At 46.4% G+C, this 144,179-nt stretch overlaps 1 protein-coding gene across 1 annotated transcript; it reads left to right on the forward strand.

Annotated features, from left to right (window-relative positions):
- Positions 1–9,446: 9,446 nt before the first annotated feature.
- On the forward strand, positions 9,447–85,290 carry dzip3 (DAZ interacting zinc finger protein 3). The gene is made up of 32 exons (XM_033033372.1): positions 9,447–9,557; positions 13,222–13,343; positions 19,954–20,103; positions 22,417–22,497; positions 24,267–24,391; positions 25,335–25,455; positions 28,140–28,262; positions 30,145–30,246; positions 32,612–32,710; positions 34,173–34,216; positions 35,691–35,791; positions 40,256–40,519; positions 42,249–42,560; positions 46,172–46,828; positions 49,602–49,646; positions 50,037–50,122; positions 52,315–52,371; positions 57,731–57,786; positions 58,623–58,848; positions 62,550–62,666; positions 64,782–64,900; positions 67,152–67,220; positions 74,557–74,653; positions 76,669–76,772; positions 78,974–79,061; positions 80,257–80,358; positions 80,490–80,627; positions 81,686–81,837; positions 81,975–82,095; positions 82,181–82,273; positions 83,539–83,625; positions 84,671–85,290. The coding sequence occupies exons 1-32, from the start codon at positions 9,548–9,550 to the stop codon at positions 84,779–84,781; spliced, it is 4,179 nt and encodes a 1,392-aa protein (XP_032889263.1). The 5' UTR covers positions 9,447–9,547; the 3' UTR covers positions 84,782–85,290.
- The last annotated feature ends 58,889 nt before the right edge of the window (positions 85,291–144,179 follow it).

Here is a 144,179-nt window from a genome sequence, read left to right on the forward strand (position 1 = left end):
GCATGGTGTGAAAATTGGCAAAGTGAGAAAGAAGAGAAAGCAATAATGATAGGCTGTTTATCGGACTACAGGGAAGCCTCTCGTGGTAATACTCAGCTCAGTACCAGCACCACTCCTTTTCTTAATGAAAGGGCGGTACAACAAGTCATCTGGAGGATTGGTGCATGGATCGTGACAAGGGAGCGTAGACGGAGAGAGTGGTTGAAAAAATGACACGGGATTCTGGGCTTTGGAAGTTGGAACCAGGGTACAAAAGTCAGTTTTGGCAGCAACTGGGGTATTGTGTCAAGTTCTGTCACCACACTTTGCAACCGATGTGATTGTCGGTATCCACTCTCCTGGGTAATTAAAGGGCCTGACCCACTTGGCCGTCATTTGCGCACCATTTACGTGACCTCCAAAAATGTGGTCGTCGCATTGTGATGCACGGTTAGCGTATGGGTAGCGCGGGACGGGCGCACGGAGGGGCGTGGAGTTGCGCGCTGTATCGCGTGGTGCTCCAGGATTTCGTGCTGCACGAAATTCTCGCGCGCCACCTGCGAGACGTATCGCGTGCGCATGCTGACGCATTGGCGTCGCACGCTGGTTTGCGCGTGATTTGCGCGCGATGTCGTGCTGACCTATTTTACATATGACGCGTTAATAAGGCGCAAATGCCCGCCAAGTGGGACAGGCCTTTTATCTGTCATCTTTCACCTGTGCATCTTGCCGCTCAGTTACAGCTACAATTTGAGTCATTTGAGTCATTTTTGAAATGTTACTTTTGGAGCAATTGCATTGAACAAGAATTTGGCAAAAACTTCCCCTTTGCTAATATCATTAGTGACATACTGTACATTACTCTCCTACATTCTACGTCAACTAGAAAATGGATGAAGGATGTGGAGAGTAAGTGAATGAGGTTTACATCAAACCGGGGTCTCTAGCTCTGTGAGGCAGCAGCTCTACCCGCTGCACCACTGCACTGTGCTAACTCTGCTGGGGGCAGCACAGTGGGTGCGGCAGTAGAGATGCTGCCTCACAGCTTCAGAGACCCATCTTCCATTCTGACTATGGGTGCTGTCTGTACGGAGTTTGCATGTTGTCCCTGTGACCGCGTGTTTCCTCCAGGTGCTCCAGTTTCCTCCCACATTCCAGAGCCGTCCAGGTTTGCCGGTTGATTGGGTTCTGTAAGTTACCCGTTGCGTGTAGGTTACAGGGGTTCGCTGGTTGGTGCGGGCTCAGTGGGACAAAGGGCCTGATTCTGCGCTGTATCTCTAAACTGAACTGAACATCACCCAGCTGGTGAAGGCGTGGGAAATGTGCCAAATGAGATCAAACATAGACTCATCAACCGCTTCACGGAACATTTACGCTCGGTCCACCTCGGCCAACGGGATCTCCTGGTTTCTCACCATTTCAAATCTCCTTCCCACTGACCTCTCTGTCGTGGGACATCTCCATTACCAGAGTGAGGCCACCGGGTGGCGCTGCGATGGCAGCCTCGCCAAGTCTGTCATCTCGTCTTTTTGTTGTTATTTTTCATGTGTTTTCTAAGTTTGTGTTAGTTTTCTCTAGTTTGTTTTTTGTGGGGGTTGCGGCAGGGGGCTCAGGGGAAACATTCTTCAATGTCTTACCTTGCCGGAGATGCGATTGTTTTCCGGGTCGTATCTCCAGTCGTTCTGCGGCCTAACATCGTGGAGCTGGCGGCCTTGCTCGGGACTGACTTTGAGCCCCACCACGGGGACGTGGACTTACCATTGGAGCCGATTCCTTGCCTGGGATCGACGCTCCAACTGCGCACAGCCTACAGACTTTAACATCAAGGGCTCGCAGTCTTGGGGGTGACCAAGTCGGCAGCTCCAAAACCGCTCAACGTTCTACCAGCCCCTACGCAGGGTCCGAAGCGTCCGGCGCGGGGGAGCTAAGATTCCACCCCGATGTAGGAGATTGATCGCCCCTACAAGGAGCCCCACTGCCGGCTACGGGAGTAAGATCGTCCCGTCAACGGAAGGCTCGAGGCCCCCGACCCCTGGAGAACAAAGAAGGGAAGAGATTGAACTTTTTCTTTCGCCTTCCATCACAGTGAGGAATGTGGAGAAGTCACTGTGGTGGATGTTTATGTTAAAATGTATTTTGTGTGTTCAGTTGCGTTTTATTAGTTTGACTGTATGGCAAATCAAATTCCTCGTATGTTGCAAAACATACTTGGCTAATAAAGTATTATTGTGATCATGAGTATAAATTAGAGGAACAGCACCTCATATTTTGCTTAGGTACAAACCAGTGGAATAACATTGAATTCTCTAATTTTAAGTAATTTCATCTCATGCTCCCCCTCCCTCCTTGCCCACTTCCTCCTCTCTCGTCATTTTACCAGTTCCACAGTTGTCCACATTGTTTCTCTTGACATCACATCTTCCCTGGCCAACGATGGGCCTAACAGCCTGAGGTCCTCTTCTTCGTGCGTATGGCGTGCACAGCCTGAAGTTGGAGGACAACTTGTTCCATTTGATCTTATTTGATTGTGCACACCGGGTTGATTGCATTCATCGAAACAGGGAAGGTTGTAATCTCCCCCCACCCCCCCTGCCTGAGGTCATCTGTGACAGGCGGTGACTAAAGCTCAGTATTTAAATCTTCTCCCTTGTGGGGCAATACCAAGTTTGTCTCCACATTGGACAGCCCCTAAGCTCTCAGGATGATTTGCTTTCACTTCCACTATGAGAAGCAAATATCTGGATGTGATGTTTTACCATGGGATGGTTTCTGCGCTCGAGCTGCCCTGGCTTTAACACAGTGAGGCCCTGGTCTGGTTCCAAGGCAATGAAAGTCCAGCTCTGTACCCAACATTTCTGGTAACTGCACAAACAGATCCATGTACTACTCCCTGTACACACACACACACACAGAGATCCGTGTATCACTCACTGTACACACACACATACACACACAGATCCGTGTATCACTCACTGTACACACACACATACACACACAGATCCATGTACTACTCCCTGTACACACACACACACATCCATGTACTACTCCCTGTACACACACACAGATCCATGTATCACTCCCTGTACACACACACACACACACAGATCCATGTACCAATCCCTGTACACACACACACACACACACAGATCCATGTCCCACTCACTGTACACACACACACACACACACACACACACACACACACACACACACACACACACACACACACACACACACACAGGTCTGTGTACCGCACCCGGCACATCACACAGTGTAAGAAGCGTTTATTTCCAACACTAACAGAAACCAAAGATCCTATAGCGAGCAAGATAGTCCACTCCTGCTAAATCCAATGGGCTGACGTGTAGTACGCAACGGATCGGAACGTCGGCCATTCCAGTAACCTGACCCGACTTTGTAGATCCCTCTCGCAGTGCAATCAACGTTGCAGGGGAACAGGGTACACAAAAAAGCTGGAGAAACTCAGCGGGTGCAGCAGCATCTATGGAGCGAAGGAAATAGGCAACGTTTCGGGCCGAAACCCTTCTTCAGACGGTTTCCATTTGCCTTTCCTTGTCCAAATATTTCAGCTGCTACGGTTATCAAATGTTTAGATCAACTGTTTTCATTCTGTGGATTTCCAAGTTACATACATTCTGATAGGGGCAACTCATTCATGTCAAAAGATTTAAAGGACTACCTTTCTAAGAGAGGAATTGCAACAAGTAAAACAACACCATATCATCCTATTGGAAGTGGTCAGATTGAGAGGTATAACAGAATCATTTGGAAAGCAGTGAAACTGGCTTTAAAGTAAAATGATATACCAGATCAGCAGTGGGAATGTGTTCTACCAGATGCATTACACTCCATCAGATCTCTACTGTCAACTGCTACCAATACCACTCCACACGAGCGGTTCTTTAACTTCAAACTGCGTTCTTCTAGTGGTACTTCTCGGCCATCATGGTTGACTGGCCCTGGGCCTGTGCTGCTTTGTCGGTATGTCCGATCAAATAAGAATGAACCTTTTGTTGATGGTTGAACTGACTGATGTCAACCCTTCTTATGCAACTATCAAGTATCAGGATGGACGTCAGTCCTTTTTACTCTGCTACCCTCTGGGAGGCGATTCAGGACTCTGAAGGCTCGTAGACTAAAGAATAGTTTCTACCCATGTGCGATAAAAGAGCTAAATTCCAACAGAGAATGCTGGGGAAGCAAAATGTAATTCTAAGAAATGCCGCCAAATTCTTTTAAATTCTTTTAAATTCTTTTAAAACACCTATTTATTTTTACTAATAAGTGTACATATGTGTCAATGGTTGTCGTGTTTGTATTGTTTTTAACCGGAGGAGATGTAATGGAATTTCGTTGCACAGTATTGTGCAATGACAATAAACGTATTCATTCATTCATTCAACTTCTCACTTCGTGACCTTGCACCATATCCGTCTTCTCCATCAGCTCCGTCACTTCTTGATAACACTAATTGAGAACTTCCTCCATCACTTCCAGCATCCCCTATGGAAACTTCTATAAGAAATTCTAAAATTGAAAATCTAAATAACAATATGAGTGAAGTTGATGACCAAGCAATATATCTTCCACCAGCTATTGAAACACCATTATCTCCTGAAGCTCCAGTGCTGCGACGGTCATCAAGACGTATTTAACCTCCTGGCCGTCTCAACTTATAAATAGGAGGGGAGAATGAAGTGGGCGCATGTGCGCATGCGCAGGACATTTCCGGAGTGTGCGCATGTGCGGAGTATTTCGGGCGGGAAAAGCCTGCGGAGTCAGCCATGTTTGCCAGACGTTTCTGAGTTTATGTATTCAAGAAATAAGTTGCTTAAAGCTTAAATAAAGTTAAGTAAATTATGAGTAGTGAAAGTTTCATTTACCTCACAACAGATTCGATTTAAATTCTGCTTATGAACTTTAATATCCACATAAAGCTTTCCATTAGAATCAATTAGGAGTGCTGCTGTTTTACACTATAACCTCAAAACCTACAAATTCTAGGGTTCTGTCTCGTTGCCTCTCGCTGCGTCTGGGATACTGGCTCCTCCATCTAGGTTTCTCACCGCGTCTGGCTACAGGTGGCATATCCCCAGCTACAGGGGTCTATCCTGGTCTGCAGGTCTCTGTCCTGGGCTAGAGGTCTCTATCCTGGGCTACACGGGTCTATCCTGGGCTACACGGGTCTATCCTGGGCTAGAGGTCTCTATCCTGGGCTAGAGGGTTCTATCCTGGGCTAGAGGGCTCTATCCTGGGCTACACGGGTCTATCCTGGGCTAGAGGTCTCTATCCTGGGCTACACGGGTCTATCCTGGGCTAGAGGTCTCTATCCTGGGCTAGAGGTCTCTATCCTGGGCTACAGGGCTCTATCCTGGGCTATAGGGCTCTACCTGGGCTGACTCTCCGCTCCTCTCGGAGACCTGCTCCATCTGGGAGGTGGTCTCCCCCTTCAAAAAAAAACTTTTGTTGCTCTTTCGATTTCTGTTGCTGGCATGTACTTCATCCAACTAACTTTCAAAGCAATGTTTTTACTCTTTTGTTTCCTGCATAATAACTCAGCTCCTGCAGAAACTTCGGCAAATCATCTGTACTTCTTGGCTTCTTAACTTTCACTTCTTTAAATTTGTCACTTAGCGATTTTAAACTGCTGCTCAGGTCGTGCTGCGTGCTCCGCAGGGCTCCTTGAAGTTCTCGAACATGGCGCCGGCGCCGGTCCTTATCTGCACGTGGGCGCGGGTGAGGATGCAGGGCAGCGTGGTGGGAAGGTGGCCCATGGCGGCCATTACTCCCTCTGGGAGAGGCCGTCTACGGAGACCTGCGATTCCTTCGTCGATTGCGATGACTTGGGGAATCGTGACGCCTTTTCCTCGCTCGAGATCCCGATTCCACCCGGCGATCTCTGGCCATCACAGGGAGGGCGACCTCCTCTCCGTCTCCCCCGCCTGATCGTCTGTCACGCAGGTGGGTGGGCCTCCCCTCGCGGAATCCACCATCGGCCAGCCCTCCGCTGCTTTCGAGTCTTGCTCTTCTTCTTTTTCATCTTTTTCGGCCCGCAGTCGCTCATTCTTCTTCTTGCATGGAGAGTGGGCCCCGTCGCTTGAGTCCCTGAATTGTTTTACTCTGACACCATGTTATGTTTGCTTTGTCCCTGTTGTGGCTAGCCCAATGATTATACGTCCGATACCGACGCCATCTTGTAAGAAGCGTTTATTTCCAACACTAACAGAGACCTCTAGAAGGTCACTTGACCTCAGTCACGAGGCACTGGCCAACTCGCCTGCTTGTACTCCTGGCCTCAAGGGGCGCTGACATTTACATTACATACCAATATTGATGACAAATACAAACGTTACATCCACCCCCCAATTCCTCCTAACCATTCATTTCACTGCTGACTCTCCCTCTCACTGCATTCATTGCTGGCTGCCTGCGCTGTCAGAGTGATGCAGACTCAACTCTGCCTCTGCTCATGGCTGTTCCCCGATCACCCTTCCTCATGGCTCCTAACGCAGCATGCAGCCTAGCTCAGACCCTGACCACACTGGCAGCACTGCTGCTCCATAACACAGGGGGGGAGTTATGAGGGACCATCCCCAGCTGTACTCCCCCCATCAGAGGGGAGGTGCTGAGGGAGCATTGAACTACCGAAGGTTGTCTTGTGAATGTGGAGCAGTGCTTTAAACCAAAATCAAAATAAGCTTTATTCAGGTAAAATATGTACAATACAGGGACCGTGCAAAAGAATCTGCCCGACACTCTCTGATATGGAATAACTTGTGACAGGGACCCTTGCAAACTTCTCCAGACTCTTATTGCAAATCCACTCGGCAAAGAGGTGGGCAACCGTCTCCTCTCCATAGCAGTATCAGTCCAGCAGAGGGAGCAGCTCCCAGCCGATACATCTGCTCCTCTCATCGTTCATTTATAATTCTCCCTCCCACACCTTTTTTCCAGAGTACCCAGGCCTGAGGACTTGTCATTCCATGGAAACTGTTTCTCAACCCACGGCATTTCTCAACATGTTATTCACAATCACAATCACAATAATACTTTATTAGCCAAGTATGTTTTGCAACATACGAGGAATTTCATTTGCCAAGTTAGTCGTACAAATAAAAAGCAACGGAACACACAAAACATTTTAACATAAACATCCACCACAGTGACTCCTCCACATTCCTCACTGTGATGGAAGGAGAAAAAAAAGTTCAATTCTCTTCCCTTAGCTCTCCCGCGGTCGGGGGGCCTCGAGCCCTCCGTTGATGGGACGATCTTAACACCTGTAGCCGGCGTTTACAAGGATGTTGCCAGGACTAGAGGGTGTGAGCTATAGGGAGAGGTTGAGTAGGCTGGGTCTCTATTCCATGGAGTGCAGGATGATGGGTGGAGATCTTTTAGAGGTGTACAAAATCATGAGAGTAATAGATTGGGTAGATGCACAGAGTCTTTTACCCAGAGTAGGGGAAACGAGGAGCAGAGGACATAGGTTCAAGGTGAAGGGGGAAAGATTTAATAGGAATCCGAGGGGTAACTTATTCTCACATAGGGTGGTGGGTGTATGGAACAAGCTGCCAGAGGAGGTAGTTGAGGCTGGGACTATCTCATCGTCAGTTGGACAGGTACATGGATAGGACAGGTTTGGAGGGTTATGGACCAAGCGCAGGCAAGTGGGACTAAGGTAGCTGGGACATGTTGGCCGGTGTGGGCGAGTTGGGCCGAAGGGCCTGTTTCCACACTGTATGACTCTACAACTGCAGGATATCCTCTCTCTTCAGCACAATGATAGTCTCTTTAATCAATATTGCACTTCTTCTCACTTCTCCAGAGATGCTGCCTGACCCACTGAGTTACTCCAGCTCTTTGTGTCCTTTTGTGTACGAGGTACCAATTGAGTCACAGAGCTGTGCAGCACAAAAACAGGCCCCTCAAGTTGGCATACTGGGCTAATCCCATTTGTTAGCATTTGGCCGATAACCCTATTAACCCTTCCCATCCATATCTGTCTTTTAGAAGTGATTCACCATCCCTCTGCCAGACCCTGCCGCTGAGTTATTTTTTCTCCAGGTGTCAACAGCCACAGTCTCTTGTGTAGTGAACGCCCATCTCCCTCACCGTCATAATGCTCCTTCCTCCATGTACACACATCTGCCATCCCCGAACCTCCCCACCTCCCTTTTAGCCCCCTCTTGCCCTTGCCGCTTGTCCTCTCCCACTCCTATCCCTCCCTCCAGCTTTCCATTTCTCTCCTTTTCTTATCTGAAACCCTTTTCACTTCCAGCCTTTGTCACCGATTCCACCCATCTGCCACTCACATCCACCTATCACTTGCCCCCCTCCTCTTTTCCAGCTTTCCTGTACCTCGGTACACGTGACAATAAACTAAATTGAACTTCCGCTGCTGGACATTGGGGGGCAGTGTCCGTTCACCCTTCAAACAAGGAAGGTAGTTCACTGCAGGGGGCCACATGGGTGTTCTGTCTGAAGACATGTGCTAGCACTATTGAATATAACATTGTTGAAGGCTGAGATGCTGAGAATGTACAAAGAGTTTTCGTATAGTTTTTGTTTTATATATTGTTATTATTCTGATTAGGTCTGTCCCACTGCCCAGAATTTGCAGTTCAATAGAGCTGCTCTCTATGAGCAAGTCCAGGGTAATTAAGAAAGCAGGTCCTTCGGCCCAACCAGCCCATACTGACCAACATGCCCCATCTACCCTCGTCCAACCTGCCCGTGTTTGGCCCATATCCCTCTCAACCCTTCCTATCCATGTACCTGCGCAACATTGCGATCAGAACTGTGCACAATATTCCTAGTGTGGTCCCACCACCATGTGTGAAGTTGTAAGAAGTTGTAAAAGGACTATAGTAGGTCTATTGCGAGTTTATGTACATCTACACACACTACACCCTGCCCCCCCCACACACACACTACACCCAGCCCCCCACACACACACTACACCCAGCCCCCCCCCCCCCCCCACCACACACACACACACACACAGGGAGGGAGGACGAGTGCGGATCACTGCTAAAGAGAGAGAAAGAGAAATCTTGGTGCACAATAAGTCATAGCATGCCATAACCTGAGAGACGGTGAATGACCCATATGCACATATGCACGCACACACTAATTGACATTAACTGACACTAAGAGATTAATATTGAATTGTTAAACTTGCTATTCTGTTGTGCTGCTTACAGCTGCAAGAACGTGTAGCAATAAAGGGCTATAGTAGGTCTATTGCGAGTTTATGTACATCTATCCATGCACTGTATACTTGTATTTATATTTATGCGTTTTAAATATGTGTCATGTTTTATACTTTGGCAATATGACGATGTATTTTATCATGCCAATAACGTTTATTTTAATTGAAAATTTGAATTGAGAGAGAGAGAGAGAACGAGAAAGAGAAAGAGAAAGAGAGAGAAAGAGATGAAGAGATAAAGAGAGAGAGAGAGAGAGGAAGGAAGGAAGGAAACAAACCGGAAGCAGCAACAGTAGTAGTTTCTGACTGAACACTAAAGAATCTTTGCTGATCACAGTCATGGAGCGAGGTAGGCGGCCGGGCCCGGGCCCAGCCCCAGCGTGTGTGTGTTAGAGAGAGAATTAGTGTGTAGGGGGCTGTGTAAATGTGTAGGCCCGTGAGAGAGAGAAAGTGCGTGTGAAGGGCCGTTTGTGTGAGAGTGAGAGACAGCGTGTGTAGAGCTTTGTGTAACTGTGTATAGTATATATATGGCTGTGTGAGTGTGTGTAGGTCCTTGTGTAATTGTGTGTGTGTGTGTGTATATATATATATATATATGGGCTATGGCTGTGTGAGTGTGTGTAGGTCCTTGTGTAATTGTGTGTGTATATATATATATGGGCTATGGCTGTGTGAGTGTGTTGCCAGGTTTAACCACAGATTATAGAGCGGAGACAGGGTTTAACTAGCCCGGCCTGGCCTGCCCTGCCCGCTGCTGCCTCGCCTGGCCTGCCCCATCTCATGGGCCGTGACTCACTGTGTGGACGGAGCTGGTGTGGTGTTGAGCTGCTTGAGCCCAGCCCCCAGACACCCACCTCAGCCCCCAGACACCCACCTCAGCCCCCAGCCCCAGCCCCCAGCCTCCAGCCTCAACCCCCAGTCCCAGCCTCAACCCCCAGTCCCAGCCTCAACCCCCAGTCCCAGCCTCAACCCCAGCCCCCAGCCTCAACCCCCAGCCTCCACCCCCAGTCCCAGCCTCAACCCCCAGTCCCAGCCTCAACCCCCAGTCCCAGCCTCAACCCCCAGTCCCAGCCTCAACCCCAGCCCCCAGCCCCCAGCCTCAACCCCCAGTCCCAGCCTCAACCCCCAGCCTCCACCCCCAGCCTCCAGCCTCAACCCCCAGCCTCCAGCCTCAACCCCCAGTCCCAGCCTCAACCCCCAGCCTCCAGCCTCAACCCCCAGTCCCAGGCTCAACCCCCAGCCTCCAGCCTCAACCCCCAGTCCCAGCCTCAACCCCCAGTCCCAGCCTCAACCCCAGCCCCCAGCCTCAACCCCCAGTCCCAGCCTCAACCCCCAGCCTCCAGCCTCAACCCCCAGTCCCAGCCTCAACCCCCAGCCCCCAGCCTCAACCCCCAGTCCCAGCCTCAACCCCCAGTCTCCAGTCCCAGCCTCCAGCCTCCAGCCCCAGTCCCAGCCCCCAGACACCCGCCCCAGCCTCAACCCCCAGTCCCAGCCCCCAGCCCCACCTCAGCCCCCACCCCAGCGCTGGTGTAACATGAGCCGAGCCGGCCCCGACCCTCACTAAACCCGCTTTGTTTGTTCATCTCAAGCATGAGTTCATGAAGCCGAGAGGCTCCAAACATTCTCAAACTTTCACACTTGACTGTACATTAGGGCGGCCACGGTGGCACAGCGTTAGAGTACTTCCTCCTTTCAAATGCAGCGCCAGAGACCCGGGTTCGATACCCACTACGGGTGCTGTCTGTACGGAGTTTGCACGCTCTCCCCGTGACTGGGTGGGTTTTCTCCGAGATCTTCGGTTTCCTCCCACACTCCAAAGACGTACATTGATTAATTGGCTTGATAAAAATGTATTAAAAATGTTTTTATTTTTTTGATAAAAATGTAAAATTGTCCAAGTTGGCGATACTGCCCTGCCTACTACAACATTCAGAAGGTGACATAAGAAGGGAGGAACTCTTCAGTACTTCCTCCTTACAAATGAAGTAATTTTGAAATGTTTAGTTTAGTGTAGAGATACAGCACAGAAATAGGCTCACAGCTCTTTGTCCAAGTACTGTATGTTTGCTCTCCAGAGATGCTGCCTGTCCCACTGAGTTACTCCAGCATTTTGTGTCTATCTTCGTTTGTTTTTGGATTGAATTGATTGATTGAAATTTGCTGCATGGAAACAGGCCCTTTGGCCCACCGAGTCCACCCCGACCATCGATCGCCCGCTCGCACCATTTCTATGTTACCCCACTTTCGCATCCACTCCACCCTAGGCACCAGGGGCAATTTTGCAGAGGTTCGACTAACCTATAAACTTGCCTGTAGGAGGAAACCGGAGCACCCGGAGAAAATCGCACGGTCTCAGGGGAGAACGTGCAAATGAAATTATACTTTATTGTCACTTTATTCTTTGTTTTTGCAGACAATACACAAAGTACGCAATGAGTCACCACGTATCTGTGCGTTGAGAACGTTACAAAGTACTCAATAGAGTCCTGATGGTCCCTCTTCGTTCTTGCTCCCCCCTCAGTCTACCCCCTCTACAGCCGACACCCTTTGTTCCCAGCGGCTCCCCCACTGCCAGGTCCCTCTGTTCTCGGTTACTGTCCCCGAGCTGCCCCTCCTCTTCGGTCCTTCAGTCTGAGGTCAGGATCGAACCTGGGTCTCTGGCGCTGTGAGGCAGAGGCTCTACCAGCTGTGTGCGCCACTGGTAAAGAATTCTGGCCTCACCACTCTGGATAAAGCTCTAGACACGCTGGATGAAGATAACGTTCTTTATCATCCCTTGCCTCTTTCCACCACTTACTTTGGAATGTATGCCCTTGGATTTTAACCCCTCATCCAGGGTGATAGATCCTCCATTTGCTCATCCCCAGCTCTTCTATGTTTGGAAACAAAGAACTGCAGATGCTGGTTAACATACTCGGACAAAAGTGCTGGAGTAACTCAGCAGGTCAGGCAGCATCTCTGGGGTACATTGATAGGTGACGCTTAGGGTCGGGACCCTTCTTCAGTCTGATTGTAGGGAGGGGGAGAGGAAAGCTGGATAAAGGTACAATGCTCAAAGTCGTTGGAAAAAGTGAGTCAATGTGTACATATAAATACACAAATTGTGACCTGTTCAATTTGTGTTGAGAAAATGGCCTGCAGCTGATTAATGAGATTATTTTAATATGTAACTAGTTGTGCAAATATATAAATGTGATTCTTCATGGGTAAGTAATTCTAGGATGAATCATTTATTTGAAGTGCTTTGTTACTGGAAAAACTAGAAACATTCACAGCTTGATGGTCAAATTTCACATTGGGGCTATTATAATTTAGGAAATTATGCTTCCAAGAGAATTAAAACGGTCTTTTTATATGTAGTATTCTGTGATCCTAATCATTTTCTAGATTAACATCTTTCTTGATACTTTAAATAAATTGGTTATTGTTTGACGGCACTGGGCCTGTTCTCAGTGAAGTTTAGAAGGATGAGGTGGCACCTCATTGAAACTCACTGAATAAAGAAAGGCTTGGATAGAGTGGCTGTGGAGAGGATGTTTCCAATAGCGGGTGAGTCTAGGACTAGAGGTAATATCCTCAGAATAAAAGGATGCACCTTTAGAAAGGAGATGAGGGAATTCTTCAGCCATAGGGTGGTGGTGAATCTGAAATTCATTGCCGTACACCAAGACTATGGTATTGTAATATTTGGATATTTTTAAAGTGGAGATTGACAGGTTCTTGATTAGCAAGAGTTTCAGGGGTTATGGGGAGATGGCAGGAGAATGAGGTTGAGAGGGAAAGATAGATCAGCCATGATTGAATGGTGGCGTAGACTCGAATGAATGAATGGCCTAATTCTGCTCCTATGTCTTATAAAGTTATCATGAATTTAAGTGCCAGCACAATTCAATGGGAGAGTGAGAGTGAAACAGGAGGAAAGATGTGTCTCGTTGTAGAGTGTCCGTCTCTCTGTCTGTAGAAATGTAATTCTGACATTGGTGGACTTTCCCAAATCCACTGTTATTTTGCAGGTTTGCCAGAAGACGATTATGATTATGGTTGGGATGATTGTGATTATAGTTGTGGCGATCATTGCGTTGACGCACGCCTAGGACGGCTGACCGCAGAAGATGACGGAGCATTTTATATTGAAGTGGGTCCTTTTTGTTTTCATTGCATGTATCATGTTTCATTTTATATTGAAGTGGGTCATTTTTGTTTTCATTGCATGGGTATCATGGCTAATACTTCAAACATAAGCTAAAAGGTACACAGCAAGACACATGGCAAACCTTCTGGAAGGAAGGCAGTGTTCCAGTGGTGTATCAGGAGCTGATGTCTGGACAGTCCAGCTCCCTTGCTGATGCAGACTGCTTCACACTCAACCACATTATGTGCTTTTGTATTTTCGATTTTCATTTTGCAAACTCAAAGGGCTTGAAATTGCACAACAGCCTATTAAAAGAGAGAAATGAAATCAAGTTATTGCCCGACCATATCATTATCTTGTGTTCAAGAAGGAACTGCAGATGCTGGAAAATCGAAGGTACACAAAAATGCTGGAGAAACTCAGCGGGTGCAGCAGCATCTATGGAGCGAAGGAAATAGGCAACGTTTCGGGCCGAAACCCTTCTTCAGACATTCAGATATCATTAACTCGTTCCACTGAGACGTACAAAGTGCCATGTGCCTTTAGTTTCAGATTGGGTTATTTCTGATGTCAGCTTTGATTAGATTTAGATCTAGCTTTGCAGAGTTTCCACCTATCAATGGTGTAAGCTGTGCAATGGTGTACGGTCCTACTGGGAGAATTTGCCATAATCTCATTGCAGCTGATCTGGCCTTATGTCCTCCTACCCTGTACACATTACACTCTATTTACTAACTGTTCTGAGCCTGTTCTGTATCCCTCCCCTCGGCTGCTGTTCAGTTGTTCCTCACAGCCACCATCGCCCCTCGCCATTTGGAATCCTTCCACCCACCCTCACTGTGGACCAGTTACTGCTGCCGTGGATGTGTGCACCTCGTCTCTCTTGGCTCGGCACTCTCATCTGCAGCAGTCTTGTAGAATTGGCCTTGAATTTCCCTCGCAATGCTCTTCGCATAAAATCATCTGGCACAGGAACAAGTCCTTCGACTCAACTCGTGTATGCCAAACAAGATGCCCCATTAAATTGAAGAAGGGTTTCGGCCCGAACCGTTGCCTATTTCCTTCGCTCCATAGATGCTGCTGCACCCGCTGAGTTTCTCCAGCACTTTTGTCTGCCCCATTAAACTACTCCATTTGCCCAAGTGTTTGGCCCATATTCCTCCAAACTGTGCTATCCATGTACAGTGCCCTTCACAATGTTTGGGACAAAGACCCATCATTTATTTATTTGCCTCTACTCCACAAATTGAGATTTGTAATAGAAAAAAAAATCACATGTGGTTAAAGTGCACATTGTCAGATTTTAATTAAGGCCATTTTTATACATTTTGGTTTCACCATGTAGAAATTACAGCAGTGTTTATAATAGTCCCCCCCCCCCCCCCATTTCAGGGCACCATAATGTTTGTGACTCAGCAGTGTCATGTAAATTAAAGGAGTCATGTTTCTTATTTTGTTGCATATCCTTTGCATGCAATGACTGCTTGAAGTCTGCGATTCATGGACATCACCAGTTGCTGGGTGTCTTCTCTGGTGATGCTCTGCCAGGCCTGTATTGCAGCCATCTTTAGCTTATGCTTGTTTTGGGGGCTAGTCCCCTTCAGTTTTCTCTTCAGCATATTAAAGGCATGCTCAATTGGGTTCAGGTCGGGTGATTGACTTGGCCACTCACGAATTGATCATTTTTTAGCTTTGAAAAACTCCCTTGTTGCTTTAGCAGTATGTTTGGGATCATTGTCTTGCTGTAGAATGAACCGCCGGCCAATGAGTTTTGAGACATTTGTTTGAACTTGAGCAGATAGGATGTGTATACACTTCAGAATTCATTATGCTACTACCATCGGCAGTTGTATCATCAATGAAGATAAGTGAGCCAGTACCTTCAGCAGCCATACATGCCCAGGCCATAACACCCCCACCACCATGTTTCACAGATGAGGTGGTATGCTTTGGATCTTGGGCAGTTCCTTCTCTCTTCTATACTTTGCTCTTGCCATCACTCTGATATAAGTTAATCTTCATCTCATCTGCCCACAAGCCCTTGTTCCAGAACTGTGGTTGCTTTTTTAAGTACTTCTTGGCAAACTGTAACCTGGCCATCCTATTTTCGCGGCTAACCAGTGGTTTGCATCTTGCAGTGTAGCCTCTGTATTTCTGTTCATGAAGTCTTCTGCGGACAGTGGTCATTGACAAATCCACACCTGACTCCTGAAGAGTGTTTCTGATCTGTCGGACAGGTGTTTGGGGATTTTTCTGTATTATAGAGAGAATTCTGTCATCAGCTGTGGAGGTCTTCCTTGGCCTGCCAGTCCCTTTGCAATTAGTAAGCTCACCAGCGCCCTCTTTCTTCTTAATGATGTTCCAAGTAGTTGGTTTTGGTAAGCCTAAGATTTGGCTGATGTCTCTAACAGTTTTATTCTTGTTTCTCACTCACATAATGACTTATTTGACTTCATTGGCACAACTTTGCTCCTCATGTTGCTAAACAGCAATAAAAGTTTCCAAAGGTGTTGGAAAGACTGGAGGAAAGACTAGGTGCTGAGAGCTTTCTTATACCTGCATGAAGGAGGCATTTAAACACACCTGAGCAATTACAAAAGCCATGTGTCCCAAACATTATGCTGCCCTGAAATTTCTTCATGGTGAGACCAAAATGCATAAAAATGGCCTTTAATAAAATCTGACAATGTGTATTTTAACTGCATGTTATTTTTATTTTTTTAATTTTTTTTAATACAAATCTCAAATTGTGGAGTACAGAGGCAATTAAATAAATAAATAATGTGTCTTTGTCCCAAACATTATGGAGGGCACTGTAGCTGTCCAATTGCCTTTGTTATTACTGGACGTGCCTCAACTACCTCCTTACACAGCTCACTCCATATACCCACCACCCTCTGTGTGTGAAAAGTTGCCATTCGGGTTCCAATCAAATCTTTCCCCCTTTTGTCCTTGTTTCCCCTACCTTAGAAAAAAAAATACTTTCTTAATTTACCCTATCTATTCCCCTCATGATTTTCTACATCTCTGAGATCACCCCTCCATCTCCTGCGCACCAAGGTTTAAAGTCCTAGCCTGCCCAACCTCTCCCGATAGCTCAGACCCTTGTGTCCTCATAAATCATTTTTGCACACAATACACCAAACACAGCCTCATCAATGTCTATAAATAGATGTCCTATGTTGTACTTTAGCTCCCCAAGTACCTTCAGTACCTGGTTAATTTTGCAAAACCTGACCTCCTTGGATTACAGGTGCATCACTTCCCATCTTTGGATCTCAAACTATGTTGAACTCTCCTGGTGTCTTATTTTATTGCATACTTCTCAGTGGAGGAAAGGAATGGCCTAACTGATCCATGCTTCAGTTAGAACAGTACAGCACAGGAACGGGGCCTCCAGCCCACAACATTTGTGATGCCAAGTTAAATTGGTTGCATCTTTTAATTTTAGTTTTGGAGATACAGTGCGGAAACAGGCCCTTCTGCCCACCGAGTCCACACTGACCAGCGATCCCTGCACACTAACACTATCCTACACACACCAGGGACAATTTACATTTATACCAAGCCAATTAACCTACAAACCTGTGCGCCTTGGGAGTGTGGGAGGATACCCAAGATCTCGGAGAAAACCCACGCGGTCACGGGGAGTACGTACAAACTCTGTACGGACAGCGGCCATAGTCGGGATCAAACGCGAGTCTCTGGTGCTGTAAGGCAGCAACTCTACTGCTGCATGCCCCTAAACATCTGCCTGTACATGATCCACATTCCTCCATTCCCTGCACTTCCATGTGCCTGTCTAAACGTCTCTTATACACCACTGCCCTATCTGCCTCCACCGCCACCACCCCTGGCAATGCATTCCAGTCCCCTCTACTCTGTAAAAAAAAAAACCCCAGCCCTGCACATCTCCATTAAACTTTCCTCCCTCTCACCTTCTAGCTGTGCTCTCTAGTGTTGGATATTTCCACCTAGGAGAGAAAGGACTCTGACTGCCCAAATCTATGCCTCATAATATTGTATGATTCTATCAGGAGCTACGTTGTGCTCCAGACAAACTCTTCATGCCATTCCATCAAGATATCCTTCCTTCCTCCTTCATGTTTGGAAATAGCTAGGAAGGGAATAGGGGGATGTGGGTCAAATGTGGACAAATTTGACTAGCTTAGATGGGGCGTCCTTGGTCAGCAAGGAAGGGTTGAGCTGAAGGGCCTGTTTGGTGCTGGCAAGTCTATGACTCTATCCAGTTTATTAAATTTCTCCACTGCTGTTATTTGCGGTGTTAGTGATGTTTTTCAATGTTTCTGGATGTTAAGGGACTTTTTCCAAGTTCCCGGTTAAATTTATTGTCAATTTATTTTCATTTATGGTTACTTTCTACTATGGACAATTCATAATGAAAAGATGTGTTTCTAGAGATTTTTTTTTGTGTAAAAAAACAATTCAATGTTTGATCAGTTTATTCTCCCAGTTTTGCTGTAATCTCTGTGTACTCTACACCTTCCTCAGATATTCTCTTCGAGCTGCAAGCATGTGATATAGGTTGGCACAAAATGCTGGAGTAACTCAGCAGGACAGGCAGCATCTCTGGAGAGAAGGAATGGGTGATGTTTCGGGTCGAGACCCTTCATCGGACTTGAGACTTCTGACGAAGGATCTCGACCTGAAGCATCACCTATTCTTTTTCTCCAGAGATGCTGTCTGCCCTGCTGAGTTACTCCTGCTTTTTGTGTCTATCTTCGGTTTAAACCACCATCTGCAGTTTCCTCCTACATATGTGATATGGGTTCTCTGCTTTTCAATTCTTTCCCTCATCAATTTGCAATTTTCTAATTGTCTTTGATTAGTTAGTAGGTGACGTGACTTCCACTGATACAGGTATCTGCATCCCCAGCTCTGTGATTTTTGTGTAGGATAATTCCAAGTCATTGTGGTGTTAAAGTCCACAGGAAGGGTAGCACGTGGAGGCTTATGCTGACCGCACTACACTATCACATGCTGCTTCGAACTGAAAGGGTGTTTTGGAATTTAATGTTATTGTGTCTAATTCTAGACGGCTAACTACAGGAGAGACATCTAGAGAGTTACTAGAATGCTTCAAGTGGTGAGGAATTTTTGTTAGTTTAGATTAGATATGCGAGCATTATCCTCGTGGGAAAGAAAGTGAAGTTGAAACTTAATTTGGCTGCACAATATTTAGGTTGAAGTGTAGGTGCAGGTTCAAGTTACATATACAGTACATGGATAATTTAGATTAGATTAGATTAGATTATTCCTTTAATAATCCTTTTCAGGAAATTACAGTGCCACGACAGCTTCAAGACAAACATAACACCACGCTTTCATACATAACAAGTTAAAATACAGGTTAAAATACAATTAATTTAAAAAAAGTGCAGTTATTTATGCTCATTATAAAGTCTTATAGCAGCTGGTAAACAGGACTTCCTGTATCTCTCCGTTTTGCACATTGGTGCAATCAGCCTCTGGCTGAAGATGCTGCTCTTGATCACCTTCAGGGCATGAAGTGGGTGAGTGGGGTTTGTCATTATGGAACCTAGTTTATTTAGAGTTCTGGCAGGAACTTAGGTGCAGGAGTAGGCCATTCGGCCCTTCGAGCCAGCACCGCCATTCAATGTGATCATGACTGATCATCAACAATCAGTACCCCGTTCCTGCCTTCTCCCCACAACCCTTGATTCCGCTAGCCCTAAGAACTTTATCTAACTTTCTTTTCAATGCATCCAGTGAATCGGCCTCCACTGCCTTCTGTGGCAGAAAATTCCACAAATTCACAACTCTCTGTGTGAAAAAGTTTTTTCTCATCTCAGTTCTAAATGGCCTACCTCTTATTCATAAACTCTGGCCCCTGGTTCTGGACTCCCCCAACATCGGGAACATGTTTCCTGCATCTAGCGTGCCCAATCCCATAATAATTTTATATGTTTTTATAAGACCCCTCTCATCCTTCTAAATTCCAGTGAATACAAGCCCAGTCGCTCCATTCCTTCATCATATGACGGTCCCGCCTATGCACTCCCTCAATAGCAAGAATGTCCTTCCTCAAATTAGGAGACCAAAACTGCACATAATACTCCAGGTGTGGTCTCACTAGGGCCCTGTACAACTACAGAAGGACCTCTTTGCTCCTATACTCAACTCCTCTTGTTATGAAGCCCAACATGCCATTGGCTTTCTTCACTGCCTGCTGTACCTGCATCCACAGATCAGTGTAGATTTAAGTAAAGGGGGACTGTTCCCATTAACCAAATGTTTCAAGGACCAGGGGCACAGATTTGAATTTTTGGGCAAAAGATGCAAGAGAAAACTTCCCTTTACCCAGACAAGTTATGTGCTGGAACTCATGATTTCCTTCACCTTGGAGCAACCATTTGGGACTTTCAAAAATAAATTGGACAGGCAGTAGAGAGAGACTTAGCTGGGTTTGGAGAAAAAATTGGGGGATTGGCTTGATAGGACTGTTCTACCAGGAGCCAGCATAGACTTGATGGGCCGAACAGCCACCTCCTGTGCCATTCTGTTCCAATGTAACCACATTGAGTCTCAAGACGCTAACTGATTGATTCTATTGCTTGGTCTTTGTTCTCAGCTGGAGGGTGAAGCTATTGAAGAGATTGAACAGTTGACGCTTGGTTCCCGGGACATGAACAAGGCACTCTGTGCCTTCCCATCAATGAGTGTCGATGATAAGATTCTACAGTTTCATCTACTTCTCACAGCTATAATGAAAAAGGACTTGGTGAGTATTAAACGTTTTTATTTTACATGATGTACTTTAACTGCAGTGAATCATTTATAATTGTAATGAAATCTACTTGTGTGTGTGTGTTTAGTACTTTTTCATACTAGTGGGGTTTTTTTAAGCTCTCACAGTTCAAATCCCATTAATGAAATCCCAAAGAATGGATTGACTGGGCTTATATTCACTGGAGTTTAGAAGGATGAGGGTTGTATCTTATAGAAACATTTAAATTCTTAAGGGATTTGGGGAGTCTAGATGCAGGAAATATGTTCCTGATGTTGGGGGAATCCAGAACCAGGGGTCACAGTTTAAGAATAAGGGGTAGGCCATTTGGGACTGATATGAGAAAAACTTTTTCACCCAGATTCCGAGTTGTGAATCTGTGGAATTCTCTGCCACAGAAGGCAGTGGAGGCCAATTCAGTGGATGTTTTCAAGAGAGAGTTGGATATAGCTCTTAGGGCTAATGGAATCAAGGGATATGGGGAGAAAGCAGGAACGGGGTACTGATTTTGAATGATCAGCCATGATCATATTAAATGGCGGTGCTGGGTCGAAGGGCCGAATGGCCTACTCCTGCACCTATTTTCTATGTTTCTATTAAAAGGGCCAAATCTTATGGACAATGATCTAGAGTCGCGGCTTATAATAAACACGTTCATGATTTGGATATGAATGCAATAGTTATTACTCAGACCTGTATCCTTCTGCGCTTGAATAAAAGTACCACATGCGAGAGGTTGCAGGATCGATGTCCACATTCTCCACCAGAGTGGCATAGTGGTAGAGTAGCAGCCTCACGGCTCCATAGACCCGGGTTTGATCCTGACTACGGGTGCTGTCTGTACAGAGTTTGCACTTTCTCCTTGTGACCCCGTGGGTGCTGCGGTTTCCCCCACATTTCAAAGACTTGCAGGTTTGGAGGTTAATTGGCTTCTGTAAATTGTTCCCAATGTGTAGGATGGAACTAGTTTGATGGGTGATTGTTGATCGGTGCGGACTCGGTGGGCCAAAGGGCCTGTTTCCTCGCTGTATCTCCAAACTAATGTGTCCTCCAGAGATCTGGCACCTTGCCTCAGCTAGTGAAAATGTAAAAATCTTGCCCTGGTCCCAGTAATTGGCTCGTAGTGTCTCAGAATACACTCCGCACAGCCGCTGAGATTTATTCATCGTTAAACCATACGTCCAATACCTGCTCTGAAGTTCAGGTCTTCAACCTGAAATGTTAATGTTTAATGTTTTTATGTATCCTTCTTAGCTGTTATAGTATGTCATGTTGGCTCTTGTGGGCAGAGCACCAAGGCAAATTCCTTGTATGTGAATACTTGGCCAATAAACTTATTCATTCATGAATGCTGATTAGTACTTTTGTATCACAGAGCAATAACCATGGGTGAAAATGTGTGTTAATCATGGAGAGCGGTATTGCTAATTCATTAAAATTGTACGGTTGGGGTGCAGAGACGTGAGCAGAGCAACAATCACGCTCCTCTTTAGGATAAAATGTTAACCAGGTCCCTGTCAACCCTTGTAGGTGGATGTAAAATCCTGATGGTGAGGTTCAAGATGGAGCAAGGCAGCTCCCCATTTATCCTGGCCAGTTATATACTGTCTACCAAACTATTAGTACTTGTCTTGCTGCTTTTCTGACATCAGTCAGAGCACTCTGAGTGTACGGATGAAATTTTGCTTCGGGACTTCTTTGGCGTGAAGGAACGTCGTTGGTCCATCCCGTCCACGGAAGCTGCCTGACCCACTGACTTCCTGCTCAGAGTTCCAGCACCAGTGGCGCAGCGGTAGAGTTGTTGCCTTGCAGCGCTTACAGTACCAGAGACTCTGCTTCGATCCTGACTACGGGTGCTGTCTGTACGGAGTTTGTACGTTCTCCCCGTGACCGCTGAGATCGTTGGTTTCCTCTCACACTCCAAAGACGTACAGGTTTGTAGGTTAATTGACTTGGGTTTGTATACTTGGTGTGAGTGTAAATTGTCCCTGGTGTGTGTTGGTTTGTGTGAGTGTGCGGGGATCGCTGGTCGGTGCGGACTCGGTGGGCCGAAGGGTCTGTTTCCGTGCTGTATCTGTAAAAACTATTTTTAAAACCCCGCACTCTCTTGCATCCAACTTGCATTGTTTGCTGTCCCTCGTGTATTGCAAGAACAAGTAAACTTTAAAGATATAAATGAGCTTTATGGTCAGCAAGCCAGTTTGGGATATTCTTTGCTGCTGAGCTGTATTATTTCTGTTAGTGGAAGTGTGTGGAAAGGTGAGACGAATACATATGATTAAAGGTTGTGACATTTCTTGCTCCTAGATGTGCCAGATAGGTCAAGTGCAGTACCTCCTCATGTTACACTACTTTGTTACGACACTCTGCGTCAGAAGCAGTGAACAGGTACAACATTTTGGTAGTTCCATTTATCAGTTGCAAAAATGCTTGAGCTATTGTGTCTTTGTTTGTTTATTGTCATGTGTACAGAGCTACAGTGAAAAGCTTGTTCTCCATGTTATCCTGCCCAACCATCTCTGAAGAAGGGTTTCGGCCCGAAACATTGCCTATTTCCTTCGGTCCATAGATGCTACTGCACATGCTGAGTTTCTCCAGCATTTTTGTGTACCTTCATACAATATGCAATAGACAATAGGTGCAGGAGAGTCAAGGGCCCGTCCCACTTGGACGTCATTTGCGCGTTACGCAGATGGCGCGCAAAGATTTTGTACATTGCAAAATCCTGGGACGCCACGAGCGACCGCCCGCCACTGCCTATGTCACCACGCACCATGCGCGCGTAACACGCACCATGCGTGCATCACATGCTTGTCACGACGCGTGCGTTGTGACGCGTAAATGATGTAGCGTGAATTACGTGCAAATGACGGCCAGGTGGGACAGGCCCTTCAGGGCTAGTTGGTGCCGGGCCGGCACCTCCGTAAAAATCCATGATCACCGTCTTTTTCTTTACTTGTTTGATAATTATATTTGATAGTGAGTGCACTGTGCAATATTTTGTCATATTATTAGATTAAGTATTATATGTTTTATTGTACTAGTTATACACTGGGATGTAGTGATAGGCTATAACCCTGTTTCACCCACTTGGGAGACTAGCTTGCCCCTCCCCTCGCCAGCCCACGCAAAACCTGAAATGACGCCCTGTTTGACAGCTCCGGGACCTCAATAATCAGCACTGCAACACTGATCAGCGGTGCTTTTGCTTTGAAATCCAAATGATTTGTTTGCTCAATTTTATCAAAGCTAACAATCTCCTTAGGCTTCTGCATGCAAAGGAACCTCTGCCATCGTCGACAATTACACCAGCAGACACTCCCTCCCCTGCTCTGCCCTCTCAGCTCTCTGACCTATCCTTAGTTGGACAGTTGCTCTAATATCCAGTTGTGTGGCTCCACAGAAAGAATTCAGTGACTCAGCTCCTGCGAAGTATCTTGAGATCTTCCCTGTCCAAGTGTGACGAGCTTCAGGAAGAGAGTGTGGTGCACTTGTCCCCTAAAAGCCTCTACACACTGTCCAAGAAGGTGAAATGCAGTAAGTAGTGTGGGAAGGCTCCTGTGCATCACAGGATGGACAATAGATTGCAACCTACATGGAGATTGCAGCTGCAGTATTAAGCATCGCCTCAGCTCAATCACGTTCCCTGCAGCTGCAGCTACTGTCCATATTCTACAACAGCATGAGAGCCACAAGCCATCGATTCAGGGCATCTGCTTGCCTTGCTGCTTCAGCCCCAACTTCTGCTGCATGAAGGCTATCAAAATGGAAACGTGTCTTATCAGTTCTCATTCCGTCATTGATGCCGAGTTAGCATTCCTGAATTCCTCGCCTTTCATTGTCTTGAATGCATTACTTGAACGCAGTGATCAACGAGGTAATCTTGGCTCGGAATGGGCAATAAAAGTATTTTTTGCAAAACCTCACCTATGCTTGAAGCAAGAAGGTGTGCAGCCAGGTAGATGGGGTGGATTGTGACCAGGTGAAGGAGATCAAGTGTATCCAGGCAACATGATGGTAAGTGTGAATGTACTTGGGTCTTTCTGTAACATGTACCTGATTTCAAAATACCTTCTTGGGTCCAGTTCAAGGCGTGGCTTGCAGAGGCTTGGTGTTGTTTGTTGTGCAGCTATTTCACACTCTCTGTATCTCCATAGGATCTGCTTGAAGCCACGATGCAAATTAGAACAATTGAAAAAATAGCTAAGACGAAGCCTGAATGCCAGAGTTTGTTGTATGTGGCCTATCAAGTTGCAGGCTATATGAGCTACAAACAAAATAGGTAAGGGACTGGAGTTTGATAGTGAATATGAAACATGACATAGTATTTAGAACAATCTAACCTGGGTTGGAAGTGAGTGAGTTGGTGTGGGGTGACCTGAATGTGCCTAAACTTGAGTTAGTTAGTTAGTTGTATCTGTGTTAGTTAGTGTTGTAGACAGTCATCCTCCTTCACATGCATGATCCGCCAATTTACTGGCGAATGTGTTCTAGAGTCTCCGAAAGAACCCTTCATGTTGTTGGTGAACCAAGTGGGTCTTAACTGATGAGCTGTTCTGACTCGCTCTTTAATTCCCAAGTTTATCTAATCAAGCTCCCCTTCCAGGAAGAAATTTAAATCTGTTTCTCTGGAATCTTTGCCTAAATCCATAGGTTGCTAGCCAATGTGTACCATAATAAACACAAGCCTAGCACTTTTTAAAAATTACCAAAGAAAAATCATTCCGTTCATTTAATCATAATTTTAAATTACTCTGTTCAAATCTTATTTCAAATATAAGACGTTTCAGGCAAAAGTGATACAGTGCCAAGTTGATTTGAATGCTTGATGACCAAGGATATATAGAGAGTTTGTTTGTAATATAGATCTTTCAAAAATTACAATGTTGAGAAGACCGATACAATAGGAATGTGACATGAGGTTTGATGGAAGTAGTTCTTGGAGCAGTATTTTCTGTATACTTTATAGTATACTTTCTGTATACTATATTTGTTTATCACATTTCTGAAAAAGAACTTAACAAACATCAGAAAACCAAGTGTCCAAATTCAACTTAAAATTTTTAAATCCTTTCAGTCAAAGATTGACTTCAACTGATCTCTTGAATTCCCTGAAAAATACACTTAGCAGGTTTGATTTATCCTTTAATCAAATGTTACAGGTTTTTTTAACTCCAGTCAGCCAAGTGTTATATAACAAAGGAGATTATTCATGTTTTGTCTAGGTTTGATTGTGCCATACAATTGTTTAACAAATCTAAGGAAGAATTTGAAAAAAAAACCCCAACCATAGAATGGACCGATGTGGTACTAAAAGCAGAAGTCATTAAACCTGAGAATTTTAAAGTAAGAGCTTTATCTCATACAGTTAAGGATAAGCTGCTCAACGTGTTAAACGCCGGTTATGTTGGAAACATGGTAGAACAGGAATATTAGTGTGTTAAACTGGCAGCACACGGGTTCGATCCTGACCTCGTGTGCTGTCTGTGCGGAGTTTGCACATTCTCCCTGTAACCGCGTGGGTTTCCTCCGGGTGCTCATATTTCCTCCCACACTCCCAAGACGTGTGGGTTTTTAGATTAATTGGGCTCTGTAAATTGCCCCTAGTGTTTAGGGAATCGATGAGAAAGTGGGATAATATAGAACTAATGTAAACGGGTGATCGACGTGGGCCGAAGGGCCTGTTTCCATGCTATATCTTTCAATCAATTAATTCAATCAATCTATGGGGGAGAAAGTGCAAGATTCTGTTTTGAAAAGATTTACATTTTTTAATTTAGATTTGCTTATAACAGTGGTGTAAATTGTTTTCGTAATCGGGATGAATAATTTCTTTCATGATTCTTTTTGCTCTTTGTAACAGGGTCAGGTCAAAGCTCCGCTCTTTACCTTGCTTTGTCATGGAGTGAAACAGTGTGGAAACAGGCCCAACTTGCCCACACCAGCCAACATGTCCTGCCTGCCAGCATTTGGTCCATATCCCTCTAAACCTGTTCTATCAATGTACCTGTCTAACTGCTTCTTAAATGTTGGGTTAGTCTCTGCCTCAACTACCTCCTCTGGCAGCTTGTTCCATACACCCACCACCCTTTATGTGAAAACGTTACCCCTCAGATTCCTATTAAATCTTTTCCCCTTCACCAAACCTATGTCCTCTGGTCCTCGATTCCCCTACTCTGGGCAAGAGGCTCTGTGCATCTACCCAATCTATTCCTCTCATGATCTTATACACCTTTATAAACTCACCCCTATACCTCCTGCACTCCATGGAATAGAGACCCAGATTCAACCTCTCCCTATAGCTCACACCCTCTAGTCCTGGCAGCATCCTCGTAACTCTTCTCTGTACCTTTTCCAGCTTGTGGTGCATTAGACCTCTAATTTGGGTTAACTTAAGAATTTGGGTGTCAGGGGCTATGGGGAGAAGGCAGGAGGAGAGATAGATCGGCCATGATTGAATGGCGGAGTAGACTTGATGGGCCGAATGGCCTAATTCTGCTCCTATATGACCTTTTGGGAATACTGCAGATATTTAAAAGTAGCTCGGGGTTCGTGCATCTAATATGGCCATTATCTTGATATTTATTTTATTCATCCATGCTCCTAAATTAGTGTGTCTGACATTTTGTAATGATCTGCAGATGTGAATACATTGAACCAGGCAAAAGTCCTCCAGCTCTGGGAAACTTTCTGTAGTGGGGAATTTACTGATTATTAATTTTGGTCCGAACAAATCAACTTCTTGGTATGCAAATTATTTGGCATTTTATTAAATTGTGGTTATTGATGTGGTTATTAAAGCAGTGGACAGGTGCTATGGACCTGCACAGGAAGGTAGAAGCTCCCGCCCCCACGAGTCTCTGGCAGATGGGGCTCGTCAGCCTGGGAAGGCAGTCCATCTAGGAGAGGGAAAACTCTGATTTAAAACCTCCACTGCCTTGTGGCCATATCCAGTCATGGAAAAGGCTCCTGGTGTAAATCTCAAGAAAATCCGGAGTCGGAGCCCCTAAGGCAGTTCGTCGTTGTCTACAACCTCGCTCTGGCAGCTCCTGCGACGGCGCTGGTGCCGAACTGTAACGGCCCTGCTGTTCCTTTGGATCGATCAGCGATGTGGAGAGGGGGGACGTGCTGCATGGGCAACAGCCTGTCTGTCCTCCATATGACATCGCCCAGGCTTGCATCCGACCACACATCACCTGAAAGCTAGGATGCATGGTCAGTCATGACCGAGGGGGGCCTACTATGGTTATTGGTAACCAAATTTCAAAAGACAGGAAGTTTAATACCCAGAGCACATGCGTAAACTGAATTTGGAATCTATAAATCATATCAAAGAAGGTTTGATTGGCTAAATTTAAAATTCATCGCAGAACTACAGATTCCTGATGACACGGGCATATTCAGTCCATCGAGTAACCCTGCTGCTGGAAAGATGCCATTCAGCTGGAAAGAGTGCAGAGAAGATTTACTAGGATGGTGCCAGGACTTGAGGGTGACCTTTAGGGAGAGGTTGGGCAGCCTAGGACTTTATTCTATGTAGTTCAGAAGGATGAGGGGTGATCCTATCGAGGTGTACAAGATCATGAGGGGGATCAATAGGGCGAATGGACAGAGTACTAGGGTATCCTTGGGTTGGGGAGGTTCACTCGGAGGGCGGTGGGTATAAGGAACAAGCTCTCAGAAGAGGTAGTTGAGGCAGGTACTATAACAGTTAAAAAAAACATCTAGACAGGTACATGGACTTGAAAGGTTTAGAGGAGTATGGGCCAAATGCAGTGGGTGGAACTAGTGTAAATGAGGCCTCTTGGTCAGTGTGAGTGTGTTGGGCCGAAGGGCCTGGTTCCATGCTCTCTAACTCTGGCTGTAAATCGCTGTACTTTTTGCAGTGTGATCTGCACCATCATTCTCCCAGCTCCTCAGATTATTTTTCTTCACACATCTGTAAAATAGACAGCCAAAATTCTGTTGTGGTTTCAGAAATGATGAGGATGTTTTTTGTTTTTTTTAATTCTGCTTGTGTCTTCCTTTAGGCGGAAACAAATAAATACATTGAGAAGTGCACTGATCATCCTGGTCCTATAGCAAGATGCCAATATTCATATTGTGAGGGATACTACAAGAGGGAAATCTATCCATCTGACCCCGACTACAGGGTACGGCTTCACAGATTACTGCAAAATCATCTATTCTTGCACTCGAGTGCTGCATGGAATTAGCTGAACTGAAACTGGCCCTCTTGCATGGTAGAAGCAGCAATGGGGTGTTATTTCTAAATACAAGGAAGCAACTTTCATGTAATAATCTGGAAATTCAGTCTGGTTAAGCTGGATTACAATCAAAGGTGTTTTTATTGCGTGATAATTCCTGTTGACACGGTGGCGCAGCGGTAGAGTTGCTGCCTTACAGCGAATGCAGCGCCGGAGACCCGGGTTCAATCCCGATCGCGGGCGCTGTCTGTATGGAGTTTGCACGCTCTCCCCGTGACCCGCGTGGGTTTTCTCCGAGATCTTCAGTTTCCTCCCACACTCCAAAGACGTACAGGTTTGCAGGTTAATTGGCTTGATAAATGTAAAAATTGTCTCTCGTGGGTGTAGGATAGTGTTAATATGCGGGGGATCGCTGGTCGGCACGGACCCGGTGGGCCGAAGGGCCTGTTTCCGTGCTGTATCTAAATAACTAAAAAAACTGATAATCAGATGCTGGCCTTGTGGTCATCATCCACCTGATTTGATTTTCTAGTGAGGAGTTTAATTGTTCCAGACAGTACATAGGTTCAAGGATATGTTATGTCAATAGAGGAATAATAATGTAATTTGTACTGTAATTTATAGTGGCCCTACAAAGTACCCCCCACATGCTAGGTCCCCCCACACTTTCCTCCCCCCCCCCCCCGCAGCAGCGTCCTCACTTCCACGTGCCCGTCCTCGTCTGCCGTCCTCACTTCCACGGGCTCCGCAGGTCCAGGCGCCGACGGCCGCGGGCTTCGTCGACCCACAGGCTCTATCTCTGTCCCACGAGGCTCCGAGCCGCAGGGCTGAGCGAGGAGGCCCAGTCTCCTGTCACGGTGCCATGGACGGTAACTGATGGCAAAGGACAGAACATTTTACCTCTGTGGACTGCCAGCAGAGAGCCTTAAAGTAATCATGGAAGGTTTTCGTTCTCTGTCTCCTGTCCTCCCTGTCCTTGCCATCCATCTGTGGCGTGGAGCTACACGGTGTGGAAGCTGTTGACGGTGGAGCAGGGATAGATGTATTGTTGAACGGTTTACACAGCCTGGTGTGTCTACGGTGTACGATGCTAGACTTTGGGCAGTGTACGCACCTCAACGTTGGCCGTGTGTAGGATGTACACAGGCAGATGTTGAGTGGTGTACACAGCCTTTCATGTCAGTTAGATATGCTGCTGAGTGGTGTGCATAGCCTGTCATATCCAGGGTGTACCCGAAATAATGTGTAGGAAGGGACTGCAGATGCTGATTTACACTGAAGATAGACACAAAAAGCTGGAGTAACTCAGCGGGTCAGGCAGCATCTCTGGAGAGAAGGAACGGGTGATGTTTTGGATCGAGACCCTTCTTCGGGCTGAGAGTGAGGGGAGAGGGAGTCTAGAGATATGGGAGGGTGAGGTGTGAAAACGATCGATCAATGCAGGAGATCTAGGAAATGTAAAATAGTTCATTGTTGGCTGAGGGGAAGTTGACAGTGCAGCACGCAAGCAGAAAAACTAATCAGGAGGACAGTGAAACTAGTCAGAACTAGGGTGGAGGAGGGATGGAGAGAGAGGGAACGCGCCACGCCTTCATTATCCACCGAAACGTCACCCATTCCTCCTCTCCAGAGATGCTGTCTGTCCTGCTGAGTCAACCCGGCATTATTTGTCTATCTTCGGTGTACCAGAGAAACCAGTCTCATATTATGTCCACCTGCTGCAGCAGGTACCACAACATCACTTCTCCTCCTGCATTTGTACCACAAATAAACCCTATTGATTCACTGAAATTCCCCAGGTCTACTTATGCAATGTTTTACTTTTCAGGGCTATGTCAAGCTTTTCTGTGACAAAAATTGTAAAATGCAATATCATACCACCTGTTGGAAACAGTTCAAGCAGCATGAATACGGTGGGCAACCGAATGTGGTGAGGAATATTCTACTTGCTTCACTGGACATCTCTCAGTCCCTCTTTCCTCACCCCTTCCTCCTTATTTTGATGGTTTCCCCACATCACTGTCCCCCGACCCGCATGTGAAGTAGATGAGGGAGGAGCCCCAAAGTCTCCTGTCCCCACACTCTGTTGGGCTGTTGGGCCATTTCCACTCATTGGTGACAAACTACAGAACATTTGACTTTGTATTTATTTGATAAACTTTATATCCAAATAATTACGCTCATTAAAGTGCTAAATTTCGAGTAATATTCAATTCAATTCAACTTTAATGTCATTGCACAGATACAAGTATGGGTACAACGAAATGCAGTTTAGCGTCAGTCCGTAGTAGTAGTGCAATATAGGAATAAAAGTACAGAATAATCAAACAATGTGGACGGAGGGACTGGAGACATCTATCGGCGGGACTCCGAGTTCAGCAATGTGATGGTATTATTGTAGAAGCTGTTCCTCATCCTACTAGTACGGGACCTGAGGCTCCTGTACCGCCTCCCTGATGGGAGGAGGGCAAACAGTCCATGGTTGGGGTGGGAGGGGTCTTTAATGATCTTCCCGGCCCGTCTCAGACACCGTTTTCGGTGGAGGGCATCCATGGCAGGGAGCAGGGCACCGATGATGTACTGCGCGGTTTTCACCACCCGTTGTAGTGCCTTCCTGTCCGCTACAGTGCAACTGCTGTACCATACCGTGAAGCAGGTGGTCAGGATGCTCTCTATGGTACAGCGGTAAAAGTTGGTCAGGATCTGGGGGGACAGGTGAGCTTTCTTGAGCCTCCTCAGGAAGTAAAGGCGCTGCTGTGCCTTTTTGATCAGCTTGGAGGTGTTGAGGGACCAGGACAGATCCTCCGAGATGTGTACCCCGAGGAATTTGTAGTTGGAGACGCGCTCCACCTCAGTCCCGTTTATGTGGATGGGGGTATGTCTGCCCCCTCTGATCTTCCTGAAGTCGACAATAATTTCCTTCGTCTTCTTGGAGTTGAGGACGAGGTTATTGTTGGCACACCAGGCAGTCAGGTGCTGGACCTCATCCCTGTAGGCTGACTCGTCGTTGTCACTGATCAGTCCTACCACCGTGGTGTCGTCGGCGAATTTAATGATGGCGTTGGATCCATATCCTCCCTATCCGCTGCCCTCCCAAACTCCCGTAAGAGTTAATGCGCTAGCCGCCATTTTGTTTCGCTTGTATTAGCTATAACCTCCATTTTAAGTTAAAGATGTTAGCATATAGTAAAAGGCTTTTGCAGTCATCCGGCAGAATGGCCTTGCAGCAGCTGAGAGAACATAGATAAGAGCCGTTCTCGTCCTTGTGACATTCCATTCTAATGGTAACATCATGTAGTCTGTGTGTTATCAAACAATGGGTCCTTTTGCTATAACAGCTGCCCATACTCCTTTATTACTACAGGAGAAACTCAGCGGGTGCAGCAGCATCTATGGAGCGAAGGAAATAGGTGACGTTTCGGGCCGAAACCCTTCTTCAGACTGAAGAAGGGTTTCGGCCCGAATCGTCACCTATTTCCTTCGCTCCATAGATGCTGCTGCACCCGCTGAGTTTCTCCAGCATTTTTGTGTACCTTCGATCTTCCAGCATCTGCAGTTCCTTCTTGAACTCCTTTATTACTGCCATGCCTTCCTAACCTGTCTAAGGAACTTCAATATGTATCTCTTCTTTTAACTGAGCTCCTTTGTTCACAACCATGTGCTTCGAGCTGCTTCATCTGTAAGTACACTATATTTCGCTTGTATGCTCAGAAGGGGACAGACAGCGGCAGCCTCTTGTATGGACTCCGTGTCCATGTAAGTGACTGTGTCCTCTTAGCACCCGGATGACTTCTAGTAAAGACTCGTTCATTGAGACTTGTGTTTTGAGTTATTTTACACTGTAAGTTTGGCAGATTTTCATACTCCGATATGCACACAATCCTTCCGTCACCCTGCTCCTTTGCCCTCTCCCCGTCTCCTCAATTATCCTCATCTCCCTTCCAGCATCTCACAATCCTTGTTTATTGCCCTTCATTCCACTTGCTCCTATCCCCTTCCAGCCATACCCCTCCCACCAGCTTCACATTTCACTCCTACTTCCTTCTCTTGGCATCTTTTTCTCTCCCTTTGACTTCTGGTTTTTGCCACTATCTCCGCCCATTTGTCAATCCCCCACTCTGGGATCCCGGCCCGATACATCATCTGTCCATTCCCCCCCCCCCCCCCCCCCCCCCCCCCACCACCACAGATGCTGCCTGACCTGCTGAGCTTCCCCCCAACATTTGTACGTTTGTTGACGATTTCTGCAACTGCAGTTCCCCATGTCTCTAACAGTGTTTCTTGTTACTTTTCAGTATTTCTGTTCAACGCAAACTGTTTGTAGTGGTAGTGGTTGTGAAGGTTTCATCGTAAAGCTTATCATTCAGAAAAGTGGGAATGTCCCGTGTAAAGTGGTGAGTGCCAGTAGGGCCGTGCGCTGTGCGGGATAATTAATGACCTGAGTGGTATCAGTGCGTGCTATCAGACCACTGACCTTGCTTATCACATGCCAATCTCTGCACTTTGCAAACCACATGTAGGCCTTTTCTTCTCCAAGCTGTGGGCAGTCAGCAAACTTTGTTATCAAGCCACATCTCGTTTCTAGTCCATTTCCTGCGGCACCCATAGTTTCTGTTATTGATCTCTTCAAATCAAATTCTGGTTATAGTTCTTTGACATTTTTTAGAACCAAAGTGATCTCTATTATGTCGGTGTAATCTCACCCAGTGCAAGATAGTTTAATGAATGAATGATATTTCTTTGTGACAATGTGCAAAACTTGTTTTGGTCACATTTCCCCCAACATCATTGCATTAAACCGTAGCATATGAAAGATAGAAGTGGTGACAAGCTAGAATCCTCCCCAGGCAGGGGAATGAAGAACCAGAGGGCATGGGTTTCAGATGAGGGGAAAGATTTAAGGGGAACCTGAGCGGCAACTTTTCCACACAGGGTGGTGGGTTTATGGAACCGTCTGCAATGGGGGGTAGATGGGGTAGCTACTTTTAATAGACATTTGGCCAGGTACCTGGATAGGAAGGATTTAGAGGGATGTGGGCCAAACATGGGCAGGTGGGGTTAGCTTGGATGGGGTATTGTGGTCTGCATGGATGAGTTGGGCCGAAGGGCCTGTTTCCGTGCTGTGCGACTCTGATTGTGAACTGCGCTCTCCTGACTAACCAGGCAGCCAGGGACTGCACCCGGGCTCGCCTGGCCTTGCCCATGTCCCATGTTGCCTGTTGGCCTTGATCCATCCTCTCAGCAAGGCCATCCCCAGGTGTCCAGTGTCTGGTTATGCGTTCTCCATCACCGCTCCTATACGATCCACATCCCGCATGGTGGTCGCCCCTCATACACGCTATCCTTCTGGTCATACATCACGTCTCTTATTGACTCCACGTACATACACGTCAGGAACACTGCATCAACCTTTCCACGCTCCAAGAATACGGCATTGCCCTTTCTACACAGTAGGCACACACGGAATCACCCTTCTACACACCAGGGACACACGGAATCACCCTTCTACACACCAGGGACACATGGCATCACCCTTCTACCCACCAGGGACACACTTGTTGCTGATCTCAACAGCAAGAGCAGTCTGATTTCCTGGTATTCAATATCAACTCAATTTTTCAGAAGTTATGAGTCTCTAAAACAAATTCCATGCAATGTCCTGGCTAAATCCTATGAACTTGATCGTGTTTGAACCTAGCCAAGCCCCTCCCACCCCTTCCCCGCACCCACCACCCATTCTCACCACGCACCCTAAAATATCTCTTTGACTGATTTGCTTTTAGTAAATTGCTGGCAACATTTGGTGGCGGCCAGTTTTTAAAATTGTGCCTGTTCATTTTCAATGTTTTTGTGCAGATTGAAGTGGCGGGTCCAGATGTGCCGCCACAACCTCCAGCTGTGTGAGTATTTTAAAATAATTCAACACTGTTTATAGAATGGGTCTAAGAATCTCTGCAAACTGATCGGCTAAAAGCGCTGCTGTACCGTGTCATTATTTTTACCGGCCGCACGATTTGGAAAACAGCAGTTTTTAATTTTAATTTTACTTATTTCCCCCCCCCCCCCCCCTTTCTATGTGCGCAGGTCTATATCGTGCGTCGGTAGGAATTGTGTGCATGCGGTAACTTTGTAATGGTCTAAAACACACTCAGCTGTGCCTCCTGTGTTTAAACCAGTGGTTCCCAACCTTTTTTAGCTCATGGCCCCCTTGGAATCTTTTAATTTTTCTGTGGCCCCCCCTGACATTATTAGCGGGAAAAAAGTACTTCAATATTATAATACCTTCCATAAAAATATCAGTGTCTATTAATTGCACATATTCAATCTTTTATTCTATTCCACAAACATCAAAAATATTTCAACTACATAGATTTAAATTTATTAGAACTGAAATTTAGGAGGCAACAGGGTGGTAGCTCTGTGGCCCCCTTCATTGAACCTGTGGCCCCCTAAATCCCAACATTTTTCTGTGGCCCCCCTGAAATTTGCCATGGTCCCAGGTTGGGAATCACTGGTTTAAACCATTCCAAAGTTACCTTGTGCACACAATTCCTACCGACACACTCAGACCTGTGCATCATTTGTATAATGACGTTTTGGCGGTGCAGAGACGACGACCAGTTTCTTTGAACGTTCATTATCAAGAACTTGTTCCTTGATCTACAGGTCTATGCACACGCGACTGGCCACAACGGTGGTCAGTCGAACAACATCCGCGCGAAAACCCCGACCCCTCCTGGGTCACTTGCCCGCGGCTTCCGACCGCCGGGTTCGACACTGGCGAGCGCCAGCAGGCGCCACTACAACGTCTAGTATAATTCCCTGGGAGTGCCCCGTGCATGAAGCAAACGGGTTGCAGTTCGGGGATATTGGAATAATTGGCTTGATGCACAGTTGATAGGTTGGTGTTTGTCAAGCTGCAATAAAGGTGTGGCAGTGCTAAATGTTTAATATCGGGGACTGGGTCCACGATGACACTGTTCAAAGCTCAGCCTCTCACCTGGGGAATTAAATGTGGAACAAAAACCTCTTCCCTCTGATATTAATAAAGAAGCTAATAGATTATTGTCAAAAATGCTGGAGAAACTCAGCGGGTGCAGCAGCATCAATGGAGCGAAGGAAATAGGCAACGTTTCGGCACGAAACGTTGCCTATTTCCTTCGCTCCATTGATGCTGCTGCACCCGCTGAGTTTCTCCAGCATTTTTGTGTACCTTCAATTTTCCAGCATCTGCAGTTCCTTCTTAAACAGATTATTGTCAAAGCCATTTTAGTTTACTTCTGTTCATCATGGCTGAGATCAAACCAGAATCTATGTATCGTTGGGCAGAGTAGGCTTGAGTTGCCGCGTGGCTTATTCTTGTCTCTCTTGCAGGAGGAGTGAACCGATGGAATCCGGTGAAGACCAAGAGGGATCCAGTGAACGCCAAGAGCCGACGACCGTTGAGATGGCAAAGGAAGAAATCCATCCACCAGGTTAGTTTGCGTTGTTGCTTCTGAGCCATGGGTATAGCCTGTGTGTCGGTGATGGATCCAGTGTTAGTGAGGAGAGTGGGAGACAGTTTCATCCCACAGACGTGTGGGTTTGCAGGCTAATTGGCCCTCTATAAATGGGATCTTGGGAATTAAAACCTAGTTCTCCTGAGCACACCCTATGCACAGGAAATCGTCACACAGGAAATCAGCTGATCCAATGCAAGTGGAATTTAAGAAGAAATGGCGAGTCAGATTTTGAGGTAGTATTTCTGGTTATTGTAGTCTGCAGATGCATTGGATCAGAGATCTGCCCATCACTGGGCTATCCCTGACAAGGTGGAGCATTTGCCAACAATGTCGAGTGTTGCCAATGGGACACTTGCTGTTAAAGACAACTTTAAAGCACAACACAAAGATCGGGCAAGACAATCAAGACTTTATTTAAGAGCATCAAGAGCTGAGAGCAATCACTGAACACAGGAGATTGCTAATCGAACAAAGATTCATCTACTTATATACAGAATTTTCCTTTGATGTGTGGTTTATTGTAGAAGGCACTTTAGAACATTCCCTTCTTCAAGGTTAATGTTTCAAGGTCAGTTTATTGTCACATGTACCAATTAAGGTTCAGTGAAATTTGAGTTACCATACAGCCTTACTAAGTAGCGTAGTTACAAATTCCTGCCATCAGTGGCACTCTAGATCTGCTCACTGCCTGTGCATGCGACTCGAGAGGCTGCGGGGAGGGGGGGATAGTAAAATGCAGGTTTTTATTGGTTGGCAGGAAGGGATTTCCTCGTACGACAAGCTTATGAGGAAATTTTGTTCTGTCATCCCGTTTGCGATTTAAAAAATAAAAGACATTGCTTGATTATTGAATCGCTGAATGAAAATTGGGCCCAACTTCACCTCCTTGAAAATCACGGATTGCAAGTTCAGGACTAAACAAAAGGTATGTACTGTAGGACGTTTATTTAACATCTTATATTATTTTTGGTGTAATTTCATTTTATTCTGATGATGCGAATTATGGTATTTAGGCCCCGATATCGGCCATGTCTTGCCCGCCGGCTGTGAGTGTGAGCAAAATCATGGCGGCGGCCACAATCCGATCTCTGTATCGTAATCCACAAACATCCACTCTCAAGATAATCAAATTCATTATTTTTCGCACAATCATGTCATAAGAACATCTAAATTAACTATATTTTGTGTTATTATCTATCCATGATCAATACTTTCATACTAAATATCTGACTAAATACTTCCACAGTACATAGTTTTTAGTCAGATATTTAGTATGAAAATATTGATCATGGATAGCCAATTACACAAAATATAGACATTTTAGTTCTTATCGCATTGTGCAAAAAATAATGATTTTGATTATCTTGAGAGTGGATGTTTGTGGATCTTGAACACATGTCTTTGCAAAACTGTCCTTGCCTGCAGCAGTGTTATAAACCAATAGAGTAAAAATTAAGGGGATTAAACATTCAATTCCTTTGATTTGGCATAGAAATTAATGATAAAGTGAGATTTAAAAATCATGTTATAGTGTGAATTCTTGTGTAAATGGGATCAGTTTGTTATTTGGATACTTTGGCTATTTAAAAATTTACTTTAGCCTTTTCTTAAGAACTAGACTAAGTGGGACCGGTTGGGTGGTGGGGGACGGGGGGGGGGTTGGTTTTGGAGGAGGGGAGGGTGTGTGGGAAGGGAGGAGGTGTGTGTGTGGGGAGGAGTGTGTGAGGGGGAGGGGTGTGTGTGTGTGTGAGGGGGAGGGTGTGTGTGTGAGGGGGAGGGTGTGTGTGTGAGGGGGAGGGGTGTGGGAGGGGGAGGGGTGTGTGAGGGGGAGGGGTGTGTGTGGGAGGGGGGAGGGGTGTGTGTGGGAAGGGGGAGGGGTGTGTGTGGGAGGGGGGGAGGGGTGTGTGTGGGAGGGGGGGAGGGGTGTGTGTGGGAGGGGGGGAGGGGTGTGTGTGGGAGGGGAGGGTGTGTAGGGGAGGGGGGTGCGTGGGGGGCAGGGGGTGACCGCACTCACCGGGTCCAGACTCGCTCATCAGCTCCCGTCCCCGGCTCGTAGTGGTGGTCGCCGCCCCCGCCCGCAGAGCACAGCCCCCGCCACCGGTGATTGACAGCAGGTGCTGGAAGGGGCGTCGCCGTCCTGGCGAATAACAGACCAATAACTTTGTAATATTTCACCAATTGGAATAAAACTTGATGCACTTGAGGCACAGTAGAATGGCGAGTAACGTGACAAAAATCGTAGCGTTATTGGGTATAGTATTTGCGCAAATTTAAAAACAACGCAAACCGGGAGAGGATAGGATGGGAGTTTTATAAGTATATTGATGTTTAGATCCAGTAATTGAATTTAGATGAATTGATTTGATGACACTGATGAATATTAATTTTTTGTTGGGTATTTACTATTTGTTTTAACGTTTAACATGTATTAGGCATTTTGTTGAACAAAATCATTGCTACTTCTTTTTCTAAAACTGCAAATAAAAACTTGTTTCTACTTAATGCTGTTCATTGGTTTTTTTCTTTACATTTACATTTACATTTTTCAGATGCCTCCGATGAAGAAATGTGAAATTGTCTATTCAAATGCCCAGCCTTGTATAGCTGGAGCTCGCCTTGAAGTGAATTTCTCTGTCATGCCAGAGTCAAAGAGGGATCTTAAAAATGGACACATCTTGTATACCTCATTTGGAAAAAGTCGGTCTGAATGGGAAAGTAGTGGGCAGAAAAGCATGTTATGCGTGGTTTGAAGAGCAAAAACTTGTAGTTACAATGCCAAAATTGAAAAGTTCTGGAAAAACAAGATGTACAAAGTTGCTTATTGGTTGCAGTCTGAGGATTATGATGATGTTACTGATTATGATATGCCAATGTACCAGCTAGCAACTGATCTTCTCCATATAGACTTGGTCTTTTGCTAGAAGTTGTCATTTCTTTACCTGTATGTTACGGGCTTACAGCATATAATACAATATTATTAAAGTTCTGATCTTGAGAATATCACATTTTTGAATTTTCAAGGCAGTCTGGGTGTTTATTACTATTTCCGTCACAACGGTTAATTTTGTAATTAGCTACTTAATTAGGTAATTAATTAATTTTATACTTTAATTTCAGGTCATCCAGGTAAGATGTATCATATTTATTTCAGAATGTTTCAATCTATAATAACTGAAAATTTCTTCAGTTCTCTTAATTTTTAAGAAAGTTATGGGCTTTTGTGTCAATTGACTGTCCTCGATCACAGCCTTTGTGTTAATGGAAAAGCAATAGGGAACATGATGCTAATTTCCGAGTATGAAAATGACCACAACTTTTTTAATACTGAGATATGAAAGTGAATTTGGTATCAAATTAAAGTTCTTTTTATGCTTTACCTGATGGGATAAATTACAGGCTTGATTTTTAACATCTCAAAATTTTGTAACATTCCTACACCAAGTGAAAAGCAACAAGACACACAACCACATAAAATAAAGTTAACATAAACATCCACCACAGTGGATTCCACATTCCTCATCGTGATCGAATGCAATAAAGTTCAATCTTCTTCATCTTTGTTCTACTGCGGTCGGGGCGATCAAAGCCCCCGCAGCCGATGATCGAAGCCCCTATCGGGGTGATTGAAACTTCCGCGTTGGGGTGGTTGAAACTATCCGTAGCATGGAGCTCCCGAATCGCCCTCTTCTTACCAGAGACCGCGGGGTTCATGATGATAAAGCCCACAGGCCCCACGGTTCGAGCTTCGATCCCCGTCAAAGGGATCGCAAGCTCCCCGATGTTAAAGTCCCTCATTCTCCCGCGGCTTGGAGCGCCGGGTCGGTCTCCAGGAAAGGCCGCCAACTCCACGATGTTAGGCCGCAGTGGGGACGGAGATACGATACGGAAAAAAATTGCATCTCCGTCGAGGTAAGAGATTGAAAGAAAGTTTTCCCCCAACCTCATTAGCCAACCTCAGTTACCCGTTTCATGTAGAGGGGGTGGTTTGTCCTTGCAGAAATAACATCAAAAATCAAAAGAATATATTAAAAATAGATGACGGCATGGTGATGTAGCGGTAGAGCTACTGTCTTACAGCGCCAGAGACACGGGATCGATCCTGACTACGGGTGCTTGCCTGTACGGAGTTTGTACGTTCTCCCCGTGACCTGCGTGGTTTTTCCCCCAAGATATTTAGTTCACTCTCACACTCCAAAGGCATACAGGTTTGTAGGTTAATTGGCTTGGTATAAATGTAAATTATTCCTAGTGGGTGTAGGATAGTGTTAATGTGCAGGGATCGCTGGACGGTGCGGACTCGGTGGGCCAAAGGGCCTGTTTCTGCCCTGTATCTCTAAAACTAAACTAAAAATGTTTGACCGAAAGGAATGCGCGTCTGCAACCTGCTCAATGTCACAGTTTTAACGACATTCTATGAAATCTTCATCTCTCCAACAGTCAAATGTCGCCTATTTCAAGAAATTACTCGGAACAGGAAGTTGATTGAAAACGCAATGGGTGATATAGGGGACTTATCTGAACTGTTGATTGAGTATAACATGAAGGACTTTGCCAAGGGGATTTCTACTGAAGTGATTGTGGACCATGTTCTGGAGTGGAACTGCAATTTTAAGATGCGTCACTTCCTAAGCCTGTTCATGGAACTGAATCCTTCTCATCACTCCGAACTTTTGAAATGGTTGATGTACATCTTGGAATTGAGTAAGATTTGGACTCTATTTTACTCTGCATTGAGCCAGAAAGACTGCTGTGTGGCATATGAGAATGATTTCAATTTGTAAATGAATTCCTGAACCCTTTTCCAGATTCTCATGGGGTGTTGGGAGGGGGAGTGTGGGAGAGCAGCCATTATGCACACCAGTACCATCGGTCAAGGTGGGAATGGGACCTGCAGAGTCATGTAGGCATTCAGTAACGCAAATCAAAGGCAGAACCTTGAGTATGGCCATCTCTGGATTTGCACACGCCTGTGAAAGCAAGAATAGAAGGATAGTCAGATGGACACTAGGCTGAGGAGGTATCTAGACCATTGGGATCTCTCCTGGGGAGGAGCTGACTGGTACAGGAGGGGTGGGTTGCACCTGAACTGCAGGGGAACCAATATCCGGGGAAGCAGATTTTCAGGGATTGGGGGGGGGGGGTGAAATTAGGTCAGAGGGGGTGGGGGGTCCACGGCATAAAAGAAGCAGATGAGAAGTTGGGGGCAAATACTGTGGTCAAAGTGAGCAAGTTTAGTAGAGGAGACAGGCAGGGACGTGGCGAAGGGTAAGGCAAGATGCTGCATTAACCTAGAGCTAGTGACTACAGAGAGTGATCACAGGGTGTGGATTGACTTATGACTGGGATGTAACAGCTTAACAGGAACAGCTGAGAGAAGGGCTGGGCTGGGCTGTCAGGACTGTCAGGTCAATGTTCCACAGTGTAGATGTACCGGATATGATAGAGATACAGGTAGGAGAGGAGAGGGGGTTACCATTTTGATAAGGGGGGACATAACTACATGCACAGAGGAGATATTCTCAGGGGATCGACCGGTCGGGCTAGATGGATAGTACTTGGTAACGGGAATGATCACTTTGATGGGACTGTATGATAAGCCTCCAATAGTACATGTGAATTAGCGGAGCAAATGTGTAGGGAGATGGCAGATAGCTGTAAAAATAATAGGATGTATTAGTGGGAGATCTGAACTTCCCGAATGTTGATTAAAGGGCCTGTCCCACTTGGGCTTCATTTGTGCGTCACGCAGGTGAGAATCCCAAAATCCTGGGGCGCTGCACGCTACCGCGCGTCTCTGCGTACGCCACCATGTCTCACCACGCTCCATGCGCGCGTGTCGTGCGTCATGACGAGTAAATGATGTCTGGTAAATGACGCGCAAATATCGCCTAAGTGGAACAGGCCCTTAAGTTCCTTCTCATTCCTCCAAATTTAGTCATGAAGACCGAGCTTCTTATCGCAGTTCATTTTTGTTGCGTTTAGTTTATTGTCACCTGTACAGTGAAAAGCTTTTGTTACCTGCTATCCAGTCAGCGGAAAGATAATACACGATTACAATTGAGCCGTTCACAGTGTACAGATACATGATAAAGGGAATAACATGAATAACATTTAGTGCAAGGTAAAGCCAGTAAAGTACGATCAAAGAAAGTCCGAGGGTCACCAGTGAGGTAGATAGTAGTTCAGGACTGCTCTCTAGTCGTGGTAGGATGGTTCAGTTGCCTGATAACAGCTTCATCACAAACACCTTTTTTAATGAAGACACTGCCTATTATCGCATATCATTTTTGTAATGTAATTATTACAGTTCATTGTTCAAACCCCGTGAGAAGTTACTCACATTTTTAAATAATCATATTTATTCATATTATTATGCCTGAATTTTCTTCTTATTTCTGTGCTAACATTTTGCGTGTTTTTCTTTCCACAGGTGATCAGTGTAGTTTATACTTCTTATTTGGTTACAAAAGAAACATAACTCAAATCCTTAATGGAGCAGGAGACCTCACCGTCAACTTGGCGAAGAAGCTGCTTTCAAGGAAAGCCGTAAGTCCAGAGGAGTTCAAGGTATTACTTGCCATTCCGCCTGACCAAAGACCAGAGACGTTAATACAGCAAATGAGCACCAACAAGGTGCTGAGACAGGTTGGAGAGCTGGTGTTTCTTCTGGCTGAAGAGCAAGATGTGATTCCCGAACTGAAGCTTTTATTTCAGGAGTTTGACCAGGAGTTTGACAAGTTCAGTAAGTTGGAGCTTTCTCAGTTTAACATTTATTCGAGCTGGTGTGGAGTTTTAGTTTTCAGAATGTCGATGGCAGGACATGAGGAGAACACTGTAGATCGTGTGACAGGCTGCGATGTGTTATACCTGTGACAGTCTGTGGTGAGTCCATTGTTACCTGTGGTGTGTCCAGTGTTATACCCGTTGCTTGTCCAGTTCATAAGTGATAGGAGCAGAATTAGGCCATTCAGACCATTAAGCCTACTCCACCATCTAATCATGGCTGATCTATCTCTCCCTCCTAACCCCATTCTCCTGCCTTCACCCCCTAACCTCTAACACCCGTACTAATCAAGAATCTATCTATCTCTGCCTTAAAAATATTTATTGATTTATGGCCTCCACAGGAGCAATGAATTCCACAGCTTCACCACCCTCTGACTAAAGAAATTCCTCCTCATCTCCTTCCTAAAAGAACGTCCTATTGTTCTGAGGCTATGACCTCTGGTCCTAGACATTCTCTCCACATCCACTCTCTGAGCCTTTTTCTATTTGGTAAGTTTCAATGAGGTCCCCTCTCATCCATCTAAACTCCAGCGAGTACAGGCCCAGTGCCGTCAAACGCTCATCACATGTTAACTCACTCATTCCTGGGACTATTCTCGTAAACCTCTGGACCCTCTCCAATGCCAGCACTTCCTTCCTCAGATATGAGGCCCAGAATTGCTTGCAATACTCTAAACATGGTCTGACCAGCACCTTATAAAGCCTCTGCATTACACCCCTGTTTTTTTATATTCTAGCCCTCTTTAAATAAATGCTTTCATTGCTTTTGCCTTCCTTATGACCGATTTGACTTGCAATTATTTTGAGAATCCTGCACCAGCACACCAGTTCCTTTGCACCTCCGATTTCTGAATTTTCTCCCCATTTAGAAAATAGTCTACGCCTTTATTCCTACTACCAAAATGCATGACTCCACATACAGGCACCCTCAGGACAATGTTCCTCCATACTGTGCTCCAAGAGGAGCCATGTACCCCACTAATTATGGCATTGACCTTTCTGTTTATTCTCTTCCTTGTGGCTGACTGACCTGCTGAATATTTCCAGCATTTCTGGTTTATTTGCAAAAGGACCATTGCAAAGAGAATGATGTCATCACATTAGCTCTTGATGTCATCACTGTCTGGGTCATGTGGGTGACTTGTGGCAGGAAGTGCCCGGCTAAATTTCCCTGTGTAATTTATTTAATTTATTTACTTTACTCCAAGTGAGATTAAATTCAGAAGTGATAGGAATTAGGCCATTCGACCCATTAAGTCTACTCCACCATTCAATCATGGTTGATCTATCTCTCTCTCTGTCTCCCTCTCTGTCTCTCCTAACCTCATTCTCCTGCCTTCTCCCCATAACCCCTGACACCGTACCAATCAAGAATCTACTGTATCTATCTCTGCCTTAAAAATATCCATTGACTTGGTCTCCACAGATTCACCACTCTCTGACTAAAGAAATTCCTCCTCATCTCTTTCCTTAATTCTGAGGCTATGATCTCTGGTCCTAGACTCTCCCACTAGTGGAAACATCCTGAAAAAAACGTGCGTTCTGAGATTGGATTTTTAACCAAGTAAATGATAAAAATATAAATCGCTAGAGATAAAACCGATATTTGGTGAAAGGTCATTGAGTCGGTGTTAACTTTCCTTTCCCTCTGTAGACACTGCCTGACCTGCTAGTGCTCCCAGCTCTTCTTATTTCAGAGAGGTGTGAGGGACTGCAGGTGCTGCAATCTTGAGCAAAACACAAAGTGCTGGAGGAACTCAGCAGGTCAGGCAGCATCTGTGGAGGGAATAGAGAGGTGATGTCTCGGGTCAGGAACATTCTTCAGACTGATGGAGTAGGGGAGATAAAACTTGAAACGAGATGGGGGGGGGGGGGGGGAAGACTTAGCCTGGCAAGTGAAAGGTGGATACAGGTTAAGGGGGATGATTGGGTGCAGTGAGTGACAAAGGCTGGAGGTGATAGGAGACAGAAGGGTGTCAGATAAAGAGCGAAGAGCAGTGAAATATAAAGCCGGAGGGAGGGATATGGGTGGAAGGAGATGTGGAGAAGGAAAGAGGCGGATAGAAGGGAGATGGGGGAACTCTGGGGTGAGAGATGAGTGTACAAAGGTGGGGCAGGAACAGAATAACAGGATGAGGGAGGTTGTTGGAATAGATTGACATCTTTTTCCTTTTTACATTGAAAGGCAAATTAATAACCTGACTAAAAATGCTGACTTTCAGGCTAAAATCCAGGTTTTTTTTCATGATCTGTGTGGGGTTGCAGAGTTGTAACTATGTGTTTCACAATACTTGTGTTTTGTATATGGGTGTTTCAGTAAATGAGGGAACCATCCCGTGACGTGGGTGGTCAAATTTGAAAGTTATTAAATCATAATGAAATACCGCAGGATTAAAAATGGGTCTACCTCTGATCCTTATGAGCTAATTTGCGATCAAAGTCGATCAAAATTTGACCAAAATTTAATCAAAATTTGGAAATACCTTCAAAATACCTTCAAAAATTGAGAAAAAAGAATGATTTACTAAACATGCATATGGGACACTTACTGATTTTGAAGCTAGCTTACAAAATGCCGGCACCCAACCCACCACGAGGCCTGTAATTAATGCCACGGTCATTATAATTGCGTTGTTTACATATATTTTTTTAAGTGCAAACAAAAACCTCATTATAGTGCTATAAATAACATTCCCGACGTTACTCAATGGGACAACAGAATGAGACATCTCGCTACAATAGGTGAGCAAACTAGTTTTATATTTCATGATTTTGTTCTATTCACTATTAAGTTTTTTAATGGAAAGCTTAAACACAAAATACAAACAATAAAAAAAGAAACAGTAAATATAAAAATGGTTACTCTGCTTTTAATTCACACGTTTAATACGTGTCCAAATTGACACTGCTACTCGTTCTGCTGCAAAAACCTAGGGCATCAGAAAACCATCTTATCGGGTGATAATAAATGATAATAAATCATAAGTATAATCAGAATTTAGCTTGTACAGTTATTTAGTTGCAAAATTAATGTAATCTTTCTGGTATAAATTAACCTCAGGATTTGCTTGAAAAATGTCACACAAAAAAGGCAAGAAAACAATATTTTTCTTTGTAAAAACAGATATATTTATTTTTGCTTCATGCCACAGAGGGCAGTGGAGGCCAAAACACTGGATGGATTTAAGAGAGTTAGATAGAGCTCTAGGGGCAAGTGGAATCAAGGGATATGGGGAGAAGGCAGGCACGGGTTATTGATTGGGGACGATCAGCCATGATCACAATGTATGACGGTGCTGGCTCGAAGGGCCGAATGGCCTCCTCCTGCACCTATTTTCTGTTTCTATGTCATTATTGTGGCTCTACACCATGATCTATATGACTTAAAAATACAGGATATGAAATAATGGGAATATTACGTAAAAAACAGGAAAACAACCAGGAGGTTTGGAGACCTTCAGTTTCACTGCTGAGTGATGTGTTTATGGAAACACCCATATACATGATATTTTGTATTTATCCATTTGTTAGATGCAATTGTACTAACGCTTGTGTATTGTCATTTAGACAAAGACAGTATTCCTAATTTTGGAAATGCTTCCCCCATGGATTCATTTTGCACGGACATGGATTATTCGTTGTTCTACCGTCTTCTTCATCTGATCATCATAAAGGGCACTGAGGTCCTCCTGCAGATATTCGATCGGGCAGTACCACCTCAGGCACTGAAGAGGGAACTGCTGAAAAATAAACGTCTTTTAGAGCCTTACCATAAGGTTGGTTCCAAGACCACGGTGGATGCCGGTGATTGGGGTTTACTGTACCCCCCCAACAATGAGCAGCCCTCCTCACATACCTTTGACATCACGTTGCTGGCATCGCTCATGAGACACTTGAAGGTCCTTCCTGCACCACGGAGAGGCTGGGCCAACGAGCTGTCGCCCAATGACCACAGCAGAGGTGCCGCCTTGTTGCACCTCTGCCGCATGCGGAGTAGACTGCTCTTCGAAACTCTCAACACCGGCATCAAAGAGTCCGAGTTTGCCGTCATGTGGGACAGGATCACAGAGATCTTGATGGACCTGGGGGCAGATAAAGACGAGCTGCAAGATCTGAAGAGTTTTCCCATCGAAGGCCTGTGGGAGGATCATCACCGACTGGCTGGTTACCTGGGCAGACCGGTGGCTGACGTAATGCATCTGCTCCTGTCGCTTGTTCAGCAAGGTAGCCCGGCTTCACCAGCTCAACTCCCCACTTTTGTATCTGAACGTTTCGTACACGCATAGGAGCAGAATTAGTCAATTAGTTTGGTTCATCGGGTCTGCTCGCCATTCAATCATGGCTGATTCCAAGATGGCCCCCGACCCAGGAGACTATTTGTGTGCTGGCTACAAACTCATTACAATCGCTCCACACTCTTAAATCTCCATTCCTACAGCAACATCTCTTACTTTAACTGCCTTATCATGTATCTATACACTGTAAAAGACCTCTGTACACGTGGCAATAAACTAAACTGAACTGATCTAATCTTCCCTCGCAACCCCATTCTCCTGCCTTCTCCCCATAACCGTTGGCGCCCATATTAATCAAGAACCTATCAATCTCCTCTTTAGAGATGCCCATTGACCTGGCCTCCACAGCTGTCTGTGGCGATAACTTCCACAGCCTCATATTATACACCTTCAAGTACTAAACTGTTTTATTGAACACTGCACAGCACCAACAACCATCTCAGCAACCGTGTCTATGGACTCCTATGGACCGTGTCTTTAGTTTGCTGTACGGACTCCGGTTGTGCACTATTCAACTCTTGAACAGACATTCATTCGCTAGAGATGAATTCATGATCTTCCAATCTACCCCATTATAGCCCTTGCACCTTTTTTATCTGCACTTTTTCTGTAGCTATACCATTATATTCTGCTCTTTGTCTATTTTCTCTTTTGCACTACATACTCCTGCATGGGGTGATTTGTCTGCACAGCACGCAAAATAAAGTTGTTCACTTTATCCTAGTACACACGACCATAATAAACCAGTACCAATAATATACTGAAAAGGGCATTAAGAAAAATACTTGTATTTTAACCATAGCTACAAGAACAAAAATAAATAAAGTGGATCCATTGGTTGTACTAGCTGACATGACAACCCCTAGATGAGTCTCCTCTCCATATTGGATGGAATTTATCCTAGTGTCGAGGGTCTACAGTAAACTCATTTTTCTTTGCATAATCCCGGTTCGATCCAGACTAAGGGTGCTGTCTGTATGGAGTTTATACGTTCTCCCAATGTCCCCACATTCTCCAAGATCTTCGGTTTCCTCCCACATTCTAAAGACGTACAGGTTTGTAGGTTGATGGGCTTGGTATACATGTAACCTGTCCCTAGTGTGTGTAGGGTGGTGTTAATGTGCAGGGATCACGGGTCGGTGCGGACTCGGTGGGCTGAAGGGCCTGTTTCGCGCTGTGTCTCTAAACTAAACTAAATAGTATCTGGACTACACGTCTTCCCACCCTGCCCCCTGTAAAGACTACATCCCCTACTCCCAATTCCTCCGCCTACGCCGCATCTGTTCCCAGGATGAGACATTTCATACCAGGGCATCGGAAATGTCCTCGTTCTTCAGGGAACGGGGATTCCCCTCCGCCACCATAGATGAGGCTCACACCAGGGTCTCATCCATACCCCGTAACACTGCTCTCTCTCCCCATCCCCGCACACGCAACAAGGGCAGAGTCCCTCTGGTCCTCACCTTTCACCCCACCAGCCGGCAAATACAACACATAATTCTCCGCCATTTCCGCCACCTCCAACGTGACCCCACCACTCGCCACATCTTCCCATCTCCCCCCATGTCTGCCTTCCGCAAAGACCGCACCCTCTGCAACTCCCTCGTCAATTCTTCCCTTCCCTCCCGCACCACACCCTCCCCGGGCACTTTCCGTTGCAACCGCAAGAAATGCAACACCTGTCCCTTCACCTCCCCCCTCGACTCCATTCAAGGTCCCAAGCAGTCGTTCCAGGTGCGACAAAGGTTCACCTGTATCTCCTCCAACCTCATCTACTGCATCCGCTGCTCTAGATGTCAGCTGATTTACATCGGTGAGACCAAGCATAGGTTGGACGATCGTTTCGCCGAACACCTCCGCTCAGTCCGCAATAACCTACCTGACCTCCCGCTGGCTCAGCACTTCAACTTCCCCTCCCATTCCCAATCCGACCTCTCTGTCCTGGGTCTCCTCCATTGCCAGAGTGAGCAACAGCGGAAATTGGAGGAACAGCACCTCATATTCCGTCTGGGGACCTTGCGTCCTTATGGCATTAACATTGAATTCTCCCAATTTGGCTAGCCCTTGCTGTCTCCTCCCCTTCCTTAACCCTCTAGCTGTCTCCTCCCACCCTCCCATCGGCCCGCCCTTGGGCTCCTCCTCCTCCTCCCCTTTTCCTTCTTTCTTTCCCCCCCCCACCCCCCATCAGTCTGAAGAAGGGTTTCGGCCCGAAACGTCGCCTATTTCCTTCGCTCCATAGATGCTGCTGCACCCGCTGAGTTTCCCCAGCAATTTTGTGTACCTTAAATAGTATCAAGCAGCTTTGGCTTAAAGTAACTGAACTCTGATGTTAGCAGACAGCTGAAGGTAACTTGTCAGCTGAAGTTTCTCTGGGTGTCATTAAGAGTCGAGCGTTTAATTGTCATTCTTCCTCGTGTCCGGCCATCTTCCATATCACGTCTTTCCAGTCGGTCAGTGACGGAACAAATAATAACCAATAATAGAATAATTTAATAACCCTAATACGAGGTAACCATAATACCACAAAATTGAAGTCTGTAGTGCAACCAAAAACACAGTCTGTAGAAGATCATAGTTGCTGAGGTTAGAGTTGTGCAATGTTCAGGAGCCTGACACTTGCTGGGAAGAAGAAGCTGTTCTTGAACCTGGAGATCACGGACCATCATCAACACTAAATCTCTCTCATTTCTTTGCTTCAACAGGAATGACCACACAATCAACAGAGGCGACTGCACCACCAACTAGCAGTAAGTAATTGTTATACCGGATGTATGTGGAATAAAACATGCCCATTGTTTTATTAGACTGAACATTTTACAAAGTAATTGGGATGCCATAAGACTACCAAAAACCTGAATAGCTTTCAAATTGTTTGGTGCAAAATTCTCCTTGTGAGAAATGCTCGGCGAAAGGGACTGCTGGATGTGGCCTGTTGCCGCCAATGCTTTTTTCAGGCAAGTCTTGAGAGGGAAGACCAGACTGTGTAATGTGACCGTCATGCAGAAGTGGGGAGCACGTTGCAAGCTGCTCACACTCTCTCTGGTTCCAGCGGTGGGGGCTGGCAGCGTGGAGGGCAGTGGTAATTCTCAGTGATGGTCAAAGACATTCGGCTAACCAGTTGCTATTTCTTTTGCCAGCTGTTTTATCCGCACTTCCTCCTCCACCTGACATAAAAGAAAAAGTAAATTACTCGGGGAGTCCAGTAGACGATGATCACTCAATGGTAAGACCTTCCTCTTGTAAGTAGATAAAAAATGCTGGAAAAACTCAGCGGGTCAGGTAGCATCCATGGAGAAAAGGAGAAGGCGACGTTTTGGGTTGCCTACTCCTTTTCTCCATAGATGCTGCCTCATCCGTTGAGTTTCTCCAGCATTTTTTGTCTTCTTTGGATCTTTCCAACATCTGCCGTTCCTTCTTAAACATTTCCTCTTGTCAGTTATCACTAACGAAGTTTGTAAGCTGGACGTGTGTGACTTTATTAATGAGTGGTTAAACAATCCACTCATCTCATAGCATACAGAAAAGAGAGGGAAGCATTCTAACTGTTGTCAAAGCCTCTGTTCTGTCAGCTTCCCTTGGTCAGGATATTGTTGCTGGTCCCACACTGACTGATGCACCTTTTTACAATGCTGCTGAAGCTGATAAAATAAATACTTTACTCATCCACATGCCACAGGAAAGGGGATTGGAGCTCCTCAGTGTATTTGTACAATGCTAATCTGACACCTTTCTTCATGTAAGCCTTCTCACGTTTCTATATTTAATCGATGCATTGATTAAAACATTCCTTCTATGCCGTGTATTATTCATACCTTCCTCTAACCCTGGACATGCCCACTCTGCAGCCAAAATCACCTTTCTAGGTTGACACAGAGTGCTGGAGTAACTCTGCGGGTCGGGCAGCATCTCTGGAGAACTCCGATAGGTGACATTTCGGGTCAGGACCCTTCTTCTGTATAAGTTATTTGTAAAGGAAAGTATTTTGCCGTTCCATCGTTGGTTAAAAGTTTGAGAAATTGTTAGAGCCACACAGCATGGAATCAGGCCCTTCAGCCCATCGCTTCTGTGCCAGCCAAGAGGCCTATATATGCTAGTCCCATATTCTATCCATGTATCCGTGCAAATGCTTTAACCATTGTGTTGTATCTGCCTCTACCACCGCTATCCTCGTGGATGAAACCCTCTCAGAACTTCTTTAAATATTTTCCCTCTCTCCTTCAACCTATGTCCTCTAGTATTAGAATCCCTGCCCTTTTACAAGATCTACACCATGTATGCTCCTTATAATTTAATAAACCTCTTTACTTTCACCTCTCAGCCTCCTGAGCTCCAGTGAGAACAATCCCAACCTGTCCAATCTCCCTCCATACCCAGCCACAGCCTAGCGAGCCTCTTCTGCACTCTTTCTAGTGCAACCACATGCTGTCTGTAGAATGGACTGGACACAACACAATGTCCCCGCTCATATACTCAATACCTCTGCCGATGAAGGTGTAAACGCAGCCTTTACTACACTATCAACATGTGTCAGGGAGTGATGGACGCACCCCAGGGTTCCTCCTTGCATCCACGCTTCTAATGTCCCTGCTGTTTACTGTAGTAGTCCAGCCTGTATTAGGCTGCCCAAATTGCATTGACTGTGCCCTGGTCTGGATTGGATTCCACCTGCTACCGCTCTGGCCAACATTGCAGCTGATAGACATAGAAACATAGAAAATAGGTGCAGGAGTAGGCCATTCGGCCCTTGGAGCCTGCACCGCCATTCGATATGATCATGGCTGATCATCCAACAGTATCCCATCCCTGCCTTCTCTCCATACCCCCTGATCCCTTTAGCCACAAGGGCCACATCTAACTCCCTCTTAAATATAGCCAATGAACTGGCCTCAACCACCTTCTGTGGCAGAGAATTCCACAGATAATCCATGGCCAGCTCCATCCTGAGGTGACCAATCTCACTCTCTGCAACTTCAATCTTTGTGCCATCAGCAAACGTACTTATCAGACCACAGACATTCTCTGCAGGCACCCCAGTGTTACGCAGAATGCTTCATAGAAATTCACACTTTACAGCATTGAGAAAGGTCCCTTAATCTTACCAGCTTTGTTCAGTGCCCTCAAGGGACATGCTGAGTCTCAACACTCACTATTTATCTTTCAATCGCCTCCCACATATCGGATGTTGTTCTTCCCTCCAACAGCTGCTCAAAACTACTTGGACCATAAGAATCAGGCCATTCGGCCCATCTAGTCACCTGCCAGATCCTGTACTATTGAAGTCAGACCTCTGCTAATTCAAGGACTGAACTCCGGGCCTAGCCTTGTCCACTATATTATATTTATCTTCATGTTCATGATTAGATTTAAAATTGGAATTCTATTTAGTGGACTTATTTTCTTTTCCTCCCACTGCAGGTGTTAATAACCAAAACAAAGTCAAAGAAGAAAAAGAAAAGGTCTAAAAGTAAAAAGGTAAGCATTCACCAGTGTACTGAAGATAGACACAAAAAGCTGGAGTAACTCAAGGCAAGGCAACTTTATTTATATAGCACATTTCATACACGAGGCAGACTCAAAGTGCTTCACATAAAAACATGTCATACAATAAAATGAAATAATAAAATGAAATAAAATAGAAGAATTAAAAGAAAAGAAAAGCAAAATTAAAAATGCATTATAAAAAGTGCAAAAGTTAAAAGTGCAATGTAGTTAAGATTTAGCTGAAAGCTAAAGTAAACATAAAAGTTTTCAGTCTTGTTTTAAAAGTGGTCAAAGTTGAGGCAAGTCTTAAATCTTCAGGAAGTTTATTCCAGCTATTTGTTGCATAGTAACTAAATCCTGCTTTCCCATGTTTTGTATTTACTCTGGGAATCACTAACAGATCGGTTTCAGAAGATCTTAGCGGTCTAGAAGGCTTATATAGTGGAAGCATGTCAGTGATATACTTTGGCCCTAAACCATGTAGTGATTTATAGGTGAGCAGCAGGATTTTGAAATCAATTCTCTGACATACAGGGAGCCAATGTAAGGATTTAAGAATTGGTGTAATGTGTTCAAATTTTTTGGTCTTTGTTAGAACTCTAGCAACAGCGTTCTGAACAAGCTGTAGCTGCCTGACAGTTTTTTTCGGAAGACCTGCAAGGAGACCGTTACAATAATCTAGCCTACTAGTAATAAAGGCATGTACAAGTTTTTCTAAGTCTTGAGCTGACATGAGTCCTCTTAATCTTGCTACGTTTTTGAGGTGATAGTAGGCCGATTTTGTTACTGATTTGATGTGACTGTCGAAATGTAAATCTGAATCCATAATAACCCCAAGATTTCTGGCTTTGTTTGAAGTTTTCAGGGACAGAGAGTGAAGGTGTTGGGTTACTTTAAGCCTTTCTTTTTTAGCACCAAAAACAATTATCTCCGTTTTGTCCTTATTTAGTTGAAGGAAATGTTGGCACATCCAGTCTTTGACTTGCTCAATGCACTGGCACAGCAGATCTATGGGGCGATAGTCATTTGGTGATAGCGCTACATAGATTTGAGTGTCATCGGCATAGCAGTGGTGGTCAATATTATTATTTCGCATGATTTGCCCTAGTGGGAGCATGTAGATGTTGAATAAAGAGGGCCCTAAGACCGAACTTTGCGGGACTCCACACGTCACGTTGGTTAGTTCTGATACAAAGTCGCCAATGGAAACAAAATAGTTCCTATCTTGTAGATATGACCTGAACCAACTTAAGACTGTGCCTGAAAGCCCCACCCATTTTTCCAATCTGTCCAAAAGTATTGAGTGATCAACAGTGTCGAATGCAGCACTGAGGTCTAATAGCATTAATATTGAAACTTTGCCAGAGTCTGTGTTAAGACGGATGTCGTTTACAACTTTAATAAGGGCGGTCTCGGTGCTATGAAGAGGTCGAAATCCTGACTGGAAGTTGTCGTAGCAGCCAGTTGAAGCCAGGAAGTGATTAAGTTGCTGGAGGACAACTTTCTCAATGATTTTACTTATGAAAGATAGGTTTGATATTGGTCTATAGTTGTTAATAATAGAGGCATCTAGGCTCTGCTTTTTTAAAAGAGGTTTAATAACTGCAGTTTTCAAGGCTTTTGGGAAATTGCCTGATTGAAGAGAGCTGTTAACTATTTGCAGTATGTCTATTGCTAGGCAATCAAAAACATTCTTAAAGAGGTTGGTAGGTAAAGCATCAAGGCAGCAGGTGGATGGCCTTAGTTGTGTCACCGTTTCCACAAGAGTTTTAGAGTCTATGACATTAAAGCATGTCATCATTGCCACGTTACTTTTGCCTAAACAGGGTGGTGATCCAACATTTTTGTTTGAAGCGGAGATATTGATGGCACGTCTGATGCCTTCAATTTTATCAGTATAAAATAATGCAAACTCATTGCATTTCTGCGTGGAATGGAGTTCAGGTGGTATTTGTGTTGGGGGGGTTGGTCAGTCTGTCAACAGTTGCAAATAGGGTTTTTGCCTTATTAGTGTTGTTGTTAATGATATTGGAGAAAAATGTTTCTCTAGCACTTTTTAAGTCTAAATTGTAGGCACGGAGGCTCTCTTTATAGATGTCATGGTGAATGTGAAGTTTTGTTTTCCGCCAGATGCATTCAGCTTTCCGGCATTCTCTTTTCTGGGCTGTTACAAAAGCAGCTTTTCTCCAGGGTGCCTTTTGCTTACCAGAAATCGTTTTAAATGTAACAGGTGCAATGACATCTATAACTTTCACAATTTTGGAATTAAAGTTATCTACAAGATCATCAGCAGAACATGGGTTTAGAGGTGGTAACAAGGACATGGCATTTTTAAAGAGTACATTAGAATGTTCATTTATATACCGTTTTTTGACAGTATTTGATTTTGTCTGTATGTCGGGAATAAAAGATATATTAAAGAAAACACAGAAGTGGTCAGACAATGAAGGATCAGTCACGAAAATATCAGAAATATTGAGACCCTTTGTGATAATCAAGTCCAGGGTGTGCCCCTTACAATGAGTAGCCTCTTTCACATGTTGAGACAGTTCAAATGTGTCTAAAATAGTAAAAAATTATTTTGCACCCTTGTCATTCAAATCATCAGTATGAAAATTAAAATCACCAGTTATAACTAGACAGTCAAAGTCAGTGGAGATGCTAGACAATAATTCTGTAAAGTCATCGAAAAAATTTGCATAATATTTAGGTGGCCTGTAAATAATTAATAGGAGAACTCTGGGGGAACATTTCAATACAGCACAAAGGTATTCGAATGATGGAAAATCACCAAGTGATATCTGTTTCCCCTGAAATACAAACTCAGCGGGACAGGCAGCATCTCTGGGGAGAAGGAATGGGTGACGTTTCGGGTCAAGACCCTTTTACTGAGTACTAATTTGTGGGCAAAAAGAAACATGTTCTTTCCAGTCGAGTATAAATGTTTTTAAAGAGCTGCCAGTTTGTGAGAGCCACACAGTGCGGGTCTGTAGTGTTTTTGTTGTATTTTTTTTTACCAGAAATTGTTGAATCAATTATTTACAATAATAATTACAGTACAAAATTAAACGGAACAAAACCCACCACCATGATACAAGACAAACATATACTAAATAAGCTATTATACAACTATATGACAATCCTTATTGAGGATGACTTCCACCCACACGGTGCCCAGCTGTCTCAGAAATCCCCCAGGGCGTCCATGGACAGCGCTTAATCCCTCTCAAGCACCACCCGGGCGCGGACGTAACCCTGGAAAAGGGGCAGGCAGTCGGCTCGGGCAGAGCCCTCTTCTGCCTGGATAGAAAGGTTTGGTACACATCGTTCCTTGCCGCTAGTCTCAATGATGGTTCATCAACCTGTAAGCAGCTTAAGCTGTTAAGGGCATGACCACCTAATTTAGTTAATACATTTTATATTGTATACTTTAGTGATCTTTTTGAAATATAAAACATTGAAGTTTTTAACCTCAGGTGTGGGTATGGAGTACTGGCGCGTACTATCACATTGAACACCGGGAAGATTGTGTGTGTGTTTGCTGCAGTGAATTCACAACCCCATGCATCCTGGATTTGCCTCCGTGGCATCTGAAAGTATCACATGCCACTTGTACTGGTTATTTATGTTTAATTTTGCTCTGGTAAAAGTCAACGTCCAAATTGCCTGGCGGGAGGGAACAATGCGTACAAATTAGCCAGAAAAAGCAGCATACCGGAGGACTGGGAGAAATTCAGAGACCAACAGAGGAGGACAAAGGGCTTAATTAGGAAAGGAAAAATAGATTATGAAAGAAAACTGGCAGGGAACATAAAAACTGACTGCAAAAGTTTTTATAGATATGTGAAAAGAAAGAGATTAGTTAAAACAAATGTAGGTCCCTTGCAGTCAGAAACGGGTGAGTTGATCATGGAAAAAAAAAAGAGTTAGATGTGGCCCTTGTGGCTAAGGGGATCAGAGGGTATGGAGAGAAGGCAGGTACGGGATACTGAGTTGGATGATCAGCCATGATCATATTGAATGGCGGTGCAGGCTCGAAGGGCCAAATGGCCTACTCCTGCACCTAATTTCTATGTTTCTATGTTTCTAATTGTCATTTTCTGTTCCGCTGTTGTCCTCTTTGGTTGGAGCTAACTTAGAACTATGTGCGGTCAGATAGCCGGGGCATTCTGAAGGGAATAAGATGCAAGTGAATGGAACGTACTTTGAGGATAAAAGCACTGAAAAGCTACTATCTTAGTTATTACAGTATTACACAATAGGGGGATTAAGAATCAGAGGACATAGGCTTAAGGTGAGAGGGGTAAGATTTAATAGGAACCTTTTCACTCCGAGGGTGGTTAATATATGGAACGAGCTGCCAGAGGAGGAAGTTGAGGCTCGGATTATAACAACATTTAGAGACATTTGGACAGGTACATGGAAAAGAAAGATTTAGAGGGATACGGGCCACATGTGGGTAGGTGGGGCTAGTGTAGATGGAGCATCTTGGTCGGTGTGGGCAAGTTGGGCGGAAGGGCCTGTTTCTGTGCTATCAGATGTTTACCTTTTGTGTTGCAATTTTAATTGTTGATTAGTCCCATGTAATTATTAAATTGTCAATAGAATACCTTGTGATCAGAAACGGGGGTAGAAAAATATAAACCAGTATTAGCCAGAATACAAGGACTGTGAAGCAATTGCGGAGAATCACTGGTAATTAAAGAGTAGAATATACGTGGGGGTTTACAATGATAGCAGCAATTACAAAATGGGAACGTAATAAATCACTTAAATACCCCACTCGCTTGAATCCTGTACAAGTGTACTTATTGTTACTGGTCAGATAGAAAGAAGCACAAGGGTCAATGTAATCAGTCCGGGTCAATATATATGTATGTATGTGTATATATGTGTGTATACACACACATACACATACACATACACATACACACACTCACACTTACTTTTGAAAATTGACTTAGTAACTTTTTCACACCAAGGGTGTTGGGTGTATGGAACAAGCTGCCAGGGCAGGTAGTTGAGGCAGGGACTATCCCAACGTTTAAGAAATAGCTAGACAGGTGCATGGATAGGACAAGTTTGGAGGGATATGAACCAAATGCAGGTTGGTGGGATTAGTGTAGCTGGGACATGATGGCCGGTGTGGGCGAGTTGGGCCGAAGGGCCTGTTTCCACACTCCATCACTTTGACTCAATGACTCTATCACTCTGCACGCACACATATGTACACAAAAAAAACCAATAATAGTGCAAAAAAGATGTGATGTTGTTATTTTGATGGAGAATAAGACGTATTTTTAGGAGTCTGGTGCAGATAACATTTGCTGATGTCATTTTGTCTTTCCAGGCTATAGTGCAGGAGGATGATCATCACACAACACAAGCCGCTGGTTCTACTGAGCAGTAAGTTAGGCAAGATGTCCACGTCTACACAGTGTGTTCCAACCCTTCTGAAATTTCAGGGGCCATTCTACAAAATGCCTTCCCTGTGTCTCTAGCCTCTGTTCTCACCCCATTTCCTGCCTGCCAGAATAGAGAGAGAGAGAGAAAAAAAGCTTCCTCTGGTCCTCACCTTTCACCAGGCGGTGACGATGTGATGCATCCAGCACATCACCACCACCCGAAGGGCCCTTCGGCCCACAGATTCCATGCCAACAATCACCTGTACACTAGTTCTATCCAGTTGGACCCCACCATCAGTCGCGTCCTGCCCATCTCTTACCTCCCCTCCACTGAGCAAACCATTCCCTCCCTCACCCCCTGGTCCACCCACCCCTGACACTTTCCCCTACTTGTCTTTGCACCTCCTCCCTCCATCACCAACCAGGGACTGGACAGGGGCAGCAGAGTGGCACAGCGGTAGAGTTGCTGCCTCACAGCGCCAGAGACCCGGGTTCAATCCTGACTGCGGGTGCTGTCGGTACGGTGTTTGTAAGTTCTCCCCTTGACCTGCGTGGGTTTTCTCCAGGCGCTCCAGTTTCCATCCACGCTCCAAAGACGTGCAGGTTTGCAGGTTAATTGGATCAGGTAAAATTGTAAATTGTCCCTAGTGTGTAGGATGGTGTTAAGTGTACGGGGTGATCACTGGTCGGCGCTGACTCGGTGGGCCGAAGCGTCTGTTTCCGCGCTGTATCTCTCAAGTCTAAAGAGCCCTAACAGGTGAGACATTCACAATTCATCTGACGAGGCCGTACATTCATTCTAGTTACTGATGTTTAATGTTTTTGTTGTGGTGACAGTGAGGCCCTATCGACCCCTGTGCAGGAAGACCAAGCCATTCAGGTGGCAAGCAGCGCCTGTCACGTGGCTACATCGGGAGTGGTTCCCATCGACTCCTCGCTCTTGCCTCTGCCCACCGCGACCCATCCCACTGCTCCCTCTTTGACCAGTGAGGGGGTTAACCACACCTACCACAGTGATGGCGAGCAGGATGGTGTTCCCACGCACAACAACAAGCCCAATGCGGTAAGTTTGAATTTCCTCTTCAAAAAAAAAAGTCAAAACAAAAGTTTGTGTCACAGTTGGGCCATTCTTAGTCACGTGTGTGGCCAAACATATGAAACATTGTGGAATACACCTCTTGTAATTCTGAAAGCATTACAGGAATATTGTTTTGTACTGTACATATTATTCATATTTTTTTCAAAGTTTATCAAGTTAAATTTTTATGTTATGCTAACAATGTTTAGGGTCAGAGGTCAAATATTAAGGGATAAGGGATATGGAAAGAAGGCAGGAACAGGGTACTGATTGTAGATGATCAGCCATGATCACATTGAATGGCGGTGCTGGCTCGAAGGGCCGAATGTCCTGCACCTATTGTCTATCACTGGTCACGTGTGTGACCTTGCGCGGAAGCATTTTTTTTTCATCTCAGTTTTATCTTACAAGCTCTGTGAATTTTAAAAAGCTAGAATGTTCATATTGTCAGCAGACATGCATTATAGTTCTGTAGGTAGGAAAATAGCAATGAATAAGATTTAATCTCTTACAAGAATTTTTTAATGTCTTACTTTACGCGATGACATCTGGCCACGTGTGTGACATTTTGGTTCACTTTCCAAAGAATGGGCCAGTTGTGCAAGACATTGAAGGGGCCACATTAGGAGTGTTGTGTTCTGACCCAACATCAACATTAGGAAGGATGTTACTCAGTTGGAAAGAGTGCAGAGAAGATTTACGAGGTGTCGCCAGGACTCGAGAGCCTGAGCTATGGGATCAGTAATAATATGTAACTAAACAAGTGCAACCATAGTCGCTGAGGTAGGGTTGAGGTGAGTGTTGTACAGGGTGGTTCAAGAGCCTGAGGGTTGCTGCAAAGAAGAAGCTGCTTGTGATTCTGGAGGTCACGGTTTTCGGGCTCCTGTACCACCTTCCCCATGGTAGCGTGACCAGGGTGGTGTGAATGTTCCATGGTGCTGTGCTCTGCTGTCAATGCTGAAGGACTACATGGGCGGTACATTATTGTAATGGGGGTCATAGATTCCAACACAGGAAGGTTCTTTGTACTGATGATTGTAAAGAGCTTCAATAACGCACTGTTGTCTTTACTACTTTTATTAGTAACTCACAAACAATACTGCACTAGCTGTACGTGGTCCGTCACACGAGCTAGAGAGAGATCAAGGGGTGGGGAGGTTACATTTATACTTGTGATATAGGGAGTGGTTAGTAGTGGTGAGGTCACTATGTTAAAGGCACATCTACATCCTTTCCCTTGGAAACAAGCAATACAGTAGTGACATAGCGACCACGTCTCATGCGCTACGAGCAGGTAGGCAAACAGTTAAACAAGCAGAGGAGCATACAGCTAAGCAAATTCACCATAACGGACAGGCGGCTTAACCAGTCAGCCGGACCGGGTCCGCAGCTCGCCATCTCCTCCCTCTGCAGGAAGAGCAGTAGCCGGAGCGGTGGAAGGAGCCGGGGAACCCGGAGGAGAAAGAGCCGGCGGAGGCAGAGGCGGGGACATAGTGGTGGAATCGGTTGGACGGGCAGGCGAGCCAGGGGAAGCAGGCGGCGAGTGAGGCTGAGAGAGCTGGGAAGGCAGGGACCGAGGCATTCGAGGGGCGGCAGGCAGTGTTTCGTTCAGGGGAGGGGAGAAAGGGACGGCAGACGGCGGAGGAGGCTCGTTGACAGGCCGAAGATGTTGGCGGGTCCGCCGGTAAATGGTGCCGTCGTGGTTGACCAGGTAGGAGCGCGGCGATCCCGCATCACCGACAACGGTGGCAAGCTTAGAGGGACCTGAGGGGGACTGCATCCGGACGACTTGGCCGGGGAACAGACGCGGAAGGGGGCGGCAGGACTGGTCGTGGGAGCGCTTCTGCACTTCGTGCTTGTGAGCAATACGCTCCTGGACAGCAGCAGGCTGGAGGGGAGAGGGCACGAGGGACCGCTGGGTCACAGGGAGTGGAGGTCTCGTAGTGCGAGACATCAGCCGTTTGGCTGGCGAGCCCAGGGCGGTGTCGCGGGAGATGTTACGGATATTAAAAAGGGCTAAGTAAAAATCGGATTCGGACAGTCTACAATGTTCCAGCAAGTCCTTGGCACTGCGGACAGCGCGCTCCGCCAGGCCGTTACTCTGCGGGTACTCTGGACTGCTGGTGTAATGACGGAAGTTCCAGCTGGCAGCGAATCCCCGGAACTCGGCACTGGTGAACTGGCTGCCGTTGTCAGATTGGAGGGTCGCCGGGGAGCCGAAGGTTGCGAAGTGGCGGCGCAGCTTGCCAATGACGGCCGAGAGGCCTGCAGGATCTTGCAGTGCAGGGTTGCCTTTCCCACGGGAACGAGAACCCCTCCCCCGTAGGCATGTAGGCGGGAGTTGTCAACAGTAACTTTCTCATCGGTTCTAATCTTTTTGAAAAGGCTTATTGACATTACATTTGTAACTGCCCCCGTGTCTAGTTTCGCGGAGAAGGTCGAACCATTAACAGTAACTCTGACCGAAGGGTCTGCTATCAGGGCATGTGCATCTAAGAGCGAAAAGATGCTTGCCTCCCCCTGGGAGGAACTGGTATCAGACAAAGGGAGTTCGTCAGGCTGGTGCTGGGAACCAAACTCGCTATCAGCCTGTGCAATGTTGTTTAACATTCTCCGTGGAGCGGGTACTGGCTTGCCCTTGGAGCGGCAAGCTGCAGAGAAATGGTTTAATTTCCTGCAAAAATTACATGTCTTTCCCAAAGCTGGGCACACATTAAACTGGTGGGACGAAAAGTTGCAGTTGGGGCAACGCCGTGGGCTGCCGACGCCGGGTGCAGGGGAGACCTGTTGCCGTGGCGGGCCAGTGTTCCGCCAGCGGGCAGCAGCACTGGCAAAGTTAATGTCATGACCGGCAGGCGACAGTGCCGAGGCGACAGCCTCAGCCATGCGGGAGGCGTGCAGAGCCTCGTCTAAGGACAGGTCGGGCTTCCGCAGAAGTTCAGCCCTAAGCTTATAATCTAAAAGGCCATACACAAGAATATCCCTGGTCACTTGGTCTGGTGTGAGAGCGTCCAGGCGACAACGTCTGGCCATGTGTCGCAACGCGGCGATGTAGTTGTCAACGGACTCGTCAATGATCTGACGCCGATTGAACAGTTTGAACCGCTCTAGAATACAGTTAGTGGGGATGTCGCACATCGCGGTGAATTTAGCCATAAGACATACCGGGTCTCGCGCATCTTCACCTGCAGCATAGACAAACGACTCGGATCGTTCCAGGGCAGCGGGGCCGGCTATGTTGAGGAGGAGAGACGCCCGCATCTCGGCGGTGGCTGCGGGATGGGCAATCGTCAAGTAGTGCTGAAAGTCGCGTCTAAAGACATCCCAACGGTGGGCAATGTCCGAGTCGAAGACAAGAGGATCTGGTTTGCGGCACGAGGTAGCCATGGCACGGGAGATAGAAAAGGGATAGGGAACTGGGTCAAATAAAAAAACAGGAAAACAGGAGGCGCAGAGTCACGATTGTGACACCATGTAAAGAGCTTCAATAACGCACTGTTGTCTTTACTACTTTTATTAGTAACTCACAAACAATACTGCACTAGCTGTACGTGGTCCGTCACATGAGCTAGAGAGAGATCAAGGGGTGGGGAGGTTACATTTATACTTGTGATATAGGGAGTGGTTAGTAGTGGTGAGGTCACTATGTTAAAGGCACATCTACAATGATTATCTTTCTTCTCCAGGATGGGGATTTATTCCCACAGGAAGCCATTGCCAAATCACAGGGCGACGTTGGGCAAAACAGCAAAGGAGATTCCAAAATCAAACAAAAATTGAATGATCTAGAAACTGAAAACAATGTAAGTTTTTTAAATGTTACATTTGCATTATTGTAAGCCGCAGCGTGACATGGTCATAATTGTTCAGTGTAGCACAAACATGTTCATTGGAAACTAGCGAACAGCAAGCATGCGTAGTTTAGTTTATTGTCACGGGTACCGAGGTACAGTGAAAAGCTTTTTTGGTGCACGCTAACCAGTCAACGGAAACACTACACAGTGCCCTCCATAATGTTTGGGACAAAGACCCGTCATTTATTTATTTGACTCTCTACTCCACAACTTGAGATTTGTAATAGAAAAAAATCACATGTGGTTAAAGTGCACATTGTCAGATTTTAATAAAGGCCATTTTTATACATTTTGATTTCACCATGTAGAAATTACAGCAGTGTTTATACACAGTCCCCCCATTTCAGGGCACCATAATGTTTGGGACACAGCAATGTCATGTAAATGAAAGTAGTCATGTTTAGTATTTTGTTGCATATCCTTTGCATGCAATGACTGCTTGAGGTCTGCGATTCATGGACATCACCAGTTGCTGGGTGTCTTCTCTGGTGATGCTCTACCAGGCCTGTATTGCAGCCATCTTTAGCTGATGCTTGTTTTGGGGCTAGTCCCCTTCAGTTTTCTCTTCAGCATATAAAAGGCATGCTCAATTGGGTTCAGATCGGGTCACTGGCCACTCAAGAATTGACCATTTTTTAGCTTTGAAAAACTCCTTTGTTGCTTTAGCAGTATGTTTGGGATCATTGTCTTGCTGTAGAATGAACCGCCGGCCAATGAGTTTTGAGGCATTTGTTTGGATTTGAGCAGATAGGATGTGTCTATACACTTCAGAATTCATTATGCTACTACCATCAACAGTTGTATCATCAATGAAGATAAGTGAGCTAGTACCTTATATAAGTTAATCTTCGTCTCATCTGTCCACAAAACCTTTTTCTAGAACTGTGGTTGCTCTTTTAAGCACTTCTTGGCAAACTGTAACCTGGCCATCCTATTTTTGCAGCTAACCAGTGGTTTGCATCTTGCAGTGCAGCCTCTGTATTTCTGTTCATGAAGTTTTCTGCAGACAGTGGTCATTGACAAATCCACACCTGACTCCTGAAGAGTGTTTCTGATCTGTCGGACAGGTCTTTGGGGATTTTTCTTTATTATAGAGAGAATTCTCTGTCATCAGCTGTGGAGGTCTTCCTTGGCCTGCTAGTCCCTTTGCGATTAGTAAGCTCACCAGTGCCCTCTTTCTTCTTAATGATGTTCCAAACAGTTGTTTTTGGTAAGCCTAAGATTTGGTTGATGTCTCTAACAGTTTTATTCTTGTTTCTCAGTCTCATAATGGTCTCTTTAACTTTCATTGATACAACTTTGGTCCTCATGTTGATAAACAGCAATAAAAGTTTCCAACGGTGATGGAAAGACTGAAGGAAAGACTAGGTGCTGAGAGCTCTCTTATACCTGTATTAAGGAGGCATTTAAACACACCTGAGCAATTACAAACACACGTGAAGCCATGAGTCCCAAACATTATGGTGCCCTGAAATGGGGGGACTGTATAAACATAGCTGCAATTTCTACATGGTGAAACCAAAATGTATAAAAACACCCTTTAATAAAATCTGACAATGTGCACTTTAACCACATGTGATTTTTTTTTTCTATTACAAATCTGAAAATTGTGGTGTACAGAGGCAAATAAATAATTGATTGGTCTTTGTTCCAAACTTTATGGAGGGCACTGTACATGATTACAATCAAGCCTTCCACAATGTACAGATACACGATAAAGGGAATAACGTTTAGTGCATGATAAAGTCCAGTAATAGCTGATTAAAGATAGGCTTCAATGAGGTAGATAGTAGCCCAGGACTAGTTGTTGGTAGGATGGTTCAGAAATTCAGTTAGCATGTTTCCGGTATTTCACTGTCTGAAGAAGGGTCTTGACCCGAAACGTCACCCATTCCTTCTCTCCAGAGATGCTGCCTGTCCAGCTGAGTTACTCCAGCATTTTGTGTCTATCTTCAATCTCGCTGTTGCTGTTCACCAACATACACTTCTGCCTTATCGCATAAAATTAGCATTTTCATTTGAGTTTTAAATGTCTGAATGCTTTTTTTTTTTTTTTGTTGTCAGGATCTTAAGAAAAACTTGGAGTATTTGATGATTCAGTACAAGAAAGAGCAAGAGCAAAGAATGTTTACGGAGAGGCTGTGTACTCAGGTCCAAGAATATCAACAGCTGGAAATGTCTCGGTACGCCTGCATTCATCAGTAATATCCAATAAGCGTCAAATCTCTAATAATCAAAATATGAGCTGGAAAATATTGCTTATTTATATTCTGGAATATGAATTCTGTTGGGAAGACCGCAGCGATTATAGGTTGTTGGTGAGACCGCACTTGGACCACTGTGTGCACCCAGCTACAGGGAGGATGCCATTAAATTGGAAATAGTACAGAAGAGATTCACCAGGATGTTACCTGGGCTTGTGGGCCTGAGTTATAGGGAGAGGTAGGATAGGCTAGGACTTTTTTCTTTGGAGCGTAGGAGGCTGAAGGATGACCTTATTGAGGTGTAGAAGATCATGAAGGGCACGAATAATGTGAATGCTCACACTTTTTTCCCAGCTTAGAAGATTCTAAAACTAGAGGGCATAGGGTTAAGGTGATAGGGGTGAGCTTTAAGAGGGACCTTTTCCCATCTGGAATGCCAGAGGAAGCTATAGAAGTACATACAACTGTGACTTTTAAAATGGTAATTAGACAGGTACATGAATAGGAAAGGTTAGGCGTATATCGGCCAAATGCAGGCAAATAGCCCATTATGCATGGACTAAGTGGGCCGAAGGGCCTGTTTCCATGCTGTACAGCTCTGTGACTATAATCATAATTATACTTTATTAGCCAAGTATGTTTTGCAACATACGAGGAATTTGATTTGCCATACAGTCATACCAATCAAAAGCAACAAGACACACAAAATACATTTTAACATAAACATCCACCACAGTGACCCCTCCACATTCCTCACTGTGATGGAAGGAGAAAACAAAGTTCAATCTCTTCCCTTCTTTGATCTCCCGCCGTCAGGGGCCTCGAGCCTTTCATTGCCGGGACGATCTTGGCTCCCGTAGCCGGAGTCGTGCCCCCCGTGTTGGGGCGATCTCACTCCCACGTCGGGGGGGTCTATGCTCCCCGCGCCAGAAGATCGAACTCCTGAGTCGCGGCAGGGTGGGAGCTCCTGCTGCTTGAAGCTCCTGAACATCGGCTCTTCCCGAGACTGCGAGCTCCTCGATGTTAAGGCCCATAGGTCTTAACATCGAGGAAGGTGGGGGGGGGGAGGGGGGGTGCTCAGTCAGTCCCAGCAAGGCCTCCAACTCCACGATGTTTTAGGCCGCAGTGCATCCGAAGATACAATCCACAAGGTAAGAGATTTTAAAGAAGGTTTCCCTGACCGCCACCCCCCCACATAAAACAAACCAGAGAACATTGAAAATATACTTTTAAAAGCACACTAAAATAACAAAAAAAGTTGAAAAGACAGGTCGACTGTTCGCCAGGCTGCCATTAATTAATATAGTTCACTTGATTAATTATCCTTGAGAAGGTGGCTTCTTCACCCACTGCAGTGCATCTGCTGAAGACAACTTTCAGGGGATGTGCTCCAGGATTTATCCCAACAACAGACATAATTCCCACTCACAATGGTGTAGAAAGAAGCTTGCATATTCTCATACCCATCCTGCCCTCAGCAGTCCAGTGAGAAAGGGAGAATAGTTACGGTTTCTGTTTCTGGTCATTTAATTGCAGATCAAAAGGTGTCATTTTTGGTGATTCAATAAAATCACGGCAGTCATGGTGGCGCAGCGGTAGAATCGGGTTCTATCCTGACTACGGGCGCTGTCTGTACGGAGTTTGTTCGTTCTCCCCGTTACCTGCGTGCGATTTCTCTGAGATCTTCGGTTTCCTCCCACATTCCAACGACGTACAGGTTTGGTAAATTGGCTTGGTAAATGTAAATATTGTCCCTAGTGTGTGTAGGATAGTGTTAATGTGTGGGGATCGCTGGTTGGCACGGACCCGGTGGGCCGAAGGGCCTGTTTCCATGCTGTATCTCTAAACTAAACTAAAACCAAAAACCCATATTTTGCAGTAAAACCTTCTGCAGTTGAAGATGCAGAATTTGGATTTGTGGATAATTATCCCTCTAATTTTATTTACATATAAAACACATCTAAGAAATTAGATTGTGGGCAAAACACAAAGTGCTGGAGGAACTCAGTGGGTCAGGCAGCATCAGTGGAGGGAAATAGACACGCATTTTAGGTCAGGACCCTTCTTCAGACTGATGTCCTGACCCGAAGCATTGCCTGTCCATTCCCTCCACAGATGCTGCCTGACCTGCTGAGTTCCTCCAACACATTGTGCTCACTCAAGATTCCGGCATCTGCAGTTTGTGTCTGCAAATGGGTTGCTTCAGTAACATTTTCAATTTGGTCCTTAGATTAAAGCAACAACTTCAACGGAAAGAAGAGGAAATAAAGAAAATCAATGTACAGTTTGCAACTGAAAGGTATGTTGATTGGATATCCAGGCATGGTTCTGTGGTCAGAGGGGGAGCGTTTAAAGGAGTGTGCAGGACAGGTTTTACTGTTACACCTGGTGATGGGTGCCTGGAATGTGCTGCCAGCAGGTGTGATGGCAGCAGAGGCATTTATACAGGCACGTGGATATGCAGGGAATGACGGAATACCTTATCAGTTTAGTTTATTGTCACATGTACCGAGGTACAGTGAAAAGCTTTTGTTGCGTGCTATCCAGTCAGCAGAATCGAGCCATTCACAGTGTACAGATACATGATAAGGGAATAAAGTTCAGTGCCAAGTAAAGCCAGCAAAGTCCAATCAGGGATAGTCCAAGGGTCAGCAATGAGGTCAGGACTGCTCTCTGGTTGTGGTAGGATGGTTCAGTTGCCTGATAACAGCTGGGAAGAAACTGTCCCTGAATCGGGTGGTGTGCGTTTTCACACTTCTATACCTTTTGCCTGATGGGAGAGGGCAGAAGAGGAAGTGACCAGTGTGCGACTCGTCCTTGATTATACTGCTGGCCTTGCCGAGGCAGCGTAAGGTATAAATGGAGTCAATATGTTGGTTTGTGTGATGGTCTGGGCTGCGTCCACAATTCGTTGCAATTTCTTGCGGTCTCTGATGGAGCTGTTCCCAAACCAAGCTGTGATGCATCATGATTATAATGTTTTCTACGGTGCATCTGTAGAAGTTGGTGAGAGTTGTAGGGGACATGCAGAACATCCGAAGCCTTCTAAGGAGGTAGAGGCATTGGTGTGTTTCCTTGGTCGTTGCTTCAATATGGGTGGTCCAGGATAAGTTGTTGGTGATATTTACCCCTAGGAATTTGACGTTTTCAGCCATCTCTACTTCAGCAGCGTCAATGCAAACTGGGGTATGTGTCGAAGTCAAGAAGTCGATCACTATCTCCTTTGTCTTGCTGACATTGAGAGAAAGGTTGTTGTCTCGACACCAGGACACAAGGTTCCCGATCTCCTTCCTGTACTCCATCTCCTCATTATTTGATATCCGGCCCACAATGGTGGTGTGGTCTGCGAATTTGTATATTGAATTGAATATGGATCATGTGCAGGCAGATGGGGTTGGTTGAAATTGGCATCATATTCAGCACAAGCATTGTGGGCTGTAAGGCCTTGTGAACATCACAAACCAGGCTTGGCAGAATTTAATTTAGATTTGGAATAAATTCTACAGGGAAAGTTTTTTATTTGAATATCACCCAAAGATTTTGGAGCAATGCAATTTAACAATGGAAGGTGATTGTCGAAGAAATTAACTTAGAAGGAAATTAAAGGAAAAAACTAAAAGTTCCAGACTTCGCAGGTTTGCTTCAAGAGACTTTATTGCACGATATCATGGAGAGATGGCGGCAGAAAACTGCTCACCAGTTCTCTGACTTTACAGCAGAATTAGCCGACAGTTATACTGTGCAGAAAACAACTTTTGTTTCCTTTTGTTTGATACTATTCTACGAAAATATTCTATCAACTATATAGTACCAATTATTTCATTAGTCATAACATACTGTTTGCTTATGTTAATCTTCTTCAACAACAGATGATTAATACAATTCAAACACAATACAAGGGCATCTTGACATTATTCTATCTCATCTTTCAAGCGACCCACGTCACCATCCACATCCCAAGCTAATCATAAGCCTCCCATTTACTGCAATGTATCTACGCTACTAGCGGTAGGGTCGCGGGTGATCCACTGTAACTTCTCAGAAATGTAAACAAGCTTCGTTATCTCCTCCCATTTCATGCTTTCGTTCACCATCCACAATTCGTCACTTTCCCAGATTGGAGGTAATACGTATAAACTTACTTTGCTGATTCCCACCAACTTCTTCTGCACCTGGTTAAGCGAGAGCTGCCAATTGTCACATCCAAAACGCCCTTTCGTTACCTTGTTCAATTCCAATCAAAATTAAATACGAAAGGATATTAATTTTTCTTCCACAGTTCTCTGCTTGTTGATCTTTATGATGAACATTTATAATAAGAAAAATATAATAATATTTTCTCTCATTAATCAGTTGCAAAAATGGAGCCATATATGTATCCAATTATATTGGCATGCAAAAGAATATGGGCACAAACCCAGCATTTTAATCAGATAAAGAAGCTTGTTTACATAGAGCAGCAAATTCACTGTTTTCTGTGTTTGTTGTATTCACACTCCAAAAACCCTCATCCTCCCTGATCCCACACAATGTTTTTCATGTTTTTAATACTACAAAAATAGTTAATAAGGAATAAGTCTACGTTTTAATACTTTATTTATCATTATAAACTTTTACGATTTTTGTTTCCTTCTCTTCGAAGGTTCCGTCTGAGTGATGCAGTTTACATCCAGTAGCATGTACCCAATCGGGTTTTAGTTTTACTTTTACTGGTGTTCGTGTTGTTAGTCGCACCAAATATGGTCCTTTCCATCATGGAGAGAAGGAATCTTTATTCATTGCTTACGCATAAACCTGATCTCCTAGTTTAAATGGGTGCAAATTCCCTTCTGCCGGAGGGAGCAGTCCTGTTCTCATAAATTTTAACAACTATTTCAAACATGGCTTGAGCATATCTTACGAATTTTTCATCATTCCAAATTACAGCTACCTTCTTTCTCAGGGCATACATCACTATGGGCATGGTGTCTGGACACAACAACCTATTTTGCTGCCATACTTTGCCCAAAGTAGCTTTCATCTCTCCATTTACTCTTTCTACCATCCCTGAGGACTGTGGTTGATTTCGAGCCTTCGTCAAGTTCTGAACTAATTTACCAGTGCAATGAGTTCCCCTGTCACTGTTTATTCCCATAGGTATCCCGAATCTAGGTATTATTTCTTTCATTACAATATCGACTACCGTCCTTGCATCATCCCTCCTTGTGCGATGTGCTTCCACCCATTTAGAGAACATATCAACTGTGACCAGAATGTACTTAAAACATTTTGTTGCTGGCATATGTACAAAATCAATTTGCATATTTTTAAAAGGCATTCAAAAGGCATTCCAGGTTGTGGTAGGTGATCAAATTCTGCAGGCTTCTTCCCTCTTATCATTTTGTTGACACACCAGACATGTTCTTGCAACCTTATCAATTATGACTGATATACCTGGTGCATACCATTGCTTGGACAATGCATGTGCCATCTCTCTTTCCCTTGCGGGGTTTGCCTCAGGGCAACCTGTTTGGCTATATAATCAGCTGATCTGTTTCCCTTTGATACATCATCAGATGATGATGTATCAGAGCCTTAAATAGCTGCAATTTGCCGTGGCAATTGGATAGCATACAATAAATTGAAGACAAGTTTATCATGTTTAATAGTCTTTCCTGTTGATGTGATGAATCCTCCATTATTCCTCTAACTGCCCAAAGTCATGTACAACCCCAAATGCATAGGGAGAATCAGTGTAGATATTAGCACTTTTATCTATTGCCAATATGTAGGCACGAGTCCGGGCAACAGCTCAGCTGCCTGAACAGACGTTGGTAAAGCATATGCCTCCAACACTTGGTGACCACCGCATATCCTGCTAATAATCTGTCATCGTTAGATCGGTGAGAAGAGCCATCAGTAAATAGGACCAGGTCAGGATTATCAATCGGATGACTCTGTAAGTCCAGCAGAGGAGTGGCAGCGGCTTCTACAAAGCAATAGACATTCATGGTCACATCCTTCTGGCAGTGGTACAAAGGTAACTGGGTTTATAGCAGGTGATCGTTGAGAAGTATAGTTCGGATGTGATAAAAGGATCTTTAGATTTCTAAATGCCTGGTCTCTTTCTGCAGTCCATACTACTCTGGAGGGTTCAGTCTGCAAGGTGGCTGAACGCAATGCTGCATCTAATTCCCTGTAGTCATGGATCCACTGTCTGCAGTCACCCACCGTGCCTAAGAAGGAGAGAATGTCCTTCTTTGTCTTCAGGACCGGGACATTCTCTATTGCTTTTACTCTCTCTCTTCCAAATCTCCTTCTGCCTTCCTGCATCTGGAATCCCAGATACTATACACTAGGCTGGCAGAACTGTAATTTTCCCAGGGATACTTTATGCCCTCTTCTTGCCAAATGTTGCAGGAATTTCATTGAGTCTTCTTGACAATCATGGCCTGTCAAAGAGGCTACCAAAAGGTCATCGACATACTGGATCAAAGTAGACCTCTCTGATAATTGACATGCCTCTAGATTATTTTCCACTGCTGCTGCATATAGGGATGGGCTTTCAGTATACCCTTGGGGTCGCCTAGTCCAGGTGTATTGTTGATCTTTGTAGGTAAAAGCAAACTGGAACTGGCTGTCTTTATGCTGGGGTATGGAGAAAAAGGCTGAACACAGGTCAATTACTGTAAAGGTGTCGGCTTCTGCCGGTACAGATGACAGGATAATATTGGTGTCAGGTACTGGAGATCACTATTTTATTAATAGCTCTCAGGTCTTGGACAAAACGCCATTCATTACATCTTCCCACTTTCGGGATTGGCAGAATAAGAGTATTACATGGACTTTGCGTTTTCACTAATACTCCTTGTTGTAACAAAGATATGATGACCAGAACTATCCCTTCTTCAGTCTCCGGGGCCCGTTGATACTGTTTCGAACATGGCAAAGTAGCACCCTTTTTTAAAGTCACTTTAGGGGCTGAATGCACTCGTCCCACATAATTATGCTTTGCCCATAGTTCAGAAGGTACTTGGACCAGAGCCATTAGTAACCTTGGCGGATCCTCAGTAGGCGGTTGTTGCTTTTCAACAATAGTGTCCCATTCCTTTCTGACCCATGTGATCTTTCCTTCTGTGTCATTAATTAAAGAGCCAATCTCTCCTTTTTCATTGGCAACTTTAAAACATTTATTTATTTATTTATTTATTTATTTATTTATTAGTTATTTATTTCGGACAGAATAAAAGAATAAAAAGCTAATGTGAATTGACTGTTTGTCCTTCAGCCTTTTATCTCTTTTAATAGAAATTTCTCCTATTTCCTTCACTGTTGCTGGAGGTCTAGTAGCTACGGTCAAGTGTGCCTCAGATGTGTCCCATTTTAAATTGATCCCTTTGGTTTTGAGAGAGGTGGACTATTATTCCTAATCCCGTTAGCCCAGAAAACAAATAAGGGGTTACTGTTAATTGTTTGAGTTTACTCAACCAGGGGGAGACTCTTTCCTGGTATCCGGGATTAAGGAGGAACGTATATAATTCAGTGCAATGCGTTCACTTATGTTCTTGGCTGGTTTCAACACGATGCTGTAAATACTGGCCTTTTGAATCCTGCACTCTTTACAGTGAACAATGGATTTGATTAACCAATTGACTGTACAGATTGCTACTTAATTGCCAACAATATTGGATGGGCATCTTTTGCCCTTGTTCTTCCTCCTTAATTAAATTTAACAATTGGTGTGTCTGATTTGAGGGAGTTCCATACACATACCATCTGTAGACAGTGTAAAACCGCTCCCAGTTTGCATAGAGCCTGTCTTCCCAGTAATGGGAGTGGGGCCATTCTAGAGATTATAAAAATATCTGTAAGGGGCTAGACACCCTCCCTGTTGGGCATTCCCTTGCTGTATCTGTGGGGAACATCAGCAATGGCGAGCCCAATGCCCATCTCCAACATGTACCTTGTGTTGTATCTTTTAATTGCCATTGTTCCATTCCTCTGTCATGTTCACAAGCACTGTGATCACATTCTCCCACGGCTAATTTTACCAATCTAGGTTAACCCTGTCGGTGCAGCAAACAATTTAGTAAAGTGTGAACAGCTAGAGGCCCATTTTCAGCTCGGGACCTCCAGCATGTTCCTCCCACTTATTCTTAAATCAGGCTATAAAATCTGGAATCGTCTCGTCTTTGTGTTGCAAGCATCGCACCACCTTCCCTATATCACTATTTTTCTCGCTCCCCCACCCCCAATTATAGCCTCCTGTCCTCTGTGGGCCAACCAGTGAGTGAGGGACTCATTTCCCTGAGCCGGTTGGTTGATCATCATTTTGCTGCCACTTGCTTTAGTATAATAGGCACAGGTCCCTCATTTCCCCTCTTTCTGCTTAACACCTTTCTGCTCTGCTAGGGGCTGGTGTGTCTTCTCCATCCCCGTCCATCTCATTATTATTTCCATCAATTTTAAAGTTACACTTACAACTCCAACCATCATTAATAACACTTCCATTGCATACATTAATTGTGCTCCCATCTCACCAACCCATTTCTTTTTTAGAGATGAGTAGGACAGAGATAGCTTATCTTCCCTTGTCTTGCCAATTTCCATATAATTGATCAGCTAGATTACTACAAAGATATACCGGACATTGGTCATCTCTGTAAGTTTTCATTTCCACATTTGCTGGCGATCTCAGTGGAACAATGGGATCTTCCCGGTGTCTCTTGGACTTTTTTTTATCATCTTTGGGAATCTTGACACAATTCCATCTCATCTTTCAAGCGGCCCACGTCACCATCCCCATCCCAAGCTAATCACCAGCCTCCCACTAGTGGTGGGGTCGCGGATGATCCACTGTAACTTCTCAGAAATGTAAACAAGCTTTGTTATCTCCTCCAATTTCATGTTTCCATTTACCGTCCACAATTCGTCTAGTTCCCAGACTGGAGGTAATACGTCTAATCTTACTTTGCTGATTCCCGCCAACTCCTTCTGCACATGGTCAAGCGAGAGCTGCCAATGGTCACATCCAAAACACCCTTTCGTTACCTTATTCAATTCCAATTAAATAAAGAAGGATATTCATTTTTCTTCCACAGTGATAAAGCTAAATCCTGCCCCAAGATGGCTTCCTGTGTCTTCCATTGATACCTCTGCTTTGAGGAAGGCATGAAGGTGCTGGAAACTCCTGCTGCTGCTGCTGTGAGACCTTGGATCTTGCCTCAGCACTTGTCTCCATTGACCAGGTTGCTGCCTCGACGCCAGCAGCAAAAGACACTGGGCTTCCGGGGCAGATTCTGCGTCTCGTTTTGGCCAGAGCACCTTGTGAGAGGGAGCAGGCAGTTTACCGAGGCAGCTCCTCGACAGCAGGGAGACTGCGCGGTGCCATTTGTAGGGATAAGCGCAGCCTCCATCTCTCGCCCACACCAGAAAGCATTGTACAAATGTGCACTTCATCTCTTTTCCAACTTCTCATCCGTCTGAGGTTCAGGTGTAACTCCGCATTCAGCAGCATTTATTTGCATAGAAAGCATTCTGCACCGAAGCTGAATGAAACTAACTGCACTTGGATTGAATCCTGGCACCACAAGTGTATTAGAGCTTCCACAGGATGCTGGTTTCGTTTGTGATGTAACTCTGTTGTCCTTGGGCAGGTCCCTGTGGAACAAGGATAAAGCCAGGCTGGAAGACGTGTCTGCAAAAAACATTGTCAAGTTGGTGGAGGCAAACAAGCGTGCGGTGGCTGCTGAGGTAAGCGCATCCGAGTGTGTGGTGGGACCTGATCCAACCGTTACACTCTAAATCTGATGTTTGTGGGTACAGTGACCAGTGTAAATCCGGTTGTGATGTAGTTTTGACACTGCTTCATGTGAGGCGGTACACGCCAGCACAGCAACCAACACCTTTACACCTAGAGGTACCTAGAGGTACCGTGCAGAAACAGGCCCCTTTGGCGCACCGAGTCCGCAACGACCAGCCATCACCCTGTACACTAGAATAGAATAGAATGCCATTTATTGTCATTCAAACAGACATAGTTCGAACAAAATTTTGTTCCTGCAGTCATAACATAAAAAAAATAAATAAGACACACAATTAACACAATTTACATAAACATCCATCACAGTGAATCTCCAAACACCTCCTCACTGTGATGGAAGGCAAAAGTCTTGCACTATCCTACACACACTAGGGACAATTTACAGAACACAAGCCAATTAAACGTGTACGTCTTTGGAGTGTGGGAGGAAACCGGAACACCCAGAGAAAACCCACGCAGTCAGAGGAAAAACATACAAATTCCACACAGACAGCACATGAAGTCAGGCTGGAACCCAAGTCCCTGGTGCTGTAATGCCCCTGTCCCACTTGGGAAACCTGAATGGAAACCTCTGGAGACTTTGCGCCCCACCCAAGGTTTCCGTGAGGTTCCCGGAGGTTTTTGTCAGTCTCCCTACCTGCTTCCACTACCTGCAACCTCCGGGAACCGCACGGAAACCTTGGGTGGGGCGCAAAGTCTCCAGAGGTTTCTGTTCAGGTTTCCTAAGTGGGACAGGGGCATAAGGCAGCATCTCCACCGCTCCCCCCTCATCTCTAAAAAGTTACAAAATAAAACGTACTTTTTAGAATTTTAATTTTTCTGCTCTTGAATTTTAAATGATCAGTTTTATTACTAAGATTTCAAAGGTAACATAATAGAATTTATTATTTAAACTAATCGGTCAGGCCCTAGAACAGTTTAAGCAGCTTTTAGGACGATGATCCATCCAGGCAAAGTCTCGAATCATTTGGCATCAAAATTTATATTGGTACAATCTTTAGTGTAAATTCTTCTAATAATATGCTGAAGTTTTGACATGTTGATTTGGTACTTAAATCATCACTCATTTCCCTCAGTTCCTTTTCTTCCTTCATCTTCTCAGTAAACAGAGATGAGAAATCACCCAACACCTGGGGGAGAATAGTCCTCCTTGAGAATCCACATGGTTAATGCATTAATTTAACGCCGCACCCATCTCTTGTAGCTCCACTCACAGTTGACCATGTTGATCATTAAAGGGGCCCACTTCTCTCCCTTGTGCAGGAAGGGACTGCAGATGCTGGTTTACACCAAAGATAGACACAAAATGCTGGAGTAACACAGCGGGACAGGCAGCGTCTCTGGAGAGAAGGAATGGGTGACGTTTCGGGTCGGGACCCTTTCTATCACCTTGCCCTTCCATATCTCCAGTCTCCTTCTCCCCTGACTCTCAGTCTGAAGAAGGGTCTCGACCCGAAACATCACCCATTCCTTTTCTCCAGTGATGCTGCCTGACCAGCATTTTGTGGCCATTCCCTCCCTTGTTAACCTTGTGCTCTTAATGTGCCTGTAGAATCTCTGGATTTTCCCTCATCTTAGCTATCACATCCTCTCTTTGCCCTCCTGATGTCCCTCTTAACTGCACCGTCATCATTGCAGGACCTGTGTAGGTGCAGAGAGTTATAATGCCTGTTTTTTGTCTGCACAGTCTGACCTGGGCAGTGACATAGCTGCTGCGGCCTTCTTGCAACCCTCGTCCCTCTTGCCGACAGTAAACAAAGCCTTCAGCTTTCCCTCAGAGTCGCCGCACACTCAGTGCATTCCCCTCACTGGTGAAAATACACAGCCGCGGCACTCAATTATGTAGTGCAGCAGAATCTTGTGATACAAAATTCACCGAGACCACCACAAGGGAGTTTAATGAAAGGCGGATAAGTGTGTACATTGTTGCGGATTCTGTTTCTAGGTGCTGTTTCAGGAGAGTCTGCGGGACAACGGCCTCTTCCAACTGCGGCAGGCAGAGCGGGATTGTGCTGGACAGCTCAGGGCAGCAGAGGCCAACATGGCCGGGTGAGTGGAGTGGCACAACCCACCTAACATAGAGGTGGATGCACTCACCTGCACCGACAGCCATGTCATGACTATTTACACACATACACACCGTGACTTGTACACAATTACACATGAGTGTGTAATTCACATGGTTCAGGCTGCTCCAGTGATGTCATCACTATTTATGTAAGTAATTAAGTTTATTGGCCAAGTATTCACATACAAGGAATTTGCCTTGGTGCTCCGCCCACAAGTAACAACATGACATACAGTGACAGTTACGAATGACTCAGAAAACACTGAACATTAATAATAATGAAACATTAATGATAAAACACCATTGATCAAGTATGTGAACCAACAAAATACCAGATCAAAGGGAGGCTACAGATTTTTGGCTGTTGAGTAGAGCAACTACTCGTGGATAAAAACTGTTTTTACATCTGGCTGTGGCAGCTTTGACAGTCCGGAGTCGCCTTACAGAGGGAAGTGATTCAAAGAGTTTGTGGCCAGGATGAGAGGGGTCAGAGATGATCTTGCCCGCTCGCTTCCTGGCCCTTGCAGTGTACAGTTCATCAATGGAGGGAAGGTTGCAGCCAATAACCTTCTCTGCTGATCGGACAATTCGCTGCAGCCTCCAGGTGTCGTGCTTGGTGACTGAGCCAAACCAGACATTTACACATGTAACTTCCAGGATTACATGGAGTTGAATGCAGGCCTGGTAGTGTATGGTTGTGAGGGCGGGTGTTAGCCGTGCATGTTCCCACATGCACTACACTGACGGCTGGGGAAACGGAGCCACCACTTTCCTCAGCATGGGGCTCCGAACCTGCACTGCAGATATTGGAAACTTGAAACACACAAAAAGAAAACGCTGTTCCATGAAGGGTCGTGGACCCTTTCTATCATTGTCTGTTTCTCTTTCCTGACCTGCTGAGATTTGTCCCCCAGCATTTTCTCTGGCGGTGCTGAGGAAAGTGGCATTCCACGTCGATGCTCCTCACACGGAGATCCCATCATCTACACCTCCTGTCTGAACCAGGTTGGTGCAGGGTGGAGCACACGGCTACTGGGACTCAAGTCTGTCCATTACCCATGGCCAGAGCGGCAATCACTGATCCGGCAGCTCGTACAATAAAGGAGGAAACAAATGGGTTTATATAAAAAAAACAACTTGTAGATTGTTGGGTGAAAACTGATTAAATTAACACTGGAGAGTAAAAAGAATTCACAGAATTGAAACTGAATTACAGCAAAAATATGAATGCAATAAAAAGTGTCCTTTCAGAAACACTAGTGAAATAAGTGCTATAGACCTGCACGGGAAGGTAGACGCTCCCGCCCCCACGAGTCTTGGGGAGATGGGGCTCGTCAGCCTGGGAAGGCAGTCCATCTAGGAGAGGGAAAACTCTGATTTAAAACCTCCACTGCCTTGTGGCCATATCCAGTCATGGAAAAGGCTCCAGGAGTAAATCTCAAGAAAATCCGTAGTCGGAGCCCCTAAGGCAGTTTGTCGTTGTCTACAACCTCGCTCTGGCAGCTCCTGCGATGGTGCTGGTGCCGAACTGTAACGGCCCTGCTGTTCCTTTGGATCGATCAGCAACGTGGAGAGGGGGGGGGGGGGGGATGTGCTGCATGGGCAACAGCCTGTTCTCCATATGACATCGCCCAGGCCTGCATCTGACCACACATCACCTGCTGCTCTAGCCGAGGTGTGGAGCAAGCAGCCAACAACTAGGATGCATGACCGAGGGGGGGCCTACATAGTGAAATAAAGTCCCGCCCTAACATCTCATTCTCTCATCTGTGCAAGAAATATTCTCCAATGATCGTTGCTGGTAAATAATAGACATTGCCTTGTTCTGGCCCAATGACTGAAGACTGTTAGAGCATCTGCCTGGGTCTACTGGTCTACCCAATACATCATCCTGGTGCCCCCTGTGTGTGAGGAGGGAACAGCAGGTGAAGAGTGAGTGATGCTGACCCTCTCAATGAAACTTCTTCATTCCCTTTGAAGATGATGCAACTGTCTGAGCTGTCTCAGTGAATATCACATTCCTGAGAGACTGCCCGTTTTGTTCAATTCTCTTGTTTTTGCTGAACACTGAATATATTTTTAAAGGGATCATTTTCCTGTCGAACGAGAGCTAGGTGGGTCCTCACAAAGCACTAGGACCGGCACTGCTTGTTTGTATCTAACATTGTCTTTTGTTGACTAGGAATCCCACTTCAGCTTCTGCCTGTGCAAGCGTTGAAGGATGGCAAGCAATTGTGGCTGATATCAGAAACAAGATAGATTTTACAAAGGTGAGATTAATGTTGTCTGTTAAAACACCCAGGTTTGGCTTGGGATCAATATGGGTCTATTTAAAAAGCTCTGATATATTTTGTACCTTTGAATTGTGCATGGGCTTACATTTTTGGAGGAGGTGAGTCTGGCAGTGAATTCCGCATTCTGCCAACTTTTTTGTGCCAGGCTTGTACATTCTTTGTGAAGCCGTGGGTGGTGAAATTGTGGAAGGTCCGATACCTGTGGAGTCATCGTCACGTCCACCGGGTGCTTGAATTATGGGGCGACGAGCGTGACAAAGCGTGAGAGGACCTCGTTCAACCCCAGTCCAATTGTACTTTGATTCAATGCATCCTTCTCAAACGTTTCTTTTCTTAAAAGGTTGTCAAATCCTTGGTGTGAGAGAAGAAATTCATGCAAACTAAGAAATTGTTTTTGTGTAGAGGTGTATAAAATGAGAGGAATAGAGCAGGTAGACGCTCAAAATCTCTTGCCTAGAGTAGGGTAATTGAGAACCAGAGGGCAGAGGTTTAGTTTAGTTTAGAGATACAGCGCGGCAACCAGGCCCTTCGGCCCACCGAGTCCGCAACGACCAGTGATCCTCACACACTAGTACTATCCTACACACTCTAGCGACAACTTACATTTATACCAAGCCAATTAACCTACAAACCTGTACGCCTTTGGAGTGTGGGAGGAAACCGAAGATCTCGGAGAAAGCCCACACAGATCACGGGGAGAACGTACAGACAGCACCCGTAGTCAGGATCGAACCCGGGTCTCTGGCGCTATAAGGGAGTGGCTCTACCGCTGCGCCACCAGGGCCCCAAAACTAAAACCAGAGGGCAGAGGTTTAAGGTGAAGGAAAGATTTTATAGAAATCTGAGGGTTAACTTCTGCACATAAAGAGTGATGGGTGTATGGAACAAGCTGCCGGAGGAGGTAGTTGAAGAAGGGACTATTGCTATGTTTAAGAAGCAATTGGACAGGTACACGAATGGAACAGATTCAGAGGGATATGGGCCAAATGCTGGAAAGTGGGGCTAGTGTAGACGGAACATGTTGGTCGGTGTGGGCAAGTTGGGCTCAAGGGCCTGTTTCCACGTTCTATGATTCTATGTTTATTGATGGAACTGAAAATGCCAATGCAAAGTTCCAACGGTCTGTATTTATTTAATTTGTAATCATTGCACCTTTTGTCCTCGTTCTTAGAGCCAGTTTGATGAGCAGATAGGTTGGTTGAAGAATGGGACTAAGCTGAACATGCTTCCACAAGTAATGATCCCACCACCACCTCCCCATCCTGATGCAGTGGTATGTTCTGCCTCTGTCATTCATTACACCACAGTCTATATACTGCTGGATCTATCTTGCCCTAAAATCATTTTTTTATATACATGCCCACAGTTTTAGTGAAGCCGCAAGTGCTGTTTTGTTATTTTTAGATGAAGCACTTCCTGGAACAACATTTACAAACCAAAGCCAACTATCTTCGGGCTGGGTCTGGACAGACCGACTCTGGTAATGGAAGGCCCACCATTGTGGCAGGACAGCCTGAGGCCTCTACATCCGGACAGGAACAGGTGTGTACTGAGGAACCAGTGTAGACCGTGACAGAACTATAGACCGAACTAGGACATGCAGAGGAACCAGTGTAGACCGTGACAGATCTGTGGACCAAACTAGGACGTGCTGAGGAACCAGTATAGATTGTGACAGAACCATGGACCAAACTAGGACATGCTGAGGAACCAGTGCAGACCACAACTGAACCATAGACCAAACTAGGACATCTGTAGTCTGGTAAGATGATTTTATCTGCTTTGATTATTGCTTGACATTTACTGACTTGATGACCTAGATGCTTGAGGCCTGTGTCCTCTTTCCTTAATTACAAGGCTTTCTCTGTCCAGCTATTATGTTATAAAGTGACTTCTGTAAAGAGGGTGCAGAGAAGATTCACTGGGACCGGCGGGGTATTTGAGGCTGGGACTATCCCAATGTAACTCAGTGGGACGGAGGAACTGAAGGGAATCCACATTAGTCGAAGGGCCGAATGGCCTACACCTGCACCTATATTTCTATGTTTAAGAAGCAGTTAGACAGGTACATGGATAGGACCAATTTGGGGGGATGTGGACCAAACTCAGGCAGGTGGGAGTAGTGTAGATGGGATATGTTGGCCAGTGTGGGCAAGTTGGGCTGAAGGTCCTGTTTCCACACTGTATCACTCTGACTCTCTGTGTGCTCGTTACCTTGTCATTCTTATGATGTCTGAGACAGGAGGTGAATGTCCTATTGACATTTTCCTTTCCATTATATCCTGAGATTGTGGCAGTCTTTGGAATCTAGGTGCCTGAGAACAGGCCCTGAGTCGTGCCTTTCTCCGTGATACCAGCTGATTGCTCTGGTCCTGACTGATGTAGATGTCACAGTTGGTTTGGTGCGTGATGAGGCTCTGAGACTTTACCGCTGCGAGTAGTCTCTGGTCTCGGGAAGCCCGCTGGGATGACTTCACCACCCTCTCTGAAGCAGCGGGTTTGAAGAGGATGTGGGGTCATTACATTCACTGTAGTTTCAGTGATACACGTGGATGACGTGTGCTAACTTTGACGCAAGCATTGTTTCCTTCAATGCACAGATTGAAGCAAGCACCCCAGTATCCAAGCCTGCAGCACCCTGGCACACTGGAGGAGCGGCTCAGGTCGTGGCCGCAGCCGGAGGGAGCCGTGCCAAGAACAGCTTTGAAAGGATCATGGAGAAGCTGTCGACATCCTACCCACAATTTACTCGGTAAATACCAGAAACTGAATTACTACAGCCAGACAATTGCAATAGTAATAATCAATTTCATCCTCTTGTACTTTCTCTCTTGGTTCGAGCTATTGGTACATTTTGAAGCGTGTAAAATGGCAATTTTTGCATTCTAGAAACGTATTAACCGAATATCTGAAGGAGGTACGACAGTCCAATGGGGGATCCCTCTCCGGACTATCCTACGATGAAATTATACATCGAGTCGCATGCTTAGTGGAATCCAGACTCCCAGAGGTAACTGCGTGACGGCGGTGGTGAATATTACACGCCGGCTATTTCTAATGAGTTGACATTCATCTTTAGTCTCTATGTATTTCAGAGCAATAACAGAGGAGAGAATAAATCGCCTCAGACGTCAGTGTGGCGTACATCTAAACAAGGATTTCAACCCTGGGAAGGAGCCACAGCCCTGGTAAGCTGCACTTGACATCTAATGTGTTGATACGCTGTTTATGCAACTTTTACAAATGTATCCCATGCTTTATTAAAAATATATAGTTTCGATTCCTCTTGAATTTGAACATGAAACAGTGCACTCCAATCCAGTGGGTTTTCCATGCATTATCTGAAATGAATGATTGAAACAACTGGTTATTGTGTAAATCCTGTGAACAGCACTCGTGGAGAATGGGACCAAGAATTGTAGTAGGAACAAAGCTTCAGCAATTCCTTTAACACGGTGAATAAACTGAGGTTCTAATTCATAGCAAACTAGGCTAATCTCCCTTCTCCCATCGGGCATAATGTATAGAAGTGTGAAAACGCACACCGCCAGACTCCCCACCCGCTATGAAAGGAACTCTTTTCCCCACCCTAAAGCGGCGCTGTCCTTTTACAGCCGCTTCCCATCAGCTGCCAGCAATGAGGGATAGACTTGGGTATCCCTCAGTAGAGCACCATCGTTCTTGATGTTTCTGTATTGAGGGATAGCCAAGTCTATCTTTCTTGGCTAACAACCTAACCTTCGGCCTCCAAGATGCTGGTAAATTTTCGTGCCTTATTTTTGGGTAAAAAATAGCGTCTTCATTGCCGGTATGTACGGAATGTAATTTTACTTTAAAGGGCCTGTCCCACTTGCATGCGATTGCATGGGTTTGACGCGACCAAACGTGGTCGCTTGAGGCGAATGGGCACCGTATGGCCGCGCGGGGCCGGTCCCTCGTAGAAGCGCGGAGTTGTGCGGGGCTAGTCCCGACATCGCGCGGGGCACCGAAAAATTGTCAGTGTCCGAAATCGTCACGCGTCAACGGCCTGTCGGCACGCAGGCGCATTGCGGTCGTACGCAGCGCCTTGAAGGCGTATGCCTAGCGCGTGGTGTTCCGCGATTATGTCACCGCCCGGCATTGCTTGATGGTGGCGACGCCCAAATTCAGTCGGCCTGCCTCCTGCCCAGCTGATTGGTAAGTATGACACAAATTACGTCACGCGTGAACTTAGCGCGTACTTTGCGCGAACTCTGCTTCCGTTTGGTCGCGCCAAACGCATGCAATCGCATGCGTGGGACAGGCCCTTAACACAGCAAGGTCACTAAACAAAATGTATAGGACTATTATCAAGTGGCCTGTTGAGCTGGAAATGTCATCTTTTCAAACCGCGAGGCTGTTACAGCCTGGTTAGCAACTCCCATTCACTGTGGACAGGAATCTTGTTGTAATTCAGTAATGTCCTGTTTTCTAGAGTGAAGATCCCTGTGTCATCTGCCATGAGGACCTTACAGCAGAAGCCATGCTGTGTTTACCGTGTGCCCACAAGTTCCATGCCCAGGTAATCAAAACTAATCTACCTCTGTAACGCAACTGTTGTCCAGCTGAAGGATCGGTGACCTGTTGTCCTTTTCCTCAACTTCCCCCCCCTCCCCCCCAATTCTACCGCTTTGGGAAAACCCCTGCAGTCAAAGGTTTCAAACATCTTTTATTGTCACCTGTGCCAATTAATGTACAGTGATATGCAAATTACCATACAGCCATACTAAACATAAAAGCAACAAGACACACAACTACATAAGTTAACATAAACATCCACCACAGCGGATTCCTCAATGCGATGGAAGGCAATAAAGTCCAAGCTTCTTCCTCTTTATTCTCCCGTGGTCGGGGCAGTTGAACCATCCGTCGGGGCGAATGAAGCTCCCAAGGTTGGCACTATACACGATCCCTGCCCCACTGTGCCAGCCCAAATGACACAGTTGTATTAGCACCCTGCATTCGATGGGCCGAATGGCCTAATTCTACTCCTATAACTGGGGAACCTGTACATTACAAGCCAACCAAGTTTATCTATATTAATGACCTAGTGCTAGTCAGAATCATATAGCAGAGGCCCTTCAGCCCAACTAGTCTAAGCCAACCAAGACGATAGTCCCCTTGAGATCTGATGGACCTCTATAAGATCGCCCCTCAGCCTTCTGCGTTCCAAGGAATAAAGCCCTCGCCTCGCCTCGCCTTTCTCCCTATAGCTCAGGCTATCGAGTCCTGGCAACATTGTCGTAAATCTTCTCTGCACCCTTTCCAGCTGAACAGCATCCTTCATATTAATGACCTGGTGACAGTCAGAATCACCCAACGGAGAAACAGGCCCGTCAGCACGGTTTTGTGAGTCGGAGACCGTGATGGCAATGTCTCCATCCTAGTAGACAAGAAATGTACTTATCAAGTTCCCCCCCCCCATCACAGTAAAGAATTCACTGGCGAACCATGGTTGTGGTGTAAACAGTGGCAGGTGTGATTCACATTCCGAGCCCACATCCACACGGTCGCAGACGTATAGCAACAAGTGAGTGATTGATTGATCGATCGATCTCCCCATGCAGTGCATTGGCCCGTGGCTGAATGAACAGAGAACCTGCCCGACCTGCAGACTGCACGTTGTGCTACCACAAGAGTTCCCACACCTTCCCAGCAGAAAGATGGCTCCACTGTGAGGGAGCCGAGAGTCCGATACGCTGGATCGTCCAGGCCACGGGCTGGGCTCACCTTCTGCTCCCCGACTTCACCATGTGGCAAACGTCTAACGTGAAACAGGCACAGACCTGCAACGCTGTCCAGCGGTGAGGAGGTCGTGCCAGAGTTATACCTGGGAAAGCCAGCCACAAGGGGCACAGCTTGGCTTACAGCTGGGGTCCACGGGTGCTGGAGGAGAGATTTGGTGGTAGGTGTTGAAGGGATTCAGAGCTGGGCTTTAGTCTCTGAGGGGGGATGTTCATGCCTTTTAAGAGGAAAACAGTGTGTGTGAAATTTATCTTTCTCAAGTTTTTAAAAATATATCCCTAGTAATTGGAGTCGCCTCTTAAGTGCGCCTCTCTGGGCTATTAAATTGATCATAAATTATGAGAATAGGTTGATGTTGAAGTGTATGGTGCAGAAATCAAAGTTGTCAGAAGGGGTGGAGGGAAAATATTTGGGATTTATATTAAAGAGTTATTTATAAAAATGTCTGGAATTGTTTTACATTTTAAATAATACAAAGAACATGGAACAGTACACCACAAGAACCAGTCCTTCAGCCCACAGTGTCTGTGTGAGCATGATGCCAAGACCACTACTCATCGGCCTACTCATGATCCCGCTCCCACCATTCCCTGCATTGTCACCACTCCTGTAGATATTTCCATCCATTAAGATCAAAGCAGCTTCTCAGATTCGCAGGAGAACTCTGCCCACCTGAGCAGCAACAATTAATTAAGTAAGTAAGTTTATTGGCCACGTATTCGCATACAAGGAATTTGTCTTGGTGCTCCGCCCACATGTAACAACATGACATACAATGACAGTTACGAATGACTCGGAAAACATTAAACATTAATTATAATAAGACATTAATGATAAAACACCATTGATCAAGCATGTGAACCAACAAAATACCAGATCAAAGGGAGGCTACAGATTCTTGGCTGCTGAGGAGAGCAACTACTCGTGGATTAAAACTGTTTTAGCCCAAGTAGGCTGTGGGCCGAGCATCAAAAATGTGTCTAGAAATAGGTTTTCGTGACCCAAGTCACCAAACTACATGACATTTTCCACAGGTTTAGATGAAATATAATTGAGAAGGATGTCATAACTCGTAATTGCCAAACGTTGCACATTAATTAATTAAACTAATTAGAAAATGAGATCACCATTGGGGAAACAGACCCAACGGGTCTGCACTTGGTCTAATATATATATATATATATATATTTATTTATATAACCTGTTAATATGAATGTTATCATATATAATTAAGTATAATTATATTATATAAAAATAATATGAATATAATTGTGTTTTTTTTAATGACACTGTCGCAGAGGTCCTGCTCCTGAACCAGCCTAATTAATGGGTTAGGGCAGTTCTTGTGGGTTCCTCCCTTTACTGAACCCCACTGACTGCCAGTGTGCAGAGTGGGGGTGACGGCCACAGTGGGACTGGGGCAGTGCCAGGCAGGCATGTTCCAGTCGCTTTAATAGGAAATTAAATGAGACTGCAGCAGATGTCCCAGGTTTTAAGGGCTCATGAACCTACCTAAATAAAGGGTCAGGACAGATCCTCTAGGTTTCCCCATTTACTGAACCCCGCTGACTGCCAAAGTGGGGAGAGTGGGGGTAACGGCCATAGTGGAACTGGGGCAGTGCCAGACCTGCAAGAGACCTGTCTAATTTCTGATGTAAATGTCACATCCTGGCCAAGAATCGAATGCTCTGATGTTTACTTGATGAATATTCATTTTAAGCTACAATGAGCTTATATTTATGTTATAGACCACCCCCCCCCCCCTCCCCCCCCACCCTTTGCAAATGAGGGCTATTACCTTTGACCTAAAAGAACCCTAAAAGTGTTGCATTGTTTATCTCTAGTTTGTGTGTGTGTCTGTGTATGCCTTTCAAACGTGTATCTGTGGATGTAAGTGTGTATGTACGTGTGAATAGATGTATGTGTGCATGTATGTTTGGATGTGTACATGTATGCGTGTGAATGGATGTGTGTGTGCGGATTTATGTGTGCATGTGTGTGTTTGCATGCATGGAAGTGTGCGTATGGATGTGTGTGTGTGGATGTGTGTATGTGTGGATCGGTGGGTGGATTGTCGCAGTAATTCACCGGCACACCATTATCATAAGTAATTCACTCATTGTTTAAATAATTTGACCAAATAAACAGTGAAACGATCGACATTAAAATAAAACTTTACATAATCATTTTTTTCCACAATTTATTTATTTTGTGTACTTTGAACCTTTACAAATGATGCAATGCGCTGGTAAGACATGCCTACGGTCAGTTGCTGTTTGTTGACTATGACTTGTCATGGATCGAAGCAGTCTCTTTGGGGCCGGCTCATCTGCTTCACCATCAGGAACTGCCTCTTGAGGTGATTCACCTGCTTCAGGCTTTTCAGCGTCTTGAACTCAATTGAAAGAGGAAAAAGAATACAGAAAAGGAATGAAAATTAAAATAAATCAACATCCTCAAATATATCTGTTCATTTGTCAAAGTAACATCATATGACCATAAGTAAAAAGATTTGTTGTTTGAGTCCTATCGTTACCTTTCTTCCTTCTAGACTTTGCTATCGCTCGATTTATTGTTGTTATGTTGCAGAAGCACTCTGCATGATAACCTGGGATACACTGCTGCCTCCTAATAATAGAAGATAATATGTGTCGGGGTGTATTTTACATCTTTTAATGTTTTATATCATGTAAGACAATATCGACATATCAATGAGGAAGTTAAACATGTATGCATGTCCAGGTAGATGGGATGGCAAGTCTGCAAATTATCAAATTAGTGTTCATTAAAGCACAGTGCATGTCCACACTATATTGTTGTAGAGTAATAAGTCTTTAACAGCTAATCTCGGAGCTGCCTGCGATAACTTACCAGGAAAAAGTGCTCCGACCGCGGGGCCTAGGTACCCGTGGTATAGTGAAGCCGCGGTCTCAATTAAGAAGCGGCCGATTCGTGAACGCGGAACCGCGGATCATCTCCGCGGGGGGAGGCTGTACATAGTGCCGTCTGTAGCGGCCGTTTTCAGGCCCCGACCACGGGAGAAAAATGAAGGGATATCGATCGCTATTTATAGGCTTCCATTGCAGTGAGAAATGGTCAGAAATGGTTGATGTTTCTGTAGAAATGAATTGGTGATATGTGAACTTGAACTAGTTTTTCTATGGTAGTAACCTATTGTTATTCTCATTGACTGTGTTATGGAAACATATAGTTTAGGCCCTCAACTTCATGAATGAATGAGTGAATGAATGAATTTATTCACATTATAAAAGGGTGCAATTAAATTAATTAAAGTCCATACAGATAGATTTTCATAAATTCAGACTTTAGATCTTACCTTTCAGTTAGAGTTGATTCCTGGCTGTCTTCTTTGTGTTCCAGCACCTCAGCAGCGACTTTGCTTTCAAGGCTTTCTTCCACTTAGCAGCACATTCTTCAGCCTTTTTAATGCTTTTCTCATTAAATTCAATTACCCTGCTGCAAGTTTCCACGACATGTATTCCACAGAACAACAAATCGGAATCTCCAGTAAAACAGGCATCTGTAGAGGCACCCTCAGCCATTTTGTGTGCTAGCCTGAAGCAAAGCGCGTGACTGGCCAACTGGCATACAACTCAATGTTAAACGTGCTTTGATTGGACTAAACATTACCCGAAATTTTTCCGGTTTTTCTCTAATTTAATAAAAAATGTGCAAGTCTTGTTCATGACCAGTTTCAGGGGTGATTTATATAAATTTTTTTACACAATATGTGAAAATTTCATGTAGTTTGTCCCTCCTTAATATTTGGGACAAAGACCCATCATTTATTTATTTGCCTCTGTACTTCGCAATCTGAGATTTGTAATAGGAAAAAAATCACATGTGGTTAAAGTGCACATTGTCAGATTTTATTAAAGGGTATTTTTATACATTTTGGTTTCACCACGTAGAAATTACAGCTGTGTTTATACATAGTCCCCCCCATTTCAGGGAACCATAATGATTGGGACAAATGGCTTCACAGGCGTCTGTAATTGCTCAGGTGTGTTTAAATGCCTCCTTAATGCAGGTATAAGAGAGCTCTCAGCACCTAGTCATTCCTCCAGTCTTTCCATCACCTTTGGAAACTTTTATTGCTGTTTATTAAGATGAGGACCAAAGACCAGGTGGGCCGAAGGGCCTGTTTCCGTGCTGTTGCAGCTCCATGACCCTATGGTCTCTGCAGTGGTTCAGACAATGAGTTGCAAACCACCAGTAGTAACAAATAGCATTTCAAACATAACACTTCCTCAAAAACGCACGCCAATACAGGAACTGCCCGGCTAACTCCGTTTCTCAGTCTCGTAATGACGTATTTGACTTTCATTGGCACAACTTTGGTCCTCATCTTAATAAACAGCAATAAAAGTTTCCAAAGGTGATGGAAAGACTGGAGGAAAGACTAGGTGCTAAGAGCTCTCTTATACCTGCATTAAGGAGGCATTTAAACACTCCTGAGCAATTACAAACGCCTGTGAAGCCATTTGTCCCAAACATTATGGTGCCCTGAAATGGGGGGGACTATGTATAAACACAGCTGTAATTTCTACGTGGTGAAACCAAAATGTATAAAAATACCCTTTAATAAAATCTGACAATGTGCACTTTAACCACATGTGATTTTTTTCCTATTACAAATCTCAGATTGTGAAGTACAGAGGCAAATAAATAAATGATGGATCTTTGTCCCAAATATTAAGGAGGGCACTGTACGTGGACAAGGATTGGAAGGATCTTGCAGCAAAATCACAAAGGTTCTGAAGAAGGGTCTCGACCCAAAATGTCGCCCATTCCTTCTCTCTGGAGATGCTGCCTGTCCCGCTGAGTTACTTCTGCATGCTGGATCCATCTTCAGTATAACCCAGCAGCTGCAGTTCCTTCCTACATAAAGTTCAAGGATGTGTTCAAAAATAACAAGAAATATAAAATTGAAGATTGAGCCTTGATCACCAGAATACAATGCGACATGATTTTATACACCTGTGTAATATCACCCATCCTCCAGCACTTCAAGGAGGAAAGTCTCAGCGGGTCCCAACTCAGCGGGTGAGGCAGCGTCTCTGAAGAGAAGGAATGTGCGAAGTTTCGGGTCGAGACCCCTTGTCCCGCTGAGTTACTCCAGCATTTTGTGTCTACATTCTCCTTATAACTGATGCCCCGAAATCCAGGCATCGTTTTGGTAAAAGACTCACTCCCACAGTCGCGTGTGTTTGCTTGCCTGCACCTCCATCTTGTGCCTTAGGGCTTGCAACTCTGGTTCCACACCTCCCAGTTCAGACCCAACCCGGATCTCTGGTTCCTGCACTCCATTCACCACTTCTCCTAACAGTTCTCCTTCCGTGCCCTGCTGTCCACACTGGCCACCATGTGCCGGAACCAGCAAGCCCTCACCCACGCTCCCGCAGCTCTGGGCCTCGCTCACCCACACCTGCAATGGGCCACATCTTTATTCTCCATTAGATAAAATAAAACAGCTCCTCTACACACTTTCCAAGACATCTACATCCTTCCTGTCATGATGCGACCAGAACTGCACACAATACTCCACATGCCTCCTGGCCAAAGCTGCACGTTCCACTCAGGCCCACTTTGTTCAAGAAATACTCCACATGTGAGTGAAGGACATAAGTGATAGGGAGCAGAATTAGACCCATTCAGCCCATCAAGTCTACTCCACCATTCAATCATGGCTGATCTATCTCTCCCTCTTAACCCCATTCTCCTGCCTTCTCACCATAACCTCTGACACCCGTACTAATCAAGAATCTATTTAGCTCTGCCTCCACAACCTGCTGTGGCAAAGAATTCCACAGATTCACCACCCTCTGACTAAATAAATTCATCCTCATCTCCTACCTAAAAGAATGTCACTTAATTCTGAAGCTATGACCTTTAGTTCTAGACTCTCCCACTAGTGGAAACATCCTCTCCACGTTCACTCTATCCAAGCCTTTCACTATTCGGTAAGTTTCAATAAGTTCCCGCCCTCATTCTTCTAAACTCCAACGAGTACAAGCCCAGTGCCGACAATAGCTCGTCATAGAGTGATACAGTGTGGAAACAGGCCCTTCAGACCAACTTGCCCACACTGGCCAACATGTCCCAGCTACACTAGTCCCACCTGCTTGCGCTTGGTCCATATCCCTCCAAACTTGTCCTATCCATGTACCTATCTAACTGTTTCCTAAATGTTGGGATAATCCCAGCCTCAACTACCTCCTCTGGCAGCTTGTTCCATACAGTTACCCCTCGGATTCCTATTAAATCTTTTCCCCCTTCATCTTGAACCTATGTCCTCTGGTCCTCGATTCACCTACTCTGGGCAAGAGATTCTGTGCATCTACCCGATCTATTCCTCTCATGATTTTTTACACCTCCACAAGTTCACCCTCATCCTCCTGCGCTCCCCATAACATGTAGCTGTGTGGACCTTGGAGGTCAGCTGTGCATAGCTGGCTGTGTAATCATTCACAGGGTTGGACTATGTCCCACGGCCTGTAAAACCAGTTCTCTGCAACATGACCAAATATCCAGAATATCTTGAGACTATCAAGATTTCAGGCTAGATTTAAGAAACCAATGAAGTTTATCACATTACTTTTACTAAAATAGTTTTGCTGTGAGTAAGGAACGAAACATAGCCATCCGTGTTGGAGGACAGAACAACCTTGGCAAGGTCACGTGACGTTTGAACTGGTGCATGGAGAGGAAGGGTCGGCATGGACCAGGTGGGCCGAAGGGCCTGTTTCCGTGCTGTTGCAGCTCCATGACCCTATGGTCTCTGCAGTGGTTCAGACAATGAGTTGCAAACCACCAGTAGTAACAAATAGCATTTCAAACATAACACTTCCTCAAAAACACACGCCAATACAGGAACTGCCCGCCTAGCTCCGTTAAAGCACAGACATTGCCTGACCGATTGCAGGAAGTGCATTGTGGAGTGCCACCTGTGATATGGGCCGACGAGAAATAATAGTCCTTGACTGATGTTCCTTACATCTGGGCCAGCTGTGTTTACAGATGTGGATCAGTTGGTCGTCTTCACCTGGGATAATCACTCACCTGCTCTCCACACAGCCTCCAGGGAATATACACAAGGCCATGTACAATGGCGCTTCTCTGGAATATTTATTAGTAAGGAGATGATTGCAGATAAGAGAAAACATCAATAGACATCAAGAAAATACTGCGTGCTGGAGTAACTCAGTGGGTCAGGCAACATTCCTGGAGAACATGGATCAGTGACGTTTCGGGTTGGGACCTTTCTTCAGACTGACTGGAAAACAGTCCCGACCTGAATTGTCACCTATCCATGTTCTCCAGAGACGCTGCCTGACCCGCTGAGTTTCACCAGCAATTTGTGCCTTTTCTTTGTAAGCCAGCAATTACAGTTCCAGTGAGTTGGCCTATGAGGTAAGGGGATGGTATCCCTGGGGGAGAACAAGGCCATACAACTGGGAGCCCAGGACCACTTGTGGACAGAGAATAACCTGCTCCCACTCTGGCCCAGAAAGATCAGGGGGGCTTCATCTATCCATTGGGGCTTCATCTTAAATGAAGGCATCGGTTTTTCACAAGACCTGGTTCCACCTCATCACCACTTTGTTAAACCCTCCACCGTGTCCAAGTCGTTAGAATTCTGCAAGGCAGTCCCTGGATGTCAGACAAGCAGTTTCCTGAACGATATACAAGTGTTGCCTTTAGCCAGAGTCTCACCGCCCATCCCTGTCCTCAGCAGACAGTGTTTGGGTGTTCTGAGAGCAGGCAGTGGAGTGTATCTGACCCGCAAATGGGGAACTGATCACTCCCATTGCAACCTTTTCTCAGCTGCCTCGGTTTACAAGGCTGCTGCAACAAGTTTCAGCAGCCCCTGCAACTTCCACACTGTGCTTAAAGATACAGCGCGGAAACAGGCCCTTCGGCCCACCGGGTCCACGCCGACCAGCGATCCCCGCACAGTAACACAATCTAACACCCACTAGGGACAATTTTTACATTTATACCAAGCCAATTAACCTACAAACCTGTACGTCTTTGGAGGAAACCGAAGATCTTGAAGAAAACCCACGCAGGTCACGGGGAGAACGAACAAACTCCGTGCAGACAGCGCCCGTAGTCAGGATCGAACGTGACTCGCTGTAAGGTGCCGCTTCTCTGCTGCTGGTGTATCATACTGTAGGCGGATTCCCCTGCAGGTGGGAACGTGACCCCCATCAATGTAAGAGAGGAATGAGCGTTTTAGATTCAGGTTTGTAATGGATTCCACAAGAATAGGCTTTGATGAAAAGCCTGCGTTGCCCAGCGTACATCAAGGGGCCCTGTATTGAACAGCTTATAAACGAGCTGTGGCAAATCTCTCTGATGCGTCACGCTTCCACCTGGTTTTATTTGAGCAATGGAACATTTTATACAAAACCAACCCACATTTTCACAGGAAGTTACTCGTTCCCACTGTAACACACACAGAAACAGGTGCACTCTTCACATCTACAGACCAACACCTCAGCTCAACCCCACTCAGTGGTAGAAATGAAGAGGGATATTGTTGACATAGAAGCAATTGCAGAATACTACCGCACAGAGATGTGGAGTCCTTGTCGATGGAAGAAAGGTAGCTGCAAAGGCAGCAAGACACAAAGAACGGGACGTTGGTGATGATTGCAAGGGGAAAGGGGTAGAAAACAAAGGAAGTATTTCTCCAATATTCACTGGCGTTTAGAAGGATGAGGGGATATCTTATAAAAACATATAACATTATAAAAGGACTGGACAAGCTAGATGCAGGAAAAACGTTCCCAATGTTGGGCGAGTCCAGAACCAGGGGCCACAGTCTTAGAATAAAGGGGAGGCCATTTAAGACTGAGGTGAGAAAAAACTTTTTCACCTTGAGAGTTGTGAATTTGTGGAATTCCCTGCCACAGAGGGCAGTGGAGGCCAAATCACTGGATGAATTTAAGAGGGAGTTAGATAGAGCTCTAGGGGTTAGTGGAATCAAGGGATATGGGGTGAAGGCAGACACGGGTTATTGATTGGGGAGGTTCACAGCAAGAGATCACTGAGGCCCCACAGCTGTACAGATGTGTAGTCCCAGATGGTCTACTGACTTCATTTCATCAGGAGACTCGCTATAAGTCATAGAGTCACATAGGAGGGAAGCAGGCTCAACTTGCCCACGCTGACCAAGGTGCCCATCCATACTAATCCCACCTGCACACATTTGCCCCATATTCACCTAAACTTTTCCTATCCATGTACCTATCCAAGTGTTATTTATCTGCCTCAACTACCACCCAGCAGCTCGTTCAAAAAATACTGTACCAACTATGTAAAAATGTTACTCCTCAGGTTCCTATTTAATACTTTCCTTAAACCTACATCCTCTGGTTCTCGATCCCCTACTCTGGGTAAAGGACTCCGTGCGTTCACCCAATCTGTTCCTCTCATGATTTTTGTACACCTCTACAAGATCATCCCGCATCCTCCTGTGCTTCAAGGAATAAAGTCCTGGCCTGCCCAGCCTCTCCCTGTAGCAGAGGCCCTCCTGGCAACATCCTTGTAAATCTCCTCCGCACCCTGTCCAGCCTAACGGTATCTTTCTCAGGAGGATGAATGAATGAATGAATGAATGAATGAATAGTTTAGGATGACCAAAGCTGAATGCAATACTCCAAGTGTGGCTTCACTAGCTGTTTTGTACGACTGTAATATAACATTCCAACTTCAGTACTCACTTCCCTGACTGATGACGGCCAGCGTGCCAAAGGCGTTCTTCACCACCCTATCCACCTTCAGCACTAAGGGACAGTCTAAGAAAAGACAAGGTAGCTGCTCACTGTCAAATATTACCCGGGAAGGCCTCTATATATATTTTTCTAATAGTTTAAATATAATAGTCTGAAGTTTACATCCAAGAAAAATATTTCCATAAATGGCCATTTGTCCAACTCTGAAAAATTATTGACATTTATTAAAATTTGTTTCAGTGAAGATCTTTGCAGCCTTTACAAAGATCTGGATAAGGTTGGCATTCCAGCAGATTAGGTACGATCTGTACAGGGATCTCTGCTGTTGGTGGAGTTCCTGTGGTGACTTTGTATTTTGACAGGCAGACAAACAGCATGTACTAAGTCCGCTGCAGGACCTGTCTCAGCAACTGGACATCTCCTCTGGTGCTTCTCGTGGCCTCTCCCACCACAGGCCAAGGCAGCAGGAAGAGAGTAACATCGCCACCTACTGGTGCTTCTCCAACTCGTGCATCACCCTGACTAAGCAATGCATCATCATTCAGTCTAAATCCTGGAACTCCCTGCCCAACTCGAGTAACACTCGAGGAAGGACTGCACGGGTCTCCGATTTCAGAAATAATATTTGTAATAAAACATATACAAAAAAAATCAAACCTCTCAAATTGGCAACAACACTTCTTCCTCGATAACCATCAGTACGGGACCACCACAAGGTTGTGTGCTCAGCCCCCTGCTCTACTCGCTCTATACACACGACTGTGTAGCTGGACACAGTGTAAACTCCATCTTCAAGTTTGCCGACGACACTGCCGTTGTGGGACAAATTACAGATAATGATGAGTCGGGGTATAGAAGTGAGATCAACTGACCAGATGGTGCCAGCACAACAACCTGGCTCTCAATGTCAGTAAGACCAAGGAACTGATTGTGGACTTTAGAAGAGGAAGGATGAGGACCCACAAACCAGTATTGACGGGACGATGGTGGAGAGAGTCAAAAGCTTCAAATTCCTGGGCGTGCATATTTCTAAAGATTTTTCCTGGACCCAGCATGCTGATGTAATTATAAAGAAAGCACATCAGCGCCTCTACTTCCTGAGAAGATTACGGAGAATCGGTTTGTCGGGAAGGATTCTCTTGAACTTCTACAGGTGTACAGTAGAGAGCATGTTGACTGGTTGCATCACGGCCTGGTCCAGCAAATTGAATGTCCAGGAGTGAAGAAGACTGTAAAACGTGGTGACCACTGCCCAGTCCATCATGGGTTCTGACCTCCACACCATCGAAGGGATCTACAGAGGTCACTGCCTCATTGTGGCTAGCGCGCAAATAGTCGCCTGGGTTTGGCACCAAGTTGGCTCTCGGCAAGTATGTGGGAGTGGGAGGAGAGGTAGGTGTAGGGAGGAGTAGATGGGAGTGGGAGCAGGAGGAGGGGCAATGAGCCAGGATGGAGTAGGAGGGAGGAGCAGGATGAGAGCAGGTTCACATCTCGATCCCCGCCACAGTGTAGGACAAGCAAGGGCGAGGAGTCTCACAGACCCTCACACTACGTCATTCCAAAATAGTTTTGTAAAACGTCACGATTGCCTCTAACATAGAAACATAGAAAATAGGTGCAGGAGGAGGCCATTCGGCCCTTCGAGCCAGCACCGCCATTCATTGTGATCATGGCTGATCATCCCCAATCAATAACCCGTGCCTGCCTTCTCCCCATATCCCTTGATTCCACTAGCCCCTAGAGCTCTATGTAACTCTCTCTTAAATCCATCCACTGACTTGGCCTCCACTGCCCTCTGTGGCAGGGAATTCCATAAATTCACAACTCTCTGGGTGAAAACGTTTTTTCTCACCTCAGTCCGAAATGGCCTCCCCTTTATTCTAAGACTGTGGCCCCTGGTTCTGGACTCGCCCAACATTGGGAACATTATTCCTGCAATTACTGCGCTAACATTTCCTAACACTGCTGCGCTCTATCTAGATCTTTGCTTTAGTTTCACCTCAATGTTTGCAAGACCCTATTCTGCAAAACAAAAATAGTTTAACCCTCACAAGGAATATAACTAAACAAACAGAATACTGTACCGCAGATCCATCGAGATGCTATCACCCAACACCCAATGAGGACAAAGATAGACACAAAAAGCTGGAGTAACTCAGCGGGACCGGCATCATCTTCAGTCTGAAGAAGGGTCTCGACCCGAAACGTCACCCATTCCTTATCTCCAGAGATGCTGCCTGTCCTGCTGAGTTACTCCAGCATTTTGTGTCTACCTTTGGTTTAAACCAGTATCTGCAGTTCCTTGTGGCAATGGGCACAATCCCTGATTGACGCATATTAAATGGCTCAATCACAACAACTCACTGGGAAGATGTGTCGAGTGAACCAGAGCACTGGGTGATGTGGTCAGCTCAGCATCTCACACACATACAAGCCATCGTGGTCCACATTGCTGACCACACCCCTGGAGATGCAGCAGAATATACAATCACTGGTTACCTTTTGCAGCCCTATTAGTCATACACTTCACATAGTATGGAATCATGGATGAGACACAGCAATCTTATCAATCTCCAACCCAGCTACCACAGGAGTGGAAGACAGCTGAAGGAACAATGAGATCCTAGGTCAACAATGTTGCTCGCTGGCCTGCTACACCTACCATGGCCAAATGATCACACTGTTGTGCTGATCTTCCCCTTGGTAAACCCTGAGCCAAAGAGTCTCACAGGCACCAGTCAGAGTGATACAGTGTGGAAACAGGCCCTTCGGCCCAACTTGCCCAACGTCCCAGCTACACCAGTCCCACCAGCTTGCTTTAGGTCCATATCCCTCTAAACCTGTCCTATCCATGTACCTGTCCAAACATTTCTTAAACAATGCGATAATCCTGCCTCAACTACCTCCTCTGGCATCTCGTTCCACACACCCACCACACTTTGTGTGTAAAAAAAGTTACCCCTCAGGTTGCTATTAAATCTTTCCCCCTCACCTTCAACCCATGTCCGCTGGTTCTCGATTCCCCTACTCCGGGCAAGAGGCTGCGTGCGTCCATCCGATCTATTCCTCTCATGATCTTGTACACTATAAGATCACCCCTCATCCACCTGCGCTCCAAAGAATTGAGTGCTGGCCTCTCTGTAGCTCAGGCCCTTGAGTCCTGGTAACATCCTCGTAAATCTTTTCTGTACCCTTGCCAGCTGGACAACATCTTTCCTATAACATGGTGCCCAGAACATAACACGGGGAGCAAAACTGACCACCATGTTCATCTCCATCATCGAGACCAAACGCAGGCTTGGCAACCGCTTCGCCCAACACCTCCGCACAGTCCGTACTAACCAACCTGATCTCCCGGTGGCCTAGCACTTCAACTCCCCCTCCCATACCGAATCTGACCTTTCTGTCCTGGGCCTCCTCCATTGCCAGAGTGAGGCCCAGCGCAAATTGGAGGAACAACACCTCATATTTTGCTTGGGTAGTTTACACCCCAGTGGTCTGAACATTGACTTCTCTAATTTCAGGTAGCCCTTGCTTTCTCCCTCCTTCCCTCCCCTTTCCCAGCTCTCCCACATAGCCTACAGTCTTTGCCTCTTCCTTTCTTTTTCCCACCCCCCCCCCCGACATCAGTCTGAAGAAGGGTCTCGACCCGAAACGTTGCCTACTCCTTCTCTCCATAGATGCTGCCTCACACACTGAGTTCCTCCAGCATTTTATGTCTACTTTCGATTTTTCCAGCACCTGCAGTTCCTTCTTAACCATGTTCATCAATGTAAACGGCATCAACCATTCCACGTTGACTGGCCCCCACCTGGATATTTTACTGCCCTGTCTCTTTAATGCACTTGAATTGTTACAATTGAAACACAAAGTTACTTGTGCTAGAACTCCAGGATAAGCACTCAACTAAAAAAACCAAGCCAAGAGCCAAAGTATTATCTAACTATGTAACTGAATATTACAACATGCTTAGGACAATAAATAACTCGGTATGCAAAAAAGCAGCTACCTACATATTAATTGGCTCTTTAAAAAAATCTGATCATGTAGATGCAAATGTATCATTGGGGTTATCAAGTGGGCACTGGTTTTTCGTTGAGTTATGCCCACAACATCTCGGGAAGGCTCAACGGTTGGTGTTCTCCCCCTCTCCCCCTCTCCCCCCTCTCCCCCCTCTCCCCCCTCTCCCCCCTCTCCCCCCTCTCCCCCCTCTCCCCCCCTCCCCCCCCTCCCCCCTCTCCACCCTCTCCCCCCTCTCCCCCCCCTCCCCCTCTCCCTCTCCCCGCCTCCTCCCCTCCCCTCCCCTCCCCTCCCCCTCCCATCAATACGTGCCCTCACCACCTATGCTACCAGTATCTACTAAATAAAGGAAGCTGCAGCCAATGAGCTCACTCTAACAAACACAAAACACTCCAACTTATCCTAGCCCATCATTAAACGCATAACGCCACAAATATCAACCCTGCATAAAACTAGGATACACTTACACAGACTACACTTACAAAGAAATACACATACCGCATGTTATGCGTTTCTTTTCTGCCCCCAGCTGACATTATCTCTTCTCCACCAAATCCACCTACTACCTTGCTCTGCTGCCTCTGACATCTGCTTTATAACCTGACGCAAACTCTGTCCACAAACTCCTAGCTCTCCCAATAGCAACATGGTGGATCTCGCAATGAAACCTCTTCAACCCACCTCTACCGGACGTACTCTTGCTCTCCACCCTCGCTGCTCAACCTCTGCTGCTAACTCTACATATCTAAGCCTTTTCCTTTCATAAGCTTCATCTACTAAGTTCTTCCAAGGCACCGTCAGTTCTATAAAATATACTATCCACTGATTAACTGACCATAAACACTATATCAGGCCTCAAACTAGTACCAATTATTTCCTGCGGAACATCAAGCTTTCCTCCTAAATCTACCTGCATCTCCCAATCATTGGCTCGCCGTAACTGGCCCAACTCATACCTGTTTGAAAACTTCCCTCCTCCACCTTTCTCTCCTTCACGGACAAAGTGAATCGCTTCACTCTCAGTCCTGATACCGACTGAGTTCACTTGTGCTCTCCTCCTCTCAATTGTGCAGCGATACACTTCAAGACCTGGTTATGCCGCCAAGTGTACCCACCCTGAGAAAGACTAGTCCTGCATCCTGATAATCCTACATCCTCAACATTGCCACCACTGAACATGGGACATGCTGAACAAGCAGTTGGTTCTGGCGTCCCAGCTTGGACACAAGCCCTTCGGCCCACCGAGCCCATGCCAACCAACAGTTCCCATGCACTAACATTATCCTACAAGTAGGGACAATTTACAGAAGCCAATTAACCTACAAACCTGCACGTCTTTGGTATGTGGGAGGAAACAGGAGCACCCGGAGAAAACCCATGCGGTCACAGGGAGAACGTATAAACTCCGTACAGACAGCACCCGTCGTCAGGATCGAACCAGGACCTCTGGCGCTGTAAGGCAGCAATTCTACCGCTGCCCCACCATCTTCGATATATTACTGCTTCATCTACACCCTTCATGGCTGGAAGACACTTCAGTGTATTTACATAAATCAGACACACACACGGAGTGCAGAGTTGTGGAGCTTCTCCCTGGTGCTCAATACTTTCATGTCTCTCTTTGTCCCAATGGTCAGATATGGGCATGGTTCTTCACGCCAGTCCTCCCACCAGTAATGGCATCGTTTGAAGTTACTGCAAAGGAACAGGCAGAGTGGACTCAACACATAGACCAAGACATATCTTTCAGAGCTGCATGGAATTCATAAGTGATAGGGGCAGAATTAGGCCTGAGACCTGGCAACAATCCAATGTCTTCTTCTCCCTCAATCAAACATCCCCACCTGGATTTAATTACATTTCCAAGCCCCGCCCCTCCCGCCATGGAGGTGGCCTCGCTGTTATTTTCAACCAGAATTTTCGTATCACTGAACTCACCTTCCCCCCAGTAGCATCATTTGAATTCCTCGCCTTCAAAACCCTTTCCTCCATGACAGTCATCCTCATTTACCGGCCACCTAAACCAAACCCCTCCTTCCTATCTGACTTCACTGAACTCCTCACACTTGCCTCATCCCTCTCCCCACGTCTGCTGCTACTTGGTGACTTAAATATTCACATGGACCCCCCCACCTGCAAGCTCGCATCTGAATTCGCCTTTTTACTTGACAACTTCTCTCTCACTCAGCACGTCACCTTTCCCACCCATGACAAAGGTCACATCCTTGACCTGGTCTGCTCCACAAATCAACCGGTACTCGACCTCCATCCATGCCTCTTCCCCCTCTCTGATCATAAGCTTATACGGTTCACCATCCCTTCTCCGACACCTCGCCCCCGCTTCCTCCGAGAAATCACCTTCCGTAATCTAAAATCCATTGATTCCCACCATCTCTCTGACCTCCTCTCCACCACTCTCCCCCTGGACTCAACCCCCATATCTCACCTGATGATCTCACAAACCATCTCAACTCCACCTTGTCTACCTCCCTTAACACTATGGCCCCCCTCAAAACAAGAACCGTAACTTTCAACACATCTTCACCCTGGTACACACCTGCACTTCGTAAACTGAAACAGACTGGTCGCCGACTTGAACGACTCACAAATAAATCATCTCTCACAGTCCACCTTGAAGCTTACAAACTCCACCTCACTGACTACAAAGATGCCCTCATTGCTGCAAAATCTGCCTACCTCTCCTCCATATTCACTGACCCCTGCCTAAACCACAAAACCCTCTTCTCCACAGTGGGCAACCTCCTCAAGCCTCGAGCCAACACTCTCCCTACCTCTACTCCAGATCTCTGCAACTCATTCCTCCACCTTTTCGCTGATAAAATCAGCACCATCTATCAATCTTTATCCCCTGTACCCGATTCCCCAGCAACTACTCCACCACCTACCAAGGCCCCTCCTTTCAACTTCTCCACTGACCTCCTTACCCCTCCTCCACACTGCTTCCTCTCCCAGTTTGACCTGGTCACCCCTATTGAAATCTCCAAACTCATCACCTCTTCCAAACCCACTACCTGCTCCCTCAACCCTCTCCCCACTACCCTGATGAAGTCCTGCCTCCCCGTTCTCTGCCCCTACCTCACTAATCTCTTCAACTCCTCATCGTCCCAAGGAATTGTCACCTCCGCTTTCAAAACTGCTGCCGTTACACCAATCTTAAAGAAACCTGGTCTTGATCCCTCCTCTCTCATTAACTACCGCCCAATCTCAAACCCCCCCTTTCTTTCAAAAACCCTGGAGCGTATCGTTGCGTCGCAACTTCATTCCCACCTCCTTGCGTATAACCTACTTGAACCCCTCCAATCTGGCTTTCGCCCCCTCCATAGCACAGAAACTGCTCTCCTCAAAGTCCTCAATGACCTCCTCACCTCTGCTGACACTGGTTCCCTCAACATCCTCATCCTCCTCGACCTGAGCGCAGCCTTCGATACAGTGAACCATAACATCCTGCTCACCAGACTCAAAGACCTCGGCATTGAAGGCTCTGCACTCAGCTGGCTCCGTTCCTACCTTTCCAACAGATCCCACTTCATCTCTCTCCACAACCACACCTCTGCTACAGCCACAGTCACTCAAGGCGTTCCCCAAGGCTCCGTACTCGGCCCCCTCCTCTTCATCATCTACATCCTCCCCCTTGGTCAGATACTCCGCCACTTCAATCTGGACTTCCACTGTTACGCTGATGACACCCAGATCTACCTCGGCACCAAATCCCCCCACATCCCCCCCCTCTCCCATATCAACTCCTGTTTGTCAGCTATAAAAATCTGGATGCAACATAATTTCCTCAAACTCAACAGCGATAAGACAGAATTCCTCCTCATAGGCTCCAAAGCCACACTCAGCAAAATCAATAACCCCACTCTCACCATCGACGGAACCATTGTCTCCCCATCTCCCCAGGCCCGCAACCTTGGCGTGATCTTTGATTCCACCCTCTCCCTTGAGCCTCACATCCGTCATGTCATTATAACCTCCTTCTTTCATCTCCGCAACATCGCCAAACTCAGACCCTCTCTCACACCGCCCGCTGCTGAAAGACTCATCCATGCCTTCATCTCCTCCCGACTGGACTACTGCAACTCACTTCTCCTTGGCATCAGCTCCACCTACATCAACCGACTCCAACTGGTCCAGAACGCAGCCGCCCGACTCATCACCCACACCAAATCCTGGCATCACATCACTCCAGTCCTCAAACAACTTCACTGGCTTCCCATCTCCCACCGGATCAACTACAAAATCCTGATCCTCACCTACAAAGCCCTCCACCATCTGGCCCCCCCATATCTCACTGACCTCCTCTCCCCCTACCAACCCTCACGGTCCCTCAGATCCACATCAGCCGGTCTCCTCTCCATCCACAAGTCCAACCTCCGCAGTTTTGGGGACAGAGCCTTCTCCAGGGCAGCTCCCAGGCTCTGGAACACCCTCCCCCAACTGATCCGCAATTCCGTGTCCCTCACCATCTTCCAGTCCCGCCTCAAGACCCATCTCTTCACCTCTGCCTATCCTTAGCCCCACGTCCCCCTCCCTTTTCATCTGTGCATTAATTGCCTCATATTGTGTTTTGTATTGAATTCTGTCTTTACTTTGTGTACTAGTCATGTCTCTACTATTTATTTCATTCCCCTTACATGTTTTTCCTCTACCTGCTAAATTTTTGTAAGGTGTCCTTGAGACTCTTGAAAGGCGCCCATAAATAAAATGTATTATTATTATTATTATCAAGTCTACGCCATTCAATCATGGCTGATCTATCCCTCCTAACCCCATTCTCCTACCTTCTCCCTATAACCCCTGACACCCGTACTAATCAAGAACTATCTCTGCCTTAAAAATATCCATTGATTTGGCCTCAACAGCCTTCTGCGGCAATGAATTCCACAGATTCACCACCCTCTGACTAAAGAAGTTCCTCCTCATGTCCTTCCTAAAGGCACGTCCATTTATTCTGAGGCTATGGCCTCTGGTCCTAGACTCTCCCACTAGTGAATCATCCTCTCCACATACAAATGTTAGACTTGTGCATGAATGCGCTGGGATATTATAGGTAAACATATGAAGAGTATTTGATGGTACTGGGCCTGTCCTGGTTGGAGTTTAGTATAAGGGGGGGGGAGAGATCTAATTGAACCTTACCGAACAGGCAGGAGAATGGGGTTGAGAGGGATAGATCAGCCATGATTGAATGGCAGAGTCGACTTGATGGGCTGAATGGCCTAATTCTGTTCCTGTAACTTATGAGCTTATGATGCATGTGCTGATTTATGAGCATGGCAGGGTCTGTGATTTTATTAGATACTGATGTACTATGCCAGGCTCATTGGACTGCACCAATTTCACCTCAAGGCACCTGATGGATTATATGGAACTAAAGCTGCAGGTCTCTCCAAGGATGGAGAATACAGAACTTCAAATACAATTAGAGCATTAATGACGACCATGAAATAGATGGTGATCTGAACTATTCATCTCTCTCTCCAGATGCTCCAGTGAATATTCTCAGCAATATCTGTTGCTAACAGCATTAATTCGGCGTCACTGAGGTGAGTTTATTGATGAACCTTGCGACAGGCATCTCACTCTGTGGAATGAACCGAATATTTCACCGTTTACAATGGTTTTGCAGATCGGTGCCAGTGAAAAGCAAGACTTCAATGCGTGAACTTTGATCAGCTCCGGACCACCCGCGCTCATCCTTGCACCGAAGGGGTTTGGGAGGTGGTTCTATGCAGAGGATGGGACGAGGTGGGCAGGCGGCGAGGGCGAATGCAAAGAAGGAAAGCAGCTGCAAGCTTGGCCAAGCGACAGGTTAGGACGGGGGGCGCAGCGGGGGTTTGCAAACCCTCCACAAGGACAGGCGGTGCAAAGGCGCACATCAGTGTCCCGGCTCAGACTCCGTGGCTCCAGGCGCCCGGGGTTGGGGCGGTGACCCGTCCCGGGATGTGGGGCAGCAGGAACTAGGAAACCACCACCCCAACACCCACCCACACACACGTGGCACAGCCTCTCACACCGGCCTGGGGAGAGGGAGAGAGGGGGGCACGGTGAAAGGTTCCAGGGCTGGAGGTAGGGGGAGGTAGGGGGGAGACCTGGGGAGGTTGGGGAACTAGAGATAGTGCATGGTTCAGATAGTGGAAGGTTGGGGTGGAGATAGGGGGAGGTTGGAGATAGGGGAGTGGAGATAGGGGAGTGGAGATAGGGGAGTGGAGATAGGGGGACGTTGAGGAGTGGAGATAGGGGGAGGTTGGAGATAGGGGAGTGGAGATAGGGGGAGGTTGGAGATAGGGGAGTGGAGATAGGGGGAGGTTGGAGATAGGGGGGTGGAGATAGGGGGAAGTTGGAGATAGAGTGCTGGAGATAGAGGAGAGGTTGAGGAGTGGAGATAGGGGGAGGTTGGAGATAGGGGGGTGGAGATAGGGGAGTGGAGATAGAGGAGAGGTTGAGGAGTGGAGATAGGGGGAGGTTGGAGATAGGGGAGTGGAGATAGGGGAGAGGTTGAGGAGTGGAGATTGGGGGAGGTTGGAGATACGAGGAGTGGAGATAGGGGGGGACTTTGGAGAGCAGGGATTGGGACCAGTAGGGATTGGAGCCGAGTGCAGGGAGGGGTTGAGGCGGAGAGTGCACCCGAGGGGCGGAGGCTGGAGCAGGGAGCAGGAGGAGGAAGGCGTTGTGGACCGAGGGAGGAGATGGTGCAGTGGAGGGTGGTGTTGGCCCTGAGCTGGCATCTGCTGGCTCTGTGCACCCCCGTTGCCCGGACACAACCCGTCACCCTGGGGCGCCGGGGCAGGGCCTCCTGGCCAAGGGGGGCATTCGACCTGCTCACCGGGCAGGTGGTTTGTCAAAGGCGGGCGGACCCTGCTCTGGTCCGGCACCTCATGAGGAAGGGGGACGCGGCCATCGCCAACTACTGCAGATACTCCGGCTCAGCCAGGGGTGGAAGAGCTGGAGGTGATGCTAGAGGTAGGGGTGGAGATGGAGGTTGGACGCCGCCGGGTCTACCGGCTCAGAGAAGACCTCGGGGATGTCTAAGCCCCTGGGAGAGGGGTCTGCTGAGGTCTCTGGGGGCCGGCAAACCCCTGTCCACCTACAGTTGGTGTGGCACCAAGACTGGGGAGAACCTCCGCCTTCCACCCCTGCAGAAAGTAGCAACGCTGCCATTCAGACAAGGTAGGCTCCACATCCACTCTCTGCCGCCTCGCCTTTGCAAATAGACATGCGAGATGAGCAGGGCCGTTGTTAGATGCCACCCAGCTTAGAGATCTCACACTGAGATAGCCGTCTGACCAAAAATAGCCCTCTCAACTCAACCCAAATATCACCCCCAGCATCATCTTCAGATATAAGAAGGTCAAGGGCATCCTCGCACAGAGAACATACTAAATAATTTTCAGACATTTAAACTGTAACATTGCTGTTCCTCACAGAGGGCGGAGGGATTATAGAACGAGCTGCCAGAGGAGGGAGTTGAGGCAGGAACAATAACAACATTTAAAAGACATTTGGACAGATACATGGATCGAAAGGTTTAGAGAGATATGGGCCAAACGCAGGCAGGTGAGAGTAGTGCAGATGGGGTATCTTGGTCAGCATGGACAGGTTGGGTCGAAGGGCCTGTTTCCATGCTGTATGTTAGGGCCATAGGGGATTTGTATGGATTATGGGTTAACAGCAGAATGTGGGACTAATTGTTTCGTTAATAGTCTATGTTCACGGTAGATTGGGCCATTGGAAGGGCCTGCAAGTGGGGTGGCAGTGTGAACTGTGAGGAGGATGCTATGAGAATGCAGGGTGACTAGGACAGGTTTCATGAGTGGGCAGATGCTTGGCAGATGCAGTTTAATGTAGATAAATGTGAGGTTATCCACTTTGGTAGCAAAAACAGGAAGGCAGATTATTATCTAAATGGCGTCAAATTGGGAAAAGGGGAAGTACAATGGGATCTGGGCATCCTTGTTCATCAGTCAATGAAAGTAAGCATGCAGGTACAGCATGCAGTGAAGAAAGTGAATGGCATATTGGCCTTCATAACAAGAGGAGTTGAGTATAGGAGCAAAGAGGTCCTTCTGCAATTGTACAGGGGCCTAGTGAGACCACACCTGGAGTATTGTGTGCAGTTTTGGTCTCCAAATTTGAGGAAGGACATTCTTGCTATTGAGGGAGTGCGGCGTAGATTTACAAGGTTAATTCCCAGGATGGCGGGACTGTCATGTGCTGAGAGAATGGAGCGGCTGGGCTTGTACACTCTGGAATTTAGAAGGATGAGAGGTTATCTTATTGAAACATATAAGATTATTAAGGGTTTGGACACGCTAGAGGCAGGAAACATGTTCCCGATGTTTGGGGAGTCCAGAACCAGGGGCCACAGTTTAAGAATAAGGGGTAAGGGGTAGTTTCGAACGGAGATGAGGAGCCACTTTTTCACACAGAGAGTTGTGAGTGTGTGGAATTCTCTACCTTGGAGGCCGGTTTTCTGGAAACTTTCAAGAGAGAGCTAGATAGGGCTCTTGAAGATAGCGGAGTCAGGGGATATGGGGAGAAGGCAGGAACGGGGTACTGATTGTGTATGATCAGCCATGATTACATTGAATGGCGGTGCTGGCTCGAAGGGCCGAATGGCCTACTCCTGCACCTATTGTCTAAGTGCATGACTGGGTCTTCACTGCGTGTAACACGAGTTTGAAGCTAAATTGGGTCAAGGCCAACTTTAAGGGTATGAGGGAGGGACTCGCTCAAGTTGATTGGAGTAGGTTGTTTGATGGGAAAGGAAGGTGAGGAAAGTGGGATTGCTTTTAAACTTGTGCTGACAAGGGTTCAGGGTATTCACGTCCCTGTTAGAGTGAAGGACAAGACAGGCAAACATAAAGAAGCCTGAATGACGAGGGGAATTGAGGCATTGGTCAAGAATAAGAAGGATGCATGGGACAGGTATAGGCAGCTGGGATCAAGTGCATCCCTGGAGGAGGTTCGGGAACTAAGCAGCAAACTGAAAAAAGGAAATCAGAAGGGCAAAAAGGGGACAGGAGAGAGCTTTGGCAGATAGCATTCAGGATAAACCAAAGAGATTTTATAAGAACACAATGGGGGAAAGGGTAACCAGAGAGAGAGTCGGACCTCTCAGGTCAACTCTGTGTGGAGCCACAGGAGATGGGCAAGGTCCTCAATGAGTATTTCCCCTCTGTATTTACCGAGGAGAAAGACAGTAGGACGGAGGAACTTGGAGCAGTCACTGGAAGTGTCTTGAGAGCAGTCAGTGTTACGGTCGAAGAGCTGCTGAAGGTACTATCGTGTATGAAGGTAGACAAATCTCCAGGGCCTGATCAGATATATCCGAGGACGTTGTGGGAAACTAGAGAGGAAATTGCCGGAGCCCTGGTTGAAATTTACGAGTCGTCTTTAAATACAGGAGAGGTGCCGGAAGACTGGAGGGTGGCAAATGTTGTACCTCTTTTCAAGAACGGCTGCAGGGAAAATACTGGGAACTATAGGCCAGTGAGCTTAACATCTGTAGTTGGAAAGTTACTGGAGGGAATTTTGAGCAATACAAAATACATGCATTTAGATGGACAAGGGCTGATTAGGGATAGTCAGTATGGTTTTGTACGTGGGAAGTTGTGTCTCATAAATCTGTGAGCTTTTTGCAGAATGTTGATGAGGGCACAGTTGTAGATGTATACATGGATTTCAGCAAGGCATTCGACAAGGTTCCACATGGTAGGCTGCTCTGGAAGGTTAGACCTCATGGGATCTAAGAAGAGATAGCTGAATGGATAGAAAATTGGCTCCATGGAAGGAAGCAGAGGATGATAGTGGAAGGTACACAAACTTGCTGGAGGAACTCAGCGGGTGCAGCAGCATCTATGGAGCGAAGGAAATAGGCGACGTTTCGGGCCGAAACCCTTCTTCAGACGATGATAGTGGAAGGTTGCTTCTCGGACTGGATGCCTGTGACTAGTGGTGTGGCTCAGGGTTCGGTGCTGGGCCCGTTACTGTTTGTCATCTACATCAATAATTTGGATGAGAATGTACAGGGTTTGCAGTTAGCAAGTTTGCAGATGATACAAATTAGCAAGTTTGCAGATGATACAAAAGTGGGTGGTTTTGCAGATAGTGGTTGTGAAAATTGCAGCAGGATCTTGACCGATTGGCCAGGTGGGCTGAGGAATGGTTGATGGAATTTAATACAGAGAAATGTGAGGTGTTGCATTTTGGGAAGTCTAACAAGGGCAGGACCTACACGGTGAATGGTAGGGCTCTGGGGAGTGTTGTAGAGCAAAGGGATCTAGGAGTGCAGGTACATAGTTCCTTGAAGGCAGCATCACAGGTAGATGGGTGGCCAAATATGCTTTTGGCACATTGGCCTTCATCAATCAAAGTATTGAGAATAGAAAATAGACACAAAAAGCTGGAATAACTCAGCGTGTTCACACAGCATCTCTGGAGAGAAGGACGTTTCGGGTCAAGACTCTTCTTCGGAATAGAAGTTGGGAGATTATGTTGCAGTTATATAAAACGCTGAGGGCATAGGTTTAAGGTGAAGGGGGAAAGATTTTATAGGAATCTGAGAGGTAACCTTTTCCACACAAAGGGTGGTGGGTGTATGGAACGAGCTGCCGAAGGAGGTGGTTGAGAGGAACTATCGCGACATTTGGGAAGCAATTAGACAGGTACATGGATAGGACTAGGTTTAGAGGGATATGGGCCAAATGCAGCAAGTGGGACTAGTGTAGTTGGGACATGTTGGCTGGTGTGGGCAAGTTGGGCCGAAGGGCCTGTTTCCACACTGTATCACTCATCGCACTCAGACGGGCCTTGTTCATTATGAACATAATGGGGGTAGCTCTGCCAATAAGATGCCAATGAGTCCCACACTTGCTGTTCACCCATAATCCTTATAAAATTACAAATCTCTCCTGAAAGTTACTATTGAATCTGTCATCTAGTCAGGCAAAGCAGTCCCCATCAGGACAACCTACTCCATCTTATATCGTCACTAACATTCACTCACCTCTATTTGCAAGAAGATGTCAAATGCATCAAGTTGAACTATTTCATCCCGGACTGAATGCGTCTGATTTAGTCGTACAACACGGAAACAGGCCCTTCGGCCCAACTTGCCCATGCTGACCAACATGCCCCATCTACACTAGTCCCATCTGCCTGCGTTTGGTCTTATCCTAAACCTTTCCTATCCACGTACCTGCCTAAATACCTTTTAAATGCTGCTATAGTAACTGCCTCAACTACTTCCTCTGACAGCTCGTTCCATGTACCCGCCGCCCCTTCCAATTACCATGGAATGGCAATGTTGCTGGTTTATGCCTTCAGCTATTGCCTGTGGTGTAGACACACAGACAGGTCTGCTATTCGTGAAGTGTGTTCCACAAGCTACAGCACTGTTTCTGCACAAACCCTTGGGCGGATGCCTGAACAGCCCTGTAGTAACAGTGGCATAGAGCTGAACAGCAGAGAAACAGGCCCTTCAGCCCAGCTTGTCCATGCCAAGCAAGATGGTGTACTGCGCCAATCCCAGAGCCCTCTATACCCTCCCCATCCAAATGTTCTACAGCTTCCTCTGGCAGCTCATTCCGCAGACGGACTACCTTCCAAGTGAAAACATTGTCAACGAGGTCCTTAGTAAATCAACTCCCTCTCACATTAAGCCTGTTAGAACCCTTTACCCAACACAAAAGCACTGGGCTTTCACTTTATCCATACAGTCCATGGTTTTTTTTGGATCTGGTGTGAAATATGGGGTGAATTTGGAGAACAACGTTATTTAACATATACCCTGCACTCCTCACAGATGGAAATGGAAATATTGCTTGTTCATGAATGAGTTCAAAGATCAGCCGCCCATTTCATTGCAGCAGCTTCATGTGCAGCAAGTGGGCATTGTAACATTGTCTGAAAAAAGGGTCTCGCTCAGTTCCTCCAGCTTTTTGTGTCTATCTTCGCATTATAACATGCGTCAGGCTATGCATTTATTGTCTGTTTACATGCACTTTATTTTTCCGTAAGATGAGAGTGAAAACATATAAGGGAGGTTCCCTTCTCAACCACCGCACACACACACACACACATACACACACACACACCACACCATACACACGCACACACACACACACACACACACACACACACACCATACACGCACACACACGCACGCACACACACACACCACACCATACACACGCACGCACGCACACACACACACACACCATACACACACACACACACACACACACACACCACACCATACACACGCACGCACGCACACACACACCACACCATACACACGCACACACACACACACACACACACACACACACACACACACACACACACACACTACACCATACACACACACACACAGATACACACACACCATACACACACACCACAACATACACACACACACAGGCGCACACACACACACACATACACACCACACCATACGCACACACAGGCCACACACACAGGCCACGCTCACACACACACACACACACTCACACACACACACACTCACACACACACACACACACACACACACACACACACACACACACACACACACACACACACACACACACACACACATACACGGGCACACACACACGGGCACACACACACACACTCACACCCGCAGACTCTCTCTCTCGCCAGCACTGAGCTTAGCAGAAGGAAATGAAGGACTTCAGAGACTGTGATCGTATGTGTATAAGATTATTAGTTAAACAATAACAAGCAGTTGTATCGTTCTAACCAGGTGAATCTCCTGGCACACATAACTTCATTCTTCAACCACTTTTGCTGCCGCTTGTACTGTTCTTGTTTTCTGGTTTGTAATTCATATGTTTGTGCCCGTGTGCTGGAACAGTGAGCTGGCGGGAAGGGATTGAGCTGGAGTTTGGAGAGGCAGCGGTGAAGGGGGCCAGAGTTTCCAGGGCCCTGCTGGTGTTCTTCCTGGAGGAGGAGAGGGATTGGCTTCCTGCCACCCACAGGAACTTCAGCATCACCATCACAACAGGCAAACGGACAGAGCAGCAGGTGAGTGAGTTGCGGTGGGTGGCATCTGAAGGGCTTCAGGGAAAGTTATTGCCCCACACTTGCCCACTCCCTCACGCAGACCACGTGTCTGGAAGGTTCAGGGCTCCGCCCCAGCCGGCTGCCTGCCCCTTTTCCGGGATTACGTCCGCACCCGGATGGTGCTAGAAAGGGACTACGCGCTGTTCACGGGCATTCTGGGACCGCTGGGCACCGCGGGGTGTTGGAATGCATCCCTTTATAAGGATAGTGATATAGTTATATGAGAGTGTAATGATTAGATAATTTTGTGTTATGTTGGAGGGTGGGTTCCCACTGTTTTGCTTAGTAAATATTATTTTTTATAATAATTGTCAATTATTTTGGGGATTTTTTTAAAAAGGGAGGTTCTGGAAGCTTGCAGGTCCTTGTAGTCTTGAGATGTTGCCAGTGTAAATGGTGAGCGAGGGACCATGCGATGGGCTGCAGCCTGCACCTGACCGTGTGGGGTGTTTGGAGAGTTCAGCATTTGGTCGGCAAAACAATTTCATTCATCATTTGTAACCTGCATTCAAGCCACATGTAGGTCTGGTCACTACAAGGGATCTGTAACCCGTCTGAAGAAGGGCTTCGACCCGAAACATCATCTATTCCTTTTCTCCAGAGATGCTGTCTGACCCGCTGAGTTACTCCAGCTTTTTGTATCTATGGTTTAAACTAGCATCTGCAGCTCGTTCCTACACATTACAAGGGGTGTAGGCTTATAGAAACATAGAAACATAGAAATTAGGTGCAGGAGTAGGCCATTCGGCCCTTCGAGCCTGCACCGCCATTCAATATGATCATGGCTGATCATCCAACTCAGTATCCCGTACCTGCCTTCTCTCCATACCCTCTGATCCCCTTAGCCACAAGGGCCACATCTAACTCCCTCTTAAATATAGCCAATGAACTGGCCTCGACTACCCTCTGTGGCAGAGAGTTCCAGAGATTCACCACTCTCTGTGTGAAAAAAGTTCTTCTCATCTCGGTATTAAAGGATTTCCCCCTTATCCTTAAGCTGTGACCCCTTGTCCTGGACTTCCCCAACATCGGAAGCAATCTTCCTGCATCTAGCCTGTCCAACCCCTTAAGAATTTTATAAGTTTCTATAAGATCCCCTCAATCTCCTAAATTCTAGAGAGTATAAACCAAGTCTATCCAGTCTTTCTTCATAAGACAGTCCTGACATCCCAGGAATCAGTCTGGTGAACGTTCTCTGCACTCCCTCTATGGCAATAATGTCCTTCCTCAGATTTGGAGACCAAAACTGTATGCAATACTCCAGGTGTGGTCTCACCAAGACCCTGTACAACTGCAGTAGAACCTCCCTGCTCCTATACTCAAATCCTTTTGCTATGAAAGCTAACATACCATTCGCTTTCTTCACTGCCTGCTGCACCTGCATGCCCACTTTCAATGACTGGTGTACCATGACACCCAGGTCTCGCTGCATCTCCCCTTTTCCTAGTCGGGCCACCATTTAGATAATAGTCTGCTTTCCTGTTTTTGCCACCAAAATGGATAACCTCACATTTATCCATATTATACTGCATCTGCCAAACATTTGCCCACTCACCCAGCCTATCCAAGTCACCTTGCAGTCTCCTAGCATCCTCCTCACAGCTAACACTGCCCCCCAGCTTAGTGTCATCCGCAAACTTGGAGATATTGCCATCAATTCCCTCATCCAGATCATTAATATATATTGTAAATAGCTGGGGTCCCAGCACTGAGCCTTGCGGTACCCCACTAGTCACTGCCTGCCATTGTGAAAAGGACCCGTTTACTCCTACTCTTTGCTTCCTGTTTGCCAGCCAGTTCTCTATCCACATCAATACTGAACCCCCAATGCCGTGTGCTTTAAGTTTGTATACTAATCTCTTATGTGGGACCTTGTCGAAAGCCTTCTGGAATTCGCTTTCTTCACTGCCTGCTGCACCTGCATGCCTACTTTCAATGACTGGTGTACCATGACACCCAGGTCTCGCTGCATCTCCCCTTTTCCTAATCGGCCACCATGAAAGTATCAGGGAATATAATGAGGGATACAAATGAAGTTTGTGTTCCATTTGGTTAACAAGAGCGGCAACTAAACACATTGGGGTCAAAGTGCCAGAGATGTGTGCATGGACGCAGTGTGTTCATGGGGCCTGATTGTCAGGAGGTTGTGGGTAAGATCTACGTCCCGGCTGAGCTACACCGGTGACCTCGCTCCCCTCGAACAAGGGAGATCCCCATAGAAACGAGGAACTGCAGATGCAGGTTTACACAAAAGGATACACATAGAAAACATAGACAATAGAAAATAGGTGCAGGAGTAGGCCATTCGGCCCTTTGAGCCTGCACCGCCATTCAATATGATCATGGCTGATCATCCAACTCAGTATCCTGTACCTGCCTTCTCTCCATACCCCCTGATCCCTTTAGCCACAAGGGCCACATCTAACCCAGTCTTAAATATAGCCAATGAACTGGCCTCAACTACATTCTGTGGCATAGAATTCCAGAGATTCACCACTCTCTGTGTAAAAACAGTGCTGGAATGTGGATAGGTGACATTTCAGGATCCTTCTTCAGACTGATTGTGTGGGGGGGGGGGGCGGTGGAGCTGGGGGAGAGGCTGCTTCTCCACAGATGCTGCCAGACCCACGGAGTTACTCCAGCACTGTGTGTCAGAGGGAGATTCTGGTTCCTGAGAGTCTTGACAACAAGCAGCCATTTTTGTCACGGTACACATCAGGGGTATGGAGTACTGGCACGTCTAACAAGCTCAAAATGCACCTGTTCACATTTTTAACGTGAGGATTTCATACTTAATAGTTTATTAAATTAGTTGCTTGGTCACAAAATCAAAACAGATGTGAGGGAATGAGATTGATGGGGGGGGGAAAAATTGTCAAAAAATGCAGCTTAAATTTTAAATGGTATGCGAACCTGCACATTTTTCTCAGCAAGAAAAAGCACTGATGGAAGATATGTGGGGATATCGTATATTGGTCATGAAGTTGCAGAATCAAATGTTATTCCTGAAGATTAGAGTGAGAGGCCACAAAGTGGGAAAACAGGCCCTTCGGCCCACCGGGTCCATGCCGACCAGCGATCCCCACACATTAACGCTATCCTACACACACTACGGACAATTTTTACATTTACCAAGCCAATTAACCTACAAACCAGTACATCTTTGGAGTGTGGGAGGAAACCGAAGATCTCGGAGGAAACCCACGCAGGCCACGGGGAGAACGTACAAACTCAGTACAGACTGCTTCACCGATGGTTGGGAAGGTGTGGAGACTCGGAGAGCACTCGGGGCCTGGTCCCTGCAGGAGGTCCGGAGCTGCTGGGGTCTCCACACCTCACCATGGCCACACTGCTGGTCGCTGCCTGCTCTCGCCTCTCTTCCTGCTGCCTCTTGTCATTCTGTAACCCTCCTTCTTTCAGCCGGTGTGTGTTGCCGAGGACTCGAAGTACATGGTGGTGGAGCTGCCCGCCAAGGCCTGCCGGAGGCTGTGCTCCCCATCCCTCCACCTCTCCATGCACATCAGAGCTACAACTGCCCACGGTGAGTGCTTGCCTATCACCACCCTCCAGACTGCAGAAGTTCGAGGAGATGCAATATGTATCTACTCATCAACATACTAAATATTCCCAAATCTTCTAAGAGGTCGGGCAGCACAGTGGCACAGCTGGTAGTGTTGCTGCCGCACAGCGCCAGAGACCCGGGTTTGATCCTGACCTCGGGTGCTGTCTATGTGGAGTTTGCACGTTCTCCCTGTGACCGCGTGGGTTTTGTCCAGTTTTCTCTCGCATCCCAAAGGCTTGCAGGTTAGTCGGCCTCTGTCAATTGCCTCTTGTGTGTAGGGACTGGGTGGGAGAGTGGAATAACGTGGAACTAGTGTGAAGTCAGACACAAAATGCTGGGGTAACTCAGCAGGACAGGCAGCATCTCTGGAGAGAAGGAATGGGTGACATTTCGGGTAGAGACCCTTCTTCAGAGTCTGGTGTAAACCAGCATCTGCAGTTCCTTCCTACACATAGAACCAGTGTGCAATCAGCACTGCAATATTTCACCAACATCAGGGCCATTCACCTTCATTATACTCCATCCGCTGATTCTTACCCATTCACTTCACCAATCCTCATCCCTCTGCACACTCAGCCCCCCCTGTCGCTTCCACCATGGCCACAGGTGAATGCAGCACCGCTGAAAGAGTCAGTGATGTAGGTCATTAGTCTTCCCGCTGACTGGATAGCACGCAACAGCTTCTTAATGTACCTCGGTACACGTGACAATAAACTAAACTAGTAGTGCAGGGCCCAGCGTCAGTTTGGACAATGCTGTAATTAATTTGTTAGTCAACCCTCCATCCACGCCAGTGTTACCAGGAGCTCCTAACTTGTGCCCCAACCTTCTGTAGTTGCATCACGAGGCCCCAACTGACCTATCATGCCTAGAACAAGAACAACATAGTACAAGGCCAGGCCCTTCGGCCCACAATATCTGTGCTGAACACGATGCCGACCAACCCGTATCTACCTGCACATAATCCATATCACTCCATTCCCTGTATATCCATGTGCTTACCCGAAAGTCTCTTATACATTTATCAGTTGCCTGATTAGTTGTCTGAAGAAGGGTTTCGGCCCGAAACGTTGCCTATTTCCTTCGCTCCGTAGATGCTGCTGCACCCACCCGCTGAGTTTCTCCAGCACTTTTGTCTAGCCTGATTAGAAATACAGGCATCATCTCTTGGTTCTCCGTGATCTTCTCTGTTTTTCTTCCTGTAACTAATCCATTTGTTGACTTAATTAATCACAATCTTGTACACTTCAATAGGGTCACCACTCACCCCTCAAAACTACAAAGGAGAGACTCCCTACCTACCCCACCTCTCCCTATTTACTCCCTAAGCCCTCAAGTCCAGGTAACATCCTGACAAATCTCTTCTGCGCCCTTTCCAACTTAAGAATTCTAGAAGTAGAGGGCACAGGATTCAGGTGAGGGGGGAGAGATTTAAGAGGGACCTCAAGAGAATGTTTTCACTTGGGCTTCTGGTCCAAGAGCCTCATCTCTAGACGCGTCTGTTCTGCAATTACCTCTTTCCTTGTATCCCACACCAGTGCACCAGATATCTGAAGAAAGGTCCCGATCCGAAATGTCACTATCCTTTTTCTCCAGAGATGCTGCCTGACCCGCTGAGTTATTCCAGCCCATTGTGTCTATCACCAGATAACCTTTTAGCTGGGTATTGTTTAGTTTAGAGTAGGGGTCGGCAACCTACGGCCCCCGGGACGAATCCGGCCCGTAACCCGAAATCATCCGGCCCTCAGGAGTATTATTTTTCCCTCAATCATCCCGCCCGCACACTTCCGGCAGCTCCGGCACCTGGAATGTTTAAGAAAGAACTGCAGATGCTGGAAAAATCAAAGGTAGAAAAAAATGCTGGAGTGAGTTTCCCCAGCATTTGTTTCTACCTCCGGTACCTGGAAGGTGATTTGGCTGCACCGCATCCTGCTCAAAGCCACCGGCATGGCCACCCGTGCACCCTCTGTGTCTGGGATTCACTGTGGGGATCGGGGTTGTCCGTAGGCTGGGGAAGAGTGAGTGCGAGTATTTGAGCTCAGAGCTCCGGGTGACGTCCTTGAAGAGGCGGGGTCTGTGTGAACATGTGATTTGATGCCTGCCATCCAGGGCGGGATCCATATGCACACGTGATAGATGTGGCCCCACAACCGCTCACAGACATATGTCCTGACCCCTTGGTTAGAAAACATTGCCAACCCCTGGTTTAGAGATACAGCACGGAAACAGGCCCTTCGGCCCACCGAGTCCACACCGACCTATGATGCCCGCACATTGACTCTGCCCTACACGTACTAGGTACAATATTACATTATACATTTACACCAAGCCAATTAACCTACAAACCTGTATGTCTTTGGAGTGTGGGAGGAAACCGAAGATCTCGGAGAAAACCCACGCAGGTCACGGGGAGAATGCACGGACAAGCACCCGTAGTCAGGATCGAACCCGGGTTTCTGGCGGTGGAAGTCAGCCGCTCTACCGCTGCGCCACCTATCGTTCACTTTGATCAGATTGACCTCATGTTCCAGTCACTTCAACCATCTTGTCTTTACACCAACAGGAGGGAAGAAGTGGACAACTGGTGCCCGGGACGATTGCGGCTGGGCTGAGTGTCAGGAAACCCTGGCTCAGAAGCTCCTCTTTGGGCGGGACCGAAAGCGGTACACACGCACCCCGCCCACGGTCCTCACCATCCTCACACGTCGAAGACCGACCAAGAACAAGCAGCACTGACATGTTTCTCTGTGGGTGGACCACAGTGGGAGCAAGACCCAGATAGAGTGGCAGCTGCAGATGGATCAGACTCCATGTGTAAACCAGGTGCTGCCTTGGTGAACAAGTCTCATGTAACATTGGTTGGGTTTGTGGAAGATGCACAAATATCTCTTATTTCCCCCGTGCACCTCAACACTAAATCTTTACATTATTTTTATTGCTGAGCTATCATGACAAGAAAACACTTAAGGATTTGAAATATTTTGTTTAATATCATGCGTTTTATAGACTTGCTTCAGCTGTTCACAGAAGCTTTTTACACGTCCTCCGTTGGATTGTGCTTGCTGGTATCATTGTATCAAAAATACGTTGGCAACAAATAGTTATTGGTTGGAATCAAGTATGTAAAGCAAATCGGACAATCGGATCAATGATGCCCTTGTTCATCACTGTGTATACTTCCCCTCGAGCGGTAGATAGATCCTTTATACCCCATCGAGGGACAGGTGCAACGTTTACAGACTATAATAGTCATCTTCATTCTCCAGTATTGAGGCAAGTTAACAGACGTTACTTCTGAAAAGAAAAGCCATTCTTTTTTTGCTGCCATCTACTGCAGCTTTGTATTTTGAGTTTGGTGTGCGTCGTTTGGGACAGACAGTCCCCGGCATGTTTTAACCGCTGTTATGTTGTGCTGTGCGAGGGGAGCTCTCCGCTACCGCTGAAATAAACAGTGAAGGTGGCGACAAGATTGGTGCGCTGATTTATATTTGACATCCAAATTCTGCTTGGGATAATGTGACAGGTTCGATCAAATGCAGGTGTTTACTGATCCATTAATTCACCGCATGTAACATCAGCATACACTCTCTACATTGATCAGCAGGGGACGAGCAGAGTAATGGGCCTGACCCACTTAGGGGAGTTTTCAGGCGACTGTCAAGTCATAGCAGGTCGCTGAAAAACCGGCGACTGGAACGGGGACTGTCAGAGTGGAACACACACACACACACACATCGCTTCCTTCACCAGCCAGTTACACAAGCGGGAGACAGGGCAAGCAGGGGGAGCGCTGTCTGAGTGAAATTCACACGGTGCAAAGCCAATGTGATACAGACACACACCGCGATGAACAGGAAGGTTGGCGCTGGAATTAAGACGGTGAAAGCACAGTGTACGGGAAGGTCACGTAAGTCCTTTAAACGAGGGGGGGAGATTCAGTGGAGACGACATTTAAGAAGCCAGAGACACGGCGGTGAAGCTCGGCGGACATTAACATTAATGTCGGTTATCCTTGGTTCTGAAAACCACTGTTCACGGTTTTCTTTCCCCTAATGAACCAATGAAATTCACCGGTCAGCATCGGCGACAACCTACGACATCCTATGACGATCTACGACCTCCTGGCGACCCACTACCACAGCACCTACGTCATGAGAATTCTCACTATTCTCCATGGCGTCAAAATTCTGGTCGCCGCTAATTTTTCAGCGGCGACCAGGATGAAGCCGCAACTAGTTACGAGAATGCGGGAACTAGTCACCGCCATGCAGGCAACACCCCGGCAACCTCCGGCGAACATGTGGCGATCTTGTGGCGACTTCAGAGTCTCCTGTAGTCGCCTAAAAAGTTGCGTAAGTGGGACAGGCCCATTAAATCAGTGGTTGCAAGATAACTCGAGGTATATCCGGCTCGGATGCAGACAGCTTCTCCCGGTCCGGTAATGCTTCTCATGAGCTGTCTTACCATTCTCTGTCTATCTCAGTCAAACATCTTGTTAGCTTTGCAGTTCCATTCAACATATTGAACGATAGTGCATCATTCGTCTGCTAACTGTAAACAATTGTGCTCCTATTAAAGTTTTCCTCTCATAGAAACGTAGAAAAATAGGTGCAGGAGTAGTCCATTCGGCCCTTCGAGCCATTCAATATGATCATGGCTGATCATCTAAAATCAGTAGCCCCGTTCCTGCTTTCTCCCTATATACCTGGATTCCCTTAGCCCGAAGAGCTAAATCTAATAGCCCTGCCCCAATGTACGAGTTCATTCAAGAGTTCTCCCGAGTTTGTCCTGATTCGAACTCGGAGATTTACGGTAATGGCCGCTCGTCGGTACTCGGGGCTCTCGTGGACATTTTTCAACATATTGAAAAATCTTCACGAGTCTTCCCGAGCTTACTGCGTTTCCCGAGTGCCTGCCGTTAGCGTTACGAGCCGCTAAGAGACATCCCTGAGCTCCGATGTACCCGCTACGTTTATTCTACATGCTTACCATGAGTTTGATTTTTTTTTAAACTCGTGAGAGCTCTTGAATGAACTCGTACAGTGGGAGAGGGCTTTTAGCTCTCTTTTAAACATCCAGTGAATTGGCTTCCATTGCCTTCTGTGGCAGAGAATTCCCCACAGATTCACAACTGGGCGAACAAGTTTTTCTTCATCTCAGTTCTAAATGGCCTACCCCTTATTCTTAAACTGTGATCATAGGATCATTAAACCTATAATCTCTAGTTTTTGATTCCCCCACTCTGGGTAAAAGACTCTGTGCATGCACCTACACTATCTATTCCCCTCAAGGTGTTATACCCCTCTATAAGATTTCCCCTCAGCCGCCTGCGCTCCAAGGAATAAAGTCCCAGCCTGCTCAACCTTTCCCTATAGATCGGGCCCTCAAGTCCACCTTGTAAATCTTCTCGACACTCTTTCCAGCTGAGCAACATCTTTCCTGTAACAGGGTGACCAAAACTGAAGACAAACACAAACTGACCCTTCATGGCAGGGGTGGGGAGATTTGGGTCAGACTTGTTTGGAGAGGTGAGCAGCAGGTAGAGAGCAGATACATAGAAACATAGAAAATAGGTGCAGGAGGAGGCCATTCGGCCCTTCGAGCCAGCACCGCCATTCAATGTGATCATACCTGTGCCTCTGATGCACGATGGGATATCTGAGCTGGACACCCAGAGGAGGGATTGGGAATCACCCCAGGGCAGAATGTGGAGCAGCTTCCAATGGCAAAGACACAACTCCCATCACTGACAGACTCGTGGTGTGCTGCCCTAGAGATTAGCCCCTCACTGTAACGCCAGCGGGTACAGGCGCACCAGACGTGTAGCACATGCACACAGAGCTCCACTGCATGCTCAGCACACATGCAGGTGAAAGCTGTCAATGATCTGTTTCCAAAACAATGCCCAGTCCATCATGGGTTCTGACCTCCCCACCATCAAAGGGATTTACAGGAGTCGCTGCCTCAAAAAGACCCACATCAAAGGACAGACACTAGCGTGGATATCGGGTTGGCTGGACGGCAGAAGACAGAGTGGCAATCAAGGGGGCTTTTTCTGGTTGGCTGCCGGTCACTAGCGGAGTTCCGCAGGGCTCAGTGCTGGAGCCACTACTCTTCACGTTGTATATTAATGATCGGGACGAGGGGATTGAAGGCTTTGTGGCCAAGTTTGCGGATTATATGAAAATAGGTGGAAGGGCAGGTAGTGTATAGAAAGCAGGGACTCTGTAGAAGGACTTGGACAGGTTGGGAAAGTGGGCAGAGAAGTGGCAGATGGAATATAGTGTAGCAAAGTGTGGAATCATGCATTTTGGTAGTAGGAATAAAGGCGTAGACTATTTTCGAAATGGGGAGAGAATCCAGAAATCAGAGGTGCAAAGGGACTTGGGAATGCTGGTGCAGGATTCCCAAAAGGTTAATCTGCAAGTCGAATCGGCAGTAAAGAAAGCAAACTCAATGCTAGCATTTATTTCAAGGGGGCTTGTATGCAAAAACAGGGATGTGAAGCTGAGGCTCTATAAGGCACAGGTAAGGCCACATTTGGAATATTGTGAGCAATTTTGGGCACCATGTCTGAGGAAGGATGTGCTGGCTCTGGAGAGGGTCCAGAGGAGGTTTACAATAATGATCCCAGGAATGAGTAGGTTAACCTATGATGAGCGTTTGTCGGCACTGGGCCTGTACTCGCTGGAGTTTAGAACAATGAGGAGGGAACTTCAATGAAACATACAGAATAGTGAAAGGCTTGGATAGAGTGGATGTGGGGAGGATGTTTCCACAAGTGGGAGAGTCTAGGACTAGAGGTCACAGCCTCAGAATTAAAGGACGTTCCTTTAGGAAGGAGATGAGGAGAAATGTCTTTAGTCAGAGGGTGGTGAATCTGTGGAATTCTTTGCCACAGAACGCTGTGGAGGCCAAGTCAGTGGATATATTTAAGGCAGAGATGGATAGATTCTTGATTAGTACGGGTGCAGGGGTTATGGGGAGAAGGCAGGAGAATGGGGTTAGGAGGGAGAGATAGATCAGCCATGATTGAATGGCGGAGTAGACTTAATGGGTCGAATGGCCTAATTCTGCTCCTCTCATTTATAGGGTTGCCAACTGACCCGTATTAGCCGGGCCATTCCATATATTGGGCTAAATTGGTTTGTCCCATATGGGACCGCCCTTGTCCCGTATTTGACTGCTACTACTCGGGTCGAGGGGACTGTCGGGTCGGAGCGCCGCGTCCGGCCCTACTTCACCCGTCCCGACGTAGTGCAGCCCATGGAGTGCAGCAGCAGCACCTCGCCCGTGGCCCCGTCCAGCTGTCTGACCTTCGGTCACTGCCGACACCACCACCCCTCCTTCTCATGGCCGATCATCGGTTCATGAGTTGGATGGGGTGCCGGACTTTGCGCGCAACGTCGCGTGCCCCTGGCGCCCGGGCCAAAACTCCTCAGCTGGCCCGCCGGCTGGGCTTTGTGTGCACCCGGGCCAACTCATCATTCACCCAGCCACGGCCGAGTTGATCAACGAATTGCCGTCGGGAATTTGCCCCGTATTTTGACCTTTTGTCCCTTATTTGGGAGTGAGAAAGTTGGCAACCCAAATCACTTATGACCTTATAATATATGACACACACTTGGGCCACACACTCATTTCAAGCCCTGCCATCGAGAAGAAGGTACAGGAGCCTGAAAACTGTAACGTCCAGGTTCAGGAACAGCTTCTTCCCCACAGCCACCAGGTTGTTAAACACAACAACCTCAAATAAACTTTGAACTACATAGACATGGGGGCATTGGCTTTGTCTTTTTGCACTAATATTGTTTGTTTTTTCTCTGTGTGTGTGTGTGTGTGTGTGTGTGTGTGTGAGTGTGTGTGTGTGTGTGTGTGTGTGTGTGTGTGTGTGTGTGTGCGCGTGCGTGTGTGTGCGTGTGTGCGCGTGTATGTATCTATGTATGTATATGTGGGTACGCATGTACATACACACTCTCGTTCATTATATTGTTTACTGTCTACTCCGTTTACATATTCTGTTGTGCTGCTGCAAGTAAGAATTTCACTGTTCGATCTTGGACATGTGACAATAAAACACTCTTGATCTCCAGAGATGCTGCCCGTCCCGATGAGTTACTCCAGCATTTAGTGTCTGTCTCGCCTGTTGACCCGGTTTCACCGTTCACGGGAACCTCAGTGCACGAAGGACTGTGAGCGTCCTCACTTCTCAGGTTTGCAAGAGAGAGCGTCGGCAGCATTCTGCAGTTAACGGTGGTAAACCTGCGGCCGTACGATCCTTCCTCTGCCGACCGTGAGTGGAAAAAACATTTGTCTATCTTTAGCACAAACAGGAAGCCGTGTCTGCCTGGAATCTGCAGAAGCCACATTTAGCGTTCAGCACAGCCCAGGTGTCGCAACCCACCGTCACGGCAACGTGTCACTCGAAGAAACAAAGTCGCCCCGCTCAATCTGCACAGAAATCTAATCCAGAATTAGAGTTACCCCAGCCACAAAGAATATTTGTAGAACTGCAATAAGCTACGTCGAATGTAAGAGAAACATAGACAATAGGTGCAGGAGTAGGCCATTCGGCTCTTTGAGCCAGCACTGCCAATCAATGTGATCATGGCTGATCATCCCCAATCAGTACCCCGTTCCTGCTTTCTCCCCATATCTCTTGATTCTGTTGGCCTAAGAGCTATATCTAACTCTCTCTTGAAAACATCCAGTGAATTGGCCTCCACTGCCTTCTGTGGCAGAGAATTCCACAGATTTACAACTCTCTGGGTGAAAAAGTTTTTCCTCATCCCTTATTCTTAAACCGTGACCCTTGGTTCTGGACTCCCCCAAAATGGGAAAATTTTTCCTGCATCTAGCCTGACCAATCCCTTAAGAATTGTATATGTTTCTATAAGATCCTCTCTCATCCTTCTAAATTCCAGTGAATATAAGCCCAGTCGATCCATTCTTTCATCATATGACAGTCCCACCATCCCAGGAATTAACCTGTTGAACCCATGCCGCGCCCTCAATAGCAAGAATGTCCTTCCTCAAATTAGGAGACCAAAGCTGCACACAATACTCCAGGTGTTGTCTCACCATGGCCCTGTACAACTGCAGTAGGACCTCCTTGCTCCTATAATCTAATCCTCTCGCTATGAAGGCCAAAATGCCATTCGCTTTCCTCACTGCCTGCTGTACCTGCATACTTACTTTCAGTGACTGATGTACAAGCACACCCAGGTCTCGTTGCACCTCCCCTTCTCCGAATGTGACACCATTCAGATAATAATCTGCCTTCTTGTTCTTGCCACCAAAGTGGATAACCTCACATTTATCCAAATAATATTGCATCTGCCATGCTTCTGCCCACTCACCCAACCTATCCAAGTCACCCTGCAGCCTCATAGCATTCTCATCGCAGCTCACACTGCCACCCAGCTTTGTGTCATCCGCAAACTTAGAGATGTTACATTTAATTCCCTCGTCTAAATCATTAATATATATTGTAAACAACTGGGGTCCCAGCACTGAACCTTGCGGCACCCCACTAGTCACTACCTGCCATTCTGAAAAGGACCCGTTAATTCCTACTCTTTGCTTCCTGTCTGCCAACCAGATCTCTATCCATGTCAATACCCTACCCCCAATACCATGTGCTCTAATTTTGCACACTAATCTCTTGTGTACGACCTTGTCAAAGGCTTTTTGAAAGTCCAGATACACCACATCCACTGGCTCTCCCTTATCCATTCTACTTGTTATATCCTCAAAACATTCCAGAAGATTAGTCAAGCATGATTTCCCCTTCATAAATCCATGCTGACTTTGATCGATCCCGTCACTGCTTTCCAAATGTGCTGCTATAACATCTTTAATAATTGACTCCAGCATCTTCCCCACTACCGATGTAAGGCTAACCGGTCCATAATTCCCCGTTTTCTCTCTCCCTCCTTTCTTAAAAAGTGGAGTTACATTGGCTACCCTCCAGTCCACAGGAACTGATCCAGAGTCGAGAGAACATTGGAAAATGATCACCAATGTATCCACGATTTCTAGGGCCACCTCCTTGAGTACTCTGGGATGCAGACCATCAGGCCCTGGCGATTTATCTGCCTTCAGTCCCAACAGTTTGCCTAACACCATTTCCTGACTAATGTGGATTCCCTTCAGTTCCTCCCTCCCACTAGATCCTTGTTCCCCTAGTATTTCTGGGAGATTGTTTGTGTCTTCCTTAGTGAAGACAGAACCAAAGTACTCGTTTAATTGTTCTGCCATTTCCTCGTTTCCCATTCTAAATTCACCTGTCTCTGACTGTAAGGGACCTACATTTGTCTTCACTAATCTTTTCCTCCTCACATATCTCTAGAAGATTTTCGTCAGTTTTTATATTCCCCGCAAGCTTTCTTTCATGCTCTAATTTCCCCCTCTTAATTAACCCCTTTGTCCTCCTCTGTTGAGTTCTACATTTCTCCCAGCCCTCCAGTTTGCTGCTTCCCCTGGCCATTTTATATGCCTCTTGGATTTAACACCACCATGAGCCGTCTTCCCTGTTTTATTCTTACGCCAGATACTTCATAATCACAAAGTTATTCCAGGAAGCCAGATATTGTGTACCCAGCAGCAAATGAAAACTGTCAACTTGTTTCATCTGGAGCACGGTACAAATAACAGCAAGCAATTCCTCAGTGGACACAAGGAGCAAACGTCGGGGTCGGCTGAGAGATGTTGCCAAGTCTCTGCCACATCCAGAACGCTCCGTCTCATCGTCAATGTCCTCTCACCCTACTGACCTCTCCCCATCACGTTGAAATCCACCTCTTCTCAGGTCCCACTTCATCCATCCCTGCAGTGATCCCCACATATCTGCCGCTCCTGTTCCGGGGCAGTAAACCCCTCAAGGGGCCTGTCCCACTTGGGCCACCTAATCGGCGAGTTCTGGGGAGTTTGCCCTCGACTCATACTCGCAGCATGGTCGACACGAGGTGGTTGGAGGTCTTTGTAACTCTCCTTCATGCTCGAGAGTGGTCCCCGTGTACTCGAGGCCTCAGCTAGGTCGCGGCGTATTTTTCAACGTGTTGAAAAATGCCCGCGAGCAAAAAAAGGTCGCCATGGAAAAAAATCGGTACTTTTTTTTCTCGTAGGTTTTGTCGTAGTAGGTCGGCATGTTAGTCGTAGGTAATCGAGGGTAGTCGAAGGTAGTCGATGATAGTCGTAGATAGTCTTCATCATAGTCGAAGGGAGGTCAAAGGAGATCGAAGGAGGTTGTCTTCGCTCTCCACTAGTTGGCGTTCAATTTTCCCGAAGTTAGTCGTAGCTAGTCGAAGCTGGTCTTCAACACAGTTGAAGGAGGTCTTCAACATGAATTTTTTTCAAACTATTCTAAACTTGCCAATTAGGTTGCCCAAGTGGGACAGCCCCTTCACGTATCTCGGCTCCTTCTCCCTGTGTCAGTGCCCTGGTCTGTTCACAGTGTGGGTGATTAAAGTGACACCAGGATCTTTCAACCCTGCCCTCTGCCACTGGTGCCAGAGTTAGGAGCAAAAACGCAACGCTCATGGTCAGAGGAAGATGTACTAAGTTGTTGCAGTGCCCAACATCCTTGAATGTATTCATAAACATCTTGTTCACTGAGATACAGTATTGTCACATGTTGCATTCTTCATGTAACCAGGTTGCAGCATTACAGATAAGACGTTAAAGGAACTGCATTGCCTCTGGCCACTGTCCCTTCTCTTTACACCAGGGGTCGGCGACCCATGGCCCCCAGGCCGAATGCAACCAATAACCCCAAATCATCTGGCCCTCAGGCGGATTTTTTTTCCCCGTAATCATCCGGTCCTCCGAGCGCCGAGCGCCAAGCTCTGTCTGTACCGCAACCTGCGCAAAGCCGCCGGCACGGCCGCGCTCCTTCTGTGAACACGTTTAAGAAGGAACTGCAGATGCTGGAAAAATCAAAGGTAGACAAAAATGCTGCAGAAACTCAGTGGGTGAGACATGCAAGGATTGCATGAGGCTGCCTCACCCACTGAGTTTCTCCAGCATTTCTGTCTGCCTTCGGTGAACACGTGATTTGTTGCCTGCCATCCGGGGGCGGGATGGGGCGGGATCCATGTGTACACGTGATAGATGTGGCCCGCCAACTGCTCACAGACATGTGTCCTGACCCCTATGCAGAACAAGGTTGGCCACCCCTGCTTTACACCAACAGAAATACAAGACCTGTCTACATGTGTTGTCCTGCTAGAGGGTTCCATCACAGGAAGAAACATCAACTCCACACACACACGCACCGTCGAGATCCGAGATGTATTCAAGAGAGTTAGATTTAGCTCTTAGGGCTAAAGGAATCAAGGGACATGGGGAGAAAGCAGGAGCAGGATACTGATTTTGGATGATCAGCCATGATCATATTGAATGGCGCTGCTGGCTCGTAGGGCCGAATGGCCTACTCCTGCACCTATTGTCTATGTTCTATGTTTTCTATCTATCTGGATCCTGAGCAGAACACCCCACAGTGCTGTAGGAACTCAGCGGGTCAGGCAGCATCGGTGGTGGGACTGGACAGACAATGTTCTGGGTCGGGACCTGTCTTCACATCTGCCCATTCCCTCCACAGATTCTGCCTGACCCGTGGAGTTGCTCCAGCACTGTGTGTTTTGTCCTCAATGCCAGGCCCTCTTTGTCTTTGCTTCCAGGCAAAAGGTCTTTAACACAAACATTACAGTATTTCTCTTTCCACAGGTGCCGCCTGACTGACTGAGTGTTTCCAGTACTTTCTGCTTTGATTTCATTTTGCAGCATCAGCAGTTATCTTGACTCATTATTATCAGGTCAGTGGCTGAATTTCAGACTCAATGCTATTTGTGAACAGCGACACAGAGATTCCTGACACAGATATTATATGACCTAGATTATATTTGTATGCATTTTCTCATCTATTTGAACACAAAATGGTTTCCATTGTCATGGGTCAGACCACAAGATGGATCCAGTGAAGGCATTATGAAAGGATGAGAGATAACAGCAGGAGAAGCGGTTACTTTATATCACATGGAAAAAAGGCTGCAAGATTCTTTGGATAGTTGACTAATCCAATTTTAAAACGGAAATTGTGTCGCAGTGGCACAGAGGGTAGAGCCGCTGTCTCACGGCACCAAAGACCCGCTTCAATCCTGACCTCAGGTGCTATCTGTGTGGAGTTTGCACGTTATCCCTGTGACTGCATGGGTTTCCTCAAGGTGCTCCAGTTTCCTCCCACATCCCAAAGACGTGTGGGTTTAGTTTAAAGATACAGCATGGAAACAGGCCCTTCGGCCCACCGAGTCCGCACCGACCAGCGATCCCCGCACATTAACACCACCCTACACACACTAGGGACGTTACATTTACACCAAGCCAATGAACCTACAAACCTGTACGTCTTTGGAATGTGGGAGGACACCGAAGATCTCGGAGAAAAACCCACGCAGGTCACGGGAAGAACGTACAAACTCCGTACAGACAGCGCCCGTAGTCAGGATCGAATCCGGGTCTCTGGCACTGCTACTACTGTGCCACCGTGCCGCCCTTTAACAGAGGTTTTATTTCGGAGTCACGTGAGTGACTACGTGAAGAACCCCGCCAGGACGCATGCGTGTCATATCGCTTTCACGCTTGCGAAACGACAGGCGGGGTGGAGCGTTCCCCCGCAGCGGTAAGTTTGAAACCGCGACCTGCAGGTAAGTGATTTACTCTGCGGTAGTTTTTGTCCCCGCGCTGTTTTTACACAGGGGGGGAAGCTGGACAAAATAGTGTCCACAAGTGCTGCGAATAAAGCTGGCTGGGGAGGACCGCGAAGTTGCGGGAGCCAGCAGCAGCTGAAGGCACAAGCCCCGTAAGGGATCAGCTGTGCCGATTTTTTGTCCCGCGCCGGCCAGAACACCACGGCCGGGCGGGAGACTATTCAGATGGGGCCGTCGACTTTTGACAAGTCGATAACGGCAGGAGGCGGGGTGGAACGACGTTCCCCCGTAGCGACAATTTAAACCAGGACCTGCAGGTAAGAGCTGCGGTCTTTTTGTGTTTTCCCATGCTGATTACAGGTGGAGAAACCAACGAGGGCTGCGACAAAGCTGGTGGGCTAGCAGCGGCCAGCGGCACTTGAATCACCTATAATGGGATCAGCTGTGCCCGATGTCGCCTCCGCACCGGCCAGATCCACTCCGCGGCCGGGCGGTAAGGCAAGACAAAAAACCATCAAAGTCGTGGACTCAGAGGAGTCCGACTTTGAGCAGCCGCGGGCGGCCAGCGACCGTGAGCGTTGGAGCCGGATGGAGCGGTGTTTGGGGCATTTGCTCCAACGTGACAGGCTCCGGGAAATGGAGTCGAGTCACTGTGGGCTCTATGTAAAACCCACAGCAGCACCTCTTGTAGGGCTGCACAGTGCTTCTCCCTCGTCAGAGGGGAGTACTGGGGGTCAGTTCTGGGCTGATCCTGAAGAGGGGTTTGCAGAACAGAAATCAAGTGTGCAGGGGATGCAGGAACGTGAAAATCTACTGGACATGGTGTCCAACTTCATACAGCCAGACCAGACTGGCCAAAACCTGGAGGACACCTGACACCGGGTAACTGTATATCCCGGAATGTTTCCTGTGGTAAATAATTGTATATGGAAACTCCTAAACAGCGGGGATAACAGCTTTCACCCGCACAGTGGATGAGAAGGACATGTCGCAGGACCAACAGGATGCACTGGCACTGCTTTGCAACACACGGCCATAGACAGCACCCTTACGCACCCACCAGTAGAACAAGACCGACTGGTGAAAGCTCGAAGGCCCGGTACACCAAACATGAGTCTTTTTTAGGCCATGGCCCAGGCCGGCCTTCTTGGAAGATACGCAAACCTCCAACATCAACCAAACCACAAACCCAGACACCAACGCCTCAACATCAACGAAGGATTTACAAAAAAAAAGTAAACCTGCCACTGGTAACTATGGAGGTAGGTGGGTCTGGTTCCCTACAAATTGCAGGGAGCATGGAGGTTGGGGGGGGGGGAGATTACTCTCCTTTCTGGATGCATGGAGTATGTTAACTACCGATACTTATATTTAAGCAGTATCCAGGGATATACAATAGAATTATACACAAGTACAGCCCTCCAGTTCAACATATACCGAACCGAATGTTCGTACTTCCGGTAAAGAAAAATCAGAAGCGCAGGCTGAACTGGAGCGGCCTTACGCAAAAGGGGTAATTGAAAAATCCCAACACGAACCGCTAGAATTCGTGTCCAATATCTTTACCAAAATCAAAAAAGATGGTGGTTGTCGCATCATCATAGATCTGACCAAATTGAATACAATATATTCATTTTAAAATGGAAACCTTTGTTACTGCTAAACAATTGATTTCCAAAGGTTACTTCATGGCTGGCATCAATTAAAAAATGCTTACTATTCAGTGCCTATACGAGGTGACCACAGATGTTACTTAAAATTCAACTGGATGGGACAGCATTGGCAATATAGAGCGCTACCAAATGGTTTAACATCAGCCCCCAGGCTGTTCACAAAATTTTTGAAACCAGCCCTAGCGTTTCTACCGAAACGAAAACACATGGTCATGGCATATCTAGATGACATACTTATTGTGGGCAAAGCTTTGGAATTGGCCAAACAAACTGTAACAGCCACAAAACAGTTATTTGAAAAACTGGGGTTTATTATCCATCCAGTTAAATCTAAATTAACGCCTTCCACTACTATGGACTATTTGGGGTTCACCATTGACTCAGTTCACATGTCGGTGACTTTGCCAAAGGGAAAGGCTATAGACTTAATAGAGGCTTGCAATAACCTCATTGACATCAGTAACCGTCCATCAGATTGGTAGCAAAGTAATTGGCAAAATGGTGGCTGCTTTTCCAGCACACAATTTGGACCTTTACATTACCAAAATTTACAGAGAGCAAAAATACAAGCACTCAAAATCAATGCTGGTCATTTTGACAGACCAATGAAGCTACCAATCAAAGCTATAATGGAACTAAAATGGTGGATAGATAACATTTGGCTTTGTTTCAATCCAATCATTATCAGCAACCTTTCAATGGTGCTACAAACTGATGCCAGTGCACTTGGTTGGGGTGCCACCAATTCCATCTCCAGCTGTGGAGGTAGATGGACTGCTCAGGAGACATCATTATTACTAACACTGGGCATAAACTACCTGGAAATGTTGGGTGTATTCTATGGCCTAAAGTCATATTGTACTGGGTCATATCACCAGCATGTTAGACTACAGATTGACAATACCACCGTGGTAGCATACATCAACCACATGGGTGGAAACAAATCGACATCATGTGACAATCTGGCTAATACAATTTGGCAGTGGTGTATCCAGAGAGATATTTGGATATCAGCTACTTACCTACCAGGTAAACTAAATCTAGTGGCAGACACCAGGTCACGCAAATTTAATGAAAACACCGAATGGATGTTGAATAAAAAGTATTTGCTGATATTACAGCACGATATGGAACACCAGATATCGATCTATTCGCATCCAGGCTTAATCACCAGTTATCAAATTATGTTTCATGGGAACCAGACCCTGGGGCAGCGGCGACAGATGCATTTTCGCTGCATTGGGGGGAAATTGTTTATTTATGCATTCCCTCCTTTTTGCCTCATCAGTCGGGTATTAAGGAAAATACAGCAGGACTCTGCGTCTGGTATTTTGGTAGTACCCGATTGGCCTACTCAACCATGGTTCCCAGTGATAATGAACATGGTATTAGAACCATGTATCACCATCCCGAATAGACCAGACTTGTTGGTTCATCCCGTAACAAGGGATAGCCACCCATGCCATAACTATTTGAATTTATTAATTTGTAGAGTTTTAAAATACCTCTACTACAGCTGGGACTGATGGACCGAACAGCTAATATGATTTCGGCGGCCCAAAGACAGTCCACCAAAAAACAGTATCTGGTCTATATCAGGAAGTGGGAGATGTTTGTAACAAAAACAACATCACCTACAGAGATATGAACATCCCGTCTGTTCTGGAATACCTGGCAGGCCTCCATTATGATGAGGGGCTCAGTTATAGTGCCATCAACTGTGCCAGAAGTGCCTTATCGGCTTATCTATGGCAAGGAACAGAGCGTCACTCTGTTGGAACTCACCCACTGGTAACAAAACTTATGAGGAGAATTTTTAATACCAATCCCCCAAGAACCAGGTACTCCCAAATATGGGATGCGAGTATTGTCCTGAAGATGCTCAGGAATTGGTCTCCAGCAACAGCTCTGTCCCTACATAGACTGACATTAAAAACAGTCATGCTAATGGCATTGGTCACGGCACAAAGGGTACAGTCATTACATAAATTAAGACTGGACAACATGACTTCTTCATCTGAAAACATTACGTTTCATATTTATGAATTAGTGAAACAGAACAGACAGGGATCAGCGGGCTTCAATATCGACTTTAGGTCTTACCTAACAGATGATCGTCTCTGTATAGTAAAACATTTGTCGTTATACTTGGAGAAAACTAAAATCATCAGAGGCAATGAGAAGGCACTTTTAGTCAGCAATAAGCAACCACACAAAAAAGTGTCGGTCCAGACCATCTCAAGATGGCTGAAACAGGTTCTAACACAGGCTGGGGTGGATACTAATATTTTAAATCTCATTCCACCAGGGCTGCAGCTACATCGGCAGCTATGCAGTTGGATGTACCAATGGACCAAATCCTCAAGGCAGCAGGATGGTCAGGGGAAAAAACACTCCAACTATTTTATCATAAACCAGTCATTAAACCTGGAACATTTGCAGAAACAATTTAAGTTCTGTAATTTAATTACCCCATAAATAGGGGCTATAATTTGTGTTAATCAATTCATGGATTTCAATGTCGGATTCATGTCTAAAATATGTTGACACAATTCCTCCTACAGTCATTAAGGCAGATGTGATGCATGGACTCGTTTCCACGGCATGAAATCACAGAGCTTTGAAATCTTCAGGTAGTCACTCACGTGACTCCGAAGTAAAATAGTAAGATTAAACGAGAACTTACCAGTTCGAAGTTTGATCATTATTTTATGAGGAGTACGTTGAGGGAATACGTGCCCTCCGCTCCCACCCATGATCATATACTCAACTGGTATTTCTTCTCTAATCTTACTATGTTTAAGTCATTACAGTTATCTGTGATTTCACACCGCTGTTTTGAAGAATGACACGCATGCGTCCTGGCGGGGTTCTTCACGTATTCCCTCAACGTACTCCTCATAAAATAATGATCAAACTTCGAACTGGTAAGTTCTCGTTTAATCTTACTATTAGTTGTGTTTTGTAAATTACTCCTAGTGTGTAAGGAGTGAATGGGAAAGTGGGATAGCATAGAACTAGTGTGAACGGGAGATCGATGATTGACGTGGACTCAGAGGGCTGAAGGGCCTGTCTCCACAATGCTTCTATCTAATGAAAGCAAACCAGTTTGTGGCGTTGCTGTGCCTCGCTTGCTGACGTGGACCCCACGTGCCCTGACCCTGCACCCTCACTGAGTACTCCCCTGGCTACAGGAGCCATTCACGGCAAGTAATCCTCAGACCCACACAGGTAAATCCATCCCAACCTCTGAAGTAACAAGTTGTTGCTTCGACTGTTGGCATCAGAGACACCAGGCGACAACTGGTGCATAAATCACAACCAGCAGAGAAATGAGCATTTTCAACCTGTGTCACAGATGAGAGGAAACCTCAAGTCCATTTGGTCACCAGATGGCGTTATTGTGGCTTCCCTCACAGCCAAACCACAGGTATTAGAGATAGCAACTGATTTGTGGCCTCTGTGGCACCCGTCTGCTCCGTCTACACTTCACGCTGCCTCGGGAAAGATGGCAACATAATCCACGACCACTCACTCCACAGACATTCCCTCTTCTCTCCCGGCAGCCCGAAGGTACAGAAGCTGGAAAGCACGCACCACCACACTCAGGAAAACCGATTCCTCTGCTGTTATCAGACAACTGAACGGCCATAAGCTAGGGTAATAACCATGATCTCCCAACCTACCTCAATGTGGACTTGCACTTTTCCCCAGTAACTGCAATGCTGTCACACTACATTTTACACACTGGCATTTTTTCTCTTTGCACTACCTCTTGCACTTGCAGTTATGCATGGTACGATTTTCAGCTAGGTTGCCCTCATGTCGGGCACAATGTGATTTGACTGGACAGCACGCAGCCAAAGCTCACTGATAATACTGTACCAATGCCCCTGTGGGACTGCTAATCTCTGCGGGCCATTCTGATCAGTTCCACGGAGAGAATCATTGATGTGAAACACTAACCGTTTCCTTGCAGTGCAGCCCAATTCACTGTGTCGGCTTTTAGTTTGGACTTATACAACTGCGATGTCAGTGGTCCACAGTCGCTTTGAAGAACCTGGAATCGGTTTTAGCTGATCATTAATTTTGTCACAATCTTGCTGCAAAATGTCAAGTGCATCAAATCAAGAGCTGCATGACCCATTGTATCAAAGGCAATGTTGGTTGACACAAACGTTGATGTATTACAGCATTGCTCCCACATGCATGGCCATGCCCCATTAGAGCTGGGTTCAATTCCATTAGTTGAAGATGATCATAGAATCAGTCGGGTTTATAAAATAGGATGCCCCCCTGTCCACAGCTCCATTGCATTGCCGCTCACAGCCCCCCCGCCCTCATACATCCCAGTCTCATCTGTACTTAGAGTCACACAGCACGGAAACCAGCCCTTCTGCCCAACTCGTCCACACCAACCAAGATGTTCCATCCACACCAGTCCCACCTGCCCACCCACGTTTGACCCACTACCCTCTAATCCTTTCCTATCCATGTACCTGTCCCAATGTCTTTATAGATTGTGTTATAGTGCCTCTTCTGGCAGCTCGTTCTACTACCCACCATCCTCAGTGAAAATGTTTCCCCTCCAACTTACTCCAAGTGCAGCCTCACCAACGTCTTGTACGACTGCAATAATAACCTCGTCCTCAACTCAAAGAAGACGAAGGAAATCACCGTATACTTCAGGAAGACCAGAGGTGGCAGACATACCCCCATCCACATAAACGGGACTGAGGTGGAGCGCGTCTCCAACTACAAATTCCGCGGGGTGAATATCTCAGAGGATCTGTCCTGGTCCCTCAATACCACCAAACTGATCAAAAAGGCGCAGCAGCGCCTCTACTTTCTGAGGAGGCTTAAGAAAGTTCACCTGTCCCCCCAGATCCTGTCCAACTTCTACCGCTGATTTTTTGTTTTTTTTGTTTTTTGTTTTTGTCTAATTGTAGTCCTGTAGGTCTGTGTCCAAGATGGCTGCCGTGAAGAGACAGTGGACGCTGGCGCGCTTTGGCTGCCGCTGCTCTCTCTTCACACTGTGTTTTTGATTTTCTGTTTTTGGATTGAATTCTGTTTTTAATTTGTGTCTCTGTGATGTCTTTATTACTTGTTATATTCCGATTATATGTTTTTATTCCGATTACTATGTAAGGTGTCCTTGAGATGTCTGAAAGGCGCCCATTAAATAAAATGTATTATTATTATTATTATCCTGACCACCTGCTTCACGGTATGGTACAGCAGCTGCACAACAGCTGACAGGAAGGCACTGCAACGGGTGGTGAAAACCGCTCATCACATCATCGGTGTCCTGCTCCCTGCCATGGATGCCCTCCACCGCAAACGGTGTCTGAGACGGGCCGGGAAAATCATTAAGGACCCCTCTCACCCTAACCATGAACTATTTGCCCTCCCATCAGGGAGGCGGTACAGGAGCCTCAGGTCTCGCACAAGCAGGCTGAGGAACAGCTTTTTCCAAAATACCATTACCCTGCTGAACTTACAGGCCCGACGCTAGCTATCTTTTATACTCTTTTATCTGTATATATTTATTTGCCTATGTACTAGTTTAATTCATCCACATTGTACATATTGTTTTAACCAGTATTTTTACTACTTTCCACTCTGATTAGATGCTAAACTGCATTTCGTTGTACCTGTACTCGTATTTGTGCAATGACAATATAGTTGAATCTAATCTAAACATCCTGACGCCTGCACTCAATTCCCCAACTGACAGCCGGCAACATAATTACAAATATCCTTGCGTGCACTCTCCTGTTCGATCGCACCTTTCCAGTAAGGTCAGAACCACACACACACTACTCTCACTGTGGGGAGTCTGAAGGCCCTGTTCCCACTTTCCCGAGTTACTCACGAACTCTCCCAAGTTTTCCCCTTGATTCAAACTCGGGGAATGTCGGGGAATGTCGGTAGCGAGCCCGTCGGAGCCTGATGGAGGCTGTAGATGTTTCGTAGCGGCTCGTAATTCCAGCCGTAGGAACTAGGGGCATCAGGTAAGTCGGGACGTATTTTCAACATGTTGAAAAATGTCCACGAGTTTAAAAAAATAGCCCCGTGTACCTACAAACGGCTATTACCGTAATTCTCCGAGTTCGAATCAAGGGGAAAACTCGGGAGAGTTCGTGAGTAACTCAGGGAAGTGGGACAGGCCCTTAACTGTCTCAGTGCAATTGGCCTGCTTTTATATACTCTAGAAGTACAGCACAAGAACAGGTCCTTCACCCTACAATATTTGATGCCAAGACCATCACTCATCTATCTGCACATAATCCATACCCTGCACATCCATTGCCTATACAAAAGTCTTATACCTGCCGCAACCACCACCCCTGGCAGTGTGTTCCAGGCACCCACCACTCTCTGTGTGTAAAATAACTTGCCATGCACATCTCCTTTAAAAACGTTGCCCCTCTTACCTTAAAGCTACTGTATGCCCTCTAGTATTTGATTTTTTTCAACTCTCTACCCTATCCACGCATCTCATCATTTTATATACTTCTATCAGGCCTACCCACAAACTCTGGCATTCCAGGGAAACCAATCCAAGTCTGTCCAACCTCTCCCTGTAGCTAACACCCCCTAATCCAAGCGTCATTGTGGTACACCTCCTCTGTACCCCTCTCCAGAGCCTCCACATCCTTCCTGTAATGAGGCCACCAGAACTGCACGTAATACTCCAAATGCGGTCTCACCAAAGTCCTATAAATCTGCATCATAACTTCCTGACTCTTGTACTCAGTGCCCTAACCTGTAAGTTTGGCATCACTCAGATACACCAGAGGGCAAGTAGTAAATTCATTCATTGAAGTTGATTGTTCACCCCGACACTTTCTGTTACAGTTGGGTTAGGTGTGTGGAGATGAATATATTAACCTCTTCCAGAGCCATGTGTAGCTGGTGCAAACTGTCTGGGCCCCTTTTAGCTGCCCAGAGTTCTTCTGCTGCTGATCAATCAGAAAGAGTCTCATTGCTGTTTAATGTGGTTCATTGAGTTGAGGCAAGCTGCTGTATCTATCACTAGCCCTCTGTGTGTAGGTTACTGAGTGTATCCCAGGGGATCATGACAGAAGCCTCCCCGGAAACGACCACACGATGCGCTCTGTGACGCGTCGGGCGACCGATTCTGTCACCACGTGGAACGACGACAGAAGCCAAACGGCGAGCTGTACGTCATCTGACGCACGAGTGAACGAAACGTATCCCAGGGTGCCGCATCACATCACACACGCACGCACGCACACACGCACGCACGCACGCACGCACACACACACACGACACACACACACGACACACACACACACACACGGCTTCTGACCATGTGACTGGACACATGCTGCCCTGAAATCTGATGGCATTTAATTTTTCGCAAAAAAATGTAATAATGACAAAAATGGAATCACCTCTTTACCCGTGATGGTATTATACCAGTGGCTGCGGTGTGTGTGAGATTCAGAGGATTCGGAAGAGTAGGGTAAAGAGGACGGGGTATTCTGTTCTGTGTGTCAGCTGCCTGCTTGCACTCTTATCTAACCTACTTAGAGCAGGAGGGAAAATGTCTGCTGCTTGTGGCTCTATTTGCAAGGCCAGGCCACTGCTGAACCATGTGATATAGTCCTCAAGGAGACAGCAATGCATGTCTTCATGTGACAGGTTCCCCAGCAGCCAATCTCACCATCCAATCGCACACTACTGCAGGACTCACACTTCCTGGTGTGCGCGGGGATCTCCTGCTGGCTGTGACACCAGGCCCAGGGGTCTTCACTGAAACGCCCATCATGGATGTGCTGCATTGTACAGACTCCTGGATCAAGAGTGGAGCCTCACATTTCATGTGGGAACTGAGGCATTCGCTGCAGAGCTGAGCAAAGCAGCACAGTGGCGCAGCGCTAGAGTTGCTGCCTTACAGCGCTTGCAGCGTCGGAGACCCGGGTTCGATCCCGACTCCAGGTGCTGTCTGTGCGGAGTTTGTACGTTCCCCCCCCCACCGTGACCTGCGTGGGTTTTCTCCGAGATCTTCAGTTTCCTCCCACACTCCAGAGACGTACAGCTTTCTAGGCTAATTGGCTTGGTATAAATGTAAAAATTGTCCCCAGACAGTGTTAATATGCGAGGATCACTGGTCGGCACAGACTCGGTGGGCCGAAGGGCCTGTTTCCGCGCTGAATCTCTAAAACTAGAACTAAACGGAAAAGTTTGGTTGGACTTGGAACTAACTCACTGTTCGAGCAGCCATGGCCACTCATTGTGGGCCAAAGGAGCAAGTGCTGGGTAATGTCCACTCTAACCCTGGCGACGGGGCCATCCAGAAGATTGGAAACGACGGTAACATCTTCTTCCTAACCTGTGCACAATTTCTGTCGAGACATAAGGAACTGCAGGTGCTGTAATCTTGAGCAAAACACAAAGTGCTGGAGGATCTCAGTGGGTCAGGCAGCAACTGTGGAGAGAATGGACTGACGACGTTTGTGGTGGGGACCCTTCTTCTGAGTGTCAGAGTCTCTAGGTTGGCCTGGATGAGTTCGGCCTAAGGGCCTAATTTCTGTGCTGTGTGACTATGATCAATGTAAAGGATCTTGTGGTTGACGTTTCTAGGAGTCTACATGCAGCCTTCTCCCTCTGGAAGTCTCTGAGAGGGGGCTGAAGATTACAAAGTCAACATCCATGTTGACGTGGATATCGCAACAAAAAAGAATGCCGGATAAATGCAAACACAAAGATGTTTTGAAAATAGGTGTTTATGGGCTGCTGTCTAGTGAGCTGTTTTTACATTGAGAGGCATTAGGTAAATGGCAGGAGCCCGTGTGTGCGGGTTTACGGACATAGTGGTACAGCTGAATCAACGTTGATTCACCTCAGCTGTGTTGCTCAGCACTGCTCCCCTTCCTCCAACACGTGCAACATGAAAACTCAAAACAAACCTTTCAAGTGCAATGGAAAGAAATAACTCTTTAGTGTTATTGAAGATGCCGCAGGAGACCACAAGGCACGATGTTCTCGATCTGTAAGATCTAATCTCTCTCAGGTCACCGGGTTGTATATGTTGTTTTCCCCGGCTCCTCTTCAGTGCAAGATGGCGCTGGGACATGGCGACTCTCTGCATGCTGGTCCAGAAGTGGATCTGATGTACTCATGTACTGGACCACATGCAGAACAAGCTTTTCCCTGTATCTCTGTAACCCTGCTCTACTCACTCTATACCCACGACTGTCCATTAGAGTGCGAACTCCATCTTTAAGTTCGCCGATGACACCGCCGTTGTGGGACAAATTACAGATAATGATGAGTCGGGGTACAGAAGTGAGATCAATCAACTGACCAGATGGTGCCAGCACAACAACCTGGCTCTCAATGTCAGTAAGACCAAGGAACTGATTGTGGACTTTGGAAGAGGAAGGATGAGGACCCATAAACCAGTCTATATCGACGGGACGATGGTGGAGAGAGTCAAAAGCGTCAAATTCATGGGCGTGCATATTTCCGAAGATCTTTCCTGGACCCAGCACACTGATGCAATTATAAAGAAAACACATCAACGCTTCTACTTCCTGAGAAAATTACGGAGATTTGGTATGTCAGAGAGAATTCTCCTAAACTTCTACAGGTGTACAGTGGAGAGCATGTTGACTGGTTGTATCACGGCCTGGTTCAGCAACTTGAACGCCCAGGAGTGAAGAAGACTGTAAAACGTGGTGAACACTGCACAGTCCATCACCGGCTTTGACCTCAACATCAAAGATCCACACCATCCTCCCTGGCCATACACTCATTTCACCACTGCCATAAGGAAGAAGGTACAGGAGCCTGAAAACTGTAACAGGTTCAGGAACAGCTTCTTCCGTACAGCCATCAGGCTATTAAACACGACAACCTCATATAAACTCTGAACTACAATAGACTATTATTATTATTGCACTACTATTGTTTGTTTTGTTTATTTGTGTGTGTGTGTGTGTGTGCGTGCGTGTGCGTGTGTATGCATGTGTGTGTGCGTGCGTGTGTGTGTGTGTATGCATGTGTGTGTGCGTGCGTGTGTGTGTGCATGTGTGTGTGCGTGCGTGTGCGTGCATGTGTGTGTGCATGCGTGTGTGTGCATGCGTGCGTGTGCATGCGTGCGTGTGTGTGTCTGTGTGCATGCATGTGTGTGTGCGTGCGTGTGTGTGTATGCATGTGTGTGCGTGTCTCTCCGTCTCTCCCCCACCCTAGTTCTCCGACTAGTTCCACTGTCCTGATGAATTTTTACTGATTGTGTACCTTGTTGTCACCTTCCCCTCAGCCAACAATGAACCATTCTACATTTCCTAGATCAACATCTGCTTTGATCTGTCATTTTTCACACCTTGTCCTTCCATATCTCTAGACGCTATCCCCTGACTCTCAGTCTGAAGAAGGGTCGAGACCCGAAACATCACCCATTCCTTCTCTTCCTGTCTCGCTGAGTTACTCCAGAATTTGGCGTTTATCTTCCATGTAAACCAGCATCTGCAGTTCCTTCCTACACATTGTGTCAGTGTTATAGGAACACGATCACCTGATAACATGAGGATTGCCAGCATTTTCAATTTTGGTTTAAGCCTTGATTCCAGTTTAGTTTATTAATATCACGTGTACCAAGATACAATGAAAACCTTGTTTTGTGCGCTATCCAGCCAAATATACCATGCATGAGTACAATCACACACACAGAGTACAATCAAAGGTTCAAAGGTTCACTTATTGTCACACACACCAATTGGCATAGTGAAATTCGAGTTGCCATTGCAGCACATTAATAAGAATACAACATAACATTATAAAGGAATTTAACATTAAACATTAAAACATCCCCCCACAATGGTTCCCACTGTGAGGGAAGGCACAAAGTCCAGCCCCATCCCCTTGTCCACCCATTGTTGGGCCTATTGAGGCCTCTGTTTCAGGCCCTTCTCGCCAGGTGATGGTGCCCGGCATCAGGAGAACCCTCTCAGCGGCTTGGGAAACCTGGAGCGGCCGCTTCCTTACCGGAGACCGCGGCTTCCTAAGCCGACAGGCCGCGCTGGACGAAGCTCCGCCACTGGCGATCTCGGCGAGAGGTCCCAGGCTCCGCGATGTTTATGGTCAGCGCCGCCGGCCGCTCCACAGACCCGCAGCTCCACGATGTTCCAATCGGCGGACCCAGCGCACCGGAGCTCCAGCGCGGCGACACGGGCAAGGCATCGCCCGCTCCGCGATAGCGCTCCAGCGCTGTGCCGCCGCCGAAGCCGTGGTTCTGGCCGGTCCCCTCAGGAAAAACCGCTCCAGTCCCGTTGGTAGGCCCCGATCACACACAAGTGAGAATGGAGCAATTGTTGTGGATTATCATAGATCTTCTTCTGGGATAGCACGCAATGAGTGGCCACGCTCTGGAGTTGCTGGGTTGGATACGATGAGACTAGTGTTGGCTGGAGGTGCAGATCTAAGGACCACTCTCAGGATAAAGCACCAGAAATGATTTTGTTCCCCATGTGGTGGTGTGAATATTTGGACTTCCCTCCCCGATAAGGCTGAGGGTGTATTCAGGGCTGGATGCTGGAGAGTTGGAAATGTGGGGCAGACCAAGAGTTGGAGCAGGTTTATCAAACCAATGGCCTTCCCTTTCCTTAACTCTTATGTGAGTTGGACAGACTGGGACTTTTTTATTTGATGCACAGAGGCTGAGGGGTGACTTTATTGAGGTGTACAAGATCATGAGAGACGTGGACAACGTGAACACTCAGTCTTTTCCGCAGGATAGAGGATTCTCAAACTAGAGGACACAGGCTTAAGGTGAGAGGGGAGAGATTTAAGTGGGACGTCATGAGCGACTGCTTCACGCAAGTGGAATGAGCTGTCAATGAAAGCTATTGAACCAGAGACAATTACAGTTTATAAAGGACATTTGGACAGGTATTTAGAGGGTTCTGGGCCAAATGGGATTAGCCAGCTCTGGGCATGGGCACGTTAGGCCGAAGGCTGGTCACCTCCAGGACTCTATGACTCTAATTTACCCCACCTACACTAAGGACAATTTACCATGGCCAAGCAACCTACCAACATGCACGTCTTTGTGATGTGGGAGGAAACCAGAGCACTCAGGAAAAACCCACGCAGTTACAGAAAAAGTGCAAACTCCACACAGACAGCTCCCGAGGTCAGGATCGAACCTGGGTCTCTGGAGGGGTGGGGCAGCAACCCTGCACGACTGTGTTGCCCCTACGTTGGTGGCTCCTGTCTCTTCAAGGGGGAATGATCTGGTTTCGCATGGACAGTGGAACACGTGGCCTCTGGGAGATAAAGGCTGGATTTGGTCCCCAGATCGTTTGCTGGAACTGAATTTTATTCTGGATTAATCTGGCAGGGTTTGCTGCTGCTGACTCATGGAAAAGTAGGCAGAATGTTCTGTTCTGTGCTGTTCTGTTGCAATAAGACCCCCAGCTTAAGGAGCAGAAAGTGCAAGAGTCAGCACTGTGATAAGTGTGGAACGTACTGTACTGGCTGCACAGACGCTTCTAACAGGAATCTGGGCAAGCACACCAGGGTAAGGGCAACACAAGCTTTACCCGACACCATTTAGTTTTAGTTTAGAGATACAGCACGGAAACAGGCCCTTTGGCCCACCGAGTCCACACTAGATCCACGTCATCCCACTTTCCCATCCACTCCCTGCACACTAGGGACGATAGAACAGCCAGCCTGCATGTCATTGGGATGTGGGAGGAAACCGGAGCTCCCGGGAAAACCCACGCGGTCACGGGGAGAGCGTACAAACTCTGTACAGACAGCACCAGTAGTTAGGATTGAACCCGGGTCTCCGGAGCTGTGTGGCAACAAACCCTGCCGCTGTGCCACTGTGCAGCCCACACCTCACCTGTCCGTGCCCCATCCCAAAGCAGCGTCCACAACCTTGTGTTTACCAACACACACTGGCTGCAGGCTACAATGCCCAAGCCAGGCACAGATGGAGTATCTCAGCAGGTCAGGCAGCATCTCTGGAGAACATGCATAGATGACGTTTCGGGTTGGAACCCTTCTTCAGACTTCTCCAGATTTAAAATTCCCAACTTTGCTTTTTAATCCTTCCATGATCTCAACTCCTCATTGTCCGTGTACTCCCCTCCTGCCCCACACTTTGTGAGACAGCAACATCTTGCAATCCCTGGGTGCAGGAACTCCACCATGGTGGCTGTATGTTCAGCCTAACTCTTCCAATCCAGAAGATCTTCAATTGCCAGTTTTTGTCATATTGGTCAAACAGCTCAGAAACAAGCCTTTTGGCCCAAGTTGCCCACGACGACCAAGATGCCTCTTCCAAAGTTGACCTGTTTGCTCGCATTTGGCCCATGTCCCTCTAAACCTGTCCAATCATGTACCTGTCCAAATGTCCAAATGTTGTTATTGTACCTGTCTCAACTACCTACTCTGACAGCTCCTTCCAAACACACCCACCACCCTCTGAAAAAGTTGCCCTTCAGGTGTCTATT

Source organism: Amblyraja radiata, chromosome 14, assembly GCF_010909765.2.
Source record: "Amblyraja radiata isolate CabotCenter1 chromosome 14, sAmbRad1.1.pri, whole genome shotgun sequence".
Lineage (NCBI taxonomy): Eukaryota > Metazoa > Chordata > Chondrichthyes > Rajiformes > Rajidae > Amblyraja > Amblyraja radiata.

What these genes read in the sequence shown, in the direction of transcription:
- dzip3 (XM_033033372.1), top strand. An exon ending in GACTGCACCACCAACTAGCA is followed by an intron (nt 49,647 to 50,036) that starts GTAAGTAATTGT and finishes TTCTTTTGCCAG; the next exon opens with CTGTTTTATCCGCACTTCCT. An exon ending in CAACAGCTGGAAATGTCTCG is followed by an intron (nt 64,901 to 67,151) that starts GTACGCCTGCAT and finishes TTTGGTCCTTAG; the next exon opens with ATTAAAGCAACAACTTCAAC.